Below are 144,179 nucleotides of genomic sequence, written 5' to 3' on the forward strand. Positions count from 1 at the left end.
CCGAACATGCCAGTCCAGGAAGACTGTTGAAGTATACAGGGTCCAGCTTGTAGATGGTCTTCGCAGTTGCACGAAACGCCTGGATCACATCAGCGAGGAGCGTCACATCGAGTTTTATGTAGGCATCGTGGTAGTCCCCAAGATTTTGGCAATCCAGCTCGCGCCACATGGACTGAGCATGGTTGTAGTCGTCCTCAGAGATGCCTGAGCCTCGCAGCTTGCTGTAGGACTTCGCTCGAGGAGGCAGCGACTTCTCCGCAAACTTGGTAGAGTTGGTGATGTATTCGTAGGGGTAGACCCCCTTGCGCCTGAAGAGACCGGCGTCCAAGTTTGGAAAGTTGGCAGAGGTGATGAGCATTTGCTTTTTCGCCAGGGCATCGAGGCTGGCCGGGAGGAACCTCAGGGAGTCGAGGAAACGAAGTTCGATGGAAGAGCCTGATTCTGGGATTCGCACCCACTTGCTCAAGCTAATATAACGCTCCTCGTTCTGCGTCAGGACGTTGATTTGCATGTCGTCGTACCCAAGATGTGGCACCAGATGGTGGAAGTCGTACCCCGAGCCATTGTGGAAAAACACAGGGATGAAGCGTGGGTCCCGGGCCAACAAATTACACCGGTTGCACCAAGGACCAATGTATCTACCGTTGAAGTGATCATGATGTTGAACTTTACGATTGTTGGTGCTAAACTCCTTGGTGCACACATGACAGGTAGTAGCCTCCTCGTGCTCGATTTCGTCGTCAGGAGACAGCGATTCTATAGACTTGGGGGTCAACAGGAACTGCCCTATCTCGTTGGCTTCCACAACCATCCTTTCTAAAAAATGTTTGACTGCGTCTGGACCGCGATACACATAGGGCTCGGGGTCAACAAGTCGGTCTCGCCACACCACAACATAAGCATAACTCGAGGCCAAGTGGAGTTGGTGAGGGGTAGTAGAGGAAACTTTGGGATCGGGATCGCATGTGGAGATAGGTTTGAGGAAGGCCTCGAAATCGGTGATGATGATAGCAGGGTGCTCTACCATGGCACTGTGCATGTAAAATGTTTCTACAGTAACAGGTTTGGGCAAGACTGCCACCCCCGGCTCGTTGGCATTGCAATAGAGTTTGTGGCGAGCGAGCTTCTCGGCAGCAATATTGGAGCCTGGAACATGTTGGTAACTGCGTTGATTCCGTCCGTTGAACATTGACAAGCACCTGCGACACACCTCGACGTGGTGACTATCACTGCTCCGTTGGCTCGAAACAAGTCTGGAGAGTGAGCGAATAAGAGTGTAGTGATGGCGAGTTTCATCCTTGATGAGTAAAATATGGATTTCTCGAGCATCATTGTTGTCTACGTCGCTTACCCGAATAGGGTATACTTTGTTTTTCATCTCCATGAGGCCATAAACATTGATAGCCAACTGCGGGTTGTGTGTACGGGCCTCGAACTTGCGAATATCCGAGACCTCCACCGGGTAGTTGATCCCAACCATCGCATCTTCCAGCTCTGGCTCGTACTGCTTGTAGTGGTTAACTCGGTGTGGTTGTTTTTTTCCAGTGGACAGGGTGCAACGCTGCAAGCACCGACCAAAGAAAGCACTTGGCGTCACTGTTCTGAATATTCAGGACGGCCTTCTTTGCCGCAATGGTACGTGGTAAGGGGACGTAGCTGGACGCGGAGAGAGGCACAAACTTGTTAAGTTTGATACACAGTTCGTGAGGTTCACCACACAGCGAACCTCCTGAGCCCATAGCTTGATGTTCATCCTGCTTGGCCACCAGCTCCTCTGCAAACTCGTTGTAGATGGCCTTTAGGTTGTCGACTTCCGCCGGATGCAGCGTCTTCGTCTTGGTATTGTGGTAGAAGCTATAACTTTCATCAGACGGCTTCTTGTACTGGCAACATAGCGATGCGGAGAATTTGGTGGAGTGCGTTGCAAGCGCATCGCTGAGGATGGAAATAATTTTGGCTTGCTCGTTCTCCATAAAGCTACGCACGTCACATGAGCCCTCCGAAGTGAGGACAAAGTCCTCTAACAAACGGTCGAAAGCAGACTGGTTCGCTCTCGCCACAGGCTTGACACGTTTGGCGGATAGTGGCGAGTCGGCTTTCGCTTTTCTCTTGGTCGACGGTTGTGGGGCAGGTTCTCCGACGACTTTGCATGTTGTTATATGCTTTTTCAGATGACCAATAGTAATATGTTTACCGCACCTGGGACATGGTTCTGTAGCGGTCACATGCTTTCCAGGTACACAGGTACGGCGATGTCTTTCGAAATTTTTACTTGTAACACCAGTTTCACACATAGGGCAAATCTTTACAGATTGCATTTTGTTGAAAATATTTGTGGGGTATGTTATTTTTATATATTTAGTGGAGTGTCACTTAATAAATACTTTGCAATAAAAAAATCAATAAAAATACCTTGGAAGGCTAATTCACGATGGTGCTGGGTTTGGTGTGTGTTATTTATGTATATGCTATTCTTGCATTACATACGGGAGGACCCGTGGCGTTACAAAATCCCTGCCTCCCAAGAGGTTTGGTTAGCATGCAATAGATCAGTATGCTAGAAACAAATAGAGGGGGTAGAATCGATTTTATTTGCCATTCGAATAGTTCTCGTCGAATCCTATCCAACAAACCTAAAATCATCATCCTAGCTCAATTAGGAGCCAAGAAAATCAATATCTTGGAAAAACGTCTTAAGATATTTGTCTTAAGAAAATTTTCTTGACAGACCGAAAGTAACATCTTGACATACCGGAAATCGACTTTCTTAAAGATTAAGATATTTGTCTTAAGACGTTTTCCAAGACGCTGAGAAGCAACTAGTCAGTGTTGCCAACTCCTATTTGTAGGTTAGCTTCGCCTGTAAAATATCAAATGGTGAAATTTTCTTAGGCTTTATCGTACTACTAGTATTGTAACGTCTAATTTGAGATATGCATCGTGATAATCGACGAGAGTATTGCATCTCAATTCCTTCCATATTAATTTCGCATGTTCGTATTCTTTAATTCGTAATTCCGTTTTTTTTTGACTGAAGAATTCTTTTTGAGGTGGGAGAGTGTCATCGTCAAATTTAGATTCATCGGTTACATATTCGTAAGGATAAATGCCTTTACGTTTAATCAGTTCTACGTGTATGTTGGGAAAACTAGCTTTGTAATTTTAAATTGTTCGTCAGTAAGTTTACTCGTTAAGCATCGAGACTTGCCGATAGGAATCTAAAAGAATCTAGAAACCTCATCTCTATGATTTCATTCGTTCCTGGAACTTTAACTTTTTTACTTATAGAAATACAGCGTTCTTCGTTTTGAACAAGAATATCTATTTTTTGCGTATCGTATCCAAGATTCCTAATTAAGAAATGGAAGTCGTAATTGAATCCATTATGAAAAAAATATTGGTACGAATTTGGGCTTCTGGATCTTGAGGTTGCAGGTGTTACAGATTCCACTGTAAGACTGAAGTTCATCGCTGGATACTGGAAGCATTGATTTCGATTGGCATAAGAGGCTGCCAATGTTCTCAACCTCCTCCACCATCCTTTTAAAAAAGAGTTCAATAACATTCGGTCCGCGATATATATATGGTTTATCTATCCTATCCTGCCAAACAACAACATATCCAAAACTATTTGGATCATGAAACTGATACGGTGTTGTGGAAGAAAATTCGGGATCCGGATCGCAATAGGACAATGGTTTGAGAAAAGCCTCAAAGTCTGCAATGATAATGGCCGGATGTTCCAACAAGGCCTTGTGCATTTTAAATTCTTCGAATTCATTTGCTTTGGGCATCTACATGCAAGCCGGTCTGTTGACTCCACAGTAGGCTTTATGTTCAGCAAGTTTTTGTTTGGCAATTTCTTGATTTTGGAAATGTTGGTAATTACGTTGGTCACGATCCTCGAATACGGTTAAACACCTTGGACAAACTTCAATGTGTGCATGAAACTTGGTTGTTTGGCTTCTGACCAAGCGGGAGAGTGAACGAATTAGAGTGTAATGATGAACATTATTGTCAGCAATAAGAAGCAGATTGATTTCTATGGCTTCGTCATCAACAATATTAGTTATCCTAAAGGGATGCACAAAATGCTTAATTGAAGTATACGAATATACATTTATAACTAATCGTTTCCTTCTCCATTTCGTACCCTGTTTTCAAACTTTGTTATGTCAGAAACATCATCGAATGATTGCGATATTAACGTACTTGAACAAAAAGTGATTCTGATATCTGCAAATTAAGGACTAAAAGTGGTAAACGTTGTAAGTGCCAAAAGGGAAAGTGTTGGGAAATCGCATTGTTCACCATATGAGCCCTCAATGACGTTCATCTAGTGACCTCTTTACATCTCTTTACCTTTGATCTACGTAGAGGGCTACCAGCCACTTTACACGTTTACAACATTATACAGCATGGTACATTTCACAGTTGAACGTGGAAAACGGTGGTTGAATTCTTGTGGCACTTACAGCATGTACCAATTTTAGTCTTCAATTACTTACGTACATTATTCTATTCGTAAATTATTTTTTAATAAGATCGCCTGATTTCAATTTTGATTTAAATGGCGATTTAGTAGTATGGAGTATCCGTAAATACATTTTGACGAATCGTTCACATTTTGATACAAGTGACAATATTGGCACTCATTAGTTAAATGGAGTAGGAAGAAAGATTTTAATCATAGAAACAAGTCAATGCAACATTTGATATAAGATAATATTAGTAATTTAAAATTTGGCGATTGTAATTGTCCAGAGATTACAGCATCTTTCAATTCAGCTTAACAACTCTTCATCAAACCACCAAATAAATAAAATCACAAACAAAACTCAGTTCGTAATTCCCATGGCAACAGGTTTTACAAGATGTGCACATACAGGTAAATCACTATTCTGTGCCATCATCACTAATAGGTTAGGAAATATACACTGAAATCACATAAAAAATTACAGAGATAAAAAGTGAAAATACATATTTGTAGAAGTGGAAACAACAATAGACATTTGTACATCGAGAAAGGAAAATAACAACAATAAATATTTGTACAATGGAGCGTGCCATATTAAAATAACTTCCTTATATACGAAAATATTATCTTTGATTTTGGTACGTACTCCTCTTATCAAGGAAGGTGTGAACCCGTGCAGGCCTGGTGTCTGGTCAATTCGCCTGCTTTAAGTTTTAGTGGCTCCCAATCTCTACCACCTAAGGCTCTAAATCACTACAAACACTCGATAATGCAAATTAAATACCTGAGAACTAATAAATTATAATCACGAAATAATATACAATACAAGGTCGAGTGGCAAAATACATTTTCGCATGTCAAAAATGATTGCATATTTAACAATAATTACTGAATTCTCACACAAGACTAGACAATTAAAAGTAAATATTAAAAAGCAGACCGATATTTGAACCTTACAGGGTCGATCAACAAACTCTTCAACATTTAGTATACACATAATACACGATAATCACAATGCAAATGTGGTAACCGAGCATGGTAGTTACATGTCTAATACACAAATTTCATATTGCAGGAATTCTTCTTTATAGTTCATGCATATAATACCTCCAATTTTATTTTTGAAGCTCCATTATTACAAGAAAATAGGAAACTGTTACTCCAAGAACCTGCAAGAAACAAACAAAATATAATCAACATTTAAAATATGTAGATTCAACATGAATAATATTACTTGGTGGAAAAGGATTATCTTGCTGTAGGAAAACATATGACACAGCATTCACAGAGCTCGTTATGTACCCCCATTATATGAATTAGTGTACTGCATAGGAACACTTTCGCTCACTCAAATGCTCACGCTCGAACGTGGTTCGCTCGAATATATATATATCAAATATCATATGAATGTGACAAGAATCGTATAAATATATAAGTAAAATCTGTCCTGGCAGTTTTAGCCCAAGATCATTTATTCACTTTCATATATCGCTATGTATTGGCAAGATAGACTAAACTACATTTTATCATGGAGACCATGACTGTTTACTTAAGCCCGACCCTGTGGCCGAGTGGTTAGCACATCGCGCTGCGACGACAAGGGTCCCGGGTTCGAATCCCGGTCGGGCTTGGTTGTTTGTGAATGTCCATTCATCAATTTCATCATTTCATCACTCATCCCCATCTTCGCAAATTAGCCAAGAGGCACAAAACGCGAAGTAAAATAAACTAAATCAAATCAAAAATCAATGTTTACTTAAGATTCAATTTCACTGCACCTTACACTTCACAAAGCATATTTGAAAGTCCACTACCACAGACCGTTGTATATACGTGAACTTCTGGGCTTCGAGCGTGTACCGATCGTTTGCCTGTTCGAGCGTTATTCGCTCGAGCGAAGAAACTGTCGATTCCGTAAGCCATCTAACGTCATCCGTGCGAACTAATAGACGATCGAGCAAAAACGCCTCGATGGAGCACTCTAATATTTATACTCGCGCACTTTCGACGTGACATTACGTCACATTTTGGGTTTCTCCATCCTCTTATTGTCTTTGGAAATATTCGCACATATAATTGGAAGAACGGAAACGTGTAAGTACCTTCCCTTATTTGAAAAGTTTAGAACGTAACGATATGTATGTACAGGCTCTAATATTGTACACATCTTTAAAATATTATTGACTATTATCTTAATAATAACCTGGGTAAGTAATATCTGTTGTAAAAGTGTTAGATATGTTAAATAAACGAATTCAATAGCGAGACTAAATTGCAAAAGCAAAATTCACGCCTTTTGTCATTATTACATTTTTGAACATAATTGAAGAATAATTGTCTTCCATCTTTCCCCGGAAATTCCTTCTTACCTTGTCTCTGTAATAAATTCTGACGATCATATTCTGAAATACTAATATTCAAGTATGTTTACTTACCGTAGTTATTTGAGTGAAAGTAACCTTTTCTTAAGTTCCCTAGCAACGTTGGTTTCCATGGTCAACAACAAACATGGCAAACTCGCTCGAAATAATTATGTCCCTAAACATTTTATAAATACAGCCAGGATGTAGATATTTTCGTGTTGAGTACAAATATCTCGATCTGGACTGAATCTTATGTAGATGTCGCTCTTGTCTGAAGCACGTTTCCGAACTTGGAGTTGATATACTTGTTTGTTATTTTTCTGTGAGAAACAATGTAGAATATATTTCTTGCCCCTGAAAGGCAATGGCTTTATTAGGGACGTCAAAAAATTTCAATTTTACCTTTTAAAAAGGTATAAGAGTCATTCCATGTGAAATCAACACAGCCCACAACCTGACCAACTCTATCGTAACGCAACTCCCATGCTGCGTTTGGGATCGAACCAAGAACCTCTAGATTTAATTGGGTGATGTAGCTATTCCTCATTCATCTCTCAGATGGTTATCACTCGCGTGGCCTAAATGTGATAAATGCGAGAGGTTACCTTTTAAAGGAATGGCGATAGAAATTAGCTTAGATTAGATATGGGTTTCATACTCTCCATGACTGAACCGATATGGATTGGTTAAGGAAAGGATATTACTTGCCTTACAAATATATGGAGATTGTTCCTAGCTTGTCCTCTCAACTATCACTTGTCTCTTGTCACACACCATCGTCCAATAGTCGTTCCCCACTTTGCTCCTCTCTCACAATCCGTAGTCCTTACTCTCTCTCCTATTCTCGCCAACTGGTCACACCTCCTGACAATTCCAACACTCATGCCACATACGACTTCCAAGTCAATCACCCGACCTTTGCCTGATTACTTATTCAGCATTCCTTTCTCTGATACCTGCTATGCTAAGACTTTATACATCCTACCCAATACCTTGGGTACGATACGCTATTTTCATGAAATTTGTGGAGTTGAAACTATGCATGGAACGTAGTAACTATGAAAGTTTTGAGTCTCGTGCGTCTTGTAATTGTTAAATTATTCAAGGCCAAAGTTAGCTTAAATTGCCCTTTTTGCGCTTGCTTAGCTACACTAAACGTTCTGTAACTCCGCCCCTATTTCGCCTAGGAGGCTCAAATGAAGCTTATTGTACAGGGAATTGAATAAGCTTTCCAGTGATATATAACGAGCCTACTTTTGGATAAAAATATAATTTTGTCACGTGACCTTGATCATTGACCTTCAATATCTCAAAACATGTCATCACCAAAAATCGTGAAAAAAATATATTTGGTCCCTCTTACCATACTCTAAAACACATCAAAAAATCATTCTGGGACTGCAATGGGATCAGAAGATACGTACAAAATAATATGTGTAACTGTGTGACTGATAAAAGCCCCATTACATGAACTATGACGAGTCAAATGTCCCTTAACACCCCCTACAAAATGTAAAGGAGTTATCCTGGGTAAAATTGGTCATGAAAGAAATAGGTTAGGTACAGAGAGATCCCCTAGCCGTGTGTGTCAAGCACAGGTCCGGAATATTGATGACCGCCATATTGAATTCAACGCAAAAATATCAAAGGAAACGGTGTGATGTGATATATCAAATCAGGCTAGAATTTTACGAGAATTGAAGCGGCGAAGGTTTTTCCTACGTATCTTTATCCGGCAAGAAGTTATACGCATATATTTTACTTACGATATGTACACATTATAATGTTGTCATTGTTTCTGTGAGCACACTCGTTGACGTCTCTCACACTCACATAGAACATTTTGCAATGTAGCAGGTGCAACATCATCGCAAGCAGCAACTATACCTTCTCTCAGATAGTCAATATCAGGGACTTTTAGTGCATGCACCATTCTCTTCAAATGTTTCTTAAGGTAAATGTCCTCCTAAGATGTTAGATCTGGGGAATGTGCAGGCCTTTTAATAGATCCTCGCCTGAACATCAATCTACCTAGAAATTTATCATGAAGAAATTGCCACAATGTCCACATAGTGTGGTCATGCTCTGTACAGTTTCAAAACTCTGGAAAAGTGCCATATTCCGTAAGCAAGAATGAAAAACCTGTTCATTTTACAAATCACAGGTATTGTATATTCTTTTTATTAACTTCTCCGTGAACATAAAAATTACCTCGTCACTGAAGAATTTTTCATTTCGAAGAAATGTCACGTAATTGTTTGAGATACTTTTCCCAATATTCTTCACTATTCAACTATTTGGTGAATGTTGCAAAAAATGATATGCAATGGTGCGTATACTTCTTTCTCTCCCCAGATGTCAGTGTGATGTCGCTGAGTTCCTAACACGTTAGGAGCATTCTAATGCTTTGTTTTTAACTCCTCGAAAAGAATAAAATGGCTATAATCATGCAGTAATAATTTTTTGCTGGCTAAAGATACGTTTGAAAAACCTTCGCCGCTTCATTTCTCGTAAAATTCTAGCCTGATTTGATATATTACATCATCCCTTTCCTTTAAAATTTTTGCGTTGAATTCAATGTGGCGGTCAATATTCCGGACCTGCGCTTGACACACACGGCTAGGGATCTCCCTGTACCTAACCTATTTCTTTCATGTCCAATTATACCCAGGATAACTCCTTTACATTTTGTAGGGGGTGTTAAGGGACATTTGACTCGTCATAGTTCAAGTAATGAGGCTTTCATCAGTCACATAGTTACATATATTTTTTGTATCTTCTGATCCCATTGCAGTCCCAGAATGATTTTTTTGATATGTTTTAGAGTATGGCATGAGGGACCAAATATATTTTTTTCACGATTTTTGGTGATGACATGTTTTGAGATATTCAAGATCAAAGATCAAGATCACGTGATAAAATTATATTTTTATCCAAAGATAGGTTTGTTATATATCACTGAAAAGCTTGTTCAATTCCCTGTGCATTAAGTTATTTGAGCTTTTTTTGGCAAAATAGAGGCGAAGTTACAGCACATTTAGTACAACTAAGCGCTCTCAAAAAGGGCAATTTATGCTAACTGTGACCTTGAATAATTTAACAATTACAAGACAAACGAAACGAAACATTTTTATAGTTACTAAGTTCTATGCATAGTTTCAACTCCCCAAATTTCATGAAAATCGGAGATGGTCAGGTTGGAAATTGCACATATTTGTGTTGATTTGGCATGGAATGACTCGTAAGTTTGTGATTCTCGACGTTTCCAGACAATATATGTTCAAACGTATATATATGTTTTTATTAAAGCTTAACTTTTTTTAGGCTTTCATACGTCACTTAACTCTTACACGCCACTACTATTCTGCGGCACCTCCTTGGTCGATTAGCGCACGGATCATTCCGTGTCAAATCAACAGATAAAAAAATATTTTTAGATTCAGATTTTTTCAATTTTTTGTTTATACATTATCCCTATCAAAAGGACAAAAACTGCCAAATTTCAGATTTTTTCTACTCCTAGTCTCTGAGTTACTGGCTTTTTAAAAAGCAAAAGTCCCAAAATTTGAAGACATTTTGAAATTTTTAAACAGCTGTAGATCAAAATCTATTTGACATAGTGAGCTGAAATTGATGTCACTCTCTTCTGCATTTAATGATTTTTAGTTTGAAATGCAACATGACTGTGGTATTTGAATATTGTAATTTTTAAGTGTAACAAACCTGAGTGTTTAAGGTTTTGTATTTGTAAAATGTTAAGCTTTTTAAAAGTTTCATCATTCTAATAATGTTCAAGATGTTAGACATCTTTAGTTAGATTGGTACAGTTGTGGTTGGAATTTGTATATATGTTTAGAAATACGTCATAATCTGTTTGTGTTGACGTCACTTTCCCATCTCAGCAGAGGAAGTGAACCCGCTGAATGTTTTCACGGGACGACAGATTGAGTTGAAAAACAGGTGAAGGTGAGGAATCAACAGGAACGTGGTAACAGTTCATGGAATATCACAATAGTGTTATTGGTTGGCATTAATTTCGTATCTTTCTAGCGATACTAGAAAATAATAATTAGGTACAGAAACTTTCGTGTATTTACGTTTGTCGTGTCCAACGTTAATTCTATATGCATTTGTGTTTAGTGATTGTGATTTGATATGCTATAGAATTGTTCTTTACGTCTCTTCAGGCAAAGCAAAGAAACGTAAGTAAATCTTCACATCGTAAGTCCCCATACGATAGGAAATAGAAGTGATTATGAATATAAGTGATTATAAAACTGCGTTTAACTTTGAAAATCATGTTGTGTTTATTTTCTACCCAGCAAGCCCTGATGAATGATAATAAGTCTCATGTTCCCCACAAAAGGAGCAGCGGACTAACTTTGTGACTGGTATCCAACGGGAGGACGTTTCATAAGAAACTCGAAAAAAAGTTATTTGGAATATCTCAAAAACAATATTTTTAATTTTTTTGAAAAAAGTATATTTTTCGAAGAAGTCAATTGAGTATTTGTGTGCAAACTTCCATAATGGTACGGCAATGGTTTCCTATGAAAATTATTTTTTTTTATTGTAATATGTGCGACATTTGATAAATTTGTTGACTTCCATGTTAAAAATATAATTGAAGTTTAGTGGTTCATGTTGAAGTCTTCGTATTAATCTATTTTACAATTTTTGAACTACAAATGATATGACAATTTGTAATATTTATCTCTTTTAATATCTGGTAATCGAATTGAAATATATATATTTGTGTTTACAGTTTAGAATAGGGTCTTAATATCGAAAAAATTACAAACGTAATATTCGTAATAAACTACGGACCACAAGTTAGTTTAATAACAATATATTTCAATTAATTCACATTTCAAACGTTGAAAGGTTGTAACAAATTGCATTATTCACGTCACAAATTTTATTGCAACAAAGATACAATCTATTCATTTTGTGTGTGTGTTTGTATTTGCGCGTATGCAGGAAACGACGATGCATTAAATATTACCCACTATCAGTTGCTACCCAAATTCTAAGGTCACCACATCACAGTAAATAATCACGAAATGCAGCCAGTATTTCTCTTGAGACTTGTTTCTTTTCTGTTATTACTCATAAAACTGACTGGAATATTTGACATATCTTATCTCTCATCAATCATTATGTTAAGAGGCATAATAGAAATACTTTATCCTTCAAATACCTGTAAGGTGGATCTCCAAGACAACAAGTAACAAGTGACAGCAAGGGTTGACACTGAAGTGACAAAAACAAGCAACAAGGGTCCCTTCAGTCTATAAAGGAGCATTCGCCGTGCATGAGCGAACAACAGACCGAACCGACACGAAGCACTTCACACAGTCCGTCCAACATGCAAGATACAAGCAAAATTTGTGTCGCTGATTTCATGTCACCTCGGTCTGAAAGATCCTCAAATTTTAATATCATAATTTTATATTTTAATGTTGATCAGTACCTTGTTAATTTTTAAAAAAATATATGTACCAATACATTGTTATTAATAGTGTTAAATATTAAATTTTCAAATTATTTGATGATCAAACATTATAAAATAGACTAATACGAAAACTTTAACATCGACCACTCAACTTAACTTATGGTTTTAACATGAGTGATTGATTGATTAATTTGCTTTATTTTAGTTCGCTTTTTGTGCCACTTTTGGCAAATTTGCAAAGATGGGGATGAGTGAGAACATGATGAAATTGATGAATGGACACTCACAAACGTCCATGCCTAGTCCGGGACTCGAATCCGGGACCCCTGGCGTTGTAGTGCGATGTGATAACCACTCCACCAGGAGGGTTGACATGGTTTTAACATGAAAGTCAACAAATTAAGCAAATTTTGCACACATTACAATCAAACAGTTAATTTCCATAGGAACCAATTGCCGCCCGTCTTCAAAACATATATTTGAATGGCTTATTGCAGAAAGGGACCTGAGTCACTTTTGCACAATTCTGAGGAAAACAAGAAAAATCGTATAATATTGAGAGTGTAAGAAAGAAATCTGCTGTTGTTGGCTCAAATTTTCACCATAATGAATAGTTAATTTTGCAACCCTCAATGCGCCCCCCTGCAGTATGCTGCTAGAGACAGTGGAGATGAAAAAGTACCATTAACTCCGATACCTCAAAAATGTGACTCAGGTCCCTTTCTGCAATAAGCCATTCATTTGTTTTTCATAAAAATGAAAATTGTGTTTTTGATTTTTTTTTAAAAAAAAAACTTTTTTTATTTAAATTACAAAATTCAAATCCCAGTCATGTTGCATTTCAAATTAAAGCTCATTAAAAGCAGAAGAGAATGATAAAAAATTGCTCTCTACGTCAAATAGATTTTGATCTACAGCTGTTTAAAGATTTCAAAAAGTAGTCAAATTTTGAGATTTTTGCGTATTTGAAAGTTAATAAATCAAAAGGAGCCAAAGAAATCTTAAATTTGGCAGTTTTCGTCAAATATACTGGTACTACTACTGCACCAAAAATTATCAATTTCTGAGATGTCAAGGATCAGACCTGTTTTGATTTGACATGGAAAGACCCGCACAAGATTTGTAGTAAAAACAACAGGTTTGTTGTGGGTGCATCCACTCAACCAGCAAATTAAAATTGTTCAGTTGAAGACGAGAAGAGAGGTGCTCTCTGGAACGCAGTGTTAGAATAAGTGTAAACAGAAAAAGTACCAGACAATTGGTATTACCCAATTAACATTGCGTGCCAATAAAGGCCATTCCTTTTAACAATCAGAGAGCTACAATCCCATGTGTGTAAGGCTTTGAATCTACCATTTGGTATTTCATAGATCACTCAAATATATACATCAATTGTATTTATTGGATTGACTTGTTGTTTTAAGTACACTTTATGTGCAGTAAGGCTAATCGGGACTGGACCTACAGTTTAAAGTGGGATCCGAACCACTTGTGCCTCCACCGGGTATCGAACCCAGGACCCCTTGATTACAAGGCGACGACGCTACTACTGCGCCATCGGGGAGGCCCTCAATTGTATTTATAATTTATACGGTGGTTGTTAATTCACATATTCAAACAAACGAAACAAATTGCTATACTTTGATTATTTACTCCATCTTTAAATTTACAATTCTACTTTTTAATAATTTCTGTGTAACTGACATAAATATCGATTTTCTTCAACTACTTTCACTTGATCAAAAACAAGAAAGTATCGAAAGACGTAATTTAAGCACATTCTAAACGGTATTTGATTGATTGATTTAGTCTATTTTACTTCGCGTTTTGTGCCTCTTGGTAAATTTGCGAAGATGGGGATGAGTGATGAAATGATGCAATTGATGAATGGACATTCACAGACAACCAAGTCCGAGCGGGATTCGAATCCGGGACACTTGGCGTCGCAGCGAGATGTGCTAACCACTCGGCCACAGGGTCCGACTCAACGGCATTTGAATTTGCTTTCCAAGCTACTAAATGTGAATTTTGTAATTTAGTACTGGTATCTGCTACTATGATGAATCGCATTATATTAATCGATAAAATGTATTGTTTGTTTCCATTGATCAATAGATTGTTGAACGAAATATGTATCTCGATTATTGATTTAGGCTTTCTTCGTTTCAACCTAGAACTCTTAGGAATTGTATAAACTTACCGAACTGAAACTTTCCACAGATAACTTGAAGAAACCCATTCCTGTGAGCACAAAGGGCTTATTCCATGTGGTATTGACAATTGTAAGGGCCACTCGAAAGCCCTTCGAACAGCTATACCAAGGGGTATCATACAGGGACTTCAAGGTACGGAAGCTCTGTTTGGTGAAAAACAGAAATGTTAATAACATGGAATTATATTTAACGAATCCTTGTGCAAGACACTAAGATTACATATAAACCCTATTATTGAAAATTATACTCGTATACAAGACAAAGTATCAAGTATCATGGGTGTCAGGAGGGGGATCGAAAGGATTCGTCAACGCACCTGGAAATTAGTATTGTTCATTGCAACTTATAAATTTCAGTGAAGGTTTTATTTTATTTTTAATAGCAGAAATATAATGTTAATTTAGTTAGCTTTCGAGCAGAATTACCCAAGCCAAAACTGGATAGTAAAAAATAATTTTACAGAAATCTGGTTGTATTTTCATGTTCTACCATTTAATCCAAAAATGAAATTATTTCACAGTTTCTAAAATTTACATAATAATTTTTTTTGTGAGAGGTCACACAACATAAACTTTATGACTGAAATTTGTCCTTATCTTTTAAGTCTTTTGTGAACGAAGTGTTTAAAGTTAATAACAAATTGTAATATAACAGTACACTAAATGTATGAAATGTAGAAAATATAATAGAAAACAATAGTTCTGGATATTTATTTGTCCGGCGTATCGAGTAGTGTAAACTACCCATGTAATAACAATAATATTTTTTTAAAAAATGCCTATTTTATAATTTCATAATAGCAATAACTATGTAATAACAATTATAACCGTGGTAATAAATAGTAGCAAGAAGAAAAACAATAATAATCAAGTTTTATCAATGCTCTGACGCCCTATACAATAGTGTCTGGTGACACACATGTCAAGCATCACTAATAACAGTGGTGTGCCCAGAGGAAAGTTGCGTCATTTGTTGTCAAAGAGTCATTCCATGCGAAATCAACACAGCCTTTGACCTGACCACCTCCGATTTTCATGAAATTTGGGTAATTGAAACTATGCATGGAACTTAGTAAGTATAAAAATTTTTAGTTTCGTGCGTCTTGTAATTGTTAAATTATTCAAGGTCAAAGTTAGCATAAATTGCCCTTTTTGAGCCCGCTTACCTATACTAAATGTGCTGTAACTCCGCCCCTATTTTGCCTAAGAAGCTCAAATAAAGCTTATTGTACAGGGAATTGAACATGCTTTCCAGTGATATATAACGAGCTTACCTTTGGATAAAAATATAATTTTGTCACGTGACCTTGACTTTGACCTTGAATATCTCAAAACATGTCATCACCAAAAATCGTGAAAAAAATATATTTGGTCCCTCATGCCATAGTCTAAAACATATCAAAAAATCATTCTGGGACTGCCATGGGATCAGAAGATCCAAAATAATATGTTTAAGTATGTGACTGATAAAAGCCTCATTACATGAACTATGACGAGTCAAAAGTCCTTTAACACCCCCTACAAAATGTGAAGGAGTTATCCTGGTCATGAAAGAAATATGTTAGGCACAGGTAGATCTCTAGCTGTGTGTGTCAAGCGCAGGTCCGGCATATTGTTGACCGCCATATTGAATTCAACGCAAAAATTTCAAAGGAAAGGGGGTGATATGATATATCAAATGAGGCTAGAATTTCACGAGAAATGAAGTGACGAAGGAATTTCCAACGTATCTTACGCCAGCAAAAAGTTATACACATATATTTCACTTACGATATATGCACATTATAATGTTGTCAATGTTCCTGTGAGCACACTCGTTGACGTCTCTCACACTCGCATAGAACATTTGGTAATGTAGCATGTGCAACAACATCGCAAGCAGCAACTATGCCTTCTCTCAGATGGTCAATATCAGGGACTTTTAGTGCATGCACCATTCTCTTCAAATGTTTCTGAAGGTAAAAGTCCTCCTAAGATGTTAGATCTGAGGAATGTGCAGGCCTTTTAATAGATCCCCGTGTGCCCATCAACTACCTAGAAAATTACCATGAAGAAATTGCGAAAATGTCTACATAGTGTGGTCACACTCTGTCCTGTTTCAAAACTCTCGAAAAGTGCCATATCCCGTAAGCAAAGGTGAAAAAACCTGTTCACTTAACAAATCCAAGAAGCCCTCACCATTTAAGGTTCCGTTGTTGAATATGGACCAACCATTTCCGTTCGCCATACATTATACCACATAATTAGTTTACTAGCAACAACCATTCGACTGAGCAAATCACAGGTATTGCATATTATTTTTATTAACTTCACTGTGAACATAAAAATTTGCCTCGTCACTGAAGAATTTTTCATTCCAAAGGAAGTGTCACGTAATTGTTTGATATACTTTTTCCAATATTCTTTACTATTCAAGTATTTGCTGAATGTCGCTGATTAAAATCATATGCAATGGTGCGTATACTTCTTTCTCTCCCAAGATGTCAGCGTGATCTCGATGAGCACCTAATACGTTAGGAGCATTCCAATGCTTGGTTTTTAACTCCTCGAAAAGGAGAAAATGGTTACAAGCATGCAGTAATAAATTTTTGCTGGTTAAATATATGTTGGATAAACCTTCGTCACTTCATTTCTCGTGAAATTCTAGCCTGATTTGATATATCACATAACCCCCTTTCCTTTGAAATTTTTGCGTTGAATTCAATATGGCGGTCAACAATATGCCGGATCTGCTCTTGACACACACGGCTAGGGATCTCCCTGTGCCTAACCTATTTCTTTTATGACCAATTATACCCAGGATAACTCCTTCACATTTTGTAGGGGGTGTTAAGGGACATTTGACTCTTCATAGTTCATGTAATGGGGCTTTTATCAGTCACATAGTTACACATATTATTTTGTATCTTCTGATCCCATTGCAGTCCCAGAATGATTTTTTGGTATGTTTTAGAGTATGGTATGAGGGACCAAATATATTTTTTTCACGATTTTTGGTGATGACATGTTTTGAGATATTCAAGGTCAAAAGTCAAGGTCACGTGACAAAATTATATTTTTATCCAAAGGTAGGCTTGTTATATATCACTGGAAAGCATGTTCAATTCCCTGTACAATAAGCTTTATTTGAGCTTCAAAGGCGAAATAGGGGCGGAGTTACAGCAGATTTAGTATAGCTAAGCGGGCTCAAAAAAGGCAATTTCTGCAAACTTTGACCTCGAATAATTTAACAATTACAAGACGCACGAGACTAAAAATTTTCATAGTTACTAAGTTCTATGCATAGTTTCAACTCACCAAATTTCATGAAAATCGGAGATGGTCAGGTTAAAAATTACACATATCTGTGTTGATTTGGCATGGAATGACTCCAAAGGGTCACAATTATCATAATAAGTGAGCGTGTAGTTGTGTTCGTGTGTGTTCGACTACGTGTCTTGCAATTGTTGTTATTATACCACACTAGAAATTCCTACATGCACATATTTAGAGAAATCTCAAATTCGGTATACCTTCTTTTACTGCTCTCAAATCAAAGACAATTCCAAACAATTTTCGACACTTGAGCATTTAAATACAGAATCATTAGGAATTTCCCGACTATTCTATGTCCCAAAAGTCAGGAAAGTCAAAGAAATCAAATTTGACATGCTTTATTTATTGTACGAGTTTTCACAGACCTTCACACCCCCAACTACATCACTCTGTACACCCTTCACCAATGTTATATTTATGTTTTGACCCATTAACCTATTATATCTTACGGACTGGGGTTTCGGAAGTCATAAACCAGCGGCGATTGGTCTCCATGCGCTGATCGATGGCCATCTTCATACCAAGGGAGGCCGGAGTTCTGAAAATTGGCTACGCTGTTAAGCCGGCTTCAAAATGAAGCAACAAAGAATGGCGCGAATATCGAAATTCATGTTGTTCAAAATAAAGGGAATCTGCGCAAAATGTTTTTGTTTTTCTAAATTTGAACAAAAGATTTACATTACAAGGTATTTGATTTTTATAAACTTTGATGATTCAACACATGTGAAAAGTACGGAAAACTCTGAAATACTGATATGCAGCTCAGAAAATCCAATGTATATTAATAACGTACTGCTTTACATAGATAAAAAATATCGTTGAACCCATTAGCGAATACAATTTTGGCGAAGGACATGATTACGAGTTACTGAAAATAATTACTTTCCTACGTCTGTATATTCATTATCTAATGTTTCGTTCCAAGTAACATCGGCCGGTTGATGTGACGTAACACAGGGTTGCCAAATTGAAGACTCCGGCCTCCCGAGGAATAAAGATAGCCGTGGCTGACCACTCGTCACCCAAATGGAAATGCCGCTCTGACAGGCGCTGGCCCTTAGAGAGCTGTGGTGCCAATGAGCTTAGTTCAAGAGACAGACATGTATATATTTTTTCTAGAGGAATATGTTACCTCTCTTTATTAAATACATGTGTGAAATTTAATTATGTTCAGTAATTGCACTATAATTTAATAATAGTAATAGAAATAATATACTGACAATAAAATATATTTTGTTAGTAGCAGTATATATTTATAATTAATATTTATTATTATTATTATTATGGTATTATTACTTCTTCAATTCAATTTTGCAACAACAAATTGCTGAGTATACGTAAAAACACATTCCTTAAAAAAAGGTAGGATGCAAGAGAAACATCAATGAAAATTGTCATGAACAATTTGTCGATCAATGCTTGTGCATCTCACTGTACAATCAAAGACTTCAATTCACTTACCTCTTCCGTTAGCTGAGATCCAATCATTGATAACAATCCAATTTGAGCAATGGTGTATATAGCCAGTGTGAAGTAGAAAAGAATTTGAACAGGATCTTTATCCTAAAGACAGATATTTCACAAAATTAACAATTATTTTGCAGAGAAATCCAAAACTCAACTCAGGACGTCCCAATTCAGGAACTAAGACGAAAGTTCCCAATTCCGGAATGTTTGAAAGTGAATGTTTCCAACTCAGGAACCGCTGCCTCGGGATTGTACGGGAAGAGTTAAGGACCAGTTTTTGAGAGCTTCATATCGTTACTGCACGTGTCTCTGAAATACTACGTACATATATCCATTTGCAGAAAAAGTACTCTGCTTACGGGGAGTTTCTTCTTTCCTCAAATATATTTTGAGTATATTGCAGATACATTTCTTGCAGGTTAGGCTAGGTTAGGTTAGATAAGATTAGCAGTTACATCGGTGTGCGTAATGTCAACTATTTCAAACGCCAGTTCATCCTCCTCCGAGGCAATTAGTAGGACGTCCTGGGTTGCGAAGACATTTCACTGAAATATCCAAATGGTATATCAGCAGTTTCTGAAATAGCTCTGTTTCCATTGCAATTTCCATAGTTCCTTAGTTGGGAAGTCCAGAATCGTAAATAAGTAAAACATATAGCTAGTATTATATATAACTTATTGTGGAAACTTATATGACTGGTTGATTGATTTGATTAAATTTATTTATATTTTCTGCCACTTTTGGCCAATCGCAAACATGAGGATGAATGGTGATTAATAATAATTGATAAAAGAACATTCACATACACAATGAAAGTGTCACAGAGGATTATACACTCTTTAGCAGTGGCGTCTCGTCCCTTGGGACTTACGGGCCTTAGCCCCTAAAGAAAAAAGGACGTATTGACGTAATTATCAATCACCATAACGCATAACTATCACACAGTCTTTTAAAAGGCGATTTTTACCCACGTAAATTCATCGTCTGCTGCAATGGATACGACAGCGCTCCTAGCGGCATTGACGTCAATTATCGGTCTCCGGGGCACGTCGCAAAGGAAGGCGTGGCCTACACCCATCTACGCTGCAGTGAAGGTCACATGCTAGCAGAGAGAGAAGGGGAGAGTGCAATGGATTTGAGTGCTGATTCGGGGCTAGTTCCGTCGCGTCGCGTTCGATCTCGCGTGTTGTACTGTAGTGTTGTGGTGGCTTTTATTCGCTATGTTTGAGTGAGTTTGGCAGGGTTGATGTTCGAACACAAATTGATGAAGGACGTAGGCTGTCAATTACAAGACACAATGAATTTGTCCGGAAAAATTGGCATAGATTAAATAGAATTTTCGATTGCTTAAAATTCTGTGGTCGACATGAACTTGCTCTACGAGGACATAATGAAAGAGAACAATATTTAAACAGAGGCACCTTCCCAGATTTATTATCCCTTCATAGAAGAGGGAATACTAAAGAGGGAACTTCGTGTTCTTTATTGTAGTGAAGATTTGAAAAACATAAACTCTATCAGTAGATTGCATTCATTTTTTATTTAAAATTATTTAGAAGGTACCTTTTCAGAAACAGTAGAAATTACAAACATAGTTTTAATAACTCCAGTGGCAACAGCTGAATCTGAACGATGTTTCAGCACATTGAAGCGTATTAAAACCTGCTTAAGAAATGCAATGGGACAAGACAGACCAAATGCCTTGGCACTTGCTTACAATAGAGATAGAATACATTTCAAACATAGAGGGATTCAACGAAAAGTAATAACAAAATTTGCTGAGCAGAAGAACAGGAGTCAACGTTCGTAGAAAGGTATTTTTCACAACAATACCTGTTTCTTTTGTAATCATTTGAATTGTCATTATATTTTAAATTCTTAAAAAAATAAGTCCAGTTTTATAGTTTACAAGAAGAAAAATATCCGTTTTCTTTAAATTCATGTAATTTGGCATTACATTTTAAATTCTTTCAAAAAAGTAAGTCCAGTTTTGTAGTCTAGAAGAAAAAAATACCTATTTTTTGTAATTCATGTGAATTGTCATTATATTTTAAATTCTTTAAAAAATAAGCCCCGGCCAAATTTGAGGCCACGAGACGCCACTGCTCCTTAGTGTGCAAAACCAGTCCGGGTTGTGCGTAGATTTCAGTAACTGGAGGCACAATAGTAAAACTAGTAGAACTATTATTAATTAAAAATATTAATAATCTATCAATAAATTAATGTCTACTTTCATTATTATCCAACAACCACCTCCTAATTTACAGCTGCAGTTACTACTTAACCGTCCCGGCCCCCGTGGTGGAACGGTTAGTACATCGCGCTACAACGCCAGGGGTCCCGGGTTCGAATCCCGGCCAGGGCATTAATGTTTGTGAGCGTTCCTTCATCAATTTCATTATGTCATCACTCATGCTCATCTTCGCAAAATAGCCAAAAGTGGCACAAGAAACGAGGAAAAATAAAGCAATTCAATCAATCAATCAATCAATTACTTAACCGTGATATATTCCATGGTTACATGTCAGAAATGGTTACATCCGTATTGGGAAGAATAAGACTATTATAAATTTAATAATTCCTCAAATAATAAATATGGTCTACGTATAATTATTCTTGCAATGTTTTGTTTAAAAAAGTACCACTCTAAAATTATCATGTTTCTCAGAAGTGTGGAGCCTTCAGTCTACATTAGGTAAAATTGATAGAAATTCCCTCTCTCCTTCAAACAAGAAACTACCAATATCATAATTACGAGGCTGACTTGCAATTAGCCATCATTATCAGATTAGTAATATGCCGTTATTTGAGCAACTTGTGAACAATAAATATCCTTCAGTATGTGAGAGATTTTAAAATCTGTTGTTCAATTAAAGGAATAATAAGTTTATATTCTTTTATGTTATGGTAAGTTTGGGACGTAACGTAATTCATCATTATAAAATATTTTTCATGTTAATAGCCAAATATATATAAGTAATGTCTTTTGAACTTGTAGGTCCCTGGTTGATGTAATGTGGAATTACCCTGTGGCACCATAAAAAAGGAGGTAAAAGTTATTGAGATTGAATTTCGAAAATTCGAGAAAAGCATTGCGCAAGTATTCTATTAAAATTTGGATTGTTTTCGTTCTGTATGACGTCCATACATGTAAAATTATATTTTTCTGGATACAGGATATTGAATTTGCCGCCAGGTTTAATCCAACATGGTGAAAATGCAAACTAAACATCAGCCGCGGCTCGTGCACTATTTTCCTGGGAGTTCACCGAAGTTCAGTTTCCGCAAATACTTTCGTCGCGAAACAAAGGGATCGGGGGGGGGGGGGGGGGCTTAAAAGATTGGTACATAATTATTTCATAGAATGAGGTTTCATAGCAGAGTTCCATAATAATTATCATAAATTACTGTGACTGAAATGAAATTATATGTGGATAATAAATAGTTTTATGTTGACATTAATTTTCCAGGCAGGTACGACCCCTTTTTCCCTTCGGAAGTCCATGCCTGCAATTATAAAACGAATATTCACAATGGTTCTACAATTATTAAAGGGAAATGGCAACCAATGGCATGTGCGTACCAGATACCTGAGACCCTATCATTGAAACGCTACAGCTTTTTTTTTTGCTTTTTTCAAATTTGGAGTTGGTCGACCAGCAACGCTGTATCTCTAATTTTCTTTCAACAGACGAGAAGGTATGTTTCCGTTTTTTGTATGCATTTTAGCGCAGACGGCAACACCTACACTGCATCAATTGACGTAACATAGTCCATCCTTCGGAGCATCAATGCTTTGCAAAAAACTATGAAAGCACTTCGAAAACTTACAAACTTGAAATATTGACACCGACAGGGTTTGTCACGTCTTCCTTTCTTGTCTAAGATCGCGGCATTCTTTTACTTTCACATATCCGAAGTGTTTCCATCTTTAAGGAAAAAGTCTCAATACATGCTCGAATTATTTTAGTAATGTATTTCTTTTATTTTAATTCATCGCGTCTATTTCCAGCTTTCATTCATTTCTGCTCATCCTTCTCTGCCCAATTTTTCATTTATGCCAAGAAGTTCGGCAAACAAATTATTCAACAAAGAAGATTGAATATGTAACGAATGCGCTTCAAACTTGACCCTCACAGGGCAACACTAGAAGGGAGGAACCAGCTTGTGCCTTCTGGCTTCTGCTGTGGCTTCTGAGAGAGCACGAACTGCGCATGACCGTTGGGTGGAGATCGAGGTTCCTCAATATCGTCTTCCACGTATTTTGCTCATATAGCTGCCCCGAGCTTCTGCCTGTCGCCCGAACCTTCACTATGGCAGGAGCTCTCCTGTGGGGGTTCAGCTGAGGGCCTGCACGAGGGCGACCGACTCGCGGTTTCTCTTTCTCAGCAATATAATTTGCCGTGTTACGGACACAAATACATGACTTCTTGTGTAGAAATTTTAGCGAAAACTTGTCAAAAGGTAAAGACATTGTTTATTGTCCATTCTCAAGGTAAATGCCGTATATTGTAACTGGGGGTTCACTGATCCTGTGCGCTATTAGGCCAACCGCGCCTGCTAAACATGATCATGAAGGATGTCTGCAAAAATGTATTGAAGGAGGAGCAAGAACGTCTTTTCATCATAGGATAGCTATACGGTATATTTATTTTTAGATATGTGCAGCCAGAATGAATTTGTGTAGGGGTTTACGTAGTAGAAATTTAATTAATAATTAATATAAGTAATAGTAGTCAGTAATATAAATATTGATATGAACTAAAAGCAAAAATTATTTCTGCTATTAATATATATCCTGGGGAGATTTATTTCCTTCAGAATTTCAAACCATGAACACATCATCACATTTTAGTATACGTTTTGCAACTTAAATCTTGGGTAAATATTTGAAGATTGGGAGAATATTTTTGGTTCCGTAATTTATGCTTTGTTAAGCCTCACATAAAACTTACCTAAAGGAACAATTTATCTTTTTGATTTAATAGTCGAAATAAAATAATTTGATTTCCAATTTTGTGTCTACTTTTTACACCTCTAATTTGCAAGCTAATTTTCTATACATACAAGATTGCAAGACGTGTATTTGAAATAATTATTTGTTGTCGTTTTGTTTTGCATTCGTCCATTTTATTAAGTTTTGACGACTCTTTTGATCTTCATAAGCGAACATATAAGAAAAATCTGTATGATAAATGTACATCAAAATCTATAATTTTTCACACGATTGGTATTACTATGTGCCGCAATTCACGTTTCAGAATGAAATTCACGTATGATTTGTAGTGCAAATAATTCAGGAAGAAAGACATTCCGGCAAACAGACACACTGGTCACCAATTTACTTCTTTCAGTTTTGAACTATTGATAAGAAACATAGACCCATAAATATTTTCCATGTAAGGCTAGAGACAAATGTTACCTCTTAAATATATTCTTCCAATTCCCTTTCATTGAGGCGAATGATGTTTTAAAAAGCACCTCAAAATTATAACCGATGTTCGCACCAGGTACAAATTTCACCATTTCCTCCAATTACAACCAACTGAACAAGCTCATGAATAAAGTTCAAATCACCAACCCTGAGACCTTCTTTAAACAAAACTATTTTCATGCAGAAAGCATTGCAAACTCATAGAAGTAAAATATTCCACACGAAAATAAAGCGTTGTTACAGGATTCATTACGTAAGGTAAAACAACGGCCAATTTGTAGTATGTGATACGCTGCCGCAAATGACGTCTCACTTTAAACCCAATGATTTTTCTTTTGTACTTATTGCTTCACCTTTATGGTTAACTCTTTGCACCAGTAATCATTTCCCATAAATTTGGCTTCTTTCTTGCATGCGAATTGAATATAGTTTACTTGCATTTTTTTAGACAAAATGATATAACATGGTAATGTATACTTCTAAGGTTTGACATGGATAGGGGTGTATTTGAAATTTGTTTGTAGATTTTATGTAAATTGTATCTTAAGTAAATAAAATATATAATGGGTATAAGCAGCCATATACAATGCTGTAAGTCCAATAACTATATTAATGATGATCATCAAAAGAAGACAAAGAAAGTTAGTAAATTTATTGCGGTTGGAAACTTTGACAAGCATCCTAATAACGATTTTTGTTCCGCCAAATATAGTGCACTTCGTAAAATAACTTGGTGACATGGCAAGGCAAGATAAGTGTGAACATTTTGTAGGAATATTCATTGTAACTTTAAATGAGCTTAGAGATTTGTGTACATAATGATATTTTATAACATAGGTTATTTTCTAAAAATAATCATGTGAACAGCAAGGAAGTAGTGCCACATTCAACATGGCAAGTTCTATGCGGTAGTCGGCGGTGATGAATCAGCTGACGCGGATTGATACATCGAATCGGTGAGACAGTTTGTTTACAGAAGGTCTCAGGGTTGGTGATTTACACTTTAGATACATTCCTTTAATGACGGAAAGTCTTGATTAATTGAATTGATTGATTGATTGATTTAGTTTATTTTATTTCGCGTTTTGTGCCTCTTGGCTAATTTGTGAAGATGAGGATGAGTGATGAAATGAAGAAATAGGTGAATGGACATTTACAAACAACCAAGCCCGAGCGGGATTCGAACCCGGGACCCTTGGCGTCGCAGGATTAATTGAATTGCCTTGTCTTCGGCAAGAGACAGGTGATTGATTACCTCTTCTTACAGAAAGTTTCGTGAAAGCCAAAGGTTACAACTCCCTCAATACGCTAATTTATATGAGGACGAAAATTTCAGACACTTTTCTCCAGGTGATTTGTAATTACCTTTGGTAGAGAAAGAACGGCGAGAGTCAAGATTTTCATTACGTGCAGTGGATTCCGATGGTATGGATATTGGGTTCGGGTAAGCTTTGCACGCTAACTACAAATTATTGATCAAGAAGGTTCTGCTAATTGGGCTCTTTTGAAACTGTTACCTCTTTGTTGGATAGCCTCTATATCTTGCTCTTTATATTATTTATGCTATACAGGGTGTCTCGTAAGTAATAGTGCAAACTGACACAGGTGAAAGTACACGATAATAGAAGCAAAAAGTCACAGTAAACATGGGTCTGCAATCGAGCCGTTTTCGAGATAATCGCGAATGTGTGATTACAAGCCGCTACTGACTTTATTGTTTGTAAACGTCGTCCTAGCTGGTAAGATGCTCATAATGTATGGGTACAAGCCGTCATTGATTGCATTTTGTAAACACCGAGTGCTTTACTCCGTGTGCGTTCCGAGGTTTGCTCTTTGTTTACAAAACAGAACATTTCCGAGAGGTGGCGTTGCAATCAAACAGAACATTTCCAAGAGGTGGTACGGCTTGTACCCACACATTCTCACCCATTATTAGCATTTTTTACCAACTAGGACGACGTTTAAAAACAATGAAGTCAGTGGAGGCTTGTAATCACACGTCGGATACACTGTATGTTGCCAAACGTACTGTAAAACGTGTGAGAGAGAGAGACAGCGTTGATCAGCGAGCTTACTGGATAAAAGTTATAAAATATTACCCAAATCACGGAGAAATAGTACACACAACAGCCAAGCACTGTACAAACAAGCTAATAAAAACAACTGACAAAAACAAACGTACGCCTGGTAGCGTGGTAACGGGAGAGCGATATTACCCCCAGCTTTAAAATCGCAACTGAGATTGTTGACACTCATCCGAAGCGCAGACCACCGAAATCGATTGGTGGACAGATAGGTAGGCCAGCCACCAGTGATCAGTATAAACCCAAAGGATCGACCAAACAATCCCGCACCTAACATTTCTGACTTAACGTAGCAGCTGAGAAGGATCTGTTTGAAGATTGAGAGCCAGGCGTTTTGTTTGTTTAGACTTTCTCCACTATAATTAGTGATTTTAAAAAAGTTTGTCAGTAGGTGGAACCGTACGTTCTGGAGCTACCCTTTGACCTACTTTTTATTTTACGACGTTTTACGGACTAAACTAACCTACAATGAGAGAAAAGTGGACAGAAAAAGCTCTGGCATCACTTTTTAAGCTATTTTTTACCTCCTGCAAATTTTGCTCTTATGCTAACTCGTCCTTTGACCTACTTTTGAAATGACTTACGACATTTTCCTATAAGGAGGCTGTCTCCTCTCACTGTAAGGTCCCTTAGTGTAATCTACTACGACCTGCTAATATAGGCTTCTGCTCTCAGTGTAATCCGTTTTACGGACTAAACTAACCTACAATGAGAGAAAAGTGGACAGAAGAGAAGCTCTGGCATCACTTTTTAAGCTATTTTTTAACCTCCTGCAAATTTTGCTCTTATGCTAACTCGTCCTTTGACCTACATTTTTGAAATGACTTAAGACATTTTCCTATAAGGCTGCTGTCTCCTCTCACTGTAAGGTTCCTCAGTGTAATCTACCACGACCTTTGCTCTCAGCGTAATCTGCCCACGATGTGTGTGTTTTTTTTTTAAACTCTCATGTGTGATCTTCTACAATGTGTGCCCTCCCCCTGCTACGACCTAAACCGGGACACCTCTCTCCTACGATGTTTTTGCCCCCCCCCCTGCTACGATATTTTCCTCCTCATGATGCAAAAAAAAAATGGCATTGTAGCGGTATTTGAAATCGACTGTGCCGCGTGAAGGGCACATGTTCAGTGAACAATAGGAGAGAGCTTGGGAGAGTACAAGCAAGCGCTGCCCCCTCAATTTTTCTTTTCAAGAAATTCGATTTGATCCTAAAAAACTCTGCAACCCTATTGGAGTGCTTTGGGTGTTTTTTTTTTGTTTTTTTTAGATTAAAAATTTTGTAATTGTAGGGGTTGTAGAAAAAACTATTATTGCTTGTTGGCGATATATTTAAAACTGTTCCGTCACCCTCTCGTTCTTCACGTCGTGGACGAAGGACTTCTCTGCGACCAGGATGACGCTGCACAGAGTATCGGCAGGCAGCGCGTCGTGGAACTCGCAAACGATCTTGATGTTGGTTCGATCGTTGACCACCACCTGCTTCCTTTTTGTGGTATTGATGACGAACATCGGCCTGCGTGTTTTGAATTCGCTGGGCGTGTAGTACATGTCCACGCTTCCCTCGGTCACGCGTTTGTAAGCCGAGAACGCTTCGTAAAGTTTGAGATAATCATCTTTGGTCATGTCGAGGTTGTAATTCTCGCGCGGGAACACTTCGTTCCTACCGTTCTTGAGATAAACGTTCTTGATCTTGCAGTCGTCGAACTTGCTGGAATCTTTTTCCTGATCCTTATCGCGTCCGGTCTGAAAGAGCACAACGACGAAAATCTGGCATGTCGAACTGTATGTTGTTGAACTGCGTCGTCACGTCGAATTCCATGTGACTTCCCGACGCTAACTTCTGCACGCACTGGTAACCGTGAAAGTGAATCGGCACCTGCGGACTTTTCAAGATCTCCGCTTTGTACTTGAGGGCGTAGTTCGTTTCGTATTCCACCACCGGCATTCTCAACTCCATGCTCCGGATGACGCACTTGGCCGCTTCGGGTAAAGTGTTGGCTATCGGCGTGGTGCCGTCCGGACCCAAAGTAGCGTATCGCATCAGTGCGTCGTTGTCGTTGGCCGCTCTTTGAAACGTGATCCTCAGTCCTCCCTTCCACATGATTTCCTTGTAGTCCGAGAAGAATCCCGGCAGCAGACGCATGGGAAAGAGCACCGTGTGACTTCTCGTCGATATTTTCGTCCCCGCTTCGAATCCTCCCGCCTGGTAGTATGCCGCGTCCGTTTTAAATAATTTCAATGTTCCCACTGCCGTCGACGTGATGCCTGGATAATCGATTCTGTCGATGACGGTGTTGTGTTTCCTCACCTCCACCTGCGAGAACAGGTGAGGCACGAAGTTGTCCACGAGTTTCAAATTGGCATTGGGCGGAAACGCGTCTCCGCTTTCTTTCTTCACCACGTCGAATTGAAGGTAAAGGTCCGCTCTGTGAGGATTTCCGAATATAGGTTCTATTCATATTTTACTCACGTATAGGTGTACATGATGAATCCGCAAATAGATTTGTTCTAAGTCTTATCGTTTCCAAGATAACCCCACTTCCGGTCGCTATTTTGGATTTCCGAATATAGGTTCTATTCATATTTTACTCACGTATAGGTGTACATGATGAATCCGCAAATAGATTTGTCCTAAGTCTTATCGTTTCCAAGATAACCCCACTTCCGGTCGCCATTTTCGATTTCCAAACATAGGTTCTATTTATATTTTTTCTCACGTATAGGTGTACATGATGAATCAGCAAACAGATTTTTCCTAAGTCTTACCGTTTCCAAGATAACCCCACTTCCGGTCGCCATTTTCGATTTCCGAACATAGGTTCTATTCATATTTTTTCTCACGTATAGGTGTACATGATGAATCCGCAAACAAATTTTTCCCAAGTCTTACCGTTTCCAAGATAACCCCACTTCCGGTCGCCATTTTGGATTTCCGAACATAGATTCTATTCATACTTTTTCTCACGTATAGGTGTACATGATGAATCAGCAAACATATTTTTCCCAAGTCATGAATTGGAGGGTTCTATGACCCTGTTTGTCAAAAATTCGAGATATTTGCAATTTAAGATTTTTTAACGCTGGACTTGGAAAATTTTCGATTGATGAAAAATTGGTTCCATGACGACCTATGCCAATTTTGGTATGGGAGGACAGAGGACACCGAGACTCGACCGACACACTAAACCCGATCTTTCTACGACTATTCGTTCAAAAGTTACGAGTGATCAAATGTTTTGGGAGGGGGGTGGGCTAACTTCTTACCCCTTGACCCCAGGACCACCAAAACTTGGTATACGTATTCTATACCTCCAAAATCGACAGGGGGCATCTAACGATGCCGTATGGGGGTGTTTTTCGATATATTTTTTCGATAACTCTTACCATTTTTGAGATATTTGCAAATTTAAGATTTTTTAACACAGGACTTGGAAAATTTTCGGAACATTTTTTTTTTTTTTTGTTCCATGACAACCTACGCCAATTTTGTTATGAGAGGACAGAGGACACCTAGACGATGCTAACGCAAGAAATCCCAGCTCTCTCTATGATCATTTTTTCGAAAAAGTTACGAGCAATGAAAAAAAAAATATTTTGGCAATTGGCCCACCCTTGACCCAGGACCTCTAAAAAAAACTTTGTACACGTACTCTGCATCACCAATATAGACAAAAGGGTCAACGGGGAGGATTTTTGCGCTATATCTCTCTCTCTCACTGTTTTTTCGAGATATTTGCAATTTAACGCTGGACTTCGAAAATTTTTCGACAGAGGGGTCAAATTTGGTTCCATGACGACCTATGTTTATTTTGTTAGAAGATCAACAAGAACACCGAGACTCGACCGACACACTAAACCCCGACCTCTCTACGCGTACTCTACGTCACCAAAAAAAATCGACAAGGGGGAGATTTTTCGATAACTCTCTCACTGTTTCCAATGTACTTAGGTTTTTTGATAGACGACAACGACGGAGTCATCAATGAGTAAACATCTGTGAACTCGGTGAACAAGTCAACTTTTTTTTTCAGTACGTCAATATTTTTTTTCTTATTTCTTAGTGAATGGGTTATGGATGACTTGCAACGACGAAGGCCTTCTAGCAACACGTACTTAGCTTATGCCTCTTCCACCGAACATTCAACACAAGAGGGCTGTGTTAAATATACAGAACAGCGATAACAAGTGTTTCCTTTGGTGTATATTGGCTGCACTGCATCCTGTTTATTGCAAAAATAATCCACAGTGGGTTGGACATTACAAACAATACGAGTCCGAGTTTTGAAAGTGTAATGTCTGGCATCGAATACCCGATGACCATTTCTGATACATCAAAATTCGAAACACGAGCACGAGATGCAGAAGAAAAACGCTTAATCATCAACGTGTATTCCTATACGTTGGATAAACATGTCGTGCATCCCGTCAGGATAAGCGATGTCGACGATGATGATGCTCGTGTGATTAATCTTCTTCTAATTTCAAACGACAGTGTTCACCATTACTGTCTCAGGAATGTTATGCTCTTCCCCTTTTCTCTATAAAAAAGAGAGATTTGTGTTGATTGTTTGGTTAAAAAGAATTTCCTAATTATTTGTTTTTGTCACAAGAATTGTTTGCATTTCAAACATTCCTAAGTGTTTGCGTAAAGATTGATGCATTAACCTGTTAAGAATATCACATTAATAATACCGGCTCGGAAATGTCATGTCCTCTTCCTCTACAGAAGGTCATATAAATTTGCTAATTGGTTGGTTAAGGGGGATTTTTTTATTAGTAAATTGAGGTTATAAATACGTACGTATAAAGGTTTCAGCTTCAGTAAACGTCCTTATACGTTCTTAAACATTTCAACGTTTATATAAGAACGAAAAAACGTACTGTGATACTTATCTTCACGATTAGTCAAACGTATCATTCATTCGCTCTTCATATTTTCCATCCTTAAATTCTGATAATTATGTATTTTATCTAACAACAGATTAAATTATATACCAAACATTATCGAGAAGCAATTCTCAAAACATTATACTAAAATATTAACATTATAATAAGTGTCCTTCCATAGCCATTTCAGTCTTCAAACTGCTTCCAACAGCTTCCGTACGTTGATTCGCGATTAGTCAAACATGTCAAATGTAACTGCTATTAGTAAACATACGAGGAAAAATAAGTTTTGTAGAAATTCTCTTCTCAATAAGAATACTATATTACTACCTTCATTATATTAAATATTAATTAATTTATTAATTCTCTAGCACTCTTGATTCTGAAAATTCATGGTTACAGTTCAATTTGTACTTATCCTGAGCACAATTTATATATATTCTATTCCAATCTTTACAGATTTCTTTTAGATTCATCTCCATGTTCGTTTTGGTCCTTTACCATCAGGTTTCCCAACAAGATTCCTGTAAAAATCTCCTTTATTCCTTTCTCATTCGTGCCGGTTTTAAAAAAAAAACATAGAGAGTTAGTTAGTTAGTTGTTTCCCACTGTACTATTTCAATTTTTTAAAAATCACATGTTAGTTATAAATGCATTATTGACATCCTGTCCGATCATATATGTGTTTGGGTTGAAGCTCCGTATCTACCTGCAACATTTCTTTTCTTCTTTTTCTTGTTATCTGCTTTCTATATAGAATATTAGAAACAACATATTCCCATTAACAGTATTTCATGTTATGGAAATATTTAAGTCTATACACCATCAGAAGTGGGATTGCAACAACATTACCACTACGTCATCCGACAAAGGTCAGGATCAGTATTGTTATATTTTATTGCTCAGGTCATTTCTTTTTTTTAATATGTATAGCTATAATAAACATACTAACTTAAGCCCTCAGACTCGTAAACCAACAAATATACACCTCTATTAACTGCCTTGTATTTTGGGGAGAGGGGGACAATTGTAGCTGTTGGTGCAATACACTTTGAAGTTTTGTTTTCTAAGTGCCACACATCAATTTCGTTATAATTATCATTATTCATCCTCATCGTTGCCATTAGCCTCTTCTTTTTTTCAAATTTTCGTACTGATATCGCCTTAGCAGATTAGCTGGAATCGTCTGAAGTTTGAACTCGTGACAACTCCCAATACCATTGCAAGCTTACTTGTGATTGTCCCCCTCATTTATTTAAAGTACCTCACTTTCATATTCAAATACACACAAGTAAAAAAAAAAAAATGTTCATATCACATTAGTGATTTTAAATTTTATTCTTGGGGCCACTTTCTAACATTGTTGCCTGATATTAAAATAAGCGAAAACACTCTGCTATGCTTAATAAAAAACAACATCTATTCATTGCCAGATTGTACAACTGTATAGGTCGAGGTTCATAAGCCTCATCCATCTCATTCTAGGGACTGCATATTTTGTATACAGTTTTTGTAGTTGAATCAAAACACAGGTTGTTAAGAATATCGTCAGTAAATATGAGAATTCTTGCTGTGAAATTTCTATGCTGTTTAACCTAATAGAATTCGAATCTCTGAGAGAGCCAAGTACTAAGCTTTAGCATTCCATATTAGCAAAACCTTTATACGTACGTATTTATAACCTCAATTTACTAATAAAAAAATCCCCCTTAACCAACCAATTAGCAAATTTATATGACCTTCTGTAGAGGAAGAGGACATGACATTTCCGAGCCGGTATTTATTTATTTATTTATTTATACATACTCCCCATAACAGAGCTATTGCTCCACTTACAACGGGGGCTTACAAGTAAATAAACTATGGTACATAATATCCATATACATAAACATAATATTAACATATACATAAACACAAATATTAACATATACAAACACATAAACCAATTGCATATACACAAATAGTTAAATGATATTAATGCCTATTTTCAGTTTGTGTTATATTATATTGTATTATAAAATTATATTTAGCATTGATAAAATAACTAGAAATATAAAATTACAATTTTTTAGACAAAATACTAATTATGAATAAATTGTTTAATGACAGATAAATATCTCTCGTAGGACATAGCAAAATCAATATTAACATTATTTTGTATTAGTACATTATGAGCTTTACATATTTGAACCATTACTGAATTCTGATGTACAATATTTTTAGAATTAACCAAAGAAAATGGCAAATAAGAACGCAACGTTCTAGGTTTAATTGTGAATCCTATCAACTGAAGACAATCTTGAGCATCAATTAAGTTATTTATAAATTTATAAAGTAAAATATGTTTGGCTAGTTCTCTTCTTGATTGTAATGAAGAGAACCCAAATTCAGATAAAATAGTATTATAGGATATTCTTTCTAAATATGAAGATCTTTTAAATTTTTTGTAATATAAATATCTTACGAACTTATTCTGAACATTTTCAATTAAATCACGGTAGCATTGAAAATAAGGATCCCAGACGACACTAACATACTCTAACTTACTTCTTAATATCGAATTGTATATTGAAGCAATAGCTTGAATATTATTAATTTCTCTGGTAGTTCTAAATATAAAGCCTAAAATTCTAAATGCATCCGATACTAATGTTTGTACGTGCTCTCTGTAAGTAAGCCTTGAGTCGAGTAAAAGTCCCAAATCCTTTATAAGTTTAACTCTATTTAAAACTATTCCATTCATAGTATAGTTATGAGTATAAGATAAGTTATGTCTGCTAAACGTAATAGTTCTGCATTTACTTATATTAAAATCTAACCTATTGGTGACACTCCACTGAAAGCAATTGTTTATATCTTTCTGTAATTGCGCTAAATCACTTATATTTGTAATGGATTTAAATATTTTTAGGTCATCAGCATATAGCAGATAATTAGAATTTTTTATAACAGAGGATAAATCATTAATAAATATTATAAAAAGTAAGGGACCCAAGTTTGAGCCTTGCGGAACACCAGATGTAACATTATATAAAGGGGATGATTCAAAATTGTAGGTGACATAGAATTTCCTATTTTGTAAATACGATGCTATTAATTTTAATAATGGAAACGAAAAACCGAAATTTGCTAACTTATATATTAATATATCATGATCTAACTTATCAAAAGCTTTAGCAAAATCTGTATAAATAGTATCAACAGAGTAACCATTGTTAAATGAGTCTGCCAAAAATTGGGTAAATGAGATAAGATTAGTTAAGGTTGATCTTTTGGATATAAAACCATGCTGATGGTGAGTTATATACGGTTTAACATGATAACAAATTCTATTATATAAAATGTGTTCAAAAATTTTTGCTGGTGTTGAAATTAAAGATATAGGCCTATAATTGATGATTTCCTTGGCGTTACCAGATTTTGGTATAGGAGTTACTTTACTTATTTTCCACCTATCGGGGAAAATTTGGGTGGTTATAATCAGATTAAATATGGTGCATAGAGGAAACAATAAGCAATCAGTACATCCTTTAAATATGTAAACGGGTATACTATCTGGACCACTAGCTTTCTTCGATTTCAATTTTCTAATAGAAGTTTTACATTCAGATTCAGTAATACTATCTAATACTAATGGTTGATTTACTATCATAGGTACTTCACTGGGAATTGAGTAAGTTGGAATAGAATCATTAAAAACGCTCTTAAAGAATTGCGCAAAACCATTAGCTATATCTTTGTTATTGTCAAGTGATACTCCATTATAGGTTAAACTACACTGATTATTAGTTGCTTTCTTTTTACCTTTAATATAACTCCAAAAAGACCTAGGATTATTTTTTATGGATTCTTCAGAATTCTTTATGTAAATCTTGTAAGCTTTGGTTATCATAGATTTTGATTTTCTGCGTAATTCAACAAATTTCTTCTGGTTATATTCTGACAATTTACGTCTATGTCTATAATACTCTTTATATTTAAGTAATCTTATAATATCCAGTGTAAACCAAGGCGGGTACGATTTTCTCTTATTACGCTTCCTTATGGGTACATTATTACCAATAATTTTATCTAAAATTTCATAAAAGTAGTCCAATGCTACGTTGGGATTCTTAAATAATGTTAAAGGATGCCAATCAGTTTGATTAAGATTTCTATATATATTGAAAAAATCGGCATTACGGTAATCATATGTATAAATAGAACTTGACTCTGTATTATTAATGTGATATTCTTAACAGGTTAATGCATCAATCTTTACGCAAACACTTAGGAATGTTTGAAATGCAAACAATTCTTGTGACAAAAACAAATAATTAGGAAATTCTTTTTAACCAAACAATCAACACAAATCTCTCTTTTTTATAGAGAAAAGGGGAAGAGCATAACATTCCTGAGACAGTAATGGTGAACACTGTCGTTTGAAATTAGAAGAAGATTAATCACACGAGCATCATCATCGTCGACATCGCTTATCCTGACGGGATGCACGACATGTTTATCCAACGTATAGGAATACACGTTGATGATTAAGCGTTTTTCTTCTGCATCTCGTGCTCGTGTTTCGAATTTTGATGTATCAGAAATGGTCATCGGGTATTCGATGCCAGACATTACACTTTCAAAACTCGGACTCGTATTGTTTGTAATGTCCAACCCACTGTGGATTATTTTTGCAATAAACAGGATGCAGTGCAGCCAATATACACCAAAGGAAACACTTGTTATCGCTGTTCTGTATATTTAACACAGCCCTCTTGTGTTGAATGTTCGGTGGAAGAGGCATAAGCTAAGTACGTGTTGCTAGAAGGCCTTCGTCGTTGCAAGTCATCCATAACCCATTCACTAAGAAATAAGAAAAAAAATATTGACGTACTGAAAAAAAAAAGTTGACTTGTTCACCGAGTTCACAGATGTTTACTCATTGATGACTCCGTCGTTGTCGTCTATCAAAAAACCTAAGTACATTGGAAACAGTGAGAGAGTTATCGAAAAATCTCCCCCTTGTCGATTTTTTTTGGTGACGTAGAGTACGCGTAGAGAGGTCGGGGTTTAGTGTGTCGGTCGAGTCTCGGTGTTCTTGTTGATCTTCTAACAAAATAAACATAGGTCGTCATGGAACCAAATTTGACCCCTCTGTCGAAAAATTTTCGAAGTCCAGCGTTAAATTGCAAATATCTCGAAAAAACAGTGAGAGAGAGAGATATAGCGCAAAAATCCTCCCCGTTGACCCTTTTGTCTATATTGGTGATGCAGAGTACGTGTACAAAGTTTTTTTTAGAGGTCCTGGGTCAAGGGTGGGCCAATTGCCAAAATATTTTTTTTTTTCATTGCTCGTAACTTTTTCGAAAAAATGATCATAGAGAGAGCTGGGATTTCGTGCGTTAGCATCGTCTAGGTGTCCTCTGTCCTCTCATAACAAAATTGGCGTAGGTTGTCATGGAACAAAAAAAAAAAAAAATGTTCCGAAAATTTTCCAAGTCCTGTGTTAAAAAATCTTAAATTTGCAAATATCTCAAAAATGGTAAGAGTTATCGAAAAAATATATCGAAAAACACCCCCATACGGCATCGTTAGATGCCCCCTGTCGATTTTGGAGGTATAGAATACGTATACCAAGTTTTGGTGGTCCTGGGGTCAAGGGGTAAGAAGTTAGCCCACCCCCCTCCCAAAACATTTGATCACTCGTAACTTTTGAACGAATAGTCGTAGAAAGATCGGGTTTAGTGTGTCGGTCGAGTCTCGGTGTCCTCTGTCCTCCCATACCAAAATTGGCATAGGTCGTCATGGAACCAATTTTTCATCAATCGAAAATTTTCCAAGTCCAGCGTTAAAAAATCTTAAATTGCAAATATCTCGAATTTTTGACAAACAGGGTCATAGAACCCTCCAATTCATGACTTGGGAAAAATATGTTTGCTGATTCATCATGTACACCTATACGTGAGAAAAAGTATGAATAGAATCTATGTTCGGAAATCCAAAATGGCGACCGGAAGTGGGGTTATCTTGGAAACGGTAAGACTTGGGAAAAATTTGTTTGCGGATTCATCATGTACACCTATACGTGAGAAAAAATATGAATAGAACCTATGTTCGGAAATCGAAAATGGCGACCGGAAGTGGGGTTATCTTGGAAACGGTAAGACTTAGGAAAAATCTGTTTGCTGATTCATCATGTACACCTATACGTGAGAAAAAATATAAATAGAACCTATGTTTGGAAATCGAAAATGGCGACCGGAAGTGGGGTTATCTTGGAAACGATAAGACTTAGGACAAATCTATTTGCGGATTCATCATGTACACCTATACGTGAGTAAAATATGAATAGAACCTATATTCGGAAATCCAAAATAGCGACCGGAAGTGGGGTTATCTTGGAAACGATAAGACTTAGAACAAATCTATTTGCGGATTCATCATGTACACCTATACGTGAGTAAAATATGAATAGAACCTATATTCGGAAATCCTCACAGAGCGGACCTTTACCTTCAATTCGACGTGGTGAAGAAAGAAAGCGGAGACGCGTTTCCGCCCAATGCCAATTTGAAACTCGTGGACAACTTCGTGCCTCACCTGTTCTCGCAGGTGGAGGTGAGGAAACACAACACCGTCATCGACAGAATCGATTATCCAGGCATCACGTCGACGGCAGTGGGAACATTGAAATTATTTAAAACGGACGCGGCATACTACCAGGCGGGAGGATTCGAAGCGGGGACGAAAATATCGACGAGAAGTCACACGGTGCTCTTTCCCATGCGTCTGCTGCCGGGATTCTTCTCGGACTACAAGGAGATCATGTGGAAGGGAGGACTGAGGATCACGTTTCAAAGAGCGGCCAACGACAACGACGCACTGATGCGATACGCTACTTTGGGTCCGGACGGCACCACGCCGATAGCCAACACTTTACCCGAAGCGGCCAAGTGCGTCATCCGGAGCATGGAGTTGAGAATGCCGGTGGTGGAATACGAAACGAACTACGCCCTCAAGTACAAAGCGGAGATCTTGAAAAGTCCGCAGGTGCCGATTCACTTTCACGGTTACCAGTGCGTGCAGAAGTTAGCGTCGGGAAGTCACATGGAATTCGACGTGACGACGCAGTTCAACAACATACAGTTCGACATGCCAGATTTTCGTCGTTGTGCTCTTTCAGACCGGACGCGATAAGGATCAGGAAAAAGATTCCAGCAAGTTCGACGACTGCAAGATCAAGAACGTTTATCTCAAGAACGGTAGGAACGAAGTGTTCCCGCGCGAGAATTACAACCTCGACATGACCAAAGATGATTATCTCAAACTTTACGAAGCGTTCTCGGCTTACAAACGCGTGACCGAGGGAAGCGTGGACATGTACTACACGCCCAGCGAATTCAAAACACGCAGGCCGATGTTCGTCATCAATACCACAAAAAGGAAGCAGGTGGTGGTCAACGATCGAACCAACATCAAGATCGTTTGCGAGTTCCACGACGCGCTGCCTGCCGATACTCTGTGCAGCGTCATCCTGGTCGCAGAGAAGTCCTTCGTCCACGACGTGAAGAACGAGAGGGTGACGGAACAGTTTTAAATATATCGCCAACAAGCAATAATAGTTTTTTCTACAACCCCTACAATTACAAAATTTTTAATCTAAAAAAAACAAAAAAAAAACACCCAAAGCACTCCAATAGGGTTGCAGAGTTTTTTAGGATCAAATCGAATTTCTTGAAAAAAAAAATTGAGGGGGCAGCGCTTGCTTGTACTCTCCCAAGCTCTCTCCTATTGTTCACTGAACATGTGCCCTTCACGCGGCACAGTCGATTTCAAATACCGCTACAATACCATTTTTTTTTTTGCATCATGAGGAGGAAAATATCGTAGCAGGGGGGGGGCAAAAACATCGTAGGAGAGAGGTGTCCCGGTTTAGGTCGTAGCAGGGGGAGAGCACACATTGTAGAAGATCACACATGAGAGTTTAAAAAAAAAAAACACACATCGTGGGCAGATTACGCTGAGAGCAAAGGTCGTGGTAGATTACACTGAGGAACCTTACAGTGAGAGGAGACAGCAGCCTTATAGGAAAATGTCTTAAGTCATTTCAAAAATGTAGGTCAAAGGACGAGTTAGCATAAGAGCAAAATTTGCAGGAGGTTAAAAAATAGCTTAAAAAGTGATGCCAGAGCTTCTCTTCTGTCCACTTTTCTCTCATTGTAGGTTAGTTTAGTCCGTAAAACGGATTACACTGAGAGCAGAAGCCTATATTAGCAGGTCGTAGTAGATTACACTAAGGGACCTTACAGTGAGAGGAGACAGCCTCCTTATAGGAAAATGTCGTAAGTCATTTCAAAAGTAGGTCAAAGGACGAGTTAGCATAAGAGCAAAATTTGCAGGAGGTAAAAAATAGCTTAAAAAGTGATGCCAGAGCTTTTTCTGTCCACTTTTCTCTCATTGTAGGTTAGTTTAGTCCGTAAAACGTCGTAAAATAAAAAGTAGGTCAAAGGGTAGCTCCAGAACGTACGGTTCCACCTACTTTTGTCACATGATCTGACCGATGGTCATTTTGCAGAAAGTGCAGCCATCTTTAATTTTTCGAGTTATTTTTTAAAAATCTTTCTATCACAAAATATGATGATGTTGTTGGCACCACAAGCGAAATAATGGAATGTAAATCGCATTATGAACGATAGAAATACGAGTTTCGTGGAAAGTTATGGCAAAGTTTAAAATTTGTGATAGATTTATTAACCTTTGTGCATTCGTTCAAGAACACTGGTTTGATTAATATTTCGTTTTCTTTTGCGGAATAATTCGTGTCTTGCAAATGGAGGCAGTTGAATTAGTGTGGTCTCCTTCGAAGGGAAAGAGAAAATACTGAATCCGGAGCTTGGGTTTGTTTTATGTAAATCGAAAGGACGGGAAAAGTAATATGACACATGCTTTGGACGAGAGCATCTCAAAGAATCAATTGGTGTGGAAAATGATTGTGTAATTATAGACAAAAGGTGACATCTTCTACCACATGACATGTTACAGAACTATATTCTAAGTTCGAAACAAATAAGTAAATATTTGGATCAAACACCTCTGCAAATGACATCGAAGAAAACCGACAACTCTCAAGTAAGCAAACGCACTCTAAGGGTACATGGATCAAAATCGGTATGAATCGTATATGTTGCATGCAGTAAGTTAAACCACAAGGAAGGAATTTAACTTTTTCGAATTTGAAGTAAGTCTTGAAGCTCTCCTGGTAACGAATGATGAAAAGATCGCAAAAAAATCATTTTATTTTCCGAACGTGAACATGAAACAACACAGAAAGTTCTCTATGAGTCATTCCATGCGAAATCAACAAAGCCCCCAACCTGACCATCACCGATTTCCATGAAATTTGGGGAGTTGAAACTATGCATGGAACTTAGTAACTATGAAAATTTTGATTCTCGTTTGTCTTGTAATTTGTTAAAGTATTCAAGGTCAAGGTTGGCATAAATTGCCCTTTTTGAACCCGCTTAACTGTACTAAATGTGCTGTAACTCCGCCCCTATTTTGCCTAGGAAGATCAAATATATCTTATGTACAGGGAATTGAACAAGCTTTCTAGTGATATATAACAAGCCACCTTTGGATAAAAATGTAATTTTATCACGTGACCTCGACCTTTGACCTTGAATATCTCAAAACATGTCATCACCAAAAATCATGAAAAAAATATATTTGGTATCTCATGCCATACTCTAAAACATATCAATATATGATTTTGGAACTGCAATGGGATCAGAAGATACAAAATAATATGTGTAACTATGTGACTGATAAAAGCCTCATTACATGAAATATGACGAGTCAAATGTCCCTTAACACCCCTCCCCCCTACAAAATATAAATGAGTTATCCTGGGTATAATTGGTCATGAAAGAAATAGATTAAGCACAGGGAGATCACTAGCCATATTGAATTCATCGAAAAATTTCAATGGAAAGGGGGTGATGTGATATATGAAATCAGGCTAGAATTATACGAGAAATGTAAACATAACTCCGTGACACACAACAACAATTACATTTGCCAGACATTTTCGAAAAAAAAGGCACGGTGGTGTGGTGGTAGTGTGCCAGCTTCACGCGTAGAAGGTACTGGGTTCGATTCGCGTTTGATTGCCTCCAATTTTTTTTTCTTAACTCTAGCAACTATTTATTTCATTTCATTTATTATGAACATTCCTATTTTTTTTGCTGTGCGAATTCTTGAATTTTGAATTCAATTTTGTTTTCCAAACTTTTACGGTAATTACTTGTGAATAGTATTATATTTATTTATGGATCATTTTCTCTAAAGAAATGTATAATTTTCGACAGGCATAACATTTTTTGAATAAAACACGTGGACAATTTAAGATGTAAATGTTTGTGAAATGATGAGAAAAGTGGAAAACTATCGTAAAAAATTATTTTCATAAATAAAATTGAAAACGGTAAAATAAATAAATAAAAATAACCCACAGCGCGACAGCCCTTGAGAGCCTTGGCTTACCTACCGACTGCTGGTCTCCCTCCCACACTGTTCCTCCGTCACCTGTTATAGCGTGGAGATCTTAGACCAGTATTGGGGTGACGGGTGGTCAGCCGACGAACCCCCAGCCGTTGTAGGTCTCTCGACCGGGTTACAGCTCACTCATTCGGAGCTCCCCAATTTTCTCACGATGGTGGGTTGCCACCGGCCCTATACGTAGGCCGAATAAATTCCGACCAGAGCCGGATTCGAACCTACGCCGTCCCGTAGCGAACGATCTCAAGACGAGTGAACGCCTTAAGCCGCTTTTCTTTTCTTTTTTTAAGGAAATTCCCCCTACACGGAGGTATCCCACACCATTCACTGCTTTTCTCACTTTTCCACTTTTCAATTCTTACATTTTTCTTTGTTACTTATCAACTGGACGAACACAAATACCCATGCCTTACCCGGGACTCGAACCCAGAACCCCAGGCGTTGTAGCGCGCTCTGCTAACCACTTCGCCACGGAGGTCGACTCGCTCGGCTACGGAGGAGGACATATGATCTCAATATCACATTGCAAAAACAGTTATTAATGGTTTCAATATAATTTGCAGGGAAAATATCTTATTACTTTGGATTCGAACATGGAAACACAAGTATCAAAGTATTTACTTTAGACAGCACTCACGGTTTTGAAACGTGGAAAGGTAATCATTTTACGGAAAACGAAAAAGTTGGTGTGTTGACAGAATGGAACTACTGCCATATTAGCACTGACAACTAGGAAGCGATCTCAATGATAACATGGCTGCATGCTTTTCGCTAATAACTGTGATTTTTCAACATATACACAAATACATCTTCGCTTCGGAACAAAAAAAAATCATCTTTGCTGCTTTCAGATTACCGACATACAAAGTGGCATGTAATTCAAAAGGTTTTGAAGAAACCTTAGTTATATAAATAATGTTGGATGAAATAAGACAGAAAAATGTTACCTTACGGTGGGCTCGAACACAGGTTGCCCGCATGCTAGTCCAACACGATAGCCAACACTCCAAACGAGACAACACGAAACGCTTTTGCAAGTAGTCGACTAAACCGAAAGTTTATTTTCAGATTGCTAATTCCCAAAGTATAACATGGCTTGGAAGGTGTGTCTTGCATTTTCTGTACTTTTGGTATTTGAGTAGCTTTGGTCTCTCCCTAGGTTAATTACGGGAAGAGGGAGGAAAGTTTTTTTAGACGAGGATGATAAATAGGCACACAGGAATAATCACCCTCACAAGAAATCCAGAGCTCGAGCCTGGAACCTTCGATGAAAGGTGTGTTTCTTGTTCTATCTATATCTGTGTGCTTTCGATAGATTCATGGTATTTCGTGAGTAGATATGAAGGTAGTAAATAAATAAGACAAGTGGGTGGAAGGGACTAGAGAATCGTAGCTATGGAACCATTGAGAAGACATCCTTCTCCAAGATAGAGAATCTCTATATCCGTTGTGATAGAGAACCTATTAGAAGAATGAAAGGACAGATTAAAATATAAATTGTGATGTTTATCCTTTCGTCAAAATGCCTAGAAAATAATATAATATACTTGTTCACTGCTAGAAAAAATAAAAAAAGTTACCCAGGGTGGGGATCGAAACCAAGTCTTGCTGATAAAAGCTCTGCACGCTAACCAACACACTATCAATAACAGTCTCCAGTCAGTCTGTTTCTTCCTCAACACCTGAAAAAGCAAATCCTTCTTAATGTCACTGATAATAATTGTTTCATTGTCTATTGATAGAAACCACGTATGTCAAAAATAGACGCATTCTTTCTGTGAAATATGCCATGTTTCGCGCATCATGCTTCTCCTTTTACTGTTATTTGGACATTCACTTGGAAGTTAAAACTTAGCTTTGTCTGTGTGTTTTCACGTGCATGTGTGTGACAAGAGTGGTGTGAACGTGTGTTGGATGTTGCTCTAGGTATTATTTTCGTTCAAAGCATTAATATAATTGTAAATTATAGAACTTAGTGTAATGCAAGGAGTGAAAATATAAACCCAGTCCGTCAGGTTCGTTCACAAACAACATTAAATAAAGGAACGTAACTTGGACCGAGTATTATTCCATGTCGAGAACACGAGACATAAATTCCGACAATCTTCATCTCGTATTTCTCTTAGGAATCACTGATGAATTTCCCAAGATGTATATTGTGACTGGTATACAAGCCGCAGAATTGCAATGCTGTTTGGGTTGACTACTCACAAGGCGCTTGCTGGTCAGACATCGAGCGCTTGCTCCAGTGCTTCTTCAATAGGCTCGTTACAACCCAGCAGTGTCCAAGACAGTACAACCCAATCATAACAGCACAATATTAAGACGTCTTGATTTTTGATACTACCTGCATCTGCCAGTAGTGCATACGACATACAGAGTGTCCTTGCAGATTTGGAAACATCAGTTTCGGCACATTTTTCAAGTACGAAGGAAACAATTTATTTTTAAATGTTTCATGGAATTGAACAATAGAACATAACATATGCAACATTACAATATTTACAGTATTAATGTTCCTGATTCCAAATATAAAGGCCAACTAGCATTTAATTTGTTTTCTAGAACATTTTGTAGGCTTTTTGTTGCTACTCCCCATATTACTCCAAACAAATTAAGGAAAATCCATCGAAAATTCAAGATGGTGAACATTTCTAGAAACTGACCACAGGTTCAATGTTTTTGACCACAATTTTTTTTGAAGGCCTACACATAGTAGAGTTCAAATAAACTAAAAGAAGTTCTGGCTCTATAAATTCCAATAGAACTCTTCTAATGTCAGGCGTTGATCCTATCAATGGGCATATAGAAACTTTTTACTTCTACCGATTACTAATTATTCAACAATCGTTACCTACCGTAATGACTCCAAATGCAATTAAGAAGAGGGAACACTGGCTGAGGAGGAAGCTGTAGAAGATAACTGGAGAGATGGCGGATTCCAAGTCCCCCACGAATCTGGAAAATAGAAGAAATCAAGTATTGTTACATGAAAAATTCACTTCACCTACTTATGTTTACCACTTATCGTGTACAGTACAGTAATTAAGTTGAGATATACTCTGTCGCTGAAATATCTGGAGCAAAGCAAACAAGAACAAGTCGCTGCGCAAGTAGTGACTCAACAGCACTTGAGAGGAGTGAGTGTATGGATTGGAAATGCAGCTGCAGCTACCAATCCCTTATCAAAGCGTGCACTGCTTTGCTCCGCCCACTCGCTCTCTCCTCATCTCTACTGTTATGCGCAGCACTTCATGGTAGAGTGGGAAGAACGACGCCAGGGGTACCGTGTTCGAATCCAGGCCTTTACGTGGGTGTATTTGAGTACCTATTCATCAATTTCATCATATCATCACTCATCCCCATCTTTACAATTAACCAAACGTGAAATAAACCAAATCAATCAATATTAATCGTTATGCGCAGCTATGCTCCATAGATTCCTGAGACAAATTGAAGTTGTTGTTTTTTTCACCTTGGAGAGGTAGAACATGTCTTGTAAGCACGCGTGTGTCGTACCTTTATGTTGGTTCGGATGAAACGATAGTAGTGTAGTTACGATATTACTGGGACGAGAAAGTACGAGGTATTGCCTGTTCTAAAATTAGGTCAAAATGCCTATATAAACTTATTGCTCAAGTGTCCTCCTCTATCAAATTTAAGATTTTTGTACAGAAAAGTTTTTGAGAAAGTACCCCCTTCTTAGATTGATTTGGTTACACTTACAAAAGCTGTATCTGCTAGATTGTTGTTCATAAGCTTGTTAAAAATATGACCCTCTTGACACTGTTTTGGCTTCACTTAAAACTAATCCAATAAGCTCATAAGAGCTTCTTGATTACACAGTAGTATACTGTAATATAATTTTAAATACTTCTTCAAAATATTTTTATATTATTATGTTAATATGTTGACTTGTAATATTCTGAATATTTTAATTCAGGACCAGGCTCAACTTGTATATCTAGTACTAAGACAATGTAATATGCAGAAGTCTTCTAGAATTGCTCTGTGACTCTCTCATTTCTTACATCATAAACATATGATTTTTCACCTATAAGAATAACACTACATATGGTATAATCAGGGAGTGTATCATGGAATTCAAAGATAATTTTAATGTTTGTTCTGTCATTAACCACAACTTGTTTCCTTTTTGAGGTGTTGATGACAAACATGGGTCTCTGTGCTTTGAATTCATCTGGTGAGTAATACATGTCAGCATTCCCAATTGTAACTCTTTTGTATGCTGTAAATGCCTCATATAATTTGAGGAAATCATCCTTGGACATGTTTAAATTATAATTTTCTCTAGGAAACACCTCATTTCTGCCATTTTTAAGATATATGTTCTTGATGTTGCAGCTATCAAACATACTTGAATTTTTTTCTTGGTTATTGTGTCTTCCAGTCTGAAACAGTACCACCACAAAATCTGGCATGTCATATTGTATACTGGAGAATGAGCTTGTAGCATCAAATTCATAATAGCTACCAGTAACAAGCTTCTGGACACATTGATGTGTATAAAATTGTAAAGGCACCTGTGGATTTTTTAGTATATCTCCTTTGTATTTAAGAGCATAACTGGCTTCATATTCAACTACTGGAATTCTTAGCTCCTGAATATTTTAATTCAGGACCAGGCTCAACTTGTATATCTAGTACTAAGACAATGTAATATGAAGAAGTCTTCTAGAATTGCTCTGTGACTCTCTCATTTCTTACATCATAAACATATGATTTTTCACCTATAAGAATAGCACTACATATGGTATAATCAGGGAGTGTATCATGGAATTCAAAGATAATTTTAATGTTTGTTCTGTCATTAACCACAACTTGTTTCCTTTTTGAGGTGTTGATGACAAACATGGGTCTCTGTGCTTTGAATTCATCTGGTGAGTAATACATGTCAGCATTCCCAATTGTAACTCTTTTGTATGCGGTAAATGCCTCATATAATTTGAGGAAATCATCCTTGGACATGTTTAAATTATAATTTTCTCTAGGAATCACCTCATTTCTGCCATTTTTAAGATATATTTTCTTGATGTTGCAGCTATCAAACTTACTTGAATTTTTTCTTGTTTATTGTGTCTTCCAGTCTGAAACAGTACCACCACAAAATCTGGCATGTCATATTGTATACTGGAGAATGAGTTTGTAGCATCAAATTCATAATAGCTACCAGTAACAGGCTTCTGGACACATTGATATGTATAAAATTGTAAAGGCCCCTGTGGATTTTTTAGTATATCTGCTTTGTATTTAAGAGCATAACTGGCTTCATATTCAACTACTGGAATTCTTAGCTCCATAGTCTGAATAAGGCATTTGCCTTTATCAGGCAGGTTATTAGGCAGAGCTGTACCAGTAGAGTTTAATGTACTGTACCTCATCAAAGCATTATTATCATTAGCAGCTCTTCTAAATGTAATTCTTAAACCACCCTTCCACATAATATCTCTTTAATCTGAGAAGAATCATGGCAACAGGCGCATACGGAACAGCACTGTGTGGCTCTTGGTTAATATTTTGTCACCAGCCGCAAATCCACCTATTTTGTAGTAAGAAGCCTCGGTCTTGGATAATTTTAGTGTGGCCAAAGCTGTAGAGGTAATACCAGGATAGTCTACTCTGTTTATAACAACACCATGTTTTCTGATCTCAATTTCAGAGAACAGATGTGGCACAAAATTGTCTACTAGTCTTATATTTGAGTTAGCCGGATAATCTGTACCATCGAGCTTTACAACATTAACCTTGATATATAGGTCTGCTCTGTGGGGGTGTATAAAGCCATCTCCTACATCAAGGTCAACCTCAATCTCTGTGTTGGCTTGAATTAAATTTGCAAAGGTCCTCCGGTTTGGGAGGAATGATTGTAGCTCATAACTCTCAATATTTTCCATTTTATTTATTTATTTATTTTTGTATGTATTTTTATTTAAATATTAATTTCTATGATAGCAGTTGTTGTGGCTCCAGCAAAATCAACTAATTCTTCTTTTTCATTAGTGACCATCAACTCAATGTAATCTATTCTATTATGGCACACAGGAAAATATAATGTTGGTGATGGTGTGTAGATGATCGGCTCCATAAATTCAGAGTTAGGTTTGAATGTTGCGATGATGCCAGTTTGTTTGTGAGTGCCTATGCCACCTGATTTGGTGATCATACCCTCGGCCACATTACAGTGAGTATTCAGACTCTCTATGGCTAAGAACTTAGGTATATTAATAGCAGTGTGTTTGATGGCTGGTTCAAGTTTTGTGGTGTTCTCGAAGCCTAATAGCTCACCTATAGTAACCAGATCTATTGTCTCTGTAGCAGACACAATCTCTACTCTGTGAGTGACAGAATTTTGAGTTAAAACTATACCTCTGGGTAACTGAGCATTTAGAGTAGACAGATTATACTGCCCTGGAGTGATGACAATGTTTTGGTCACCAACTGCAATCTTGTTGTTGTGGTGTGTAATATTGGGGATCAAGTACATGCCATAGAATGCTCTAAGAGCTATTGTTTTGGGATATACTATATCATCATGTAGCCTGAGCTTCAATATTGAATTTTGGCTGGTAAGATGGAATACTCCCATGATGTTTTAGATACCACAAGGCTTTTTGAAAATTTTCAATTGATGGTTTATTTATTTGAGACAGATATTTAAGAACAGATAAACACAGATGTCCACAATTAACATCTTTGAAATTTTGAACACGAGCATTATTGTAATAAAGATTAGTTGATTTTAGATATTTTACTAAATTCTCAGGTGGAATACCTCCAAATAAATCAAACACAAATGCCTCATTGTTTAAATATTTAAGATAACAGATCCAGTGAGTGCCCTGATTTTTGTACTTATCCAAATTGACTATGCCACACTCTTTTTTGAGTGGTTGTTCTGGTAAAGAATCAGACATGTACACATATCTAAAATGTTTGATGCCTAGTGGTTTGATTAAAGCTTCAATATCTTGGTTGGTAAGCGGCTCTTGTTTTTTTTTAAACTTAGTCATAACTCTCTTAAGACCTTTGCCTTTTTTTCCATAGCCAGATTATGGCGCTTTTGTTCATCTAATTCTGCCTTATTCTTCTTGGCATCTATTACTGTTTTTGCTATGGCAGCCAATCCCTCGGCTAAGCTGCCAACTGCACCGAGTGCTGCTAAAATAGCTGGGATACTAAATATGAAGCCACCTATATGTGATTTTTTTCTAGATTGTTGTAATTTTCTTAATTGGGGGGTACTAAGTAATAATTTCATACCATGGCCTTTGGCAAGACAAGAGCTTTTCTTCTTGCGCTGCTTTTTGGTTCGAAGACTATCAATAGTTCTAAGAGATTTAAGACCTGCATAAGGTATCTGATACATAACACCCTTGGCCTTCATTGTTGGTTTATTATATACATATTCTGGGATTAACTAGTTCAATTAAGTTATAGTTAGTTTATTTAATCTATCACAACCTCACCCCAGTTTTTGTTTGGTGTTCATAGCTATGGTGGTCCCCAATGCTGCTATTCTCTCACGCAAAGAAGTATCTTTGCTTACAAATCTACCAAATGCAGCATCTTCTAATTTTTTGTCTGCCACATGTCGCTTGTAAAGATCGGTATGTGTGTTGCATACTATGTCATGGTCTCTACAAGCAGCATCTAGGTGATTAACACCAGGGTCACCTCTGTTTAGTCTATGGTCTAGTTTGGTACCGGGACCACAATACTGATAGCCTGGTATGTGTAGCTCAAATGGCAGCTTGTTTATGATGTCATTAACCAGCCCCCGACCCTCAGAGATATTCCAAATTTAAGCGGTAGAGTATTAATAATTTTTATAAGATATCCAATCCCCTTAGTGTCATTGACTATAAAATTAGACAATTTGGTGCCTATCATGTCCATAATTCCAACCTTTGCATTGTAAAAATTATGGTTACCGGCATTTTCTTCCTCAGCTATAACCAGCAACCTATCTACAAGTTTCCTGTCATCATCAACCCACACAAATTCTTTAGGCAGGGTGTTGTACTGTTTGATCCCACTACCTGTCTTGATCTGTGACCATATCGGCTTAATGAAATTGTTGTGTTTTGCTCCACTGCTAGACGTGACTCTTTTTTGTTTGGGATCATTGTTCTGATATAGAGCATCTGATTTCATTAATATTTCTTTGTAGTGCTCATAGTCTTGATCTGTATAGCTGCCAGGTCTTTTTAGAGTCATCAGTTCCCACAATCCAGGTGTTCCAGGATACTTAACAAAAGCACCTCTTTCTCCAAGATGAGATTCTGAATATACTATTAGATCATCTCCCATAAATCTTACCCTAAAATTGCCAATTCTATGTATGATGCTACCATCAAGCTCTGTGTCAGCATATAAGCAAAGACTTCATCTTTGTTTTCTTTAGGTGTGCTTAAATATTTTTGAGCAAGAAGACCCAATTCAATAGGATCCTGACTAGCTTCAATTCTTCGAGGAGGAACAGGACTAGGTGTATGAATACTAGAAAGTGGGGTGATTGGATAATCTAATATGTTCCTAGCAGCTACCGGCACAAGCTCTGTGATCAAATTTTGGTTCTGCTCTGTTAAATTTTTGATATTTTTACCCAGTTCACTAATAGAATCAATAATAGGCTGTTCTGTGCGCTTGTGTTGTTCATAGATACCCCGGTTCTCTGATTTCCACCCCTTAAATCTTTTTACAAGATAGTTTCTTAATTTAAGATCATCAATAATTGGTCTTTTCATGGTTATTTATATATGTTTCAAAATCTAGAAAATTGTTTATTTTATTTCGATATTTACCACTATTAGGTTTGCTTGTCATATCAATTGTGACAAACCCATAGCTGTCCTGGTTCCAGCACCTACTGCAAAACTTAGAAAAATTATTGTAGCTCAAGTCCCCACCTACATACTCATCATGTATGTGTTTGAGGTTGGTATGGTCTTGATGAAACACACATATAGAAATGCTGTTGTCTCTTATCAGCTGTTTTGGTATTTTAGAAAAAGTCTGTGCCAGGTAGAAGCAATCTATATTTTTGTGCCGGCCCTGTGTAAAAAAATTTCTAACCTTATTTTGATTATCTAGTATAATATCATCAAATACAACAACAGAGTTATCAAGACAGTCATCAAGTGGCTTAACATCTGATTCAAAAGTGGCTATATCCAGTCCATCATAAAGCTTCATCAGCTGCTGATATTTTAATTGTTCCAAGCTCTTAGAGAAGACATACAAGTGCCTGTTTTTCCAGTCTAACCAGTTGGGTGCCAGTAAAAAATTATCAACCATTAGTGTAGTTTTACCACAAGCTGATGGCCCAACAATAAGACATCTAATATTATCAGGCAGCAGCTTGCTATTTCTCTTAGTCTGCTGTTCAGGCTCTGGTAGTCTCTTTATAACATCCCAGGTGTTTATAGTATCACTTTGTCTGCCTCGATCCAACTGTGTTCTGGAAGACCTAGCCATTTAACCAGTATGTTGTTGCCTTTTCTGCGGATGACTTTTTCTATAAGATATGTGTCGGGCTGTTTAGTTTTGCTGAGTTCTTCTTCATAGAACCTGCCTTTGAGAATTTCTCCTCGATGGTCTTTTATTATATATGTGTTACGGGTCCCAGGTTTAACTTGAACCACTGTAAATTATTCAGTACTCCAGTTTCTGGTAAAGCCTCTTTTGAATAAGTGCTTATATTTGCTGATTCTTACTTGATCACCAATCTTATATTTAGCTTTTCTGGTTGTTGGCTGATATCTAGGATGGTAAACAGTGCTGATCAATTGTTGCTCATCAGATGAAGTTACCTCAGAGGGCTTCATGTTGATTGTGGTGTGGACTGAGTTGTTATATCGATCTAGAAGTTTTGGTAGGTTAGTAAGCCATTTATAATTACCTTGAAGGTAAATTGTTTATACATATGATTTTTTAGGGTTCTGTTGAATCTTTCTACAATAGAGGCCTTGAGATCACTGTAACTCGAGTAACGTTTTATTGACTGGCTTTTAATAAATTGTTGGAACACCAAATTATAGAATTCTTTGCCATTATCTGTTTGTAGATAGCGTGGTGATCTTCCACTCTGATTAATAATTGTCCTGAAGGCTTCTGTAACACATTTTCCAGTCTTGGATTTGAGTGGCACAGCCCAGGCAAATTTTGAAAATGTGTCTATTACAGTGAGTAGATACTTGTAGCCCTTGTTGATCTTGTCTAAATTTTTCAGCTGTCACCCATGAGGGGCCATTTCAACCAAGTCAGTCTGCCATAAATCATCTATGCCTTTTGTGACTACTGGCAGTCGCTTATAGTTATGTCTGGCTGGTCTGTGTAGTTCATCAACAATAGTTTGTCTAGACATAGTATGTAAACAAGAATATTGCAACTATGGGGTGTTCAGCAGCTGATACTACAGGATTTTCTAAATATAATTTGTCTCCTATTTGTATATTAAATTCAAGAGAACCATCATCTTCAGCATAAGCTGTCTCTAATGTATTGGGGTCTGTAAAATCTTCTAACTCTACACTGGTGACCTTTGGATTGTTGTCAGCATTGGTTATTGATAAAGTAGGGTAGTGGTTGGAGCCAATATTTGATCTTGATTGGTCTGAGTGTGCCCCCAACAAAAAAACTGGTAATAAAATTGTGCAGGGGACAGCATATATATTTTGCCACCTGGTGTAAATGGTGAATCATATTCTTTGTTGGGGATACTGTACAATTCAAGAATTACTGTATGTTTAGGATTCTCGATTAGGCCAGTTATTTCTTTTTCTGCTGTAAGCAATCTACTTGTTACAGATTCAAGATGCTCATTGATAGCTCTAACAATCTCATCGTGGCCTGGTTTGATTCTTATATCCACAGCAAGTTTCTTGTATTGTTGTACAATCTCTTGAAGCTGCTTGGCAATAACAGACAGAGCATTTGCTTGGTTGGATTCCATGGTCCATAGCTGTTGTTTGATGTTGGCTACAATTTGCTGTAGATTTTCAACAACAGCCAATTTTGAACTTTGGGCTGTAAGATCATGGACTTGTTTTCTGATATCCTCAAACAAGGCATGGAGTTCATTAATATGTTGATTAGTTGGTACAGTGGCCACTGTCTGAGTAAGCTGTTTGATCTCTGTCTGGATATTCTTAATGTCTTCAGATTTCAATATGCGATTCACAGCTCTCTTAATATTTTTAAGTTCCTGTGATGTAGGCAGATTAGCTACAGTATTCTGCAAAGACTCAAGGGCCAATTTCACAGCATTTAATTCAGAAACATCAGCCACACTACGCATAGCATCTTGGAGCAGGGCTATGTCTGCCTGAGTAGGTGTTGATTGTTGTAAAATTTCAAGTTTTGTTTGGATATGATCGATCAAATGATGAAAATGAGATAGCTCAGATTCAGTGTTGAGGTTTTCAAGTTTGGTGATTTGTTGCTGGACACTGACAAGAGTGTCTACAATACCAGGTAAGCGAGATTCTAGAGTTTCTTGTACATTTGTCAGATCATTTTGTACTGGTGCTATGGTACCCTCAAGGTGGGTTATGGTACTCTGATTTTTTCCAAAATATTCATATGTTTCAAGTTGCAGCTTGATGTTGGCAACACTACGAGTGATAGAACTCAGAGCATCAGAAGATGGTAGGTTGTTCATAAAATTTTCAAGTGTCTCGATTTTTTCTTTAACCTCGGCTATGGCATTGTTCAAGGGGTCCAGATTAGGAATCTGTAATGATTGAATTTGTTCTTTTAGAGTAGAAATTACTAGATCAAAATCTTCTTGTGATTTTATGCTTTTGACAATTGTTTGGAGCTGTGTCTGGACACTACCAATCTGCTCTTCTAGTTGTTGTTTCAATTGCTCAGAGTTGGTAGCCTGACTTTTTAATTTTGCTTGAAGAGCTGCTACAGCCTCCTCTAACTTTGAAAATTATCTAATGTTGCCAAGTCAGTATATTTTTGAAGCAGTAATTTGAGTTCTGAATCAATTTTAATAAGAGGGTCCATGCATTGTGATTGTAAATTGGTAATTTCTAGTTGAAGACTGGCATTGAGTGTGGTTTGTAAAGCTTGTAAATCACTTCTTAATTTTTTGACTCTGACATCAAGCATCAGAATCTCATCACTGTTATCTTCATGCCTTGTATGGCCAAATATATCATTAGGCATTTTTTTTATTTTAGTGGTCATTTATTATAAAATATCTAATTCTTGATTCTATAAAAAGAGGTATAAGCTTGTCATAATATCCCGGGACTTCAATATATAAGCAATCACCGGCAGAAACAGCTTATACAGAAACCATGTTTGAGTGCTTAATTCTATAAATATTTCTGCCTACTGAAACCTTGACATCACCCTCGGGAGTTGTAATAAATTGTAATTGACCACCTATAGGTAATTGGTAATGGTTTAAATTATTGTTAAATATGTATAATGTTTTACCTGTTTTTTCATCAACATCTGTAAGTATGCTATTTAGATGAATAATTAAGAAACTACTTAGTTTAGGTATTATATATTGTATATTAGAAGAAGGTGCTGGTGTTGGCAAGTCCATAATAGCTTGTTTTTTTTAATCCAAATAAGTTCATAGGCATGTTTATTTACTTCAAATCATGCTCTGTGATTGGTCATTGATTGTCTCTTATCAAGTCACAATGCTCCCATGGTATAGTATGTATCCCACATGATAAAATCCATCTCTTATCATCATGTGGGTCTAGAGCCGCTTTTCTTAGAACATTTGTGGTCAACAAATGATCTTTATTCTGGATTCTGCATTCTGATGTTCTAATTAAATTCCGTGATTTGAGACAATTTTTGTAATCTTCATATCTGAGCTCTTTGTCAACAATTACTCTGCCAATACCCTTGGCTTTTTTAGTAACAACACCACTGAATGTTTCAAAACTGTACATCTTGGCCCTTAACCCAGCAAATCCTACAACAACATCGCCAAGGGTCTCATCTATTAACTTGCCAGGTACCTTTTGGTTGTGGGGTTGAATTTTTGTATGTTCACTAGTATCAAAATATTTAAACAATTCGGGCTGTGATATATCTTTATAAACATCTTCTGTCTGAATATCAAGAATAAAACTATCTGTGTCCATGTACATCAATTTTATACTAATACCATAAAAAGGCTTTAGCACATCATAATAGAGTTCCGGCATTTGTAATTTGGCCAATTCTAATATCACAGCCCCTACATAAATAGGTTTGTTTTTTCATATTAAAAAGTGTCATATTCTCATCATAAATTCTTCTATAATTGAACTTAGGCTTTGCCACCAATTTTTTGCTCCAGCTGGGGTCGGTAACTAATTTAACATCACTATGCTTTCTAACATTTTCTATAGTTTTGCCATACACTGAATTGACCATTAATTTAGTTTAAGTTTAGTTTAAGTTTTATCAAATTGGCTTACTGCAGATGTTCGAAGCTCGGTGTTCGTATCAATATATGGCTTCAACCATCTTGAGTGTCTGAACCTCAAGACTTTGCCAACATTGGTTACTTGAACACCGTGATGCATCAGGAACTGAAGGTTCTTGTAATATATTACATAACCCTGTTTTGGCTCCAGAGTCATCAATAGCTTCTTCTGTTTAGAGCCAGGTGAACACTCAACCTCAGGAATTGGGGGCAGATCAGAAAACTTGTGTAAATCATCAGGAATTGTCAGATCAACCTCTAAGAATAAATTTTGACTGTCATCAAAATCCTGAAGATCCCCAATATTAAAATCTTCGACCCACTCAAGCCCTGCATATGGCATATACATGTCCTGATCCTGGATCAGATCCAACTGCATTTTAGTATTCAAAAACATAGCAGACCATGCTATGCCTGGAGCACTGTAGAAATAGATTGGATCCAGTTTATAATTTTCCATGGAAGATTTTCTAAATGTCTGAAGTATATCGGCTAAGAGAGTCACATCAAGTTTCAAGTATGCCTTATGATAATCACCAAGTGTCTGGCATTTTAAGTTGGCCCACATCAACTGAGCATGGTGATAATCTTGATCAGTGATTCCGGATGCCTTGAGTTTACTGTAGAACTCTTGTTGTGGTGGCAAAGCACACTCATTAAATTTAGAAAAATCAGTAACATAGTCATATGGGTATACACCTATTCGCCTAATTAATTTTAAGTCCTGATTTGGAAACATATCACAAGTAATTTTAAATTGATCATCAGATAATTGACTGGCCCGAGTAGCCAGGCTAGCCGACAGAATTTTGTATGATTCTAGAAATCTTAAGTGAATAGGAACACCATTAACTTTAATCATCTTGCTAATAGCTATATATTTTTCATCATTTTCAGCTAAAATATTTAAATTCTGCTTGTCAAACCCCTCGTACCTGATCAGATGATGGAAATCATAATTGGATGCACCATGGCAAAATATTGGGATAAATTTTGGTCTCTGGATCTTAATATTACAACTATTACACAGAGCCATTAAGAATTTACCATTTGTATGGGAATGGTGTTTTAACTTGATATTTTTATCTGAAAATTTAAAATCACATATCGGGCATTTTTCTGCATTATTGAAATCTTTAATTTGATTTTTTGTTAAAGGCATCATAGGTTTTGAATTTAATAAGATATTAGATGCTATGTCATAGCACTCATTTTCTATTCTATGTGCAAATTCTTTGATAGCATTTGGTCCAATATATAAGTGTGGTACTCTAACAACACCATTCTGTATAACTATATAACAAAAACTAGAAGGTTCATGTAACTGGTATGATGTACTTGAAGATTCATCAGGATCTGGGCTGCAGAATGCAAGGGGTTTGAGGTTTGATTCAAAACTACAAACTATATATGTTGGGTGTTCCAACAAGGCTTCAAATTTTTTGAATTTGGCATTTTCATTTGGCTTAGGCATAACCATATGAACAGGTTTATGGTTCCCACAATATTTTAAATGTTCAACTAATTTGTTTTTAGCAATTTCTGTATTCTCTTCACAAACCCCATTTACCATTTTTTGACCATCAAATACAGTTAAACATCTTCGGCACAACTTCAATATTCTATTAGATTTGTCTAGTTGTTTTCTTACTAAAGCTTCAAGACTGTGTATTAGAGTATAATGGTATGTGCCATCCCCCTCAATTAAAAGCAAATCAATCGGAATAGCAAAATCATCATTAAGTGTACTAATTCTGAGAGGTTCTATCAAACAATTCCCAGCACCAGTGGAACAAATAAATACATTAATAGATAATGGTTTACCATTGATATCTCTGGCCTTTTTTATTCAAATTTATCAATATTTTGAACAGACATTGGATTTTCTAAGCCCTCCATAGCATAATCAAAATCATGTTCATGTTGTTTATAATAACTTATTCTCTCAGGATGATTTAAAACTGGAAACAAAGCAGCTAAAATACACCACAAAAAGCATTTCTCATCATTATTTTCTATGTTAACCACGGCTTTTTTGTTTTTGATATTGGCAGGTAATGGCAGATATGTAGAACCTTGTAGTGGGCTAAATTCAGAAATATTAATTTTTAACTTGTGTGGAGTTCCACATAAACTCCATCCTGATTCTTTAGCAGCAAACTCAGACTGTTTAATATTCAATTGCTCTATCAACCTGCTTATTATTTTGTCTAAATTTGTATTTGAATATATAGCTACAGTTTCTGTTATGTGAGGCTGTGTAAATTTTGTGCCATTTGATTTCTTATATTGTGTAAATAATTTGAAAGATAGTTTATAAGAGCTATTTTGTACATTTAGAATAGGTTGCATATCAGGATTTATATTGTTTAAAAAAATCTTAATATCACATTTTGGCTCTGATATAAAACGTTAATCTTTTAGTTGGTTATTAAAACTGCTTTGAATAGATGCATTGCAGAGCTGCTTTGCTGGTTTATGATTAACAGGTGTTTCAAGTTTTCTTTTTAGACCAGATGAAAATGTAGAAGGCTGTACATAACAAGTATTTTTATGTTTAGATACGAAATATTCGATGTTATATTTTCTATGGCATTTTGGGCATATTTTTGTAAGTGTTCTACATTTTTCCGGATTACAATTCTTTTGGTGCCTAGCCCAATTAGAGCTAGATATATTTTTATTACATTGATTACAATATTTTTGATTTGGCATTTCTGTTATTAATTTATTATATAAGATTTCTTGGGGGTTCAAATTAAAACTTTATACTTAATATAAAATATTAATTGTGTTTAATAATATGCTTTGTATACCTAATATGTTAATATTTTTTATTATTAGTTTATTATATAAGATTTCTTGGGGTTTAAATTAAAATTCTATATTTAATATAAAATATCAATTGGGTTTAGTAATATTTTTGTATACTTAGTGTATATATTTAGTGTGTTAATATTTTTTGTTGTTGGTTTATTATATACAATTTATTGGGGTTCAAATCTTATACTTAATAAATGACAGGTTGTAAAAACTAATAGCCTACACGCACAAATATAGAATAAGTATTGATCCACAGAAGTAGTGACCTACAGAAGCACTGACCTACAGAAGCACTGACCTAGCACAATTGCATGTCTGCAAGAGCATATCGTGATGTGCGTAGAAAATCAATAACCTAATGCCATGTGAAAAGACTCAACAAATAAAAATACCCACGCGCTGTATCTACTAAACTGAGAGACTCAACAAATAAAAAGAACCACACGCTGTATCTACCAAACAGAGTACTGCAACAACATGTCCATACTCTTCAACCACTCTCACAATACTAACTGATATGTAAATTCAACTTAATTCCTATAAAAAACTCTATAAACTTACTTGGGTTTTGTGTGTATGTGTAGCTAATACTTACTTGTGTGTGTGTGTAGCTAATAAGATTATACTTTACAGTGTACTACTGTGTAATCAAAAAGCTCTTATGAGCTTATTGGATTAGTTTTAAGTGAAGACAAAACAGTGTCAAGAGGGACATATTTTTAACAAGCTTATGAACAACAATCTAGCAGATTCAGCTTTTGTAAGTGTAGCCAAATCAATCTAAGAGGGGGGGTCGTACTTTCTCAAAAAAAAATTCTGTACAAAAATCTTAAATTTGATAGAGGAGGACACTTGAGCAATAAGTTTATATAGGCATTTTGACCTTATTTTAGTACAGGCAATACATCGTACTTTCTCGTCCCAGTAATATCGTACACTACACTACTAACGATGTCCTCACTTTTTATAATACTTAGTCATGGCTTGGGGCCATTTGCTCCTGTGATCTCAAACGCGAAATCCGGCAATGATTGAAACGAATCACTATCCAAAACCATATATTCTAAACCCTCTTAAATATACGAGTTTTCATCAAGTATTTTAGTGCTGGTGGCATACCTGAGAGGGACGCAAATTAGATTAAATCAATCAGTAACCTTAAATGAATGAAAATTCCAGTCCTGGGAATTACAAGTTTATAATCCCAACGTTACCATCAGAACGGATTTTGAAGTGAAAAGGTATGGTCAGGAAAGGGAAAGAAAGATTCTAAAAATCTTTTCAAAAATGTGCAAAAAAGTGCTGATAAAATGCCTCGCCTTTTATTCAGGTCGAAACCAGTTACATTAACGTTATTTATTCAACGCTGTAGTAAATAACATAATTAATAATTATTAATTAGTCATATATATAGTTATACAATTTTATAGCTCCCGTTTCTATCTACAAAATGAGACTATAAGATCTTATGTAAGAAAAGTGAAAAATATATCAATATCTTTAACAAAATATGGAAAAAAACGAAGTAAAAAGGTGCTGAAGCATCAAAGAGGAGCTAAAATGGGGGAAAATATCCCATTCTGACGAAAAGGTGCAAAAATGTGCAACAACGCGTTTTCATTTTACTTGATTTCATGTACGCGTAAGTACATATATCAAACGATCGGTATGAAAACAGATATATTTTTGGGAAGGTGCTGCACCATAAAATCCTTCCCCTACTTATTAGTCAAGTTCCCACACACCATACTTAAAAACTACCTTGTATTCGCTTCACTCCCTGCAAGCACAATTAAGATTATTGAGATTGCATTACAAGTTTCGTAACCAGTGAACAAATTTATATGCACAAAAAAGTGTTACGTACGCAATATGATTTTGATATTTTCGTGAAACTATCGAATTAAATATGAACCTACAATTGTGCAAATGGCAATTGTCGTTAAGCAAGCAGCTCACCTAGATTCAATTTATTGTGATGCAAAATTCAAATACTAAATATGCCGTGTTTTATTTCAGAACCATGAATTATCACACTTTCTTTTAAGTGCTGAAAGATGAGCGTCCTGCTTCTGTCGCCAAAGACATATTAAGAATAACATAATTTACGCTCAATACTCACGAAGTACATTTCAAATATCCAATGGGTTTTAACGCGAAGGCTTGAGCTTGCGTTCTCCATTGTTTGTTTACAAGAATGTTAGAATTAACAGATGCATTGTCTATTGTCCAGATTTAAAATAAACAGAGATTTCAAAATGAACAGAATACAGATGACCGGAAAACCTTTGGAATTTTACCCAAGATAGAAAAATGTAGTAAGAGCACTAATATGGAATGTATGTCGAAAAATGTTTAAAAATATGGAAATTATATGTAAAAATAATTAAAAACATATTAAGAGCTAATGCATATAAAAATGTGGAAAATAAAAATAATATTTTTTAGCATATGTACCCGGATTCACAAAGATAACACAAAATAACATTGATTTTAGGATTATACTCACTGACAAATACGTTTCCTGTTCATGACTCAGTAACTTCATCCACCCTAAGCGAGAATACCACTCTCACATTTGTGACAGCAGCTAGTCAAAAATATTCTCATATCCGACAAACCGACATTAACTGGGACAAATTTGAACTTTAAACCATACCAAGTAAATTATCCCGAACATTACTTGTTAGGGTCTTATGTAAATAAAATATTTTTTCAGACTAAAAACCCTAATACCTATTTTTGTTTAGGAGGTACATTTGAAACTCATTCCGTAAATATGTTAGAATCTCCAAATTCTGGGTTGGCATGAAACTGAGAAAATAATAGGTATAATTTAACATGTGCTGAGCTAAGGCACATCTTTTATGAGTGCAGGCACCACGTTTGCTACTGTAATGTTAATTGTAAAGTGTTATATGCAATCGCTGCTATACTATATGTTAAATTTTGAGATATGAATAGACAAAGGTGCTTTCAACAGCAGTTCCACTTTTATCTTTGTTGTACTTGATGCTAGAGTATGAAGCATTCCTGAAGTAATTGTTCGGAATTGCGATTAAGAGAGAATTCCGAACGAGTTGCAGTTCATTTTTGTCGTAATAAGAAGTCATTGTTGTTTAACTTCATGGTCAGACTTTAGGAAATCAGATTAAGAAATCTGTATTTGTAAGCAATGCAATGCAACGATTTGGGTCCGCTGTATTTATGTGAAGTTATTTTATATTTCAATATTCTATGTTCTTATTTGATTCATTTTCGAGTAAAAACATGTCACCTCTAACAAATTCTCTAGTATTCTAATTGTGATTTGAATTAGACATAATTCTGGAAAATAATTTATAATATTAGTGTAATGTTTCTGATGTTCTCATCGCCTACAATGCCGTTCTTCTTTTTTCAATTAGAATCGTGGTTGTAAATGATTGAATTGAATTTTGAAAATAAATTATGGAAAATAAACGAGAAAAGAAATTCGAAATATATACCATAACATCTCAATTATCTTATAACAAGCTCTTTGTTATTGTATCGAATATTGGACTCTTTTTCAACATGAAAATACAAGAATAAATTTTTCACAAATAACTTATGACTATTTTGCTGTTTTTAAGTGAAGTAACCTTGCGAGACAAAATTTGAAGTGAAGAAATCCGAAATAAATTAAAGGTCGAACGAAGCATTGGTGGAAGAAATTGAAAAATGAATGTATCATAGGGAGATAGTCATAAGCCACACGTAAACATCTTTCAAGTCATATCTAACACAGTCAATCCACATTCGTGTATGCCGTAGTTATAGTTCGAAAATTGTTTTGTGTAAACTGCAAGAGCAGCAGTACATTTTGAAATGGGAATGCATGCTGCATACCTGTTACTATTACGTTATACACTTGTGGATTTTACTTTACCAAAGTGGTTGAATCCCCAATTAACTTTAGCTTACTATAAGACTTTCATAAAATGTAATTCGTGTGCATGTTTCTCCTTAGTAATTTTCTCTAGAGACAGCTCTATGTAGATTGTACGTCGTTATCTGATCATGTTTATTTCCCCCTTCCTGTTTTCCTATTTTAAAACAATCTTTAATTTGCTGTTGAACATATCTCATTCTACGTGAATGGTTCTGCGAGCCATGAACAGTTAAAAGAAAGTATTTGTAGAATGAAATTTCAGCTCCATGAACCTGTACGTAATACGAGAAGGTTACTGATCCTGTTGACTTCTCTTCATCTTTTTCGAATACGTCCTATTCTTTCGTATAATTTTCATGCCAGCCATAAGTTTAGTATTCTGGGCATTGAAATCTCCTAGATCCTAAACTTATTGAAATATATTTTCTTCTCCGACCAATGCTTTGCAACCTTTCCCCTCTACAAGTACAGGAAGGTCCTACGGTGCCAGCCTGCACTGTTTCTTTGTTTTATCTGATACATAATGGCGTCCGGCATTACGTAGCCCTTTTCTTTTCTCTGGGTTCTACTGTGGACAATGCAGATGATTTTTCTTGAAGGTTTGAATTTTTGTGGCGATATTTCAGATGATCCAGACTATTGCGGAGATTCTGGTGTGGAGACTGAGAATTATTTTTTTGGAGGAGGCAATATCCACTCTTCAATATCAACAGTAAGTCTAAAATAGGCATGGAAATTTTGGTCGTAGGACTGAGTATTAAATTTAAAGAGAGAGATAGGAAGCACTTGATAAAGTGCTAAATCTTAGATTTTCAAGGGATTTCTCTAGTGGGGAGAGAGTCCGAACATTAACTTTTGAAGACTATATTTAGCAATATGGTATCCACACGTTTTCGGCCCCGAACGTACCAAAAGAGAAGCTGGAAAAGATTAAACATCTCGGGATCCTAAGAAAGTGTTTACACCCCATTAAACTAATATTCTTGAAAGCCTTAAAAGAAATGGATATAAACATTTTCTTGCTCGCTTCGCTAAGAATAATTTGTTACGAGAATGCGTGTTTGTCGCTTTACTGAGGTGAATTTGAAATTTTATACTATAGCTGCATTACAAGACAAACGATATTCTCGATATTCATTAATAACATCAATTCGTAAAATATAGTGCTTAGTGTTGGTATACTGCTTAATTTAAAACAGGTGCGTCGTATTATATTATCGCCATGAGTGTAAGAATTTCTAGCTAGGGTTCTGAAATGTCTCGTGAAACAATAATTGAATCAGTCATATATCTGGAGCATGTTATTTGCTTTGAATTTTCTATCTTTATCTTAAGGTGTGTAAACATTTGTGTTAAATACTCAAACTATCAAATATACACTCTTTATATGCATATTTACATAATTTAATTTACTACTAATTTCTTCAAGTTTTTTCGAAAATCGAACAATTAAAAAAGATGGACAATTTAACATGGCATTTCATTCAAATAGACATAAATTATTACGTATTCATCCAAACTATTTCGGAGAGATTATGATGAATGATTTTAGGGCCGGTCTTGAGTGATGGGCACCCTTGTTTAAGGAGGAGGGGAAGATCAAGTATAGTGTTCAGTAAAGCTAAGAAAAGAGTTACTTTCGGTAGACACGCTGTTGTAATTAAATACTTTGTGGGGATTACGATATGATATGGGGGGGACGCATGACATGATTTTGGGGGGACGCATGACATGATTTTGGGGGGATGAGCATCCCTGTCGTACATTCACAATAGCTCTTGCTACGCCGACCACTTTTGGCACTCCACACATCGATATGGGCCCAAACTAACAATGCTCACTGTATCATAACACATGCACGGTGTTAACACGTTTACCTGACAGTGTTGCCACTTTTGATTTTACAACCCACGTATCAGAAAAAGCCGGCGTTGAGGAGTTAGAGCCCTTGTTGTAAAATCTACTTGTAATACCTAGAGAGGAACTGTACTAACTACTTACGAACAGAGATCATTCACCGAACCCTCTTTGTATGTTTGTCTAGAGGGCATGTGTTTTCAACAAATACAATCTACGAATCATCAGCTGTGGATTGCATCCAGTGCTATTCTGATATACATACCTTGTGAGTTTTTGGTGCTCTTGTATCCACAATGTCAGGAGTTGATCCAGTTCTAAATCCTTCTCTTGTGGTCGTTCTTTAGTTGTGAAAACATGAAGAGGTTTATTCGATGTAGACGACTCGATACAGTTAAATTCTATGGCTGAGTACTCCTCTACTAATGTACCCAACATCAGCAGTACTCTCTGGAGATGTTTCGATTGCTCGATCACATGCACCATCATGTAGCACATGGCCATGGTGATCGTGTAATAGCTGAGGGCAGCACAGAACAGGAACATAACATTGAAGAACAAGGCCACCTCGTATCCAGGGGTCGACTTGTAGTCGAACGGAAACCAGCTGCTCAGAGATAACTTTTTCTCCTGAGGCTTGTCTAAGTCTTCTTCTGGTTCCTCAGCAGCGGCCATAAGTGGTAACAGCATCTTCGCGGTTGGTGGAATCGAGACACACATGGCAAAGAATGCGAATATCATCAGGCCCTTTCTGCTCGTCCTGGCCACTGCCGTTCCTTGAGAGTCCCGAATCGCCTTCGACAACCTGGTCTCCCCCGGAAGATGAAGTGTCTCGCATCTCTTCAGGAGGTTCCGGAATGTCTTGTTCTTGAAAGATAAATAGATGAAATCTAGAGGCATGTTGAAAGCATGAATGACGACTGACATGTTGGTAACAATGACGGCGAAGTCGTCCTGAACGAATATGTAACCCACAAGAGACAAGTAAGCTACTAGAACAGAAAAAGTGCAAACAAATTGATACAAGATACGTAGAATACTCCGCATAAAACTATCTCCGTCTTTTGGAAAGAAGAATCCACAGATCGGAAAGAGCGAGTTTAAAATCTTCAAAGGCTTGTTCTCCGGCATTGTGGTGGCCATTGTTGTCGGAAGCTCTGCCCCGTTGCCAATGCCAGGAGTCGCTCACCTTTTTTTCTGACGATAACGTACCAGCACCTTCAATATCGATGTCCAGTGGTCGTCGTAGTAACGTAATTTGGCTGCAATTATTGTTGTCCGAAAGCCAAGGAAATTTTCAACGCATAATTTATTTGCTGATTGGAAAATTATGAACTTACTCTCTTCCCTCTTATTATTGATTCCAGAAAAGATATGCTCATCCACAATTTTTAAAATAATGAGTTCAAAGTGAATGGTGGGTCTGCTTTGAAAAAGACTGTAATTAACTCAGAATTCGAGAGAAGGAATGTTCCTGAAGAAATTTAGTGAATGGAGTCAGTTATTTTAACGTTTGTCTGTGCACAAAGGTACCTCAAAATTTGAAAGACAGGAATATAGCGAGATATAACTGTGTACAGTCACGGACACTTCTGGGTTGTGACAATCACACTGACTCTCATTCGGATCGTAGCAACCCAAAAGTGTACCTGATCGTTCACTGTTAAACGTTACTATAATATATTTTAATAAATTAATTGATTTGATTTATTTTTAATTAGCTTTTCTGTCACTTTCGGCTAATCATGAAGATGAGGGTGAGTCATGATATGATGAAATTAATAAAGGGACACCCAGATAGAACACACATGCGCAGGCCTGGATTCGAATCCCAAATTCCTGGTGTCGTAGTGAGCTGTGGTAACCACTACACCACGGGGGCTGGCTATTTTAAAAAATAACTGTGGCGCAACAGCCCTTGAGGGCGAGTGCCTTACTCCTAAATGCCTCAGAACAGGTGTGCGATCATCCAACAAGTTACTGGGTTACGTGTGGTCAGCACGACGAACTCACAGTCGTTGTTGTAGGTGTTCTACTCATTCCTAGCTCTCAAAATTCCGCACGATTGTGGGTAGCCACCGGTTCCATACACAGGTCGAAATCTCAGGAGAAATGTTGTTACGCTTCTCCCAGGAGACTCGAACCACCGCCCGTCCGTTAACTTGAGCTCAGAGCTTGACGCCTTAGACCGCTTTGCTGCGGTGCTGGACTAATAATAGTTTAAGAGTCAGCCTGTTAATATTTACAAAACCTGAACACAATTGTCTTCTTTTTTTAAAAAAAAAGTTGTGAGACGCATTCTTCTCGTCCCCTCTTAGTGCTGTTGCTTGAATGAGAAGTAAATATTGTGTTTGAAGAATCTTGGAAAATTAAACAACACACATATACCCATACATCTTACGTTCTAGCTTAAAGCAAGTAGATTAATGGTCTGAATTGTTGTTTCAAGACTGCTTTATACACATTTAGACTAAACGGGATTGGACATACAGTTTATAATTGGATCCGAACAAATGTTCAGTGTGCCTCCACCGGGTATAGAAACCGGGTTACAACAATGAAACAAACAATAAGAAACTTCTATATTCAAATTGCAACATTCAGTCTCACATGAAAATAATGGTTATAAATTGCAGTTGTGACCACTCTTCTGTGCACCATACATTTTTAAAACTGGATTTTAATATTAAACGGGGTTACAATTTTGAAACAAGCACTTAAAAAGATAAAAAATGAAGAATAAATGCAGTTTTCCCAATCGGTAGAAAAAAAACTTGTAATAGGAACCCATTCTGCGAATTCCCCTTCACCGCGCTGGTAGGGAGTGCGTGAAATACCAGATGTTTTGGTCCCGCCTGCTTCGCTGAACCGCTTAAAGAACTCGCCTCCTCGGGTACAGGGCAATTACTGAATAACAGGAGCTCCCTTACCCCCATCCGCTACCAAAGCCGAATCAGTCGAGACTTTGCGTGCCATATGTGCTGCATATGTGCGTTTATGTGCGCTAAAAATTTCCATTTGTGAGCACTTAATAAGAACGCAATAAGATGTCAAAATCTGTGGGACAGGGTAACGCCTTTCCGCAACTTTCAAATAATGAGCTCAAACTTAGTCCGTTATATGTGTTCCATATGTGCATTTATGTGCGCGAAAAATCCATTTGTACACGCTTAATAAGAACAAAATAAGAACACAAAGTAGCATCGCGGAGCAGGGTAACGCTCTCCTCGACTTTCAGATAACGATCTCAAACTTCGTCCCCAATATGTGCACCTTATGTGCGTTTATGTGCGCTTAAAATTTCCATTTGTGCGCGCTTAATAAGAACGCAATAAGATGTCAAAATCCGAGGAGCATGGTAACGCCTCTCCGCGTCTTGCGTCTGTAGATGTATTTCTAAGCTGAGTATGTGAAATGGCAAATGTAATCTCCGCACCTTAAATCAAATATTTTAAAAATTACCGTTTAATTGGAATCGTAGACCCTTTATTTTATTAATACATTGATGTGTGTGGGGAGAGGCGGTAAAATGTAGAATTGAAATAGAGGAAATATCAGCAGGGTGCATTCTGGGTACGCAAGGTACGCAATACGTACCCACAAGACGGTAAGAAAAATGAAGCATTTCTAATCGCCTTCCCCGAAGATGAAAATTCAATAATTATCACTCCGAAGGCACTTCCACTGCATGAAATTCTGATTTCCGCACGAACACGCTACTGCCTGCCTTGTGTCGGCTGGCCCTCCTGGACGCAGTCCCGAATGGTCCCGATTGTGCCTTCGGCGCTGCCCCACCGCCGGTCTGCACCCACACGATCCACGTTTCTGCCGATTTCTGTGAGCAAACGCAGTCGATTCTCTTGAGTACCCTAGAAATTCGGAAGGCAACCCCATTGACTCTGATTAGTCCCTACCATATGTTTGGGTCTGCCCGCGCTCGCCCCATCCTGCGTTTTCCTGTTCAAAGCACAGAGGTCTGAGAAGCCAGGGTTCCAAGGATTTTGACAGCGTCTGCAGTATTGGCAGTACTCAACATATATATTTTTTCTGGAAAATTTAGCTTACTCATATTTAGCACTCACGCGTAGATAGATCACTGTGCTCGTTTGCAATAAAATACATTATAAAAAATGATTGCTAAGACGAGGGCAAGAAGACCATATTTAATATTAGCGTATAGTATCAGATATAAAATATTTATGTGAGATTAAAATTACACTAGGAAGTTTTTTGATATAGGGAGGTGTGGAGAGCAGAATGAACACCGACACAGGATTGAGTTTTGACGTGAACCCCCTTTTGGCGTCGTTACTGTCTCAGGGGGAAATTATATGGATAATTTGCACATTTCACATAATTCTCAGAGTACGAGAGTATCTGTTTATCCCATTCCAGAGATCAACATTTTATTTAGTTTATTTGCAGTTCAGTCAATAAGTTGGTGAAGGTGGGTGTTGACCGTTGACCCGACAATATGAATGAATTTAAAAATGAACGTAAACACAATGCTACTATGGGATTCGAATGAGCTTTCCCCCTCCCAGACATTGCAAAGTGGTATGTTGTGCCCAAGATTTTACTTTTTAAGTTTTTGATGTGTGCTGGAATGAATACCATTGTAAGCTGACGAATTTTTCTCGTAAGCTTTACTATCTCCCTTCTACAAAATATTTCCTCGACTGGCAACTCCGAGTCATTCATCCACAAGAACGGGCGGTTTTTGGGGACAGCAGACACTTGTTACCGTGGGAAGTTGACTTTTGCTTTCTTCTGTCGTGTGAAATTTGCAGTGAGTGTTTCGTTCATATTATTTGCTTATTTGTAGGTGCAGTGAAGTGATAAAATGTGGAGAGAAAGGAGGAAGAGGATTCGGGAGTTATTGATGACATTCTGTAGATGGGATTTTCGGCATATAATTACGAAAAAAGTGCAAACAATCCGAAATGGGAGGTGTGTGTGTTCCTGATTTGCAGGGCTTGTTTCAGGCAGGAGTTATGAAGGCAGGTAAGCAGTATATTAGGCATTTTCAGATATATATATATATATATATATATATATATATATATATATATATATACCATATATATATATAACATAACCCCACAGCTCTACAGCACCTTGGCGGGCCTTGGCTTACCTACCGACTGACTGTAGAGTTATATATATATATATATATATATATAACTCTACAGTTGACTGACAATAGAAAAAGCGGAAACTTTATTCTTGGTCTTGTTCGTTGGTTTCTTCTGAAAAAGGTGTGTAAAATAGTAGAGGATACGGGGGATACTGAAATTTATCAAATTATCACTTGCTATTCGAAAGCACGAAAAATCATCGTGCCAGTTCGTTCCCGTTCAATGTTAATTGCGCTGCATGAAGGAATTAATCGACGTCAATTGTTGAAAAAATGGGGTTATTCTTTATTCTCAAGCAACATCTTTTGTGAAGGATGAATGAAGGTCTTACAAAAGGGTGCAACGATTGATAAGTGCTGCTGTGCCGTTCCAAAAATGTTATTTCTGTTATTTGAAAATCATACAAGGATGATAAATTTTCCATTACAAAATTTTGGAAAAGTAATTTTCTGTATAACACGATAGACTGGGGGGAGTCTGGCCCCTCTATCCGCCCCCTTCAGTGCGCCATGCTACGTACCCTAGTCTAAATGTCACCGCACGGCATTGGGAAATGTCTGCTTGTACCCTTGAATGTTTGGAAGTTCGCCTTGGAAACCGGGAATTATAGTTAATTTGTATGTTTGAGTGGCCACCCTCAATAGAAAACAATATTTTTCATGTTATCCACAGTCAAACTGGGCCTTTTGTCTGTGAGGATCATCTTATATGCTGAAAATTATATCTCAACAGAATACTGAAACTTTACTTCGCAAGGCGAGAAGACCACATAGCACCAAAGTGATGCGAAAGTGAGCAAGACCACACGGATCAGAAGTTTGCACTTTGGACTGTTCAGTTAACAGTGGCGCCAAACATTTTGCTTTGTTTAGAGCTTGGAAAAATCATCATGGACTTGGAGAGAGGGAAATCACCATAGAGTACGTTTCACGATAGTCAGTGATTGAATTTTTCGACACCAAACAGAGCAAATATCTTTGTGTAATATAAAAATCCTGAAAAATCTTTAAAAATACATAAATATCTAAAAAAAATTGATTTAGGGGCATAAACCTAAAATAGGCTCTAACAAACAAAATAGGTTATTTTAGTTATCAGTTATTGCATTTTTAATGAAACGTTGACGTAACTTGTCATTTCTTATTAGAGGAAAAAGTAGGTTAATAACCTAAAATCCGAGGTTTACTTATAAGCTGTACATTTAATTCATTTGACTCAGGAACACTGCGATATAATCATTTTTAAGGTAAATATGTTTCCATTCTTCTGGTTTTGCAATAAATTTTCGTTGCAACCTAATCGATGTACTAGCATGTAATTACTAAAGTACAAAATATATATTTGTCAAGTACTTTATCCTGTGTTTTTGTCCCAGAGGAGATAATCTTTACTCACTGTATAATATCAACGTACATCTAACGATAAATTAAATTATTTTCAGTAGTGTAAATTGGCCGGTTCAACGCCATACTTTGTAGGTATCCCTTTTTTTTATCAATTGAAAATCAGTTTTTGACATATTTTGACAATTTTTTGTCGATGTTTTAGCGTTCAGCGATGTTTTAGTACAAATTTTCACTGCACCACTTTTTTCCCCACTCATACTTGGTAGGTATATCACAATCTTACGTGATATAACTTAACCTATCTTTTTTTCTTACGATTTTTTAATTTCTTTACGATCCTAAGTGATATAACTTAACCTATCACTTTTTTTTATTTACGCACCGAACTAACCTACAAGGGACTCTGTTTGTTTTAATATTTCAGTCGAGAACATGAAGACGATACCTGAGGAAATAGTTCTAGTGTTTGCTACTAGATGTCGCCACCGGCGATGTGGACGCAGTGTTGCCACACTATGAGGGCCTTCCCAAGGGGCAAAATTTCCCTTTTTGGACCATTTTTTCCCTTCACCTAAGCAAATGACATAATAGAATAATAATTAGTTGTGGTAGTAAAAGCAGCATTATTAGCGGTGGTGCAGTTGCGGTATTGTGGTATTTTTAATCGAAATTTCTCTTTTGGCTAAAAATCTCGGTCATGTGGCAACACTGCGTGGATGCATAAAAGAACAATTATACACAACCTTTTTCGGTTCTCCTCCGTAGCCGTGCGTGTTAAGGCGTTCACTCGTTCTTGTCATTGTTCGTTCTACGTGTGGCCTATAGGTTCGAACCCGGTCGTGGTCGAAAGTTTTTCAGCGTGTCTAGGAGTCTTTAACAGTGTGTATATTTACTTCTCTGTGTTGAGTCTACGGATTCTGAACGGGGTTGTTTAATGTATATGTTGTTCTTGATATATATATATATGGTGTTCATGTATGTATCCAAAGCACATTGGAAACAATATTCGATCATTAGCTGCGTTCAACCACTGCTGCGGTGGAGTGACCACCCCCTGTCCCCGGGGGTCCCCCCTGTCCCTGGACCCCTGTCCCCGGGGTCCTATCCCTGTCCCTGGGCTCGTGTTCCCGGGAGTCCTACCCCTTGTCTCTGGACCCCTGTCCCCGGGCTCGTGTTCCCGGTTAAGTTAGGTTAAGTTGTCTAATGTCTATGTCTATGTGTAATGTCTATGTCTATATGTAATGTCTATGTCCATGTCTCTGTCTTTGTAGGTTTTTTTTTGTCCTAAGATTTTTTTTAACGCTGGACTTAGAAAATTTTCGATTGATGAAAAAAATTGGTTCCATGACGACCTATGTTTATTTTGGTATGGGTGGACAGAGGACACCGAGACTCGACCGACGCACTAAACCCGACTTCTGTACGACTATTCGTTCAAAAGTTACGAGTGATCAAAGTTTTTGGGAGGTGGTGGGCTAACTTCTTACCCCTTGACCCCAGGACCACCAAAACTTGGTATACGTATTCTACACCTCCAAAATCGACAGGGGGCATCTAACGATGCCGTATGGGGGTGTTTTTTGATATATTTTTTTCGATAACTCTTACCATTTTCGAGATATTTGCAATTTAAGATTTATTTAACGCTGTGGACTTGGAAAATTTTCGATTGATGAAAAAAAAAATTGGTTCCATGACGACCTGGTATGGGAGGAGAGAGGACACCGAGACTCGATGAACTAAGTGGTGCTTTGTTTGTGTGTACAATGCTTTTTGCACTTGGTTATCATCACCTAACATGTTATTAATTGTTTTTTAAAATTAATTACAACTGAAAACAAATAATTAATATTATTTAAAATTACTAATTAATAGTATACAAATAATTGATATATTTTTTTTGTTCTTGTTGCTAGTGTTGGGTAATTATAGTTGTTGCAAAATATTAGCTCTCGCGTATGACAGTTTCTGAGTTTTGTTGGGTATATATAGACGAATCGAAATTTTACTTGTTATGTTAAATTGTGTTAGGGTACATGGTAGGAGAAATCATTGTATATTAGAGCGCTCTTTTAATGATTTGCCTATAACTGCATACAGGCAGCCGTAAATTTAGCATAAAATATCCTGATCCTGTTTCTTCTAGCATGTGCGACCTTTGTTGTGGTGGGATCATTGGGGGAAATGTGATTCTCCCAGTATGTCATCTGACTTACTAGCATATGCGATACGAAGAACAGGTGTGTATGTGGCTTACTAGGATTAGGCTCATGGTAATGAGGTCCTAGTAGCTGAAACGTTGTCGGGGTATTTTGCAAAAAAATTCCTTAAACAGTTAACAAATATAATATATTTTTTTAATTCAGACAGATGGATTTTACAAATATATTTAAAAAAATAGGTTAGGTAATTGTGGCTTCTACAGCTCGTCGCCAAGCAGGGTGCTCTTACATAAGCTCTTATCAGTCTGTAAGTCAGCAACAAGCAACCTGCGATAGAGGTAGATGCTCTTGACATTATGAAAAATAAAAGCTTGAGTAAATTTAGCTAGTTTTCGAGTAATTTTTTTGTGTGTGTTTTTCTGATTAGTTAAAAAATACGTAATGTGATGACTCATATCTTCTGATTGCGCGACAAGTTATTACGTAACATTGTGATGACTCATATCTAATGCCCTTCGTTGTATTAACTATAAGGGAGTAAACTATTACACAACATATTGCAACAAGTTATGACGTAATGTGATGAATCATATCTAACGTGGCGTCTTCTGATTGGTTAATTATTACAGGTGTTTTCAATACGGTCCGCGCTTTTATTATATATAGACGGCATACACTGCAGATCAGTCAGTCTCGTGAGAGCAGCCGAAGAGTACGGACGTCCTGTCGCAGCGCTCCTCGTTTTTTGTAAAAAAAAATAGGCATTTAACTTTCTTTGCAGCTTCATACCATCTATTATTTCAAGTTCAAAGGTGTTTCACGTGGTTTTTCATAGTAATTTCAACCAGATTGAATTTTGACGTGATCGTCCGTTTTCTATTTCACCCCAAGAAATTCTATATAAAATAACATACCTGAAAATTGTATCGCTATATACTAGACTTTTTGATTTCTGTGATTTTGGAGAAAGCAATGGCATCCACCACCAGTTTCAATCGTAAAAATGATAAAACTGAATGTGTCACTTGTGGGAAGCTAATCTCAAGGAACAATTTATCGGTACACAGGGCAAGATGTAGCGAAACAGGTTCGAGAATTAATCGTTCGTTACCTTCTAAGCCCTGTGCTCGATGCGGAAAAATGATCAGCATTGCAAATTTAAGTAAACACCTCAAAATTTGCAAACCATCGACCGGACAAGCGTCGAAAAGGAAAATCGATAATTCAGAAACGGAAGCTTCCACTTCCAAGCAAATTAAATTATCTAATGAACGCAAACCAATTAGATCTGCATTCAACGACCAACTCCAGGATTTTTCAATTAAGTCAGAACCAGGTCGTGACATCCTTAGTTTCTTGGATGAAACGAAAACATCTGTACTAAATATTTTAAAAGATAAACTTGAAAACAACTCTATAAAAGTATACGTTGTTCTGTTTTCTGAATACGAGAAAGTTGGTGGCACAACGAGTATTTTTTATCATCGTACAAAAAACCAGACACTTTAATTTGCTGACGTCGAAAATTTGGACAACTTCTATTATAAAGTTTCCAACGAGCTGGTTAAGAAACATGACGATTTCGAGGCTAAAGTGTCGGGATGGTCTCTATGTGGAAGTCCTCACACGTTAACCGTTTACGTGAACCGATTCTCGCCTCTTCGCGCTTCCAGCTACGTTCCTCTTCCACCGAACATTCAACACAAGAGGGCTGTGTTAAATATACAGAACAGCGATAAAAAGTGTTTCCTTTGGTGTATATTGGCTGCACTGCATCCTGTTCATTGGTCAAATCATCCAGAACGGGTTTATCATTACAAGCAATACGAGTCCGAGTTTGAAAGTGTAATGTCTGACATTGAATACACGGTGACATTGTCGGATATAACAAAGTTCGAAAATCGTGCAGGAAAACGCATCGCTATTAATGTATATTCCTTCACGTCAGATAAATATCTCGTGCATCCCGTCAGGATAAGCGATATCGACGATGACGATGCTTGTGTAATAAATCTCCTTCTCATTTCCAACGAGGATGTCTATCATTACACGCTAATTCGTTCAATGTCTCGATTACTAGGAAGCCAAACAACCAAGCATGAACATTGCATCGAAGTTTGTCCGAGATGTCTAACCATGTTCGACGATCGAAAACAACTCGATTAACAAAATTACACCGGACGCCAAATTGCTATCGATAAACTTGTCGAACATAAAATTTATTGCGACAACAACAGACCGGCTAGAATGTTGATGCCCGAAACGAACGAAGTCGAAGAATTCAGAATGCACAAGGCATTGTTAGAACATCCCGCAATCATCGTCGCAGATTTCGAGTCTTTCCTGAAACCACTCTCCTACTGCGAACCGGATCCTGAAATTTCCTCCACAACGTCGTACCAGCTTCATCAACCTAATAGTTTCGGCTATGTTGTTGTGCGACGTGATAAAATAAATGAAGCATATATATACCGCGGGCCAAATGTAATCGAAAACTTCCTGGAAAAAATGGTGGAGGAGGTTGAGGTAATTGGTTGCGTACTGCTTACATCAAAACCGATGGCACCTTTAACTGAAAATGAACTTCAAAATTACAATTCCACTGAGGTGTGTCCGGTATGTGATCAAAGTTTCACTGATGAAAACAAAAAAATATTCCACCACGATCATTTCAGCGGAAACTACATAGGTGGAATTTGCAACACGTGCAATCTTAAAATCCAGAAACCTAAAATCATCCCCATATTCTTTCACAACGGAAGCGGATATGATTTTCACCACCTGGTGAGACATCTTGGCTACGATCCGAAATGTATAGGTGTCTTGGCCGAGAATGAAGAACGCTACATTAGTCTCAGCAAGCAAGTGTCGATTCCGGGAACGAAAAATACAATCGAGATGCGCTTCCTGGATTCGTATAGATTTCTCTCTGCAAGTCTGGATGCTTTAGCGAACAAACTCACCAACGATCAATTCAAAATAACTAGAGCTAGTTTTCCCAACGTAGACATAGAACTCGTTAGACGTAAAGGGGTTTATCCTTACGAATATGTTAGTGATAATTCTGAATTTAACGACGACGCTCTTCCACTTCCAAGAGAATTTTACAGCAGACTCAGAGAGAAAGGAATCACGGACGAAGAATACCAACACGCGCAACTCATGTGGGAGAAATTAGAATGTAGGACACTCGGAGACTACCACGACGCATACTTAAAATTAGACGTGACGATACTCGCGGATGTTTTTCAAGCGTTCAGGAAAACGGCAACGAATATTTATAAATTAGATCCAGCGTATTTCTACAGTCTACCGGGATTAGCGTGGTCGGCAATGTTATTCCAGACAAAGGTCAAGCTGGAACTGATATCGGACGTTGACATGTTGCTATTTATCGAAAGAGGGATACGAGGTGGAATGGTGCAATGCGTACAGAGACATGCAAAAGCTAATAACGTACACATGAAAGAAGATTACGATTCAAATCGAGCATCGAATTACATCTTCTACGCCGACGTTAATAATCTCTACGGACATGCCATGGTTCAAAAACTTCCTTACGGGGGATTCGAATGGTTAGATCCCACTTCGATAGACATTATACATTTCGACGATAGCGAGTGTGGTTTCTTCGCAGAGGTAGATCTCCAATTCTCCGACCACCTGCACGACACGTTTTCGGATTTGCCTCCGACTCCCGAAATCAAATGTCCACCCGACTCGGTTCAAGACAAGCTTTTGTTAACATTGGACCTTAAACAGAGATACGTCGTCCACTACAAGAATCTCCGGTTTTTGATTGGGAAGGGTGTTCAGATAGTAAATGTTAGAAGAATACTAAAGTTTAAACATTCCACGTGGTTAAGACCTTACATAGAAACTAACACACAACATAGAACAGCTGCCACTTCCGATTTAGACAAGGACTTCTTTAAATTAATGAACAATGCGGTGTACGGAAAGACCATGGAGAATGTTAGAAAGCACGTAGACGTGAAATTAGATTCCGATAAGAATAAATGTCGGAAGTGGATAGCCGATCCTAGATTCAAGTCGAGAAAAATTTACAACGAGAATTTGGCACTTTTCAATCTAGATATAAAATTGATGAAATTCAGAAAACCAATTTACCTTGGCACAACGGTTCTCGACTTGTCGAAACTTTACATGTTCGAATTTCATTATGACGTGATGAAACCCTTCTACAATGATAAAATATCACTTTTGTACACGGACACCGACAGCTTTATTTACAGCATACAAACACCTAACCTATACCTTCCATGCTTGAGTATTTCGATACTTCTGCGTATCCTCAACCCAACAGATTTGGAATTCCATCTCGTAACAAAAAAGTCCTAGGTAAACTAAAAGATGAATGTAACGGTGATATTATTGTCGAGTTCGCGGGTTTGCGTTCGAAGATGTATGCCATGAGAACAGAGAGTAGCGTCACGAAGAAAGCAAGAGGTGTGGGTAAAAATACGGTGGAAAACAAACTCACCTTCCACGATTACATCGATTGCCTTTACTCACAATCGACGATACTAAGTATAGAACAATGAATCCAGAGCGTCGACCATATCATCACCACAAACAAAGTTAGTAAAATTGCGCTGGATCCCAATGACGATAAGAGGTGCGTCCTCGAGTGTGGTATTCATACATTGCCTTGGGGACATCGTCGTTTAGAAATAAATAAGAATTGCGCACAGTACAAATAATTAGCACTCACCACCACACACAACAATTTTCACTAACTCAAAAAAAAAACATTTTGTTACTCAGTAAAAAAAAACCTTTGACTGTCATTACAAAATAAAACTTTGACCGTATCCTTAAATAACCAGCATGCCTATGAACTTGTTCGGTTTCAAAAAACAGATCATCATGGAAACTGCACCGTCCATACCAGATCATGAAGTCTTACCTTCCGTGTTACCTAAACTCAACGGTGTGTTGATCATTCACCTCAACAGCATTTGGACGAAATTGGATGAAGACGTCGGCAAAACGTTTTACATCTTCAACAACAATTTACATTTTTACGAAATTCCGATCGGTGGGAAACTTCAAATCACCGTGAATCCGGAAAACGTAGGCGAAATCAAAATATCTACCGGCAAGAACATTTTTCGAATCAAGCACGACAAGATGCTTTCTAACATTACGTACGATGTTTCCGCAGGAGATTACCTGTACGTTCAACTCCTCGGAGATTACGACAAACTCATTCCTCTCTTCGTAGAATTACGAATCGTCTATCCTATTATAATTAACCGTTAACAAAATGCCTAACGACATTTTCGGCAACACCAAGCGTGTAGACCACGCAGAAGAGATTCTCATGCTAGATATTCGAATTAAAAAGTTGAGGAGCGATTTGATTGCTTTGCAGGAGACCTTAAACAAAAGTTTAGAGTCGGAGATCGCTACGCTCCAAACGCAATGTCTCGATCCTATTCTGAAAATCGATTCCGAACTGAAAACGCTCATAAAAAATTATGTTGATGTACCTTCTTACGACAACGTTCAAAATATACAGTTGAGCGTGGATTCGCTTCAAAATGATTTGGCCAAATTACAGCAATTTCAATAGAATGAAGATTTGGAGAAATTGAAACTCGAAATCGAAGAACGATCTTCCGCAATCGAAAAGAATTTCTCTGAACTTCAAACCGTCGTGAATGATATCGATGTAGAACGCTTGCATGTCGTCGTTTCTAAATTACAAGAAGAATTCACCAGCACGTTGGAAGAAATTAAATCCAAGTTACAGACTTTGGAAGATACAATGACGAACCTACCATCGTCAGACGAACTGCAGGTCATCGGTAAAAGCGTCGCGAACATAAAAATTCAATTGGAGGCTTATCAAGATTTCGAACACATTCAAACCACCATCGCTACGCTTCAGGCGTCTTTGGAGTTGATCAACGAAGAAATTAAAAATATTCACGCTGAAGCAAGTGCGTTGACGAGTATTCAGGACACGTTAAGCACGGTTCAGCATAAAATCGACTACCTGGAAAATTTGAACGTCGAATCGAACCTTGCTCATGTTCATCACGTACACGACAACATACAGGGTGACTTGGAATCGTTACGGACGAGTGTACCTCCGAAGGAAGGTTTGGAAAAATTGAAAACGGCGGTGGCGACATTATCCGATTCAAGTGACATCAAAAATTCATTGAGCGATGTCGAGAGTACGGTGGCCAATCTCCCCACCTCCAAAGAATTACACGCTTTGAAAAGGAACATATCACGTATGCTGAAACGACTGGAAACGGAAACGGCAAACGTAGAACAGATTCGAGATGAAATTAGTTCGCTGGTGTCGACCTTGCCCACTTCGCAGAGCGTCACGGATCTTCACACGCAGTTTGCCGAGATGCGAAGCATCGTGAACGATCTTACCGAGAAAAGCTCGAAATTGAATCAAGTTGAGAACCTTTAGAACATTGTCGTCAACATCAGAGATCAAGTTGAAGTGCTGGAATCCACGCAGGAATCGACGCTGGCCTCTTTCGGTGCCAAGTTGCAAGAACTCAACGAAAACTACAAGCAGTTGAACGTGGAAGTGAAAATCAAACCGTCGTTTTCTGCCGTAACGGATACCATAGTCGAGCATTTGTTGCCCATCGAAAATAAACTTGGACACGTTCACAGTAATCTGCTCGGCGTCGACACTAAAATCGCCAAATTGTTCACCTTGCAAGCCATCGAAATCAACAGCGTACCCAATCAGCAGAGAATCTTCACGTTCGTCGAAGGTAACAAACTGTACATGTTACATCCTTATCATCCGTACTACAACTTTCTCCTCGATGGCACGATTCAGGTAAACGAATTTTCGTACTGGTCTCACGGCAGAAAAGCTAGCGTTCCCACCATGACGTTGATATCGAATCGTGGTGTCCAGAAAGCAGGAAACATTCCTCTGGCACGTTGGAACGAAACGCGCAACATATATGAAATACACGAAGACGAAGATCTTACCGTTTTCGACGTGAGTGCCGGCGATAAGCTGATCATTCAAAACACGAGCGAGGTGCCACCCTCTTTGAATCCCATCACGCTGGTGCTTCTCTTCAAACGTAATCTCTAAAAAAAAAAAAAAAAAATGTCTAGGCAAGCCATCGTCCAAGAATTGCATAAACCTGCACGCCGCAACTACGAACGTTTGGCGGTGGTAACCAAGGGCATCGATGACCTCTGGGAAAGCAACCTTGTGGAAATGAGTAGCGGCAATCTAAAACATGTACATAAATTGAACAAGGGCAACAAGTACCTCCTCACCGTCATAGACACATTTTCGAAATTCGCGTGGGCTCTACCTTTGAAGGCGAAAACAGGAACATGCGTCACGGAAGCATTCAAATTAATTTTTCGCGAAAGCGGCGGCAGACAACCTCGGTTTCTGCACACGGACAAGGGGAAGGAATTTTACAATGCCGTATTCCAAAAGTTTATTCGGAAACACGATGTTCAACATTACTCGACCTTCAGTGACGTCAAGGCCAGCATCGTGGAAAGATTTAATCGCACTCTGAAATCGCGCAGGTGGTCACGCTTTACGCTTCAGGGAAGCTACAAGTGGGTCACCATTCTTCCGGAACTTGTTAACGACTATAATCACACGGTGCACAGAACGATAGGCATGAAGCCAGCTGACGTTACCAAGTCCGAGGAGCAACGTTTAATTTCTAGCGTTTACTGTCCAAAGTACACACCCACGACAAAAAAACCTAAATACAAAATTGGAGACCAGGTGAGGATCAGTAAATTGAAGCGAACGTTCGACAGGGGTTTCACACGAAACTGGAGCACGGAACTTTTTGCCGTGGTTCGAGTTTTACCCGGGAACCGTCTACGTATATAATAAAGGACAGTGGCGGTGAAATTTTATTGGGGCGCTTCTACGAGGAGGAACTCTCTGAAACTAAATACCCCGACACGTACCTTATCGAAAAAGTTTTGCGTAAGAGAGGTGACAAACTTTTGGTCAAATGGCTGGGACTTCCGGGAACGAGTTGGATCGATTCAAACGAAGTGATTCTATGAGTACGTGGAATGTTGTGAAACGTTTACCTGATTCGGAAAGTCAAACGAAGAAAAGGAACGGCGAATTGCTCCCCGATAGCATACGATGTCTGATCGTAGGACCTTCGGGGTGCGGAAAGACGACACTGCTCATTGGTAATTTTATCCTCGCACCCAATTGGTTAGACTGGGAAAACAGACACCTCTACGTATTTTCGAAAAGTCTCGAACAAGCGAGTTACCAGCAACTTATGAAAATGTACGAGGGACTGGGCATTGCAACTTTCGCATCTGAAATCATTCCACTGGACGATTGTCTCGAGAATTCCGTTGTGGTGTTCGACGACATGATCTTGGAAAATCAAAACGAGATTCGTAGTTTTTTCACTCGAGGTCGTCACAAAGGATTAGATTGTTTCTACCTGGCACAAACTTTTTCCAAGGTTCCGAAACAACTGCTACGCGATAATGCTAATTTCATATGTTTGTTTCGACAAGACCACACCAATTTAAAACACGCACACGATGATTACGTAGGGGCTGACATAAATTACAATCTGTTTTCTAAATTCTGCAACCACTGTTGGAACAGTGACGATTTCGGATTCGTGACCATTGACATGACTCGAAAAGCAAACCATGGAAAGTATAGGAATAAAATAAACGTTTATCTAGACGTCTCAAAGGCTAACAAGAGGACAATTTCAGATTTGCAACAAGAAGAAAAAAATCCAAAAAAAATCAAAAATCGAGAATCTAAAAAATAAAATTTGAAAAAACGTTCTTCTTTTTCAAACGTCTGACAAGCATATATAAATAACCATTACAACAAAAAGTGAGTGTTAGAAAAGTGGATAGTCTCAAGCGGGTGACGGCAAGAAAACTACGAGAACCGAACGTATAGGCTGAGAATTCGGCGTTTCAGAAACGTTTCAACGTATATAGAAAAATGTCAAAACGTCAATTTCAAGAAGAGGACAATCTCAAGTTGCGGGAATATCTAGTGAAGCGCTTCAAAGGTTTGAAATCCGAGAATCGCGGATCCTACGAAGAGAAGAAACGTCAGGATCAACCTGTGATCGACGCCATCAGCGGTCTAGGTAAAGAAATTAAAAGTGTCACGGAACAAAATAAAAATTTGATCAACGAACTCGTTCCACTCGCAGCTAAAAGTTACGCTGTACCCACGCCCATTTCGAGCATTCCTTCGACGCCGTTCGAACTGAAGGACGTACCGGCACGACGTCGAGCCATAGGTAGCACGTCGTCGTCTTCGGATAAGGTCGAGTTGGGACCTTTGGCACGAGACTACCTGATCACGGGGAATTTCGACAAGGATGAAGTGTTCGGATTGTATCCGAGCATGGAAACCAACGAAGGCGGTGTGGTTTGGAAGATTGGGAAATCGAAAGTCACCTTCGAAGGCAACGACATTAAAGTTAATTTAGGCGATAAGAATAGTTGGACCAGGTATCCGGGTACGGTGGGACTGTGGGAACTCGTTGCCAAAAAGCAGCCGAAGGATTACACCGTCGAAGATTACCAGAGTTACAGGGAAATTCTGATCATGACGGATGCCATGTACCAGAACAACGATGCCTCGCAGAATAGGGTGAAATCGAGCAGCGGTGAGAAGTACAGGAATCTCATCATGTGACATGATCAGCACGAAACTTTCCAACTTCATCGTGAACGACGACAAGGGCATAAGTTACCTCATCAAAATTATCAACACGCTGCCTCCGAGATTCTGGAACGTGGCCGAAGGAAAGGGGCTCGTGAACGACATCATCAACAAGTTACCTTTCGAGATGCATTTACCTGGCTACCAGTACTGCGGACCGGGTACCAAACTCGAGAAAAGATTGGAGAGAGGAGACAAGGGAGTGAATCCGTTGGACGCGGCATGCAAAGATCACGACATCGCTTACAACAACACTCGCACCGATCTGGATGCACGTCACGAAGCAGACAAGAAATTGGAGCATGCCGCTTTCGAAAGATTCGTCAGCAGAGACGCATCGCTGGGTGAACGGGTCGCCGCATTGGGTACGACCATCGCCATGAACACGAAACAAAAATTTGGGTGGGGTATATAAATAACATACAGTAAAAAAATAAATAATAACAACATGTCTCGTATAACTGATTTGCCGCCCGAGCTACTATGTAAAATATTCAAACACGCAGTAAACGGAGATTGTGAGGATGTAGGGAAACTTGTAATCATAGCAAATACAACGCCGGAATTTCATATCCCTTGTGAAATGGTTGTCAAGGACCATCTTCGGGAGATAAGCGGCCTGAGGTGCGGTGATCTCGACACTCTTCTTTCAGCCGCAGGGGAAAAATTAAACGATAGGATGGACGAACTTCACGAGGAGAGGCAGGGTAGAAGACGATACACGGATGATTGGTGCAAGTCTAAACAGAAGACGGAAGATATTATAACGCACATCATCGCGTTGTCGGAAGCACGGACTTTCTTCCTCCGTGAAAAAAATTAATAATAATATACATGTCAAAAAAAATGTACAAGTCAAAAAAAAACTTGATATATAAATAACACACATCGTGAAAAAAAAATATCTTCGGTATATATAAATAACACACATTGTGAAAAAAATATTTCTATAACACCCTGAAATTTCTCCTTCGATATGACTGAAAAAATGAGTGATCTCCAAGCATTAAAACAAATGCTGAATTTGTCAGTCGAATATGTAAAAATTCAGGAATTGGAAGTCGACAAACCTTACACGATAACTTCCGGTTCAATTGTTTCTACCCAGTATGGTCCCAAGGTGCGTCTGTTGCTCAACGGACAATACAGTCTATTTTTACCAGATCGATACGTTAACATGTTATCCGACGAGAAGCTATCTATTTTAATCGAGAACAAAACTCGAATCGTGTACAAGGGGACAAAGGAACTTCTTGGTAAGAAAACAAAGCACGTAATAGAATTTGTGTAACGGGGCTGCGCGGAGTATATAAAATAACATCCCTTGAAAAAAATTACACGAAACAAAAAAAAATCTCGGAACATATATTTATATATAAATAACATACCTTGAAAAAAAAATACACGAGAGGGAAACAAAAAAATCTCAGAACATTTATATATATAAATAACATACCGTGAAAAAATAACATATAGAGCATCAAAATGAAGACCAAGGGTGTCGTGTACCAGATACCATATTCGAATCTTAAAAATCTAGGTGCCCTCGATGGGTTACTCACCAAGAAACAACGCGAGAAGAAACGTTCTTGCTTGACCAAAGGACACGGAATAAAATTACTTCTCAGCACACCTCAATTGAGACGCTTGCAGCGTTCGCGGAAACAGCAAAAGATCGGAGGTTTCATATTCAGCATCCCGGCCATCCTGGCAGCATTGGGGGCCGTTGGAAGTTTGGCCGGCGGAAGTGCCGCCATCGCGAAAACCGTCATCGACTCGAAGAAGAACAAGGCGGAATTGAAAGTACAGAAACGTCACAACCTGGCCATGGAGAAGAAAGGGGGCAAGGGCGTGATGATAAAGTTTAAAAAAAAGAAACAGCACTCACCAACCGAGACATTGAATCTCTGATCAAACCGTTACGAATCAAACACTTCAGAGGAGTTTTCATGTCCGACTCGTTACCTCCAACCGTTAAAAGAAGAGAATGCGGAGTAGTCAACTTGGACAGTCAAGAAAATCCAGGCACGCATTGGATATGTTACCACAAAAATGACAATGCAATCGTTTTCGATTCTTTCGGAGGTGTTCCACCTACAAATTTAGTTCATTATCTGAAAACGAACAATCCTATATACTACAACGACGAACGCATTCAAAATTTCGGAGACGTGAACTGCGGTCATCTCTGTCTCTCCGTGCTCGCGTTTCTCTCTCAAATAAATAAGCCGCCGCAGGTGGAAGATTTCCAGAAAGCATTGTGGAACCTGAAACAGCATCACGATGGGCGTGTTCCATCTCACGAGCGAATCTTCGATCTTGAAACTCACGCTGCACGACGACATCGTCTATCCTAAATCCGTAGCTCTGCGTGCATTCTACAGCATGTACCTCATACCTAACGTCACGCAGCACAACAACAAAATTAGCGTCGGAAGCGAACATATCGTCGTCACGCCAGGTCAATACAATCTTTCCACTTTGCAAGCTCAATTACCCAAAGGCACGTACCTTTCTCAAAATTCGGTCACGCACAGAGTCGAAATCGTGTCGGCGACGGAGACCGTGGACCTGGGCACCATGGGAGAACTTTTAGGTTTCGAGAACAACACAAAACTCGAAGCTGGCATCAAGCACACGGCAGCAAACATTCCTAAATTCTTGGCCATCGAAACTCTGAACGTTCACTGCAACGTAGCGGAAGGCATGATCACGAAATCTTCGGACGGATTGTTGGGAAGTCACAAGCAGACGGGAATCATACCCACGTTCAAACCCAGTTCCGAATTCATGGAACCAATTCTACACACCCTCTTCGCCGATCTATTTTCCAGTATGTCGCAACCGCATAGATAACATAGAGTTGGTGGTGACGAACGAGAAAGGCGAGGTGGTGGATTTCGCAGGTGCCACGACGACGGCAGTCGTGGAGATCAACGTATAATAAATAACACACATAGTGAAAATGGAGCAGATCGAAAGTTACGAATTGCAATCTTTCCCTCCCAACCGTCGCACATTCGCCAATTTGAACGAAGCGAACCGGGAGATCGAATACGACGTGGACGTAGGCGACGGGTTCGTTCATCCTCACAGAGCGGACCTCTACCTTCAATTCGACGTGGTGAAGAAAGAAAGCGGAGACGCGTTTCCGCCCAATGCCAATTTGAAACTCGTGGACAACTTCGTGCCTCACCTGTTCTCGCAGGTGGAGGTGAGGAAACACGGTACCGTCATCGACAGAATAGATTATCCAGGCATCACTTCGACGGCAGTGGGAACGTTGAAATTATCCAAAACGGACGCAGCATACTATCAGGCGGGGGGGTTCGAAGCGGGAACCAAAATATCGACGAGAAGTCACACGGTGCTCTTTCCCATGCGTCTGCTTCCGGGATTCTTCTCGGACTACAAGGAGATCATGTGGAAGGGAGGACTGAGGATCACGTTTCGAAGAGCGGCCAACGACAACGACGCACTGATGCGGTACGCTACTTTGGGTCCGGACGGCACCACGCCACTGCCCAACACTTTACCCGAAGCAGCCAAGTGCGTCATCCGGAGCATGGAGTTGAGAATGCCGGTGGTGGAATACGAAACGAACAACGCCCTCAAGTACAAAGCGGAGGTCTTGAAAAGTCCACAGGTGCCCATTCACTTTCACGGTTACCAGTGCGTGCCGAAGATAGCGTCGGGAAGTCACATGGAATTCGACGTGACGACGCAATTCAACAACATACAGTTCGACATGCCAGATTTCGTCGTTGTGCTCTTTCAGACCGGACGCGATAAGAATCAGGAAAAATATTCCAGCAAATTCGACGACTGCAAGATCAAGAACGTTTATCTCAAGAATGGTAGGAACGAAGTGTTCCCGCGCGAGAATTACAACCTCGACATGACCAAAGACGATTACCTCAAACTTTACGAAGCTTACACGGCTTACAAGCGCGTGACCGAGGGAAACGTCGACGTGTACTACACGCCCAGCGAGTTCAAAACCCACAGGCCGATGTTCGTCATCAACACCACGAAGCGGAAGCAGGTCGTGGTCAACGATCGCACCAACATCAAGATCGTCTGCGAGTTCCACGACGCGCTGCCTGCCGATACTCTATGCAGCGTCATCCTGGTCGCAGAGAAGTCCTTCGCGTACGACGTGAAGAACGAGAGGGTGACGGAACAGTTTTAAAATTCATAAAAAAATTGCCACATACTAAAAAAAAAAAATCAACATCCAACACATTTTAGGTTATATAAAATTTGTGAAAACCTTAAAATACTGAAATATTAAAACAGAGTCCCTTGTAGGTTAGTTCGGTGCGTAAATAAAAAAAAATGATAGGTTAAGTTATATCACGTAGGATCGTAAAAAAATTAAAAAATCGTAAGAAAAAAAAGATAGGTTAAGTTATATCACGTAAGATCGTGATATACCTACCAAGTATGAGTGGGGAAAAAAGTGGTGCAGTGAAAATTTGTACTAAAACATCGCTGAACGCTAAAACATCGACAAAAAATTGTCAAAATATGTCAAAAACTGATTTTCAATTGATAAAAAAAAGGGATACCTACAAAGTATGGCGTTGAACCGGCCAATTTACACTACTATTTTCTTTAGGTTTCAATACTTTATTTTAAACTTTGTCCGTCTTATGCTTAGAGCGGCTAATCTGGACTAGATGCACTCTTTAAAATGAATTTTGAACCACGGTGCAAAGTACCTTATCGAGGACCGAATGCAGGACTCCTTAATTACGAGTCAACAGAGTTAAAATAAACCATTTCAGGTTTCCTTTTTTTAAAAACAACAATTATAATTATTATGATATTATAATAATATTATAATATTATTATTATAATAATTATTAGTAAATTGCACATTGGCCCTCACGTTAGGGTAGGTCTGAAATGCAAGTTTTGCGAGCAAGCAAATGCAATGTGTAGCAGGGACGTAACGAGACTCGTGGGGTTTCCGGGGCAGACTAATTGTGCACCCCCCCCCCCCCGCCCCAGTCACAACTCATAGTGGCTGGACCTACGAATACAAAATACGCATAATTTTAAAACATCTCTTCATTGTGATTAAAGTTGTGTTTGTTTCTTATAAATGCTAGAGACGACTACAAAATAACAAAATTGATACTGTGAAATGCATTATTTCACCAAGAAATTAAGATTAACGATTAATTACAATGCTTAAATTGTAGATTAAATTATTCTAATTTATGGAAAGACATTGATTACTTTCTTTTAAGTACTTTTTTTTTAAAAAGTTTAAGAACTTTATTCCTTTGGCTGCCATTTTCAGTTGAAATAAACACCAGACCACTAAGACGTTCCTGAACCATTTATAGAACTGCGTAAATAGGTTTTTGTAATTTTAAATTTCAAGAACGGTCTCGCTGCCTTTGCTACTGTGAGAGGAACAGTAAGTCACCGGCAATAACATGGAACACCTAGATGCTGAGATACTGGCTTCCCTGTAATGCGTTATGCGTTATGTGTTGACTAACTAACTCTACGGCGATACCAAACTTCCCATTAAAAAGTTCTTATTGAAGGCGCGGAAGAATTGAGCAACACACATAACGCATTCCAGGGAAGCCAGTATCTCAGCATCTAGGTGTTCCATTTTTATTGCCCGTGACTGTACATGAAACAAGCTGTGAACACAACACGATAACTGGATGTGAATAAACTATATTCCATATACAAGGAGATGAGCCATCCCTTTCACGTCGTGTCTTTTATCTTGTGTTTCACAGAACGTCTAATATTTGTGGCAGAAATGAAGGTTTGGAAATGTTTTCGCATTTCTCAGGTTCTTTGCGAAGCTCAGTGTCTGTAAGTATTGACAAAATGAAGGTTGCATAACTTTCCGTGTGCCTGCAACAGCTTTCGGGCATTTAAAACGATTGTCCCGCTGTGTCACAATGTTCACATGAAGGCACTTAAGAAGCAAGCATACAAACGTTATGTTGTTCAGTGTCGGCTGTTGTCCAGTTCGAATGCTTTTTAGTTATTGATTTGATTTATTTTACTTTCGCTCTTCTGTGGCCGCGGTGGCTCAGTCGGTAACGCGTCTGACTACCATGCTCAAGGTCCCGGGTTCGATTCCCGGCCGGTTCAAATCCGGGAACTTTTCTAACGGTGGAAGCGGCCCCGGCGCCCACCCAGCGTCGAATAACATGGGTACCTGGGGGAAACCCTGGGGGGTAAAGGCGGTCAGGGGCGTGATGCTGATCACATCACCCCCACTCACGACCGGATCAAGAAAGTGTGGGGCGTTACCCCCACACCCCCTATACGCCTTCATGGCGTGGTGCTATGCACAGGGGAACACTTTACCTTTTCTTCTGCCACTTATGGCTGATTGCGAAGATGGGATGAGTGATGAAATGATGAAAGTGATGAATGAACACTCACAAACATCAATGGCCAGGCAAGATTCGAATTCGAGACCCATGGTGTCGTAGTTCGATGTGCTAAACACTTTGCCAAGATGGCCAGCTCCTCAAGAAGAAGAATGCAAATCAACTGACTCGTAATTTGTTGTTAATTACGTTTCAAAGATATATGTGATAGCAGCGACGTGTGTGTATTTCTATGATTGAATGAAACATTGTGTAGCTTTAAACCTCAATAGCAATGAAAAGATTCTCTCAGATTGAAAACCAGGTGAGTTATGGAAATGATTCTAAGCTTTCGAGATCTAACGTCACTCTCATCTTCAGGTTAAAAGTAGACTCTTGTACCCTGAAGATGAGATTTATGAGATGAGATGTATGTTTCTTTATTGACACTATGTGCAATATACTTTATTCCAACTGTGTAAATTATTTATCAATATGTGAAAGAATAAAAGAAAAAGTTTTTCGGTGGAAATAGGCACGATCGTCTATGCGTGCTGTGCTAGCCACAGAGGTTTGCAAAAGGGTGTTCGAACCCGAGACCTTCTGTTTTCTTCGTATGTTCACTTTACTCCTCACACCTGATCGTACAGTTTTCTATGGCAGTGGGAGAAATTATGATCCGACGTACAATAATGGCAATCGCTTCCAGCCCTCGATCCCTTTGTTTACAAACCAATATGGTTCCTATTTACAGTACGATTTATTGTTTATGTAGAAAAGTGCAACTTTAGGTTGGAATTGATTTTCCCCTCAGGTGGGCGAGCTTACAATTGATTACACGTAAATTTCTTCCACGCATCTGCATCTCCGCTCCTCCCCAGTGGACTCCCAGCTTTCGCAAGCAGAGAATTTCGTTCTGCTCTGCTCTCCGGTGGGTGTCCAGTGGGTGTCCATCCTAAATTTACGTAAATCATTTGGATTCGACCTTTGTAGTTGATTGGCCAACTAACTCAATACGAAGCCATGGGTCCCAGGTTTAAGCCCTGACCAGGCATTTACATTTACTTAACACTCTCTCAGTACTAATTACATAGGTTCAACATTCATCCCCATTGTTTGGGTTAAACCAGTCGTAGTTAAAACAACGTAAACCAACTAAAATATGAAATTTCAATAATCATGATTGTGCCTTTGAAATTAAAAGTGTACCTTTCGTACAGATGAGTTAACATTTCATGTAATGAAATGAATGGGCATGAATATTCTTTGTGAATGTCCCATCATCAATTTCGTATCATCAATCGTCCTTATCTTTGCGATAACCCGAAAGTGTCAGAAAAGCGAAGTAATATAAACCAAATCAATCATTACTATTACTATTATTACTATTACTATTATTACTCGATTCGCTCGCACCACATGCAATACATCTGAACCATTTTTACGTGAACAATATTACTTTCTACAATGCAATGTTAAATTATTTCTTCACGCTCAAATTAGGAGGCTGCTTATATTTAAGCGTCAGGTTGAGGGGGAAGACAGCTGATCACATTTAACTTTTATGTTAATTGATAATTAACTTCTAATTTTAGGCATTTTAGGGAGCAGTGTTTCTTTTGATGCAAATGTAGGAGCAAGAAAGGAGCAAAACTTTCTTTCAGCACATTTTGGTTTTTATTTAAAGTTTTTGCACAGGAAATTACATAAATATTCTAAGCTAATGAGAAGTCATCTTCACTACCAATGTCAATGAACATTTTATATAAAAGAAAATTGCAATAATAATGTAACACGGCCACTATTGCCGCTCAACTGAAAGAATTGGCAGACGGCAAATCGGGTAGGAGGCCTTGTGCTGTGGGTGACCGTCTGTTCATTGTATCCTGAAAATGTTTATGGCCTGATCTGTTTCCAAGGGTCTGTGCAAGAGCATGGTTGAGACCCAGCTCCAAACCGTGAAAACTTCCTTTCATGTTGTCCGAAGAGACCACTAATTGCCTTATGCTCCGCCTTCTATAAAGAAAATTTGGTCAGAGCCATCTCTGGGCAAACGGCTGAACTCGTTGGACTTGCAGAATGCTATTTTAGCATAATATTTTATGGACATTTGCCAGTTCTCAAAATGCATGTCAATGTTTGGAATGAAATATTGTAACAATAGGATACTCAATTTGAATAAAATCAAATCAGATTTATTCAGAAAGAATGCAAGAAAGGTTAGAGAAGCTCAATTTTTACATTTACTTAGAATAAATCTCTACGCGTCTTTCCAAATATTGAGATATTCGAAAGCGAGTAACTATTAAAGTATAGTAGTGATCAAAAAGTTTAAACATTCAGTGTTAAGGTTCATCCTTTCTAATTAATTTACAACAAAGTTGAATTAAATGCATGACATGGTTCTCTAGAAATATTGTACTGAAGGAACCTCTGTTTTCTGTTCCCCTCGCTGTCCATGATAGAGAGTCTTAAATAAGGCTTGCAAGAAAAGGCAACAAGACGAAATAAATTATAAATTACTTTTATTAGAACTTGACAATACCCTTTTACATAAATTATATTGACCTTCCAAAGCCTTTTTTAAAAAATCGTTCGATACTTCAAATAAAGAATAAATATATTAAAATAAGAATAATATTTACTTACTACTGGAGATGCAAGTGACAAGTAAAATCGATATGGAGATAGAGTATGGCATCAGTACTTAACTATACAAGAAATAACGATGTGGCATAGCTTGCGTTAGATTGGAAAAATGCCATTGACACATAACTTGTAATGTTGCACTTTACGTAGAAATAACTGGTATTCTAGTTCCCGTTAGAGCCAAACAAAGGCAACTCGTATATTAACATCTTGACAGGAGTAATACATAGAGAGTGATAAAATATGTCTCCCCCATCCGCGAAATTTATCGAAAGTTGAAATAAAAAATGGGCACTCCGTGCTCAGAGCGTATTTTAAAATTGTTTATTTAAGTAATTTGTTTATAATGGTGAAAAACAGCATACGTGTATAATACAGAAGTTTAATATATAAACAAAAAAATATGCGTGCAAAATTATGTATGAAGAAAATTACAATAAGATTATTACGATAGGTCACACTAAAAGTTTTTAGACACGCGCAAGTAAAACACTGGAGACCAAAAGTATGAATGCTATAATTTTTCAAAGTATTCTCCATGACAGTTGATACACTTGTTCATCCGCTCAAACCAAGTGTGAAAGCACTGGGACCACACATCTGCAGGCACCTCTTGAATGCACTGAACGAAGGCGCTGACTGCCTCCTCTGGAGTAGGAAATGAAGAACCTCGTAATGTATCCTTCATTTTAGGGAACAGGAAAAAATCACAAGGGGCGAGGTCGGGACTGTAAGGAGGATGAGTCATTTCTTCGATGTTGGAGGCTTTGAAGAATTCAATTGTTCGTACTGCTGTATGGATGCGCGCATTGTCTTGATGCACAATAATGCGAATTCGTGGGCGTTTTTCACGAACTTTCCGTACGATCTCCGGTAAACAAACCGTAGTGTACCATTCAGCATTAACGGTCCGACGTCCCTGTAGCAGCACTGTTGCAATATGGCCCGTCCGACTGAAGAAAGTGGCAACCATTTGTTTGCCAACACTTCGTCCCTTCCTGACTTTTGTTGGTGGGTCTTCATCCGGGAAGATCCACTGCGTCGACTGTCGTTTGCTCTCGGGTTCATAACAGTACACCCAAGTTTCGTCACCTGTTACGATGTCATACACTGCATTTGATTGTCCTTGGTTAAATTTGTCCAGCATTTTCATGCACCATGAGACCCGTGCCTGCTTTTGCTCCTGAGTAAGATGGTGTGGGATGCATCTGGCACAGAGCTTCCTGACACCAAGGCGGCCATGCAGGATCATTTGAACCTGACTCATACCAATACCCAGTGGTGCACTAATAACTGCATATGTCACCCGGTTATCCTCCTCTATCATGCGACGCACTCTGTCGACGTTTTCTTGAGAAGTTGCTGTCACAGGACGACCATCACGTAATTCATCACTGAGTTTCTAACGTCCACGTCGAAATTCTAAAAAACAATTAAACACAGTCGCACGGCATGGGGCTTCCTCCTGAAATGCATTTCGGAGCCTTTCATAACATTGCTGCTGCGTTAAACCTGCTCGAAAATCGTAAAAAATCATTGCTCTGAAGTGCTCCCGTGTTAAATCCATTTTACTGTACACACACGACAATAATTGACTAATTTCTGGCACACAACAATTAAAAACTATAAATTCGGCAGCATTATCACACTTCACAGACTACTAACTTCAACATATCCTAGAGACAATGTATTGCTGCAATCAGTGTTGCCGCATCTAAAAACTTTTAGTGTCACCCACGTACATTCAAAAATATACCTGGCCAGAAACCTACCGTGGCTTGTTGGTAAAGAAGAGATGAAGAGCAACAGAATGATCACTTGTTGAAAAATGGTTGAATGGCATCACATTAAGCACAATAACAAATTATTTATTTCACATGTTAGATTTGAGATTGATTGATTTAATTGTTGTTTAAAGTCCACTTTATGCACAGGTGTACAGGGTGGTCCATATTGATGAGACACTTTTTATTTTGTATTTTCACACAGTAGGAATATTCTAACATTTTTCAAATGCATTGTATTTGGAAGCCTGAACTTGGGAGTTTACATTAATTCAATTGTAATTTTATTGTTGTAACAAATTATGGTGCTGTGGACTCCGGTTGAAATTGCTTCTGATGTGGAAGCGTTCCTCACTAGTGGAAGCTTCATCATTGCGATTCAGAAAACATTTCAAGAAACGTGAAGCACCATCGCGGAAAACAATCCTGCGTCCTGTGAAAACATCAGTGAGACAGCTAATGCCGACAAGAAACCTTCACATGAGCGTCCTCGAACCTCTCGTAGTGCAAAGATCATACAACTCCTGGGGAATACAGCTGAGCAAAGTCCCAATCGTAACAGTCACTGCTGAGCGCCACAACTACATGTTAATCACGTTTTTTGTTCCCTGAATGAGTCGGCTCGGTCTTACACAAATGCGGATGCAACAAGACGGTGCCACTAGTCATACAGGATTAGTGCCCTTACAGAGCATTTCTATGGTCGCTTCATTTTCAGATTCGGTGACATCAATTGGCAATCCAGATCATTAGATGATAAAATGTACACGATAAGACCCCAATCAATTGGTAAACTCAAGGGAAACATCCGGAGGGAGACAGAGGCTTTCCGGCCGATTTGCTGCACCACAGTGTAGACAGTGTGACTTATAATGCCTAAGAATATTTTCCTCAGGGCGGTGGCCATGTACGGTATGTTATATTCAAACGATGAGCGGTGCTGGCTGTAAACTACGATATCTTGGTTATGTATTACACATAGTACTTAATAAATGGGCTTATTCAATTACTACAAATGTGCATATGAAATGTGTCCCATCAATATGGGCCACCTTGTATTACGAATGTAGTATCGCATGATAAAATATATGCTTTTGCATATTCTGCACTCTTCTCAAGAGGAGGTTCTGGATCCGCATATGGGTGTGTATGTGGTGTTGATTTGTAGGTATACGGAGTTCAAAGTTCGGGACCTCCCCGATGGCGTAGTCGCTTTGTAATCAACGAGTTCTAGGTTCGATACCCCGTTGAGGCACATATACTTCGGATCTCACTTTAAACTTTAGCTGCACTTCCGATTAGTCTTTATGTTCATTAAGTGTACTTGAAGCCAAACTTCAAACAAACAAGTTCAGCCTATGTTGAATATGATTGGATTGTGATAGTACATTTAAATATAACTTTTGTGAGCATTATATTAGATTTAATCTAATGTTCATCTGGTTGCATGTATGAGTGAAAAAGTAGAGAAAAAAGAGTAGAGAAAAAAGAGGAGAGAAAATAGAGAGGGGGAGGACATAGAATGGTAGAGAAAAGCGAGAAAGAAAGCGAGAGAGAGAAAAAAGGAGATACATTTTTTAAAAAAAATTGAATTTGAATTTAAAATGTTGGGTGCATCAGCACTTAGGCTATTTTGCACCCGTCACGTTATACGGGTTCCAGCCCCTTACTTGAACTGAAATAACATAACCGTAATGCCGTATAACTAAAATCTTAAAACATTTTAACTTCTGTGAAAAACTGAGGCTGTAAAGGACACTCAGCACACATGAGATCAAAACACAGGACAGCACACACACAGCCCTACAGAATTATAGGGGAGAGTGGGGCAAGTGAGACCTCTTAAGTTAAGAGAGGTAATAGTGTGCACATTATTTATTTGAGACGAAACAAACATTTACCAGGCTACACGTAGAACAGTTATTAACATTTTTATCTAGTTCAAATACAAAAATTAATAATAAATTTCTCTGTTAAAAAATTGAAATAAATGAAGTCTGCATGCGGACGCACTTGCCCCACTGGGTGGGGCAAATGAGACCAGCCAGATACAGAAATTGAACAATAAAACTTGGCAAATAACTTTCATCAGACAAACGTTCTAAATCACTTAAATCATGTGTCCAGATTAATGGAATGTGCTGGGGAGGAATGAGTGGGCATTCTCCAGAACCAAAAATTTAGCACGCATACTGCTCAATACAAATGGAGGATTGTTGTTAAAATTAAACTAACCGTAGTAACGCAACGAAAAATAACCTACCAGTGAATCAATCAACTTGGAACAAGTGCGACTGTCTAAGATTCTAGGTGGACGCTCTTACCCCACCCCACATGTTTTATTTACTTGACGCCTGTATGTGAGTCTAATAATGCTGCATTCACCAGATGCCAGTATGAGGTTCATAAATAGATATATTATGCAATAAATATAATACAAGTGTTAAAATGTATTGAAAAAAATGAATGTATACTTCTGTAACACCGAAAATAAATATATACCTAAAAAATTGTCCATTTTCAAGTGAGCGTACAACTTCTGCGCACACAACCTCTCCATGACACCAACTACCTTCTCGCGGAGTCATTATCTATGATGGTCTACAATTTATCTAGGGTGGATGCACTTGCCCAACATGTCTCACTTGCGCCACCCTCCCCTACTGGTCATAGGCTCAGACGCCAGAGTCTCGTTAGTCTGCAAAACGCAGTCCAGGGTGTACTACATGGAAATGAGGTTGACGATTGGGTGCACTACGTGGAAGGCCACCCCTTACACCACAAAATAGAAGATACATATATAGGAGAAAGCCGGAGAGAGAGATAGAAAAAGAGGGGCAGAACAGATGGAGAAAGAGTTGAAGGAAGACGAGAGAAACAAATGACAGAAAAGAGAAAAAGGGACAGAAAGAGAAAAGGGAACAGTGGGAGAGAAAAACAGCAAACAGGAATGGAATACGCAGACAAATGTTTCTGTGCTCTAGATGAGTGTATCTGTGGTAAAAGTGTTTGTACCTATCTGTAATTGTGTTTAGAGGGGTGTTTGTGTGTGGTGATGTGTGTCAAGTCATGAGGCAGAAGGAAAAGGAAAGAAGGAATGGGAGGGAGGGAGAGACAAAAAATTGTACAATAAAAATAACACTCAAATCTTTGAGGTGGGAATATTTTGTAAATATATATGTTACAGAATATTTTCTTCCGCTTTCACCAATCGAGTTGTCAATTATAATTAGGCCTTTAGATTTAATTTCCATATATTCTATATCTTGTATTCCTTCAACCAAGCGAGTATTGCTGACACTATACATGTTTTGAAGGGACACAACATTAAGTTGTCACCACTTCCAGTATTATCACATATAATTTGGATTTGGTCTACTGAAAAGAGTCCCCTACAATTATATATGCTAAGGGTTAACAATTTAACTACCTTCATGGTATGTACTTTAGCAGAGTTAGAGACCTTTCTGTGGTTCTTTTTCTGTTTCAAGTTTGGTTAAATGCCCTAAATCTTATTTTTTTTAATTGAAAAAATATCAATCAATCAACAATTTGCAAAGGGGAAATTCTAAATCAAAACGAACGCTGAGGGCCATGATTAGCAGATATCGGTTAAATCGGAAATTATCATGTGAGTAAACACAAAATTAACAAATATTGCTCAAACAAAAATAATTATGGCCGTACTAAAGGTGATTTAGCTGTTGTTCATGGCAAACGAGTGCCATGTTGCCAGATCTAAACGCATTATCAACATAAGTACAGAGTGGCTCAAAGAGTCACTTAACACCCTCGTACAAGGCCACTGCAGCGCGCAACATGGAAATGGTTTCCAGGCCATCTTGATGTCCGCCATCTTGAATTCAACTTCAGAATTTTAAATCGGAAGGGTGTGATGTGATATATCAAATCAGGCTAGAATTTCAAGAGAAATGCAATGGTGAAGGGTTTTTTTATGTATCTTTAACCAGTAAAAAGTTTTGACTGAATTTTTGTACCAATTTGCTCCTTTTCGAGGTGTTATAAAAATGCCTTAAAATTTGTTTAGCACATCGGTAATGCATCGAGATCAAAGTGACGTCTAGGGAGAGAAGTTCGCATGCCATTGCACACGATTTTAATCGGATACATCCATGAAGAGCTGCGCATTGTGAATGGTTGTTATCACAATTACAGTGTGATGCTTCCATTAAATGAAAAGTCCTTCACAGTGACAAAGCTAATGGTTATGTTCATAAGGAAGTTCATAAACAGAATATTCGATGCTTTTTAACTCATAAACCATTTTCGACAGATCAAAGATGAATGGTTAAGTTGGTAATGCTGGTAAGTTAATTGTGTGGCGTGCTGTGTGGAACAAGATTGGTTAGTCACTTTTCCATCAACGGAACCTTAAATGCTTAGGGCTACTTGGATTTGTTAAATAAACCGCCCGCTAGCTACGGCTTCTTTGAAAACGATGATGGCAATTGCCTCTCTGTGCACCCCGCTCCGCCCCCTACAGGTGCCATTGGCCGTCTGGAAGAAAAATTAAAGAAATGCATGAGATCTAATTCCATCTTGAGTATCATTTTGTCCTGCTACTCTTAGATTCTGCTAGCCTTACTTTTTTTTATTTCAATGTTTGCCCCTTGGCCCCCAAAGAATTGATTTTCGATCAAGGTTGGAGGGGCAATGCCCCCCTGTGGTTCCGCGACTGGGTATGTTCCGTCTGCCCCAGATGCTGCGGTGTCAGGACAAAACGCGAAGTGCACGGCAACTGCATCTTTGTTAAAATCCCCTTCTGCTGCACTATCCCCATCAATGAACTGTAACATTTCTTCGCAAAATTTTGGGCTCCTCGACAAAGTCTGAAATGGTACTTTACTAAACATGTTAATTGGAACCCATAGGACGTACAAACAGGTAAACTACCCGTCACGATACAACTCGCGTTAAATAATTTCCCGAGCACGAGCTGATATCTTGAAAGCACCTGAAATTTTTGTTTCAGTGCGATTTTGAGAAAAGAGGAACAACAAGTAGGTGGACAATAGAACCGCGTAACAACAATGACAAAAAACTCACTGAGTTATAGGCAAATATCGAATAACACAAGCAAGGCACTTAAAACAAAAGAAGAAAGAATTCTTAACAACAATACTGATGAAAGAAAAGACAACGGCATCTTATCTTTATAGAGACTGCAGACAGTACAGGAAAATATATGTGGCTTGTATTTCAATGCTTGCCTGTTGTATGCAATAACAGCGGTCTCACTACAATACCTAACATTCGGACACTCAATGTGACTACGATATATGCAGCTGTAAGAGATAATGTTTTCAACCTAGGTTTTGAATAGGGGTGCTGAAGGGGGTGCGGAAGAAACTTAGGGGGTGCGCAAGCTACCCTTTGCGCCCCCTGAACGTTCGTGACCATATATAGGGCAAAATGCACTCTCCCAATTTGTAATGAACACGTCAATACAAGAAAATTATTGCATTCCTCGTGAGATTGATTATTGCATTTTTCCTGTACATAAATTTGTCATCTACTTTGTAAGACGCACATGGAACTAGTCGCAGCTATTTGATATAATTCTTTTTTCGCAAGACGAGAAAGTACACTGATATAAAACGTCCCCTAGTGATAGAAACACCCTGTCCAAATTTTTTGACGGGAGAGAGAGAGAGAGAGGGAAGGATAACAAATTGCATTCTGAAATTCAAAACTCATGGTAATAATGATTATTACAATGAACTTTAATTGCAATAATATTTTGCATTATATAATTACAAAATGCATATGCATCTTACAAGGTAGCTAAATGAAAAAAAATGTGGACGTGAAAAATTCAATAATGAAGTCACGAGGAGTGTACGAGTAATATATATATATACTATATATATATATATATATATAGTATATATATATATATATATATATATATATATATATATATATATATATAGGCATGCTCATTAAAAATTGTGAGAATACCCTGAATGTGGTAGTGTTCGAGAATTGCGTATAGATAGAATGGGCATCATGAATAGTTACCGCGAAGTGGCATTGGGAAAATCAAAAATTGGAAATGAATTAAATATCACTCCTCAAACTATTCTTCGAAAAGTAGTTATTACAACGTAAAGCCTAGTGGACAGGCATCTCAGCTGGCTCTCTAGGGCCTGCGACTCGCCACAGCTGAGTTACCCCAAATCGGACTTTTCAGTTCGGCTAACAGGATAAGAGATGACCAGGCCTTAACTGGTCACTGGTGTCGGATGAATACCTTTTTTTATATGAAACAAAAAGTTTGAGGGACTATTTTGCAGTAAGTTCGTATTTCTTTCTTATCCACACAAACACAATAAAACTTTTGTATTGGCAATCCTGTGGCGAGTTATCATATGCAGATCTCCGTGCAATCTGTAACGGGTAAATCTTCCAGAATCAATTCACGGTATTTTAGTATCGCAGGAACCTTACCAGAAGTTACAGGTTTACGAAGAACAGCCCATTGGCTAATCCCGAAGGTAAGGGTAGTTCTTCCGTGTAGGTAGACCTGTGAGACCAGTCTTACTGCAACCAGAAACGTATGCCGAAAAGCTTACAATTATGACTCGTTTTCTTTAAAGAAATTTGTTGACAATATAACTAGGTAACCTGGTCAATATTTACACGTATCTATGGATTTACATGATTACATCATTAAGTTTTGACTTTTACAAAAAATAATTAAACTTGAAATTGACATGCCATGTCATGATATATTTTTGCAAAGCCGAAATAAATTAGAAATGAGTTAATTTCAGAAAGAGCCGTCTATGGAGAAAAGCACTCGTAAGAGTACAAACAATTCATCGCTACGGGTTGTCTGTGCAAAGAAAAATCCAGTGTCTGACCATCAGTGTCGAACCAGGCTGTGGACCCAATCTGGCATGCTTTTCAATGAACCCTATGGAATTCACCAAATCTGGAACGTCGAGAGCTTCAACTGTCAACAAAAACGGCGTAGAGTATTTTCTACGAATCAAGCCACACAGGTTTCAATTGCTTCGTGGAATGTCGGAACACATAATGCCTTCTTCTCTCCACATACTGCAATGTTGCATTTCACCCTCTTAGCGGCAAAATGTTGAACCGGTGGTGTCCAGAACAATTGATTGATTGATTTGCTGTTTTAAGTCCACTTTATGCATAGTAAGGCTAATCGGGACTGGACCTACAGTTTAAAGTGGAATCCGAACCACTATGTGACTCTGCAGGGTATCGAACTGCAGAACAATTCGAATAAAAACTTGCGGATACCAGGGAAAGATTTAAGTCCATATAATGAGGATATGTCTCGTAAGTTGCCCGCAGTAAAAATCACCAAACCAGGTAGTTCCTTTTGAATAACCATCAATATCAGAGCCAACACGAATATCTATTTTTTGTAGGACGCGAATTACTAGGAGCAGTTTTCTTATCCCGGAATTCAGGACAAACTACCCGTGTCAATGATTCACTCTTAATTTCTCGAACTCAAGGAATTCCTGGTTAGCAGTCACACTCGTCGTCCATTTAATTTTTCAGCTCTTTGAATATTGAAAAGAAACGCGAAATCAGTAAGCTTTTCCACATGAGATGAGAGACAAGAGGTTCTCTTGGGGAATGTCATAATACATTCTTAAGGTTACAAATTCCAATTCCCTGTTATTTAGGCAAATTATATTTCAGAAAGGACGGTAAAATTATGGCAGATGAAAGTCGCACCAGAGGCACAAATTACACCTTTTCCTCCCATTTCACCAAATTACATAAAGTCATGATTATTGCATTCCTGAAAGCGGCGACAGGAGCTGATTAATTCAGAGATCTTATCTCCAGAAAGTGAGAGCAGGCTGCTCTTCTTACGCAATGTTTTCGTGAAGCTTCAATGTCTACCACTCAATCAATATGCTAATTAACAAGGGCACAATAATTTGGGAGCATTTTCCACTAGTGTCTTGTAATCCCCGTTCAGAAAGTAGAGGCAAGACGGTAAGAGCGAAGTACCAATTACGTTCCATGGATTCCGATGGTTTGGTTCTTTACCCAGTGTGAACTTTGCACGCGAACTTGAAATTATTCATAAGCAAGGAAAATGTAAAAGGTGAAGTTCCCCTTGCATATAGCACCTTGCGATGAAGGTAAATTTGGGGGATTTGGTGGAAGGGCCCCACACATTATCTTGTCCATTTTGGAAGCGATGTAATCAGCACCACTCCCCGGCAGCCTTTAACCCCCAGGGTTCCTCCCAGGTACCCATTGATTTGAGGCTGAGTGGGTCCCAGAGCCGCTTTATTCTAAGGTTGCTAGAATTCCGACCTTAGATCACCACGCCACGCAAGCAAGGATTTGCTGAAACTGTTACATCATCGTTCGCTGACCTCCGCGACAGAGTGGTTAGCACATTCGCTACGACTCCAGGGGTCCTGGGTTCGAATTCCGGCCTGGGAAGGGGTGTTCTTTGTGAGTGTCCCTTCATCAACTTCATCACATCATCACTCATCCTCATCTTCGCGATTAGCCAAAAGTGGAAGAAAAGCAAATTAAAATTATCCAAATCAATGGATCGATAGCCTCGATCGCTTGGTAGTGTAAAGAGAAAGTGTATTTATCCATTTATCACCTATAGCACAGCTACAATAATAATAAACATACCAATAAAATAGTGATTTAAAAAACACACCCCACAAAATAGTTCGCAATGGCACAATTTATGGTGTTTTTGCTCTACATTTACACATACATCCGCCTAAATACGAACTTACACTTCCCAGAATGGAAAATTCTATACAAACTCCTGATTAATAACACCACAATATAAATACATAACAATTACAACATTACAACAGAACAGAAAAAGAAGATGGAAAGTCTAGACTGAAAGATGGAAAATAAAACTTAAGTACATAACGTATGAGTAAATTGCATATCAAGTTAACTTATTCCAATTTATTGAAATACTGGCTGCAGTATATATCACCCCATTCAATTATTATACAGTAAAACCTGGTTAATCCGGAGTAATGGGGGATAAGTTGACAGGTTTATCGAAAGTCCGTATTAACTGAAATAACCTAAAAGGACAGTTGAAAGTTCATTAAAACTCCGTTTATAGCAACAAAACACTTTTAATATGGTATATTTAAAGGGCATAGGCCTAAATACACTATACAGTACAGTACAAAGTCTGCGGGAAACTGAATTTCATCAGTGGTTGACTGCCTTTTCTTTTTTGGAATTTCTCTTGTTGACTTCTACACTCATTTAAAACCTTGCATTCTGCTTTTTTGTTTTTCTTTCTTTTTTTGCCATTTGCCTTTGTCCTGCCTGCCTGCCCGGAAATCCGGCTTATCGGGGTCCGGATTAAAGAGGTTTTACTGTATTTATATTTTAGATATTTTGGTTTTCTTCTATTGATTTGTACTGAAAACAGAATCTGTTTAAAAAGCGCAGCGAAATCAATCTCCCCGCCATATCCAGCGATTGTAAACATGAAATCTTATCTCATGCCAATTCTCGTGTAATCTATAATAGTAGGAATCTCGCGAAAAAAGAAAAAAAGTTTTGTGATCTGTACCAATAAAATTTAATGTTTAGAGGAGGCTTGTTCCTTTCATTAGCCCGTTACCTAATTCGTACAAAAATTAATGATTCAATGCTTCCCTCTTTATGTGCGTATAAGGTAAGGCGAAGTTCCCAGTTCACATTTTTCACTATGCCATGAGGCATAAAGGGGGATATGTGGAAGGGTCCCGTACATTCTGTCGATCTCGGTTATGTTAGAGGTGCTGTGATCAGTACCATGCTCAGGCCACCTTTGCCCCGCCAGGTACCCATTTATTCGAGGCTGGGTGAGCCCCAAAGCTGAATTATGTTGCGACAAGACCGGTAAATACCGATCTTATGTCACCCACCACGAGAATCTAACCATCTAGACACCGAGACTCCTTCTTTAAGTATAAAGGTATCACATTGAATTATCTTAGCTCTTGTCTGCTCTGTTTCCAACGAGTTAACTGCTCGAGTTTCGATCTCGTTACGGGTTCGAATTTTGGAGTGGACATAGATGTCTTTTGTGAGCGTCCCTTCATCAATTTTGTCTCATCTTCACTCGTTCTCGTCGTCGCTATTAGCCGAGGGTGCAAGGAAGGCAACGCAAAATAACAATAAAAGAAACAATATTTTCGTAATTCACAGTATGTCTACTAAGCTTTACACTGGCAACATTGTAAGTAGAGATAAAAAGAGAGTTCTGCGACAGAAAGTGGTGCTTTTTTTGCAACCTTAACGGAAAATATCATAAGGCAAACGCGAAAGTGGTGCGCTCGTGTACTTTTCTTAGTCTAACTTAACCTAAAGCAAGGAGCTGGCAACCTTGCTTCAGGCTTGCCTTATGTAGTTCCAGTGCATAAAGCAATGTTGCCAACCTACTGGGCTCTTGCCATAGCCTTTTACGATGGGGGATTCTGGAGAGAAAAAAATTGAGAGTTGGCCCACCCCCCTTTGACTTAGGACCACCAAACTTGGTATATCGACAAGGGTGGGGCATGTAGCAATACGTTTTACTATTTTTATTTTTGCCCCTATCTCTAACCGTTCTCGAGATATGGCCCACCCCCTGAAATTTCGGGGGTAGGCCATATCGATCGTTGCGCGCTGAAACTTGGTATGGGTATTCTCTACTATCATAAAATCCTTCTTTGAAATCAAAATCGCGGTCTGTTTTGCTCTATCTCTTACCGTTTTCGAGATATTTGACATTTTAAGTTTTGTTATTGAGGAAACCTAGAGGGGATAAATTTGGTTCTATGACGACCTATACCAATTTTGGTAGAGGAAGACAGAGGACACCGAGACGATGTTAACGCAAGAAACCCCACGTTTCTGCGACCATCCGTTCGAAAGTTACGAAGTCTAGAAAAAATGGAAATTTTTGGAAGTTGGCCCACCCCTTGACTTAGGACCACCAAACTTGGTATACGTAATCTACATTACCTAAATCGACAAGGGATATCTAGCAATACCCCTTAGGATATTGCAATTTTTGCTCTATCTCTTACCGTTTTCGAGATATTTGACATTTTAAGTTTTTTTTATTGAAAATTTTCGGAGGAGAGTGGCGCCATCTGTTAGTAAACAAAGGAACTATCTCAAGATGGGTGGTGCTATCAGCACCATCTATGAGGAAACAAAAACACTAGGTGTTTTGGTGGGTCTAAAAGGACAAATAGGATCTTATCTGGTATGTTGATTGTGTGTTAGGGAATAATGTAAGTGGTATTGTCATATATTAGAGCGCTCTTTTGATAATTAACTTATAACCCTACACAGGCTGCCGTAATTAACATAAAATATCCCGCCCCTGTTTCTTCTAGCTTGTGCAATGTCAGTTTGGGTAGGATCATAGGGTGAAATGTGATTCTCCTATGATAATATCTGGCTGACTAGCATATGCGATTACGAAGGACATGGCTGTGCATGTGACTTCTAGGATCAAGCCTATGAAATTGGGGTCCTAGTAGGTTGAAACAAATGGCGGGATATTTTGAAATTTTTTTTGCTTAAACAGTTAAAATTTATTTAATTCAGACATTAGATGGATTTTTACAAATAAAAAAAAGTTAGGAAAATTGTGGCTTCTACCGCTCGACAAGCAGGGGTGCTTTCGCAGCGCATGCCATTAGTCACATATGAGAGAGAAAAATAATATTATTTGACAGTCTACAGATCTGAAAAAAAAAACAGTTTTTGGTTCAACTTGCTGTCGAGTATAAAATAAAATAACCATGCCTATGAACTTGTTTTGATTCAAAAAGCAGACTGTCATGGAAGCACCGAGTCAGGTTGCAAAGGCAAGCTTCGACCTGTTGCCGTTCATGCTATCCAAACTGAGTGGCTTGTTCATTATTCACAAGAACAGCATTTGGACGAAATACGACGAGGACGTTGGCAATACATTTTACGTCTTCAACAATAACTTAAATTTCTACAAGTTCCCAATCAGCGGTAAACTTAAGCTAACTGTCAATCCAGAGAATGTAGGTGAAGTCAAGGTTTCTTTCGGCAAGAATATTTATCGCCTCAAGCACGATAGGATGAACAATGTCACCATGTACGATGTATCTGCCGACGATTGCTTGTACGTGGAGTTGCTGGGTGATTACGACAAACTCATCCCGCTTTTTGTGGAGCTTCAAATAACCTATCCTATAATAAATAAAGAACCATAGTAGCATCAATGTCTAACGACATTTTCGGTCACACGAAACGCGACGAGCAAAGCGACGAGCTTCTCATGCTCGACGTCAGGGTCAAGAAGCTGAGAAGCGACCTGCAGGCCCTGCAGTCCACGCTCAACTCCAGCCTCCAGTCCGAGATAGCCAGCATGCAGTCTCAGTGCCTGGACCCTGTACTCAAGATCGATGCAGAACTCAAATCGCTGTTGCAAAAATACACCGACTTTGCGTCGATAGACAACCTCGAGAATCTGGCGCTAAGCGTAGGCAAGCTCCAAAACGAACTTCTGAAGCTGCAGCAAACTCAGACCTCCGACGTGGAACAGCTGAAGCAACACTTGCAAGACCAAACTTCCACCATCCAAACCGAGCTGCAAACCATCATCCAGAGCATCAAAACCCAAGATGACTACAATCGCGTCAATGCCAGCATTGCTAAATTGCGCGAAAAGTTTCAATCTTTCAAAATCCCTATGTTGGAAAGTATCAATGCAGAGCTTCAAACGGATGCTTTGCACGCAGCCATCACCGACGCTCAAAGTAAACTACAAACGCTGGAAGACTTCATCAACAATCTACCTTCGTCCAGCGAACTGAATGCTATTGCACGCAGCGTTGCCAACATCAAGCTCCAACTCGAGACCTACGAGGACTTTGGGAAACTGCAAGGTACCATTTCTCACATCGAGGATGCACTTGCCGTCATCAAAAATGATCTAGCGAATGTTCACGAGGCACTTGAATCCAAACTGCCAGGTATCAGGGACACTTTGGCCAGTGTTCAACAACAAATTACCAAGCTGGAAAATCTAAACACCGAATCAGAGTTGTCGCATTTTCATCACTTGATTGACGACATACAGACTAAGCTGGAAACACTTTAAAAATCCACTCCCACCCAGGACGACATAACACAACTGCAGGAAGGTATAAGCGCTGCTGCGAATGCATCGGAGTTGGATGCTGTGAAGAAAGCTCTGGAATTGCTTCAGAACACGGTGGCCACCCTGCTACTTCGCAGGAACTGAAAACCGTGAAGAGGACCCTGAACCGAATACTCAAATCGGACGACATTAAAAACATCCAAACCGAAATTGCAACGCTTCGGGATTCCACCTTGCCTACCAACCAGAACGTCGGCGAGCTACATGCCTTGTTTGCAGAAATTAGGACCCAGGTCCACGACCTTGCAGCTCAAAACTCCAAGTTGACACTTGTGGAGAGCCTGCAGCAAATTATCGCCAACGTAAAAGAGCAAATTGGTAGCATAGAAGCAGGCCAGGAATCTGCCATAGCTAGTTTCAGTACCCAGCTGCGCGAGTTAAACGAAAAATTGAAGGGATTCGTTGTCGACGTGAAAATCAAGCCCGACTACGACACTGTTGTTGGTGCTATCGAGGAACACTTGGAATCGGTAAACGGTAGATTGGAGGATGTGAAGAGCGAGGTTCGAACCAACGTAACTACCCTGAATGCCAGCATCGACTGTACAGAGAGTTTACCTCCCCCTTCAATCCGAGGGTCAAACTTTACATGCTGACCCCTGCCAAAGCCTATCACCAGTTTTGTATTGCTGGCACACTCCAGTTCGTCAAGGTTTCTTATTGGTCTTTACCTCATGCTTCCCACTACCCTACCATGACCGTAACGAACATTGGGGACAAGCCTAAAATAAGAGAAGTGGAGTTGGTTGATTTTATCCATCCCGAAAGTCGCGAGACAGCCTATGCCGAAGATGACACTCAAATTATCGACATAGAAATAGGGGACAAGCTGCATTGTCTTCGGCCAGAAATCCCATCCAAGTTATATTCTTATTTTCGCATCATGTCTAGGCAAGCTATTGTGAACGAGCTGCACAAACCTGCACGACGAAACTACGAACGCTTACCGGTGGTCAGCAAAGGCATAGACGACCTGTGGCAGGCTGACCTCGTGGAAATGAACAGTGGCAACTTGAAAAATTTACATAAAATCAACAAGGGCAACAAGTATCTTCTCACCATCATAGACACATTTTCAAAATTTGCGTGGGCGTTACCCCTCAAAGCAAAAACAGGAACCTGTGTAGTGGAAGCATTCAAATCTATTATCAATGAAAGTGGCAGGCAACCTCGCTTTCTTCAAACAGATAACGGGAAAGAATTCTACAACTCTGTCTTTCAGCAATTCATTCAAAAACGAAATATTCAACATTACTCAACTTATAGTCACATCAAAGCCAGCATAGTGGAACGTTTCAACCGAACTGTCAAAACACGCATGTGGAAGCAATTCACGCTTCAGGGAAACTACAAGTGGGTCAACATTCTACCGGAACTTGTAAGCGATTATAATCACAGTTTGCATCGCACGATACGCATGAAACCAGTTGACGTTAACAAATCTGACGAGCAGCGTTTAATTTCTACAGTTTATTGTCCAAGGTATAAATTTACGAGCAAGAAACCGAAATACAAAGTAGGAGACCAGGCGAGGATCAGCAAATTGAAGCGTACGTTCGAGAATGGCTTCACCAAAATTGGAGCACGGAACTTTTCACTGTGGTTCGAGTCTTGCCGGGGGCGAGGTACACGTATCTAATAAAGGATGCACGCGACGAAATTTTGAAAGGACGATTCTACGAGGAGGAACTTTCTAAAACAAGACACCGGGACACCTACCTCATCGAGAAAATCCTGCGCAGGAAAGGTAAAAAACTATTGGTTAAATGGCTGGGGGCAAGCTGGATCGACGTGGACGAAGTGATTGTGTGACATGTGTGCGGGATGTGGTGAGACGACTGCCAGATACATCCGCGGAACTCTCTAAGAAAAACGGCGAGCTTCTGCCTGACAATATTCGCTGTCTCGTCGTCGGACCCTCGGGTTGCGGGAAGACAACGTTGGTTGTGGACAATTTCTTGCTTGCACCCGACTGGCTGGATTGGAAGAACAGGCATCTGTATGTTTTCTCCAAAAGTTTGGAGCAACCAAAATACCGTCAGAAGCGAAACTGTACGACGGGCTGGGCATTGCTACTTTTGCTTCTGAAGTTATATGGCTGGACCGCTGCCGCGATAACTCGGTGATGGTCTTCGACGATGTAATCCTGGAAAACCAAAACGAGATTGGCAATTTTTTACTCAGGGCCGCCACAGGGGCACGGACTGTTTCTACCTTGCACAGACTTTCTCCAAGATCCCCAAGCAGCTCCTTCGGAACAATGCTAATTTTATTTGTTTGTTTCGTCAGGATGCCACCAACCTCAAGCACGTTCACGATGACTATGTGAGTGGAGATTTGAGCTACAACGATTTTTCGAAATTCTGTGCGTCGTGCTGGAATAAAGATGATTTTGGTTTCGTCACAATTGACATGACGAGGAAACCCAATAACGGAAAATACAGAAACAAAATTAATAATTTTCTAAACGTTGCAACGTTACAAGAAACGTCTCAAATAACTACATACATAAAAAATGAAACATAAACTTGCAGACGACAACTTGAAGCTGCGCGACTTCCTGACGAAACGTTTCAAAGGGTGGAAATCCGAGAATCGTGGAATTTACGAACGGAAAAAGCAACAGGACCAACCTATCATCGATGCAACCAGCGGACTCGGTAAGGAAATCAAAAATATCACCCAGCAAAACAAAGAGCTGATCAACGAGCTCGTGCCACTCACTGCTCAAAATTATACCATACCAACACCGATATCCAGTATTCACACTACCCCGTACGAACTTTCGCCGCCACCGAAACGTCAGGCTCTAGGCAGCACCTTTTCGGAAAATGTAGTCGAGCTGGGACCGTTGGCGAGGGATTATCTAAACACCGGGAAATTCGAGAAAGACGAGGTTTTAGGATTGTACCCGACCATGGAACTCAACGAGGGCGTGGTTTGGAAGATCGGAAAATCGAAAGTCACGTTCGAGGGTGACGACGTGAAAGTCAATTTGGGAGAGAAGGACAGCTGGAACAGGTATCCCGGCACGGTTGGACTGTGGGAACTCACCAAAAAGCAGCCAAGAGATTACACAGACGAGGATTACCAAAGTTACAAGGAAATTTTGATCATGACGGATGCCTTGTACCAAAACAACGACGCTACGCAGAATCGCGTCAAATCCAGCAGCGGTGAAAAATACAGGAATCTCATCAAGCCGATATGGAACCAGGTCAAAACAGGCAGCGGCGTCAAACTCTACAACACCCTGCCGAAGGAGTTTGTGTGGGTGGACGACGTGAGAAAGCTCGTGGACCGTTTGCTGGTCATTGCAGGCGAAGAGAATGCCGGCAACCGTAATTTCCACAACGAGAAGGTGGGCATCGTGGACGTGATTAGCTCCAAGCTTGCCACCTTCATCGTGAACGACAACAAGGCATAGGGTACCTCATCAAGATCATCAACACCTTACCTCCGAAATTTTGGAACGTGGCCGAGGGTCGAGGTCTCGTGAACGACATAATCAACAAGCAGCCCTTCAAAATGCACCTACCAGGTTACCAGTACTGCGGCCCCGGAACCAAACTTAATCAGCTTCTGGAGACAGGGGACAAGAGTGTGAATCCCCTGGATGCTGCATACAAGGATCACGATATTGCCTACAATACTAATACCGATCTCGATGTACGTCATAATGCTGACAGAAAGTTAGAGCACGCAACTTTCGGGAGACTCGTCAGCAGAGACGCCTTGCTGGGTGAACGGGTCGCTGCATTAGGTACGACCATCGCCATGAACACAAAACAAAAATTGGGGTGGGGTCTATATATAACAACCTACCCGAACTGCTCTCTAAAAATATTCAAGCTCACACAATATATAAATAACATATCGTAAAAATGAAACGCAAGGGTGTAGTATACCAAATACCTTATTCGAATCTGAAAACTCTGGGTGCCCTCGATGGGTTACTCACCAAGAAAGAGCGCGAGAAGAAACATTCTTGCTTGGTCAAAGGACACGGAATAAAATTGCTGCTCAGCATCCCTAAGTTGAAGCGGTTGCAACATTCGCGAAAGCAAGAGAAAAAGACCGGAGGTTTCATATTCACCATCCCGGCCATCCTGACTGCTCTGGGTGCTGTGGGTAGCTTGGTCGGCGGAAGTGCCGCTATCCTCAAAACCGTCATCGATGCAAAGAAGAGCAAGGCCGAGTTGGAAGAGCAAAAACGCCACAACCTGGCAATGGAGAAGAAGGGGAAAGGCGTGGGCAGGAAGCTCAAAGCTTTGAACAAATTTAAAAAAAAGAAGAGCCGCTGTCCAACCACGATATTGATGCTCTGATCGAGCCGTTGGGAATCAAGCACTTCAGGGGTGTTTTCATGTCCGATTCTCTACCCTATGTTGTGAAGAGAAAAGAGTGTGGTGTGGTTTACCTGGACAGTTACGAAAATCCAGGTACACAGGATTTGCTACTTGAAAACCAGCAAAAACAAAGCATTTGTTTTCGATTCATTCCGCGGTGTGCCACCTGCTGGGTTTGTAAAGTACCTCGGTGCTTCGAGTCTCTACTACAACGACGAACGCATGCAAGGTTTCGACGAAGTGAACTGCGGCCATCTCTGCATATCAATGCTTGTGTTTCTGTCTCAAATAAATAACCCTACGATCGAGGATTTTCAAAAAGCATTGTGGCACCTGAAGCACTATGGGAGTATTCCATCTCACCAGCGAGACTTTGGTCTTAAAACTCGTGTTGCACGACGACATCATCTATCCTAAATCAATTGCTCTTCGTGCATTCTACAGCATGTACCTGATACCCAATGTGACGGTGCATAAAAACACAATCAAAGTTGGCAGCGACAAAATCAGCATCATTCCTGGTCAGTACAACCTGTCTACCTTGCAGGCTCACTTGCCGAGAGGTGTGCTACTTTCTCAAAATTCAGTCACTTACAGAGTTGAAATTGTGTTTGCAACGGAAACCGTGGACCTGGGTACAGCCGGAGAGCTCCTAGGATTCGAAAACGATGCCAAGCTCGAACCTGGCATCAAGCACATCGGTGCCAACATTCCTAAATTTCTAGCCATTGAGACTCTGAACGTCCACTGCAACGTAGCGGAAGGCATGATTACCAAATCCTTGGACGGCATCCCGGGTAGCCACAAGCAGACCGGGATCATTGCCACGTTCAAACCAAGTTCGGAGTTTATGGAGCCAATCATCTACACACCCTCCTCACCGATATATTTTCCTGTATCTCGTAATCGCATAGACAACATAGAATTAGCAGTGACAAACGAGAAGGGTGAGGTGGTAAATTTGGCCGGAGCCACGACCACTGCTGTCGTGGAGATTAACATATAAATAACCATCATGTAACAAATCGAAAGTTACGAATTACAGTCCTTTCCTCCCAACCGTCGTACGTTTGCCAACCTCAACGAACCGAACCGAGAGATTGAGTTTGATGTGGGCGTCGGGGATGGATTCATTCACCCTCACAGAGCTGATTTGTACGTCAAGTTTGGTGTAGTGAAAAGAGACAGCGGGGAGGCATTCGCCACCAACACAAACCTGAGGCTCGTGGACAATTTTGTACCACACCTGTTCACGCAGATTGAAATTAGGAAGCACGGCACCGTCATCGATCGAGTTGACAACCCCGGGATTACCTCGACCGCCGTGGGAACACTCAAACTGTCCAAAGCTGATGTTGCTTACTATCAAGCAGGGGGATTCGAAGCAGGTACAAAAATCATAACAAAAAGCCACACAGTTCTGTTTGCCATGCGACTGCTGCCCGGTTTCTTCTCCGACTACACGGAGATCATGTGGAAGGGTGGTTTGCGCGTCACTTTTCGCAGAGATGACAACGACAACGACGCACTGATGCGCTACAGCACTTTGGGCCCGGACGGGACTACCCCGCTTCCCAACACACTACTCGACGCTGCCAAGTGTCTTGTAAGGTCCATGGAGCTGCGCGTGCCAGTGGTAGAATACGAATCAAACTATGCTCTCAGGTACAAAGCCGACATCCTGAAGAATCCTCAAGTGCCCATTCAGTTTTACGGTTACCAGTGTGTGCAAAAACCTGCTTCCGGCAATCATTTCGAATTTGACGTAAGCACGCAATTCAACAGCATCCTGTACGACATGCCAGATTTCGCAACTGTTCTCTTCCAAACAGGAAGGGACAACAACCAGGAGAAAGATTCTAGCCAGTTCGACAACTGTAAGATTAAGAACATTTACCTCAAAAATGGTAGGAACGAAGAACTACAACCGAAACATCGCAGAAGAGGACTACCTGAAACTGTACGAGGCGTACACACCTTACAAACGAGTGACTTCGGGTAACGTGGATGTGTACTACAATCCAAACGAGTTTATAGCCCGCAGACCCATGTTCGTCATCAACACATCTAAAAGAAAGCGTGTAGTTGTTGACGATCGCACCAACATCAATATTGTGTGCAACTTCCACGATGCTCTGCCTGCGGACACACTGTGCAGCGTCATCCTTATTGCAGAGAAAACTTTTGTGTATGATGTCAGGAACGAGCGAGTAACAGAGCAGTTTTAAATATGCATAGGAAATAACAAGAAATAAAAAAAGCCATGCTTGAGCGCGCAAAGGAACTTCCCCTTTGGCCCTGCACATGCCCCAAATTTTCGTCCCGTAGGACACGGCGGGAATTAGTTCCGTTAAAAAAATATACATACTATATATTTACTGACATTGTTAATTTTTTGTATTCTTTTGTGTAGGTCAACAAAAAATTCTGTTGATTGAATATATAGTATGTATTACAAAAAAACCGTGAAATTAATATTTTGAAAAAAATATCCCACCTCCACCCTCTCGTTTTGCATTCGAGGGCAAATAAAAAACACTAGTAAATCAAATTTCTTTTATTTTTTATTTTGGACACACAGAGCAAGTTTTACCTGTTTTCAGGCGATAGTGACCTCACGGCAGGGTATGAATCCCACATTCGAGAACACATCTCTTGTCGTCTCGTGCATCCAGAGCAATTTTCCTGACGGTGTTGGTTGTAAGTATATGTTTAACACTCTGGATGCGATACTCTTTTCGCAGAATCGGCTTTTTGGTTTCGAGGCACTCGACGTAGTCTTCAAACTTGAGTTTTCTCTGAACCACCTGCTTGCCTATGCCTTTAGCTTTTTTGGTCACAGAACTCTCAGCTTGAATTGCATATGCTTTGGCACGAAAACCTGCAAACTCTAATATAATATCCCCATCTTTTTTCGTCCTTAGTTTACCAGGCACTTTTTTGTTTCGAGCCAGGATTCCATATCGATTTGGTTGGGGATAGCTCGACGTGTCGAACAAGGTAACGAGAGCTGGAATCGTGGTGATATCTTTATATGCGTTAGCAGTGTGGGCGTGATATACCAGACTGTCCATATCTGTGTAGAGAAGATTGATGTTCTTACAATAGTGCAAGCGTAGAATATCATAATATATCTCGTACATTTGCAGCTTGCTTAACTCTAACACTGTAGCAACAACATAGACTGGTTTGTTGAGCTTTATCTCACCACGATTCATGTGTACCAAAGCAAGCTGTTTGTTGTAGATTGTTCGAGATTTAAACAGTGGGCTTGCAACAAGTTTGCGACAACGGTCGACGCTAGTAAGCAACCTTATGTCTTCACGATTTCGCGTGTTTTCCATTGTTTTACCAAATATTATATTATTCATATCCTTAAAAAAAATTGCGATCACGTTCCGAGGTAGCAGCAGTACGATGTTTAGTATTGAGGTCGATGTATGGCTTCAACCAATTTGAATGGTTGAAAGTGGGAGGTCGCAGAACACATCCTGCAGCTTCTCGGAAAACTCGAGGTCCACCTCGACAAAGAAGCCTCGTTCCGAGTCGTCGAAACCTTCTACGTCGAATTTGGAAGGATCAGCCCACTCAAATCCTCCAAATGGAAGTTTTTGCACCATGGAGTGCACGTAAAGATTATTAGCATCCGTGTACATGATATAACTGAATGGTTGAGAAGGGTCGTACCCGGTCGACATGTGTTGGTTGTTGGCGCGAGCGTACTGTTGTGACACCTAGACCATGCCACCCCGAACAAGCTTTTCCACAAAAAGCATCATGTCCACATTGGTAATAAGCTCGAGCTTGACTTTTGTTAGAAGAAGCATGGCCGACCATGCCAGCCCGGGGAGACCGTAGAATTATGCAGGGTCCAGCTTGTAGATTTGCATTGCATTTGCGCGAAACGCTTGAAAGACGTCTGCGAGGAGTGTTACATGAATTTTTTAATAGGCATCGTGGTATTCTCCAAAATTTCGACAACCCCGCTTGAGCCACATGGACTGAGCATGCTGATATTCTTCATCGCTGATGCACGAACATCGCAGCCGGCTGTGAAACTTAGCCTGGGAGGCAACAACTTCTCCTCGAACTTGAAAGGGTTGCTGACATGCTCGTAGGGTTAGACCCCCTTACACCTGAAGAGACTAGCATCCAAGTTCGGGAAATTGGCTGAGGTAATAATTAGTTGATTGTTGTTGAGCATCCTAGCAAGAGCATCGAGGCCTGCTTGGAGAAACCTCAGAGAATCGAGAAACCGAAGTTCTATGCCTTGCACCCATTTAGAGATGGCAATATAGTGCTCCTCATTTTGTGCTACAATATTAATGCGCGCATTGTCGTATCCGAGATGCCTGATAAGGTGGTGAAAATCGTACCCGGAGCCGTTATGGAAGAATACGGGGACGAAGCGCGGGTCCTTAGCCTTCAGGTTGCACCCGTTACACCAAGAATCAATATAGCTTCCGGTGAAGTGATCGTGGTGTCGAACCTTCTTTTTTTTCCTACTATCAATAAATTTTTCGTTACAAACTGGACAGTGTGTAGCCTCTTCGTGTTTACGCTTTTCTTCGATAGTTAAGTCTCGCATAGCTACAGGATCGAATAATACTTCTCGTATCTCGTTCACTCCTACAATCATCCTCTCCAGAAAATGTTTGGCTGCATCGGGACCGCGATATACATATGGCTCAGGGGCAATTATTTGATTTCGTCGCACCACAACATAGGCAAAACTGGAGACCTTGTGAATTTGACAAGGCGTCGTAGAAGAAACTTCTGGGTTGGGTTTACAGGTGGACAGCGGTTCAAGGAAGGCCTCTAAATCTGCAATGATGATAGCAGGGTGCTCTCCCATAGCACTATGCGCCCGAAATTGCTCCACAGTACCAGGCTCGGGGAAGACTGCAACCCAAGGCCTGTTGTCGTTACAATAGCGCATGTGGTGTGCAAGCTTCTGGGCAGCAATGTCGGGCCTTGAATGTGTTGGTAATCTTGTGGTTTTTGATTATCGATCGTGGACAAGCACCTGCGACAGACTACAATGCAACAATTATGCTTCCTCTTTTGATCTGAGACTAACCGCGAGAGAGAGCGAATAAGCGTGTAATGATGGCAAGTCTCGTTCTTGATAAGTAACAAATTAATTTCTTGTACAGCTTCACCTTCCATGTTGCTCACTCGAATAGGGTATACAATATTTGTGTTCTTAATAAGGCCGTAAACATTGATAGCTAGTTGCAGGTTTAGTAAGATGTGTACACGTGTCTCGAATTTGTTTATGTCCGACAACTGAACTAGGCAGGTAATCCCAGCCATCGCATTTTCTAATTTTGATTCGTACGGTATGTAGTGGGTAAAACGATGCGGATGATCTTTCCGGTGGATACGATGGAGCGCTGCCAGCACCGACCAAAGAAAACATTTTGAATCGCTATTCTGGATGTTTAGAACAGCCTTCTTGACTGCAATTATTGCCGGCAGTGAAACATAACTAGACCCAGACAGTGGAACAAACTTGTTAAGACTTAATTTAAGTTTATGCGGAGTACCACACAACGAACCACCCGAGCCTTCAGCCTGATGTTCTTCCTGTTTGGCAACCAGCTCCTCCAAGAATTTGTCGTAGATACTCTCGAGGTTGGCAACATCTGCCAAGTGCAATATTTTTGCCTTGGTATTATGGTGAAAGCTGTATTTCTCATCAGATGGTTTTTTGTATTGGCATCCCACCGATGCATAAAATTTAGTAGAGCTTAAAGCAAGTACATCACTTGAGATAGAAATTATCTTGGGTCGCACACTCTCTAGGAAGCTACGTACATCGCATAAATATATCTGAGGTAAAATCAAAATCCTCTAATATATGATCAAAAGCAAACCGGCTTGCTTTTGTTGGCGACTTGACGCGTTTGGCAGATGGTAATATGTTAAAAAAAATCTGCTTCAGCCTTCCTTTTGACCGATGTCGATTGTTGCAACACAGGGTCTCCAGTACCCTTGGAATTAGGCATATGCTTTTTGACATGTGCAATTGTAAAGTGTTTGTTACACTTAGGACACAATTCGGTTGCTGTTAAATGCTTGCCAGGCACACAGGTAGGACTAAGTCGTCCATAATGAGCACTGGAAATATTTTTTTTACATGTAATACAAATCTTCGTAGGACGCATATTTTTGGGGGTGTTTATTTATATATGTAGATATGCTGATGTATGATTTTTTTAGATGTCGAATCCACACGTACTGTTGTACAATTAGCTACAAAATGTTGTACAATTAGGTATAAAGTGCAGTACAATTAGGTACAGAGTATTGTACAATTAGGTACTGAGTGTTGCACAAATATATACCCCAAAAAAAAGCACTACAAGAAAAATAACTACTCTTCAATCAGTCTCACAAAAACTCAACTACACTGCACTGTGTATACAATTTTTAAAAATCAAACAGAAAATAATTGCTACTCACCATGTAAGGCAAATCTACGAGGAACACTGCGACAGGACGTCCGTACCCTTTAAGCTGCTCTCGCAGACTGTGACTGACTGCTCTGGCCCCCCTTATATAACCTCGGTTTATTTGTGACGTATTTTCCCTCCAATCAGAAGAGACCACGTTAAGTATGACGTATTTTTCCACCAAACAGAAGAGACCACGTTAGATATGAATCATCATATTACGTCATAATTTGTTGCGCAATCAGAAGATATAAGTCATCACATTACGTAATAACTTGCCGCAGTGTTGTGCAATCAGATGATATGAGTCATCGCATTACGTATTTTTTTAACTAATCAGAAAACACAATATCAAAATCATTCCCCTCTAGCGCAGGCTAATTACTGCTTATATATTTACAACTTTCAACCCCTCAGATTAATGTGTAATGACCGATATATACAAGTACATAGATTCTGTTATTATTTTGAGGGGTCCTATATTGGACACACTATGGGGTCCACATTGGGTCATGAGCTATATATAAAAAAACATCGCTCGTGGCAGTAACTTCGCAAAACTATAGGACTAATAACACAGTTACCATATACTTGGCTATTAGCTCCATCTATTTTTTTATTAATATATTTGTAAAAAATCCATCTAATGTCTGATAGAAAAAAATGTTAACTGTGTAAGGAAAATTTTTGCAAAATATCCCGCCATTTATTTCAACTTACTAGGACCCCAATTTCATAGGCTTGATCCTAGAAGTCACATTCACAGCCATGTCCTTCGTAATCGCATATGCTAGTCAGCCAGATATTATCATAGGAGAATCACATTTCACCCTATGATCCTACCCAAACTGACATTGCACAAGCTAGAAGAAACAGGGGCGGGATATTTTATGTTAATTACGGCAGCCTGTGTAGGGTTATAAGTTAATTATCAAAAGAGCGCTCTAATATATAACAATACCACTTACAATCTTCCCTAACACACAATCAACTGTTATTTCCTTGTTTTTTCGATAACGTGCACAGTGAGTGTTTATGCTTATTTGTCCAAAATACATAAAATCCATAATATTTCAATAAATATTGCAATGTGTAAATTATAAAAATGTAACATCTAAATGAATTATCTATTAGAACAGAATCTAACTTTTCATTTGATATACAGGGTGTCATTTGAATCGTGCCCACGGACCACAGATTCATATAGAGGACATCAAAACAAACAACTTTTCTCAGTAACATTTTTCTTGTTGGTGCATCGATTCGAAACTACAGCCGTTCCAAAAAAAGACCGTTTTTCCAAATGGATGCTGACAACCCAATATATTTGATCGTATATGTGACGTCATTTCCTGCGGCAAAACAGCGCATAGCAGGGTTGCAAGGAACATACAAATTTTGTAAAAATTGACTAACTACCAACCACATGATTAGGTGTAAAACGAATTAAGAAACGCGTGCAGTAGACCGAACCTCATAGCCTACCAGCCAGAAGATCAGCAGTTGAAATGGTAAACACGTATTCAAAATGAAGTGTCAATATCGAATTTTGTATTGCCCTTCATGTCAAATAAAAACAATAATATATTTTATTGGACTTGCAGCTAACATCTGGCTGTTTACGCCCAGCTAGATGTCAAATATTTGCAAATCTCATTGCAAGGTTGAAATCTACAGGTTTGTCTCCAGATGCCTTGTGGTACTTTTGTACTGATAACGGAAGTAACCGAGGTTCACGTTGTTACATTATGGCTAAAACACGTACAACCACAGTAGCAATCTAATTATGAATCAGTAGTGAATATACTCCTCTGTTCACAGTTGCAAACTATTACATGTGTATCTGGTGATAAATAAACACAGTCGTCGGAAAGCTTGTATTACTACTACATACTTATATCCCTGTTTTTTCAACCATTTTTGTCACTTGCCTCATAATGCCCTGAATATACATTATGTGTTGCTTACCTTTGGAATTTTCAGTTCTTTCATTTCCATTTTGTCACCTGTTCAGTGTGTCACAGGCAACTAGTATCAGAAGAATTGTAGATGCCAATTTCGTAACTAGATTTGAAAATACCGTGCGTCCATTTCGATCTGCAGCCGAGAGATCGGGAGAAGCGTGGCGGGCGGCGCTGGCGGAGATGCCGACATTTGCGGCCTGAAATGCCCGCTTATTTTTATGGACATATGCAGACATTTATATAAATATTGCAAAACGAGCACTAACCTGTGTTATAAGAGTATGGTTTTAATTTTAGTAGCTTAGTGGCTGTATGTGCTGATGATTTTGACACTACCATCTCCTGTGAAACACGGCGTAGAGGTTTGTTTGGATAACTTTCTAACGCTGCCCCAATTTCATCGAGTTCATCGAGGAAGCTCACGAAAACCATTGACTTTTAATGGTTTAGTCGGCAGCGTAATCTTGATACAGTGTTGCACATTCGAAACCTCCAAACGATCCCCATCGACACAAAACTCTTTCAAGGATATAAACTTAAGCAGGACGTTGCTGCTCAAAACTATGATTAAAATGTTTTATTATCAGTGACTCTTATCGTCACTTCTAAAGCGTATTTTTTGTGTATATAATTGCAGAACTTGGATGAATTACAGATGATGAATTATAACCCAGGTTAGTGCTCGTTTTGCAATATTTATATAAATGTCTGGATATGTCCGTAAAAATAAGCGAGCATTACAGGCCGCAAATGTCGGCATCTCCGCCAGCGCCGCCCGCCACGCTTCTCCCGATCTCTCGGCTGCAGATCGAAATGGACGCACGGTATTTGACATGAAAGCTGAGACAAAAGAGATATAACCACTTCCACTTGAATTCTATTTTCATTCTACCATTTTTCGTATTGTTTGTTTACTTCCTGTTAGGTTAAAGAACGTGTTTTCTCGTTTTCTTTTAGTTTATTTTTGCCATAAGGACATTCCGTCCGCTGACGCCATGCGGAAACTTTCTCTAAACAAAACGCTGCGCCTGCGCTTTCGCCTATAGTGTCCCATATGTCTGTAAAATAACAGGTTTCACCAAATTCACGAGCCCAGTTATTTTCGTTGAATGCGTTCATTTCGTTAAGACTTTCGGAACGCACCCAATGTGTGTGTGTGTGTATCTATGTACGCGCGTGCTTATAATATGTATGTGTATTCTGCTACGTACAAAAAAGTATCCGCAATTTGTGAATATAGCACAAAATACGTGGTTAATCATCAACATTTATTTTGTCGTCTTCAAAAATAGGCCCTATCAGATGAAACACACATATGCCAACGCTTAACCCAGTCTTCAAAACAGTTTTCAAACGCAGAAGACGGTATCACCCTAAGTTCCTTCTGCGAATTTATTTTAATGGATTCAATTGATTCAAAACGCTTTCCCCGAAGTGGTAACTTGAGTCGTACGGAACCATATCTGGAGAATATGGGGCTTGGGCGAGGACATGTGTTGAGCTTTTGGCCAAAAACTCGCGAACAGGAGTCTACGTGAGCGACGACGCATTATGGTGGTGCAAAATCCAAGAATTGATTTTTCATAACTCTGGTCTTTTCCGGCGAACATTCTCACGCAGACGCCTCATAACGGTCACATAAGGCTCTTTATTCACAGCTTGCCTCGCTGGAAGGAATTCTGAGTGCACAACACCACGATAATCAAAGAAAACAATGAGCATGACCTTTATTTTTGAGCGACTTTGGCGTGTTTTTTTGGGTTTTGGTTCATTTTTGAAGCGCCATTCCGAAGATTGTGGACCTGTTGCATGTCATACTCATACACCCATGTCTCATCACCAGTTATGATGCGTTTCATGAAGGTGGAGTCACTAGAGGCTCGCGAAATCATGTCTTCAGCAACATCCCTGCGATGTGTTTCTTGCAGGAAATTCAGCTCCCTCTGAACAAGTAGTGCCACGACGCGTTTCTTGCCTAACACATCAGCCAAAATGTTGTGAACGGACATGTGTGATATGTCAAGCTCACGAGCCACCTCTCTCACACTCACACGCTGGTTTTCAAGCACCACTGTCCTGATTTTAACGACGTTTTCGTCAGTCGTCGACGTGGAAGGTCGACAAGAACGGTGCAAATCAGCAATAACTTTTTCTGCCTTATTTGAAAGTCTTGTGCCATGCATACGCTTGACACGAATCACCAAAGGCCTTTTGTAGCATTTTCAACGATTCAGCACACGACAGTCCGTTGGCAACACAAAATTTTAAACAAATTATTTGCTCGATATTTGTCTTCATTCTACAAATAGCAAGACACTTGTCAACACAACTAACGTAAACAGCTGCTGTGCACAAACTGATGGATAGATTACTTTACCCCTCTGTGTTGTCATTCAGTACAGTGCTGCCATCCTACGGACAAAATGGATTCTCGATACCTCCAACGTGGGACTTTTACTAGCCAAATTCTGGGTCCTTTTTTTACTGAAGGTATATATATACAGGGTGTTGCAAAATTCCGTTTACAACGCTTGGGAGGTGAATCGCCAAGTAAAAACAAGGAAAAAATGTCATGTGAAAAAATGTCGAAATCGGCACCGTTTACGAGTGACAGGCGTGCGAAAATCGCCTCACACCATGTGTAAAGCACAATAACTCAAGAAGGAAGAAATATATCAATGTCGGATTAAAAGAATAGAAAGAAAGTCGTGCCTGACGAATACAATGGTGCAGCAATTGAGGCCCAGCGTAAATTGCGCAAGGAGACTCTCAAAGAAAGTGGGGAATCGCCTGATGGAAAATATAGGAAATTTACTACTATTTTCTACATAATGTTGAGATCGGAATGTAGGCAGTAAGAAATGACGACGTATGTCCACATGTCCCACTACTGCTGGGACACCGTCCCACACTCGCGAAATAGGAAATTCACCCGAAAATGACGCTATGCCGTCAGATTACGCTGAGATTGATTTCAGCTAATTTATACAGAAAGCTACACTAGAGGCGCTGGGAGTGTAGGTCACCTGTTATGTATTAGCGTTGGTGGATACTACGTAGAGAGTGTAGTCGACCGTTGTTCTTCCTGTCTGTTCTGCGTCTCGCAGCGTGGAGTTTAGTCTGGCGTTTGTGTGTGGTTGAATTGCGCCAAGGAATATTGTACGTAGAGTACGTATTCCCGTGTTCTTTCTCGGTTTGCAACAACTGCGTGGACACCTGTGTGACATTACGTGGGTGCTAATCACGGTAGTTGTGATCTGTCACTCGGAGGGAAAGTGCCCCTGTTGCTGGGCAGTTCTTGAAGAGGACAATGGTGGAGTACTCTAGCCACGAGCTTGCTGATATGCATCTCGTTTATGGAGAGGCAAACCGAAACAGCCGTGAAGCAAGGCGTTCGTATCACGAACGTTTTCCCAAAAGGCGGTTACCAGCACATGCACTCTTTCAAAGACTTGATGCTCGACTGCGTGAAACTGGATCTCTACTACCCCGTAGGTGGGATTGTGGAAGACCCCGCACTGTGCGCACTGTGCAATTTGAAGAGGACGTGTTGGGCGCGATACGAGACCGTCCTGGCACCAGCACACCTGTCATTGCTCGTACGCGAGAAACCCACCATAGCAATGTGTTCCGAGTTCTTCAGGAGGAGAGATTGCACCCATACAAATTGCATAAGGTGCACTACATACTGCCCACGGACTTTCCCCTACGCATGGATTTCTGCCAATGGTACGTGCAAGAAACTCTTGCCATTCCAGATTTCACAACAATAGTTTTGTGGACCGATGAGGCAATGTTCAACAGGGACGGCATGTTCAATAGCCACAACAGCCACGTCTGGGATATGGACAATCCGCATGCAATCATTGTGCGCAATCATCAACATAGGTTCGCAGTGAATGTGTGGTGTGCGTAGTAGGTGACCACTTGATAGGCCCGTATATTTTGCCCTCTACTTTGTGTGGTGGGAATTATCGGGTGTTTCTACATGACGTATTACCTGAACTTTTGGAAATCGTGCAACTGGCAAGTAGACAACGTATCTGGTTTCAACACGACGGCGCCCCCGCACATTTCGACCGGGGAACCAGGCCCTTACTCAACGATATTTTCGGCGATCGTTGGATTGGCAGGGGTGGGCCTTTGCCGTGGCCACCTCGTTCCCCCGACCTCACACCACTGGATTTCTTTGTATGGGGAGAAATGAAAAGGCTCGTGTATGAAACCCCTGTGGAAAGTGTTCAGGACCTCGTTGCTCGTGTTAGTGTCGCTGCTGGGACAATTGGTGACATGCCAGAGGTATTTGCGCGTACTAGACAATCAGTGCTTCGCCAATGCCATCTTTGTCTTGAAGTCAATGGCGGACATTTTCAACAACGTCTCTGAGTATAGCGGTGTTTGTGAGCCCCTATCAGCACCCCATAGTGTCCTTTAGTGAAAGGTGCGAGTGAAGAAGCTGGAGATCGCTGTACTTCATACCATCGATCTGCATGTGCGGAGGTTGTGCGCTTCTCAGTGGAATTCCTTCAAGATGTGCTGTGCCTGGAAATGTTACATGCCATTGTGTGCGTTTTCTCGCCATTCTCCGTCTTCATTCCTTCGAGGATTACCCACTTTCTTTGGGGAACTCTCTTGTAGTATGTACAGCCTGAATTCATGTGGCCATTGTTTAACTTTTGTTTTTCGTACTGCAAAGTAGTGTGTCAACATTAAGGGATTGCAATCGTTTTTTTATGATTTTCCGGTTTTTTTTCCATTTGGGATGATGTCCCAGCAGTAGTGGGACATGCGACAACTTGGTTTCTTTTCTTCTTCCTACCGCAATGTGAACCGTGTACAACAGGAGATTTGCAGTTATTTTCCTATTTCCCAGGTGTGGGCCGGTGTCCCAGCAGTAGTGGGAGATGTGGACATACGTCGTCATTTTTTACTGCCTACATTCCGATCTCAACATTATGTAGAAAATAGTAGTAAATTTCCTATATTTTCCATCAGGGGATTCCCCACTTTCTTTGAGAGTCCCCTTGCGCAATTTACACTGTGCCTCAATTGCTGCACCATTGTATTCGTCAGGCACGACTTTCTTTCTATTCTTTTAATCCGACATTGATATCTTTCTTCCTTCTTGAGTTATTGTACTTTACACATGGTGTGAGGCGATTTTCGCACGCCTGTCACTCACATACGGTGCCGATTTCGACATTTTTTCACATGGCATTTTTTCCTTGTTTTTACTTGGCGATTCACCTCCCAAGCGCTGTAAACGGAATTTTGCACCACCCTGTATATATACCGGGTGGGGCACCTCAAAGTACCATAGCGAACAGTTCTGAAACGCGAAGGTTTACGGCAGTTCTGATGTCACCGATGTAAATGTGGTCAAGGGGCCCATTGGACAGAGCATGTCTGGTCTCTAGTCGCCTCCTTGAAGTCCGCCATCTTGGATTCAGCTCATGATTAGTCCTATCATCAAAATGTATGTAATTGGGAGGAAAGTATATAATCAACGTTCCATTCGAGGATAATAATGCATATATGAATGCATACTGAATTGGTAGTTTGTTTACCATTATGATTAATATGCTTAAAAACATATAAACATCCTTCATGAATATTTGTCGCGAATGACAATTGGAAGTTCCTTCGGTACTATTATAGTATAAAGGAAACATCTATAAATCATATATTTCGCACTTTTTTACATTGCTAACGTACTATTTTGGAATGCGGAAGGAACATTTCCTAAGGTGAAATAATGCATTTCTAACTAAGATAATGTCTATTTCTTACATTTCCGAGTACTTACTGTTATTTGTTATTTCCATTCTGTAACACATTATGGCGGGCGATAGCGTGCTGGTTCAGGGCGCGTTGTGAGAGTGTTTTGTCGATTTATGCAGTGTTGCAACCTCGTTCACTGGAAAATACCTACTTTCGTGCCCGGATTTGAAATTATGCTAATACGTCGCAAACCATTGACGTTAGCCTCACAAACCATTGATGTTAGCCCCACAAACCATTGACGTTAGCCCCAAAAACCATTCATGTTAGCCCCAAAATCCATTTTCCGTAAGGTTAGGTTAGGTTAAGTTAGGTTAGGCAAGCATAGTTAAAAAGAAAATACTCGACAAGTCATGTTCTATTGAAAACACGGCGAGGCTGAAACACTGACTATGTGGTTGCGTCATCTTAACACACGGAACATTGTACTCTCGTGCAGAAAGCAAATGGCGGCAGCAGAAACAGCGTGTCGGACAGAGATTTTCGCAGATAACGACATGTTTTCGCATTAAAATGGATCAAAACTACATTCGCGAACTTCCACGGCGCTACAGAAAATGATTTCTGTAAGTACTTTCTCCTGTAAATTTGAAGAAATCTGTTTCCCTTATACTATAATGTTACCGTTTCTTTTCAACATAAGTAACAAAGGTTTGTACTCTGAAGTGCTTACAACATGTAATTCTACCACAATTAAGGACATGTTATTACAACTTTGTATGTGCATTTCATAGTAAGTACATACTGCTTTATAAAATTGTTACTAATTTTGAAAGACTGTCTTAAAACAGTAAAGAACAGAGTTATTACCACATTCTTGCTGCTACGAAATTTCTTATTAATCATTCTATACAGAGATTGGTGATATTGTATTATCAGTATAGTACAGAGTAGTACCATAAGGTGCAGTACAAAAAAGTATATTATATTATATTAAAATATGTCAAGTGACATTGGATAATTGAACAATATAAAGAATTATTTTACCAATATTAGTAATTATAAATAAGATTTGTATAAGTTCAGAGAGAAATATTGCTTTTTATGTTGAATACACATGATGTGTATTGCAGTATATCAGAAGTTATGTGTTAGTAAATAATTGGGATATGCGTGCATATTGCTTAAATTGATAATTATCCATCGGCTCATAGGGAATACCTACTATAATAATATAAATAACTCCCTTGTTCAAATAGTTTCATACCATTGCACAACTGTTGAAAATAAGTAACTTAAATTATGTGAACAGCAAATCTTGACAATTACAAAGGTTATCTGATTGTTAAAATATATCTGTTATATTCAGGTTTATTATTTGCAATATAGGCCAGCGAAGATAAACATCCTAGTCTTAGAAAATCTGAATACCACTTAAGTTGAAATAATTTTTGGAATATAACCTGCAAATATAATTTATTCTTGAAATGATATTACATACATTGATAGGTTGTTTACATTTGTGATGTAATATCATTTCAAGAATAAATTATATTTGTAGGTTATATTCCAAATACCATTTTAATAATACCTACTATTAAGGGATATAGAAGAATTATAGTTTAGAATTTAGATAAATATAACCAATTTCAGAGGTTATCTGCTTATCCTTGACTCTCTTAACTTGCATTATTCAAGATCATAATTTGAAAATATGATCTACCGCTACCAGAATAATTAAATTTTAGAATACTTATTGATTTAATTTGTAAGGAATTCTTTGCATGTTGAGATTTAGAAAGATTGGCCGTTGATTGATATTGAGACATGATTCATTTATTTTGAAGTGTACTGTTTGCGTTGTAATGATATATAAGTCTTGAGAGCAATAACTACTATTACTGCGACGACGGTCTCTGTAAAAACGTAAATTTCAAAGAAGATTTGGTTTAGGATTTGATGTTATTGTTGGCTTAAGAAGTGATAGCGTGTTAATGGTGAACATTTTGCAGAGTTTGAGGCACCCATTATTGGAGCCGTCATAATACGGATTGACATTGTAATAATATTGAACAAAACAGAGTTCAGAGTGCCCCACTTGACCACCAGTACTGCTATGACGGATGCGGGCTCGCTGCCACGACAGTCCTACTAACATACCACGTAAACCTTCGTTTCTGAACTATTCGCTGTGGCATTTTAGGTGCTCCACCTGATATATATATATATATATATAAACTAAACTCCGTGGCCTAACAGTCCACGAAGAGCCAGGACCTGCCAGAGTGGCTTTTTCATTGGTTGACGCGTGGTCAGCGCATCGGGCCCCATCTAGGGCGGCGCCAGGGACGGTGCTTGCGCGCCCCTTATTTTTCTTCCGCATCCCCTTTTCAGAACCTATTTCGTGCCGAAAACATTAAGTATTACAATATCATATTATGTCATGTCATATTGAGCGCCGAAGGGATTGAAGTCACACCACTGTTATTGTGTACAACAGGCATGCATTGAGAGAAGCCTCATTTACTTCTCAGTATTTTACGGCAGCTTCTATGACATCAGAGGCCGTTGTCTTTCTATCGTGAGCATTGTTGTTAGGAATTATTTATTTCAAAGGTCTGTCTGCATTTTCATTGTATTAGTACACAATTCACCAAATATTTAAACACTGTGGAACATATAGGGTTATACTGGAACTCAACAGTTTTAAAATATGTACTTTTATTTGACAATAAACATAATAAATAAAATAACACTTTCTGTTCTACAAACGTTATGATTTTACATTACTCGTCTTTCCATGAGAGAGGAAAGAAAAGACCATATGTACTACTTTTACCAGCAAGATCGTACGAATTTAGAAACAATCAAATGACATAGCTGGGAAGGTATCAGTTTTCACTTAAATATGTATCGGGGCTATTCACCGGATGTTTACATTTTCGTTCGTGTTGGACGCAGGCAGGGGCGCTACTTCCGGTTTTGAAAGAATAACATGGATTTCAAAGGTGTAACGGTAATGTCTCACAGAAAAGGTGACAATCCTTGCATGACTGTTGGTTTCAACACAAGGTTGAGAACAAATATTATTTCTCGGGTATCTATGCAAAGTTTTCAGAGAGATCCGATACCAAAAAATCAGTAGATTCAGGCGGTAAAGCGAAAAGACTGGACACAAACACGAGGGAGTAGGCTCTATAGTCGACACTACATCACTGGAGTAAATAAAATAAAAATATTTTACATGTTTCAAAAATAATTGTCGAACGCACATGTGTTGACAATATTTAAAAATTGGAACAGTAGTTGTATTTGACCTATTATAAACCCGAGAAATGATGAGCCCCCCTCAGGCAGATTTGGCTACACTTAAAACTAGCTCAAGATGTGCATATGAGCTTATTGCTTAAGTGTGGTACTCTGTCTAACCCAAGATTTTTGTAAAAATGCCCTCGGGAATTTCCCGTGAAATGATGAGCCCCCTCAGATTGATTTGCCTACACTTACAAAAGCCACATCTGTGAGATTGTTGTCCATAAGCTTGTTAAAAATATGCCCCTCTTGATATTGTTATGGCTACACTTAAAACTAAGCCAAAAATGCTCATAAGAGCCACCCACATACACCCACATCCACACACACCCACACATATTTACTTCCGGTCCACTTTCGGTCCACTTCCGGTTTACTTCCGGTTTACCCACTTCCGGTCAACTTCCGGCCCACTTGTGGCCTACTTGTGGCCTACTTCTGGTTTATTTCTCTTGCATCATGTTGTGCAACAAATTATTACCCAATATTATGCAACAAATTATAAGGCAAGAGCTCTTGCATCATGTTGTGCAACAATTTATTACCCAATATTATGCAACAAATTATGATGCAAGAGCTTTTGCATTACATATCAGTTAGTATTGTAAGAGTGGTTGAAGAGTACAGATGTGTTGTTGCAGTGCTCCCCATATTTTTTAAAAAACACAAAAATATAGCAGATTTGTATAAATTGAATTATAGGTTTGTTTCATTTAATATACAGAATATTTTATTATTCATATAAAACATATTTCTAATATATTGAACAAAGGGTTTATATCTGCCCCAGTTTGTTATACATGACACATGGTATTAGGTCATTGCCTTTCTAGGACATGCCTGTGTAGATATGTATTTGTGGTGGCTTAGTGCTTCTGTAGATTAATACTTATTCTACCTTTGTGCATGTAGGCTATCAGCTTTATACAACCTATCATAGTTTTATTAAGTATAGAGTTTTGATTTGAACCCCAAGAAATTTTATATAATAAACCAACAACAAAAATGCCAAAGCCAAACATATTTACACACTAAGTATATACACTAAATATACAAAGCACACTGCTGAACCCAACTGATATTTTTTTATTAAGTATAGAGTTTTGATTTGAACCCCAAGAAATTTTATATAATAAACCAACAACAAAAATGCCAAATCAAAAATATTGTAATCAATGCAATAAGAATATAACCAGCCCCAATTGGGATAGGCACCAAAAGAATTGTGATCCAGAAAAATGCAGAACACCCACAAAAATATGCCCAAAATGCTATAGAAAATATAGCATGGAATACTTCACATATAAACATATGAGTACTTCTTCTGCACAGTCATCAACATTGCCCCCACAACCATCTACATCTGGTCTGAAAAGGAAGCGTGAAACACCTGTTAATGCTACAGCAGCAAAGCAGCCGCGCAATGCACCTATTCATAGCAGCTTTAATGGCCAACTTACGGATCACTGTTTTGTATCAGAGCCAAGATGTGATATTAAGAATTTTTTGAACAGTATAAATCCTGATGTGCAGGCAATTCTAAATGCAGAAAATGGCTCTTATAAGCTGTCACTCAAATTGTATACTCAATATAAGAAACCAAACGGCACAAAATTTACACAGCCCCACATAACAGAAACTGTACCTGTATACTCAAATAAAAATTTAGACAAAATAATAAGCAGTTTGATATATTAATTGAATATTAAACACTCTGAATTTGCTGCAAAAGAATCAGGATGGAGCCTATGTGGAACTCCATACAAGATCTATGTTAATATTTCTAAATTTAACCCATTACAAGGTTCCACATATGTGCCTTTACCTGCTAATACTAAAAACAAAAAAGCTGTTCTTAACATAGAAAAGAATGATCAGAAATGCTTTCTGTGGTGTATTTTAGCTGCTTTGTATCCAGTTTTAAGGAATCCTCATAGAATAAGTTATTATAAACAACATGAACATGATTTTGATGATGCTATGGAGGGCTTAGAATATCCAATGTCTGTTCAGAATATTGATAAATTTGAAAAAAGGCCAGGGATATCAATGGTAAACAATTTTCTATTAATGTATTTATTTGTTCTACTGGCCGTGGCAATTGCTTGATAGATCCTCTCAGAATCAGTACACTTGATGATGATTCTGCTGTCCCGATTGATCTGCTCTTAAATGAAGGGGATGACACATATCATTACACTCTGATACACAGTCTTGAAGCTTTAGTCAGAACACAACAAGGCAAATCCAATACAATATTCAAGTTGTGCAGAAGATGTTTGACTGTATTTGATGGTAGAAAAATTGTGAATGGTGTTTATGAAAAGATGCAGAAATTGCTGAAAATAAGTTAATTGAGCATCTGAAATACTGTGGCAACCATAAACCTGTTCATATGGTGATGCCTAGTCCAAATGAAAATGCCAAATTCAAAAAATTTGAAGCCTTGTTGGAACACCCAGCATATATAGTCTGTGATTTTGAATCAAACCTCAAACCCGTTGCATTATGCAGCCCAGATCCTGATGAATCTTCAATTACATCATACCAGTTACACGAGCCTTCTAGTGTTTATTATGTAGTTGTACAGGATGGTGTTGTTAGTGAAGAATATTTATACATGGGACCAGATGCCATCAAAGAATTTGCACATAGAATAGAAAATGAATGCCATGACATAGCATCTAATGTCTTATTAAAATCAAAACCCATGATGCCTTTAACAGAGGATCAGATTGAAGATTTCAACAATGCAGAAAAATGCCCGGTACGTTATTCTGAATTTTCAGATACAAATATCAAGGTGCATCACCATTCTCATACAGATGGTAAATTCAAAATGGCCCTGTGTAATATCTGTAATATTAAGATTCAGAGACCAAAATTTATCCCAATATTTTGCCATGGTGCATCCAATTATTATTTTCATCATCTGATCAGGTACGAGGGGTTTGACAAGCAGAATTTAAATATTTTATCAGAAAATGATGAGAAATATATTGCTATTAGCAAGATAATTAAAGTTAATGGTGTTCCCATTCACTTAAGATTTCTTGATTCCTACAGAATTCTGTCGGCTAGCCTGGCTACACTGGGCAGTCAATTATCTGATGATCAATTCAAAATCACATGTGCTTTGTTTCCAAATCAGGACCTGAAATTAATTAGGCGGAAGGGTGTATACCCATATGACTATGTTACAGATTTTTCTAAATATGATGAGTGTTCTCCGCCACCACAACAAGCATTCTACAGTAAACTCAGGGCATCTGGAATTACTGATGATGATTATCACCATGCCCAGTTGATGTGGAACAATTTAAAATGCCAGACATTTGGTGATTATCATAAGGCATATTCAAAACTTGATGTGACTCTCTTAGCTGATATACTTCAGGCATTTAGAAAATCTTAAATGGAAAATTATAAACTGGATCCAATGTATTTTTACAGTGCACCAGGCCTAGCATGGTCTGCAATGTTTTTGAATACTAAAATGCAGTTGGATCTCACTCAGGATCAGGACATGTATCTGTTTATAGAACAATGTATAAGAGGAGGCATGGTGCAATGTTCTCAGAGATATGCGAGAGCAAATAAGAAGTATATTCCTGATTATGATCCAGCACTGCCATCAAATTATATACTGTATGTAGATGCCAACAGCTTGTATGGTTATGCTATGATGGATAAATTGCCATATGCAGGGCTTGAGTGGGTTGAAGATTTCAATATTGAAGATCTTCAGGATTTTGATGACAGTGACTATGGCCTGTTCTTAGAGGTTGATCTGACAATTCCTGATGATTTACACAACAAATTTTCCGATCTGCCCCCAATTCCTGAGGTTAAGTGTTCACCTGGCTCTAAACAGAAGAAGCTAATGATGACTCTGGAGCCAAAACAGGGTTATGTCATATATTACAAAAACCTCCAGTTCCTGATGAATCATGGTGTTCAAGTGACCAAAGTTGGCAAAGTTTTGAGGTTCAGGCACTCAAGATGGTTGAAGCCATATATTGATACAAACACAGAGATTCGAACATCTGCAATGAGCCAATTTGATAAGACCTTGTTTAAATTGATGGTAAATTCAGTGTATGGCAAAACTATAGAAAATGTTAGAAAACATAGTGATGTTAAATTAATTACTGACCCCAGCCGGAGCAAAAAATTGGTGGCAAAGCCTAATTTCAATTATAGAAGAATTTATGATGACAATATGGCACTTTTCAACATGAAAAAGACAAAGATTAAGTTTGGTAAGCCTATTTATGTAGGGGCTGTGATATTAGAATTGGCCAAATTACACATGCTGGAGCTCTTTTATGATGTGTTGAAGCCTATTTATGGTGATTGTGTAAAACTGATGTACATGGAGACAGATAGCTTTATTCTTGATATTCAGACAGAAGATGTTTATCAAGATATGTCGCAGCCTGCATTGCTTGAATATTTTGATACCAGTGAACATACAAAGATTCAACTCCACAGCAAAAAGGTGCCTGGCAAGTTAAAAGATGAGACACTTGGTGGTGTTATTGTGGCATTTGCTGGGTTAAGGGCCAAGATGTACAGCTTTGAAACATGTAGTGGTGCTGTTGCCAAAAAGACCAAGGGCATTGGTAGAGATACTGGAGACAAAGAGCTCCAATTTGAAGATTACAAAAATTGTCTCAAATCACAGAGTTTAATCAGAGCATCAGAATGCAGAATTCAGAGTGTGGATCACTTGTTGACTACAAATGTTGTAAGAAAAGTGGCTCTGGACCCACATGATGATAAGACATGCATTTTATTATGTGGCATACATACTCTACCATGGGGTCATTGTGATTTGAAAAGTGGTAATCAATGCCCAATTACAGAGCATGATTTGAAATAAATAAACATGCCTATGAACTTATTTGGGTTCAAAAAACAGGCTATTATGGACCTGCCAACACCACAACCCTCTTCTGATAAAATATCTAAACTAAGTGCTTTGTTAATTATTCATCTGAACAGCATACTTACAGATGTTGATGATGAAACAGGTAAAACATTGTACATATTTAACAATAATTTAAATCATTACCAATTACCTGTAGGTGGTCAATTACAATTTATTACAACTCCCGAGGGTAATGTCAAGGTTTCAATAGGGAGAAATATTTATAGAATTAAGCACTCAAACATGATTTCTGGCACTGTATATACTGTTTCTGCTGGTGATTGCTTATATATTGACGTCCCAGGATCCTATGACAAGCTTATACCTTTTTTTATAGAATTAAGAATTAGATATTTTATAATAAATAACCACTAAAACAAAAATGCCTAATGATATATTTGGCCATACAAGCATGAAGATCACAGTGATGAGATTCTGATGTTTGATGTCAGAGTCAAAAAATTAAGAAGTGATTTACAAGCTTTACAAACCACACTCAATGCCAGTCTTCAACTAGAAATTACAAATTTACAATCACAATGCATGGACCCTCTTCTTAAAATTGATTCAGAACTCAAATTGCTGCTTCAAAAATATACTGACTTGGCTACATTAGATAATTTTCAAAGTTTAGAGGAGGCTGTAGCAGCTCTTCAAGCAAAATTTAAGACTCAGGCTACCAACTCTGAGCAATTGAAACAACAATTCGAAGAGCAGATTATTAATGTCCAGGCACAGCTCCAAACAATTGTCAAAAGCATAAAATCACAAGAAGATTTTGATCTAGTAATTTCCACTCTAAAGGAACAGATTCAATCACTACAGATACCTAATCTGGACCCCTTGAACAATGCCATAGCTGAGGTTAAAGAAAAAATTGAGACACTTGAAAATTTTATGAACAACTTGCCATCTTCTGATGCTTTGAGTGCTATAACTCGTAGTGTTGCCAACATCAAGCTGCAACTTGAAACATATGAAGATTTTGGAAAAATTCAGAGTAGCATAAGCCATCTTGAGGGTACAATAGAAACAGTGCAAAGTGATTTGACAAATGTACAAGAAACTCTAGAATCTCGCCTGCCTGGTATTGTAGATACCATTGTCAGTGTCCAGCAACAGATCACAAAACTTGAAAACCTCAACACTGAATCTGAGCTATCTCATTTTCATCACTTGATCGATGATATACAAACAAAACTTGAAATTTTACAACAATCAACACCTACTCAGGCAGACATAGCCCTGCTTCAAGATGCTATGCGTAGTGTGGCTGATGCTTCTGAATTAAATGATGTAAAATTGGCACTTGAATCTTTGCAAAATACTGTATCAAATCTGCCTACATCACAGGAACTTAAAAATATTAAGAGAGCTGTGAATCGCATATTGAAATCAGAAGATATCAAGAATATCCAGACAGAGATCAAACAACTTACTCAGACAGTGGCCACTCTACCAACTAATCAACATATTAATGAACTTTATGCTTTGTTTGAGGATATCAGAAGACAAGTCCATGATCTTACTGCTCAAAATTCAAAATTGGCAGTTGTTGAAAATTTACAGCAAATTGTAGCTAATATCAAGCAATAGCTAGGAAGCACGGAATCCAACCAAGCAAATGCTTTGTCTGCTTTTGCCACCCAGCTTCAAGAGATTGTGCAACAATACAAAAAACTTGTTGTGGACATAAAGATCAAGCCAGGCCATGATGATGTTGTTAGGACTATCAATGAGCACCTTGAATCTGTAACAAGTAGATTGCATACAGCAGAAAAAGAAATATCTGGCCTAATCGAGAATCCTAAACATACAGTAATTCTTGAATTGTACAGTATCCCCAACAAAGAATATGATTCACCATTTACACCAGGTGGCAAAATATATATGCTGTCCCCTGCACAATTTTATTACCAGCTTTTTGTTGGGGGCACACTTAGACCAATCAAGATCAAATATTGGCTACAACCACAGGCACACCACTACCCTACCTTATCAATAACTAATGCTGACAACAAAGCAAAAATCACCAGTGTAGAGTTAGAGGATTTTACAGATCCCAATACATTAGAGACATCTTATGCTGAAGATGATGGCTCTCTTGAATTTAATATACAAATAGGAGACAAATTATATTTAGAAAATCCTGTAGTATCAGCTGCTGAACACCCCATAGTTGCAATATTCTTGTTTACATACTATGTCTAGACAAATTATTGTTGATGAATTACACAGACAAGCCAGACATAATTATAAGAGACTGCCAGTGGTTACAAAAGGCATAGATGATTTATGGCAGTGTGACTTGGTTGAGATGGCAAGTGGACAGCTGAAAAACTTAGACAAGATCAACAAGGGCTACAAGTATCTACTCCTTGTATAGATACATTTTCAAAATATGCCTGCGCTGTGCCTCTCAAATCCAAGACTGGAGCATGTGTTACAGAAGCCTTCAGGACAGTCATCAATCGGAGTGGAAGATCACCGCGCTATTTGCAAACAGATAATGGCAAAGAATTCTACAATTCGGTGTTCCAACAATTTATTAAAAGCCAGTCAATACAACATTACTCGAGTTACAGTGATCTCAAGGCCTCTATTGTAGAAAGATTCAACAAAACCATATGTATCATATGTATAAACAATTTACCCTTCAAGGTAATTATAAATGGCTCAGTATCCTACCAGAACTTTTAGATAGATATAACAACTCGGTCCATTCCACAATCAACATGAAACCCTCTGAGGTAACTTCAACTGATGAGCAAAAATTGATCATTACTGTTTATTATCCTAGATACCAGCCAAAAACAAGAAAAGCCAAATAAAAGGTAGGTGATCAAGTAAGAATCAGCAAATATAAGCACATATTCAAGAGAGGCTTTACCAGAAACTGGAGCACTGAATTATTTACAGTGGTTCCAGTTAAACCTGGAACCAGATACAGATATATAATAAAAGACCACCGAGGAGAAATTCTCAAAGGCAGGTTTTATGAAGAAGAACTCAGCAAAACTAAGCAGCCTGACACATATCTCATAGAAAAAATCATCCGCAGAAAAGGCAACAAGATACTGGTGAAATGGCTAGGTCTCCCAGAACACAACTCGATCGAGGCAGACAAAGTGATACTATGAACACCTGGGATGTTATAAAAAGACTGCCAGAGCCTGAACAGCAGATTAAGAGAAATGGCAAGCTGATGCCTGATAATATTAGATGTCTTATTGTTGGGCCATCGGCTTGTGGTAAAACTACACTAATGACTGATAATTTTTTATTGGCACCCAACTGGTTAGACTGGAAAAACAGGCACTTGTATGTCTTCTCTAAGAGCTTAGAACAATTAAAATATCAGCAGCTGATGAAGCTATATGATGGACTGGATATAGCCACTTTTGAATCAGATGTTAAGCCACTCCATGAATGTCTCGATAATTCTGTTGTTGTGTTTGATGACATTATACTGGATAATCAAAACAAGGTTAGAAATTTTTTTACACAGGGCCGACACAAAAACATAGATTGCTTCTACCTGGCACAGACTTTTTCTAAAATACCAAAGCAGCTGATAAGAGACAACACCAATTTTATATGTGTGTTTCATCAAGACCATACCAACCTCAAACACATACATGATGAATATGTAGGTGGTGACTTGAGCTACAATGATTTTTCCAAGTTTTGCAGTAGGTGCTGGAACCAGGACAGCTATTGGTTTGTCACAATTGATATGACAAGGAAACCCAATAGTGGCAAATACAGAAATAAAATTAACAATTTTCTAGACATTAAAACATATATAAATAACCATGAAAAGGCCAATTATTGATGATCTTAAATTAAGAGATTATCTTGTAAAAAGATTTAAGGGATGGAAATCATAGAACCGAGGAATCTATGAAAAACACAAGCAAACAGAACAGCCTATTATTGATGCTATTAGTGAATTAGGTGAAAATATCAAAATTGTTAGAGAGCAAAATCAAAATTTGATCACAGAGCTTGTACCTGTAGCTGCTAGGAACATATTAGATTATCCAATCACCCCACTTTCTAGTATTCATACACCTAGTCCTGTTGCTCCTCGAAGAATTGAAGCTACTCATGATCCTATTGAATTGGGTCTTCTTGCTCAAAAATATTTAAGCACACCTAAAGACAACAAAGATGAGATTTTTGGCTTATATGCTGACAGAGCGTGATGGTAGCATCATACATAGAATTGGCAATTTTAGAGTAACATTTATGGGAGATGATCTAATTGTATATTCAGAATCTCATCTTGGAGAAAGAGGTGGTTTTGTTAAGTACCCTGGCACACCTGGATTGTGGGAACTGATGACTCGGAAGAGACCTGGCAGCTATACAGTTCAATATTATGAGCACTACAAAGAAATATTAATAAAATCAGATGCTCTATACCAGAACAATGATCCCACACAAAAAAGAGTCAAGTCTAGCAGTGGAGCAAAATACAACAACTTAATCAAGCCCATATGGTCACAGATCAAGACAGGTAGTGGTATCAAACAATACAACACCCTGCCTAAAGAATTTGTCTGGGTTGATGATGTCAGGAAACTTGTAGATAGGTTGCTGCTCATAGCTGGGGAAGAAAATGCTGGCAACGACAATTTTTACAATGAAAAGGTTGGAATTATGGACATGATAAGCACCAAATTGTCTAATTTTATAGTGAATGACACTAAGGGCATTGGATATCTTATAAAAATTATTAATACTCTACCACCTAAATTTTGGAATATCTCTGAGGGTCGGGGGATGGTTAATGACATCATAAACAAGCTGCCATTTGAACTACACATACCAGGCTATCAGTATTGTGGTCCAGGCACAAAACTAGATCATAGATTAAACAGAGGTGATCCTGGTGTTAATCCTCTAGATGCTGCTTGTAGAGACAATGACATAGCATACAACACACATTCTGATTTTGATAGGCGACATGTTGCAGACAAGAAATTAGAAGAGGCTGCATTTGGTAGATTTGTAAATAAAAAAATGCTTCCTTAAGTGAAAGAATAGCAGCATTGGGGACCACCATAGCTATGAACACCAAACAAAAACTGGGGTGTGGGTTGTGATAGATTAAATAAATTTAAGCCACTTAATTAAGCTATGTAAACCCAGAATATATATATATATAATAAACCTAGGATGAAGGCCAAGGGTGTTATGTATCAGATACCTTATGCAGGTCTTAAATCTCTTAAAACTATTGATAGTCTTTTAACCAAAAAGCAGCGCAAGAAAAAAAATTCTTGTCTTGCCAAGAGCCATGGTATGAAATTATTACTTAGTACCCCTCAATTAAAAAATTACAGCAATCTAGAAAAAATTACATATAGGTGGATTTATATTTAGTATCCCGGCCATTTTAGCAGCACTTGATGCTGTTGGGAGCTTGGCTGGGGGATCAGCTGCTATAGCAAAAACAGTAATAGATGCCAAGAAGAATAAGGCAGAATTAGATGAATTGAAGCGCCATAATCTGGCCATAGGAAAACAAGGCAAAGGTGTTAAGAGAGCCATGAATAAGTTTAAAAAAACAAGAGCCGCTTACAAACCAAGATATTGAAGCTTTAATCAAGCCACTGGGCATCAAAAATTTTAGAGGTGTGTACATGTCTGATTCTTTACCAGAACAACCACTCAACAAAGAGTGTGGCATAGTTAATTTGGATAAGTACAAAAATCAGGGCACTCACTGGATCTGTTATCTTAAATATTTAAAAGATGAGGCATTTGTGTTTGATTCATTTGGAGGTGTTCCACCTGAAAATTTAGTAAAATATCTATAATCAACTAATCTTTATTACAATAATGCCCGTGTTCAAAATTTCAAAGATGTTAATTGTGGACATCTGTGTTTATCTGTTCTTAGATATCTGTCTCAAATAAATAAACCATCAATAGAAAATTTTCAAAAAGCCTTGTGGTATCTGAAGCATCATGGGAGTATTCCATCTCACCAGCCAAAATTCAATATTAAAACTCAGATTACATGATGATATAGTATATCCCAAAACAATAGCTCTCAGAGCATTTTATGGCATGTACTTGATCCCCAATATTACACACCATAATAACAAGATTGCAGTTGGTGATCAAAACATTGTCATCACTCCAGGGCAGTATAATCTGTCTACTTTAAATGCTCAGAGGTATAGTGTTAACTCAAAATTCTGTCACTCACAGAGTAGAAATTGTGTCTGCTACAGAGACAGTGGATCTGGGTACTATAGGAGAGCTATTAGGATTCCAGAACAACACAAAACTTGAACCAGCCATTAAACACACTGCTATTAATATACCTAAATTCTTAGCTATAGAAACTCTAAATATTCACTGTAATGTGGCCGAGGTTATGATCACCAAATCAGATGGCATAGGCACTCACAAACAAACTGGCATCATTGCAACATTCAAACCTAACTCTGAATTTATGGAGCCAATCATCTACACTCCATCACCAACATTATATTTTCCTGTGTGCCATAATAGAATAGATAACATTGAGTTGATGGTCACTAATGAAAAAGAAGAATTAGTTGATTTTGCTGGAGCCACAAAAACTGCAATCATAGAAATTAATATTTAAATAAAAATACATACAAAAAAATGGAAAATATTCAGAGTTATGAGCTACAATCATTCCCCCCAAACAGGAGGACCTTTGCAAATTTAAATCAACCCAACACAGAGATTGAGGTTGATCTTGATGTAGGAGATGGCTTTATACACCCCCACAGAGCAGATCTATACATCAAATTTGATGTTGTAAAGCTCGATGGTACAGATTATCCGGCAAATTCAAATATAAGATTGGTAGACAATTTTGTGCCACATCTGTTCTCTGAAATTGAGATCAGAAAACATGGTGTTGTTATAAACAGAGTAGATTACCCTGGCATTACCTCTACAGCTTTGGCCACACTAAAATTATCCAAAACCGAGGCTTCTTACTACAAAATATGTGGATTTGAGGCTGGTGATAAACTAATATCTAAGAGCCACACTGTGCTGTTTCCTATGCGCCTGTTGCCAGGATTCTTCTCAGAATACAAAGATATTATGTGGAAGGCTGGTTTAAGAATCACATTTAGAAGAGCTGCCAATGATAATAATGCTTTGATGAGGTATAGTACATTAAACTCTACCGGGGTAGCTCTGCCTAATACCCTACCTGATGAAGGCAAGTGCATTATTCAGACTATGGAGCTAAGAATCCCGGTTGTTGAATATGAAGCCAGCTATGCTCTTAAATACAAAGCAGATATCCTAAAAAATCCACAGGTGCCTTTACAATTTTATACATATCAATGTGTGCAGAAGCCTGCCAGTGGTAGCTATTATGAATTTGATGCTACAAACTCATTCTCCAGTATACAATATGACATGCCAGATTTTGTGGTAGTACTGTTTCAGACTGGAAGACACAATAACCAGGAAAAAAATTCAAGTAAATTTGATAACTGCAAAATCAAGAACGTATATCTTAAAAATGGCAGAAATGAGGTGTTCCCTAGAGAAAATTATAATTTAAACATGTCCAAGGATGATTTTCTTAAATTATATGAAGCATTTACAGCATACAAAAGGGTAACTACTGGCAATACTGACATGTATTACACACCAGATGAATTCAAAGCACAGAGACCCATGTTTGTCATCAACACCTCAAAAAGGAAACAAGTTGTGGTTAATGACAGGACAAACATTAAAATTATCTGTGAATTCCACGATACACTCCCTGATGACACCATATGTAGTGTTATTCTTATAGGTGAAAAATCATATGTTTATGATGTAAGAAATGAGAGAGTCACAGAGCAATTCTAGAAGGCTTCTGCAAAATGCATTGTCTTAGTACTAGATATGCAAGTTGGGCCTGGTGCCCAATTAAAATATTCGGGTTAACATATTAATACTCTGATCTGACTGTCAAGTATTACACTAGAGGCAATAAGCTCTTATGAGCATCTTGGCTTAGTTTTAAGTGTAGCAAAAACAATATCAAGAAGGCCATATTTTTAACAAGCTTATGGACAACAATCTCACAGATGTGGCTTTTGTAAGTGTAGGCAAATCAATCTGAGGGGGCTCATCATTTCACGGGAAATTCCCGAGGGCATTTTTACAAAAATCTTGGGTTAGACAGAGTACCACACTTAAGCAATAAGCTCATATGCACATCTTGAGCTAGTTTTAAGTGTAGCCAAATCTGCCTGAGGGGGGCTCATCATTTCTCGGGTTTAAAATAGGTCAAATACAACTACTTGGAACTGTTTGTTATCGTTCAGAATTGAAGATATTATAATTTTACTATAATTATAATTTAATGTAATCAATGTAAACTTTATTAGTAAAATGTTTACTAACTTCTAAAGTCTTTTCTTGGACGACAGTTGCAAAAGTTAATAATAAAATACAATAACTGTGCATTTCAGTATTGTAACTGCACTCGGCTTGTAGATCGAATAGCATTAATAAATAAATAATAATAAATCCCGAATAAAATTTGTTTATTTAATTAGTTTAGTAATAATTTATTGTATAATAACATTTATAACAGTTGTAATTATTATTATTATTATTTCTACTATTCTACTTTTATTACTGGCCTTTAACCCCTACAAAAACTTCTGACGACGCTCTCTCTAAGCCATATGATAAAATTAAAGGGGCTGTGTTTGAGTACACAAGTCGAAAATTATACATTTTACTGTTGTAAAATTCAAGTATTTCAATGTTCAGAATTTATGTAAGCTTTATTTCAACCTGCAGAAGTCTTAACACGAAACTTTTGGTAGAACTTTGTCTTGGAAAATACAGAGGTTGTTCGCCTTATATCCGACCATTTTTGACGGGTACTCACCATAAGAGATACTGCGCCGCCACCACCGATCATGCTCTATTGGACCCCCAACATTGTGGACTATCGCCCGGCATCGCAGTTTCCATTGCAGCAAGCTCCGGCGCATGACAGGCATGGGAATTCAGTCCCACTCCTCCCTGCAAGCTTTCCATAGACCATCCAGGGTACGCGGGCGGCGATGTTGAAGACGTCGTTTCAACAGTCCAAATGAGCAAAAATCCATTAGACTGGCATCTGGGCTTTTCACAGAATGTCTTCAAACGGAATGACACGAATTCCTAATTCCTCTGCCATTTTCTGATAAAAGCGTAGTGATGTTCTGGCGGTAAGACTCCAAGCCTTGTTGATATGGATCATCATCTGGTTCGCGTCCATTCCATACAATTGTGGGATGTCTCTCCGATAGATAGGTGTCAGAATGGAGTCTTTGAAGTATCTGGCATTCACCTTCACGTTTTTTTCCACCTTGCGTATCATCAACTTACCCTCATATCCGAATCCCGTATCAACCATAAAGCCACGAGGGAAACTTTCCCTGCACTGACGAACAAAGTTGTTGCGCCCTTTGCCGTCATTGTCACCGCATGTGATTGCCCGAATGTGACCACCAGCAGTAAGATGGATATATGATTCATCCATTGTGACAACTTTCTTCCATTTGGAACCCGCCAGGTACTTTTCATACAGTTTCCTGCAGTTCGTCTTACGTTCGGCAATGTGACGCGGTAGAAGGTGGTGTACAAGGCTTGCAGCCCTTCTCCTGGTGGTTTTCGTGGGTGAATGTTTCGCAAGGAGAGCCTGTTGTGTGTAACGGGCCACAATAGTTTTCGCAGTAGTCACCCCGAGTGTTAACCCATTCTCCTGACACTGTTTCACAATGCGTACGTATGAAAACTTAGCATGGAAAAGGGTCATTACGTAACTCTCCCAATACTGGTTGATTTTCGGCGCCATTTGATAACATTCACTACCAACACTCACGCACCTACAAGGTCAGACACAACACTACTCCCGCCAGCAGACCCATAGTTCCAGCATGATATGCCAGGTGGCAGCACCGAATCGAAAATGGTCGGATATAAAGCGAACAACCTCCGTACTACTATTTATCCGTACATCTTCATCCAAGGGATCCGGAAAATTGCCAATCTTTTCTAGGTACCTTTGTTTCTCTAATCACTCAAAAATTTCAAGTGATCTATTTTGTATCCGATCATTTATTAAGAAAATAAGCTGGGTGACGATCTGTATTCCACTTGTTTACATTGAAAAATTGCCCAAACAGGAAGTTATTTCCCCGCCCCCTATAATCGAATTGTCTGATCGATTATGTTTTATTTACGCAGGAAAAAAAACATATATTTCAATACTTTTATACGTCACGTGACCTTGGTCAAATTTACAATATTCCGCTCTTTACTAACATTACCATGTGAAATTTTACTCAATGTATGCAATTTTCTCGGTTCTTTACACGACTATTTATTCCGTGTCGGTGATTTTTTTTCAAGATGGCTACGCAAATTCTCTTGTTCTCGACCACGTATTTCGTCGACACAACTTTGCGAGTTATGGCCAAAAACACATCACACGAATGCTAGCATAGAACGGATGATAATTATACGTCGTTTTCCAAAATATCCGTAAATAAGCATCTGGCGATCAGTTACATATATAAAGTTTTGGGTATTTATATTACCCCTGCGTATGCAAACGACAAGTACATACCGGCCGGGGATAAAACTCACTCTTTACTCGTTCAATTTGTTGTACGTCTTAATATTTATCGGGATCCTTGAACATTCGTGACTATATCGTTACATAAAGATGATCTCGTCCTGTGAACTTAATTCCAATTTCGTAAATTTCGTCGCAGCACG

At 38.6% G+C, this 144,179-nt stretch overlaps 1 protein-coding gene across 1 annotated transcript; it reads right to left on the bottom strand.

Annotated features, from left to right (window-relative positions):
• Positions 1-5,592: 5,592 nt before the first annotated feature.
• On the bottom strand, positions 5,593-65,224 carry LOC146002778 (odorant receptor coreceptor-like). The gene is made up of 5 exons (XM_083140710.1): positions 64,563-65,224; positions 45,092-45,191; positions 19,284-19,385; positions 14,496-14,651; positions 5,593-5,646 (listed from the first exon to the last, which is right to left on the bottom strand). The coding sequence occupies exons 1-5, from the start codon at positions 65,222-65,224 to the stop codon at positions 5,593-5,595; spliced, it is 1,074 nt and encodes a 357-aa protein (XP_082996836.1).
• Between the last annotated feature and the right edge of the window lie 78,955 nt (positions 65,225-144,179).

This window comes from Lepisma saccharinum, chromosome 19, assembly GCF_977018435.1.
Source record: "Lepisma saccharinum chromosome 19, izLepSacc3.1, whole genome shotgun sequence".
Lineage (NCBI taxonomy): Eukaryota > Metazoa > Arthropoda > Insecta > Zygentoma > Lepismatidae > Lepisma > Lepisma saccharinum.

Excerpts from the sequence above, each read along its gene's own strand:
- LOC146002778 (XM_083140710.1), bottom strand. The coding sequence starts at position 65,224 with ATGTCAGTCGTCATTCATGCTTTCAACATGCCTCTAGATTTCATCTAT. Across the intron at positions 45,192-64,562 it reads GAGCACCAAAAACTCACAAG|ATTCGTGGGGGACTTGGAAT; the intron begins GTATGTATATCA and ends TCTATTTTCCAG. Across the intron at positions 14,652-19,283 it reads GATCTCAGCTAACGGAAGAG|AGCTTCCGTACCTTGAAGTC; the intron begins GTAAGTGAATTG and ends TTCACCAAACAG.